Source organism: Borostomias antarcticus (genome assembly GCF_949987555.1).
Source record: "Borostomias antarcticus genome assembly, chromosome: 7".
In the NCBI taxonomy this organism is placed as follows: Eukaryota; Metazoa; Chordata; class Actinopteri; order Stomiiformes; family Stomiidae; genus Borostomias; species Borostomias antarcticus.
Window position 1 is genome coordinate 20,851,294 of NC_140240.1, and position 144,179 is coordinate 20,995,472.

General features: G+C 45.7%; 2 protein-coding genes across 3 annotated transcripts; one reads left to right on the forward strand and one right to left on the reverse strand.

The window, feature by feature from the left end:
* The first annotated feature begins 36,294 nt into the window (after positions 1–36,294).
* gtpbp2b (GTP binding protein 2b) lies at positions 36,295–77,094 on the forward strand. Of its 2 annotated transcripts, none has more exons than XM_084440669.1 (12): positions 36,295–36,472; positions 36,830–36,856; positions 37,151–37,335; positions 38,610–38,721; positions 39,779–39,976; positions 40,707–40,881; positions 42,171–42,390; positions 60,485–60,620; positions 69,511–69,569; positions 74,034–74,205; positions 75,271–75,435; positions 76,773–77,094. In XM_084440669.1, exons 1-12 carry the CDS (start codon positions 36,374–36,376, stop codon positions 76,959–76,961), a joined length of 1,737 nt encoding a protein of 578 aa, XP_084296795.1. In that variant the 5' UTR covers positions 36,295–36,373; the 3' UTR covers positions 76,962–77,094. The 2 variants fall into 2 exon arrangements, with proteins under 2 accessions (XP_084296795.1, XP_084296796.1); XM_084440670.1 differs by having other exon boundaries at positions 36,368–36,645.
* A 2,951-nt stretch (positions 77,095–80,045) lies between these two features.
* On the reverse strand, positions 80,046–104,064 carry tp53bp2b (tumor protein p53 binding protein, 2b; the record flags this gene model as incomplete). The annotated part of the gene is made up of 17 exons (XM_084440644.1): positions 80,046–80,087; positions 81,702–81,901; positions 85,184–85,350; positions 85,724–85,857; positions 87,212–87,349; positions 87,693–88,441; positions 89,580–89,979; positions 90,947–91,050; positions 91,849–91,968; positions 92,376–92,589; positions 92,825–92,989; positions 93,918–94,099; positions 94,984–95,146; positions 95,679–95,780; positions 96,330–96,406; positions 103,551–103,664; positions 103,917–104,064. The coding sequence occupies 17 exons, from the start codon at positions 104,062–104,064 to the stop codon at positions 80,046–80,048; spliced, it is 3,219 nt and encodes a 1,072-aa protein (XP_084296770.1).
* Between the last annotated feature and the right edge of the window lie 40,115 nt (positions 104,065–144,179).

Here is a 144,179-nt window from a genome sequence, read left to right on the forward strand (position 1 = left end):
ATATATTAATTTAGCAATAAACCACGAGAGGCCGTGGGTTACAGTGATTTTAGATACATTTTTAGATGGGTTACAGCTAGGGAGCATCACACGAAGCAGAGTGCCTAAAACCCCCCTAGCTGTTCTAAAATCACTGTAACCCACGGCCTTAAGTGGTTTATTGCTTTTATACAACTAAAATGGTTACTAAAATGGTAAGATTTCACAAAATAAGCGTACAGCAACATGAAATGCTATAATTTATTGAAAACAAAACAAATCTTTCGCCAAGCAATATAGTTCCTCAAGCTGCAAATGGTTGCCAAGCAATTACTAATCAAAAACTAAAACATGCCAGACTAGACGTTGATAGGCAATGACTGATACTGTTCTGCTTGTTTGCTGTGCAACATATAAAGTGATCAGTTGTCAAAACAAAATGGCAACAAACCTTATACTAGTGTTTCCAAATAAATGTTAAGCTTGTTTGATAGCACTACATACTACGTTACTTTGACAGCCTTTAACGCTCTCACTCGGGAGGGGCGGTCTTAATGCCCGAACGCTGCGATAAGTCTGATTTCTGGGCTTGTGCTAACAACATTTTAAACCAATTTTAACCGACTCTCCAACAATTACATATCATTGAGAGTCTACCTTCATAATTCCTACTTTTTCTGTGCATATTTAGTTATATAAAAACCGCCTCAAATCATCACTATGAATTCTGCGAAGTGTCAGAGAATTCCATATTACTTCTTCTATGTGCGGATTAGGTGTTGTGTTCTCCTCTCCTCCCCAGGCTCGGGGCCGAGGGGCTGTCCTTTTACCACCCCATGCCTGGGTGAGGGGTCACCTGGGCTATATATGCGGGCACACCTCCAGGAGCCATGTCACTGTTTCGTCATCCAAAACCGTTAGGCCATGCATTCCGTTGGGTGTCCAGTATGTCGGACAGTCCTGGTTGACATAGTCTGTGGTTTGTTCCATATTACTGTACCAGCATTACTGGATTTAGGAGTGGATGGAATGGGCGTTAATACAGCCCCTCTCCAGGATTCCAAATTGCAGCGCTATTGTCAAAATTAGCAGCCCCGTTTAAAACCGACACAATGCCATTAGATTTGAAAATCTGAATTGGTTAGAAGACATTTTGAGCTACAAACTAAGCTACATTGTTATCATCAAACGTTGTCTGGTTTTATACATTTACAGTTTTTGTGACGTCACGTCAGAGTGGGCGTAACAGCTCCCCTTCCACTAGGGCTATGCCATCCAGTCACAAATGACGGTAGCTAATGCTAGCTAGTGCTAGCTAGCTAGCATAGTTTAAGATTAACAAATACATTTGTTTTTTTGTGAACATCTTTTTTCGCCAACTATTAACACAACAATATAAGATAGTTGCTTCATGTAGCTAGCTAGAGATATGCCCCCCAAATCAATTCAAACAGAACCACCAACAAGCGCAGCTCCAGAGTGCATTCCATGCAACGTTCAGAAAGTGTTGAAACATTGTAGCAAGGGGCATCCTACAGTAGAAGGCCAACACAAAACGTTTGCAATGTATTTGCAGAAAGTCCATTGGAGTAGCTACAATCTTCCAATACAGTCTGCTCCATGCGCATTTGTTATCTTATTTTTTTCCTGTCATTACAGTGAGTGCGTGGCGGATTGTGGGAAGTGTGGTTCTTAAAACACAGTGCTGATTTTATCATCACCAGAGGGGCCACCAAAGTGCAGAGTTATCTCATGTAGCTTTAAAGCCTCTGGAAACTCAAATCCACAAAAGTCTTCTAACTATGTAATTTGTGTATTATGTACATAATAAACAACATGTAAAAGTATTAGCAATTACTTTCTATCAAAATTCGAAATATTCTCATTTATGTTTTTGTAACATTCCTGACAGTGGGTTTGAAATGGGCGTTGTTTAATTTGTTTAATGTGACGTCATTATATCCGAGATCCAATCCTTAAAAAAAAGTCCTACCTCCCCGCTAAATCTGCCTCGTCGACAGCAAATTTGCAGTTAGCTAACATATTTGATCCAGCCTAGTATCTTTGTCTATTTTTATCTATCCATCTACCGGTATCTATTTTTATCTATTCTCTATCTCAGTGTTTTTCAACCGGTGTTCCGCGGCACACTAGTGTACCGTGAGAGATTGTCAGGTGTGCCGTGGAAAATTGTCAAATGTCAGTAATAATATTAAAATTATAATAATTATTATTTTGAGAATGACTGACATGAGTGACTGACAATTACTTTTTTAGCCGACATGTAGGCTATGCAATCGTATGCAATCAAGTAGAAATCGCTTGACATGTTACCTCTCACTCAAGAATGTCAAGGACATGCAGCGTTGTACGAGACAATAGGGGAACATTTGGAAAGCCTCGAGGAGATGTCATTTTATTTCCTCTTAGCCTCCACTGACTCATTGGACTGGGTGAGGAACCCATACAGCTCATCTGTTCTTTTCGGAAAGGACATGACTTTGCAGGAGCAAGAAGAACTAATTGAACTGAGACAGGACCTTTCAACTCAGCTTCCTTTTTCCACAACATATCTTTGCGAGCTCAGCTTCTTAAGCCTAACTGCAATTAAAACAAAAAACAGAGAGACTGAGAGCTGTTGAACAAGAGCTGCGCGTGTGCCTGTCAGCTATTATATTAAAAGTGTTAAATGCTCTTTGTTTTGTAGGCCTAAATGGTGACAAGTTTCATATTCATGCGCTCCATTTAATAAAAGTGCCTAAATTTGACCGTGTGCACCAGTTGTATACTTCTTTCCATGTTAATTATTCATTTTGGGATGGTGGTGTGCCGTGGGATTTTTTTAATGTCAAAAATGTGCCGTAGCTCAAAAAAGGTTGAAAAACACTGCTCTATCTCCCCATCCTGTGCACCATCATGATTGTTTGTGCTGTCCCTGGGTGCTCATCAGTGAGATGACAACAAGTCATTCTTTAGTTTTCCAACTGTGTTGGATTTAGAGAAACAGTGGACCGCGTTTTTGGTGAGCCGTGGTGGAGCAGTCCGGAAACATACCTACATATGCTGTGCTCATTCATTAAATTCTGCCAGAAAGCCATGGGTTTTGCACAACAGCTATGTCTTGTAGCTGGAGCAGTACCCTCTCTCCCTCCACTTCAGCCTCTCCCTGATGCCCAGAGCCTAGAGATCGATCATGTAAATTACTTGCTAATGATAAAGTTTAAGTAAAAGTTCCACGTTTATTGTTAACCTCACCTTTTTCTAAAGAAAACTAACATTGTTAGCTTGCCAACTCAGTGCTTTGTAGCTGCTTAGCAGCCTAATAATGTTAGCGCTAACTAGTATGGTTAGAACTAGCTGTGGCTAACTAATTCTACTAATGGATAGAAAAGCATTTTGGAACTCACCATTCAGTGATCGATTAAAATAAATTATTTGGAGATGGCAGGGCTTCTACTGTATTTCTGCATCCTCTGAGAATTGAGTATCTGAAGGCTCAAACATATACGGCTGGACTTTTAGTTGCTGTGCATATTGCGTTGCTAGTTTTGATGAGATTGTTTGTCATTGGCGGATCAAAATGTCAATCAAATCCTGATCTGACGCGCCCACACATTCCTGAGAAATGGTCTAGAGAGCAAAATGAGCCGTTTTTGAACACTTTTTTAGAAGGGTTCTGAACGTTTATTTTAACTGAGATTTTTGTGGATGCTTAAAGAGACAGTAACATTTGATATCATATATGCATTTTTACTATTTCAAGCCAAGTTTCCAGAGGCTTTAATACTGAAAAATATGTGTTATGCGGTCACAGGTGTGTGGTTATAGAGTATTTTACAACGGGTGTGTGGTTATAGAGTATTTTACAATGGCTTCCAGACAATCAGAATCAAGGACCAGAACTACCCGTTGTATCATTTAATGTAGGAAATGTGAGTAAATGGCACATAATCTGCTTTACCTCGTGGGGTTATTAGCCTCCGTGTCATGCATAATTTTTCGCTAACCGCACACCTCGTCGTGTGTTATCTCTTACATATACTATAGTATTTAAAATATATGGAGGAAATATACAGAATAATATATGATGCATATCTACATAATATATTGAATAATACATAAGTTCAGTCCCTCCAGAAAAACGCGGGCAAAAATCCTTGATTATGCGGGCAAAAATCCTTGATTATGCAGGCAAAAATCCTTGATTATGCAATGAGGTGAAAACATTAAAAATTGAAGCAGAAAAATGCGAGAAGTATGACATCAAGCGAGCCCCGAATATTCCACGTTTTTAGCGCGGAGTTCAGTGATTATCGCGGTGAAAATGCGCTCTTTCTAAAATTATGTGACCCTTGCATAATCTGCGCCTTAATTTTGCCTGATTATGCAATGAATTATGCGATCGCATAATCACGTTTTTCTGGAGGGACTGGATAAGGAATTGCCGCTTTTCATATATTGCAGTACTGTATATTGGAAAATTTAACCACTCATTTCCTATGATGGAAATGTATTGTTTGATATATTACATTATATTTTCCAGTGTTTATATTATATATATTTCCTATATTTTTGTTTCATAAGGGAAGCCACTTAATGGACCACAAGGACGTTGATACTGTTACATGTAGTGTTGTTTTCCTGTTGTTCTTGTTACTTAGTGTCCCTCTATTCTGCTTAATCTTTTGTCCAACTGTGAAATCTCTTTTGTACACACCCAAACAGTGACAGTGGCATCACTTCAGTGAATCATATAACCTGGTTTGGCTAATAAGACCTTTATTATCTAATCATGAACCAGAAATGAACCTGATTGCAGGAATACTCAAACAGTCGGTCAACCATAAAGGATATGGAGCACCTACAGAGCATTTCTCCACCTGAACAGCTACAGCGACCAAACGACCCCCTTCATTCTACTCTTGTGTAAACAACTTTCCAATAGCCACAGAAAGAGGGGTTGTTTTTTCCATCTATTTTTACTGCAACAATTAAAGAGATCTCTCTCCAACTGGACTACAACAACTGGAGAGATCTCTCTCCATCTATCCCTCTCTCCATCTCTCTCCATCTATCCCTCTCTCCATCTCTCTCCATCTATCCCTCTCTCCACCTCTCTCCATCTATCCCTCTCTCCATCTCTCTCCATCTATCCCTCTCTCCATCTCTCTCCATCTATCCCTCTCTCCATCTCTCTCCATCTATCCCTCTCTCCATCTCTCTCTCTCTCCATTCTCTAGCCACAATCACACACGTACTGTAGCGCCTGTCAGTCAGATTTGGATGGCTGCTCCTCAGCTTCTCGCTGCTCCTCCGCTTCTCTCTCTCTCCAGTCAGGTCAGCTGTGGATGGCTGGTGTAAGAACCAATGTTTCCTTGCAGATTGAAGAGAGATTGGCTATGTCTGTACGGGTGAGCGTGCCTGTGTGTGTGTGTGTGTGTGTGTGTGTGTGTGTGTGTGTGTGTGTGTGTGTGTGTGTGCGTGTTTGTGTGTTCTAGGTGCAGCAGATGAGAGCTGATTGATTACTAAACTATGGGCATCTGGGTGGAGTGGTGGGCTGGGCTATATAGGTGGCCTTATTGCTCAGCCCTAGTCTCTTTTTCACACTCCCCTGAGACTGATCACATGTTTCCTTTAGTTTAGTTGGCCTGTTTTTGTCTTCTTTATTACATCTATTCTTTCTGCATCATAACCGTCAAAACAGCAGACAATTTACAAAGTGGTTGTGGAGAAAAACAGTTCCAAGCAATGTATATATTAAATGTACAATGCCAATAATAACCGTTGGAATAGAACTGTAAATGCTATAGGTGCCACGCATAAGCATCCATGGTTTGTAGTGTGCACTCACATACAATACAGGCCTTCAGTGTTGCACGCATAATACAATTCATAAGCATCGAAACGCCTCCTGGCCTTGGATCGGCTCAAGACACACATTTGATTAGTAGTGTCTAGTCAACCCATATGTTTTCCATTCAAGTCCCTCGCGATCATCACTTGCAACGCAGCAATCATTTTTAGGGCCACTGCTCGATTCATCGCACGGCTTGCAAGTTTTCTCACGCCACGCGGAAACATTGGCCTGATAATCTGGAACGGCCGAGAGTGACACTGCAGGAAATCACATGACTGTGTGGCCAATGAAATGACATAGCTGCCATTGCTATGCATGCGAGAGTGCTCCATATAGAACAACCTTCATGTAACCAGGCAATTCAGTTAAGAACGAATCCTTAAAGGATTAACAATGGCAGCCTGGTAGGAGAGCAGAGGCCCCTCAGAGGAGAGCATTGGCTTCGTCTGTATGTGATATTCCATGCTATCAAACATGGCTACGTGAAACAAGATTTAATTCATACTGTAGTGTATTCAGTCCTGTGGAGAACAGAGTGCACCACTCTCCTGTTTTAATGGATGGCGGTGCTGTTTGGCTTGCTGTTTTGTTTTTTTGTTTTTTAAGATGTAGTTCAACACATAAAATCAATCACCAGGTCACCAGTTCATGTTCCAGAAGTGAAGTCGTGCCAGTGCTGGCTTTGTGTAAGGCCATTGCTTGACTGGATTTGAGAGTTTGGCAGCTTGGAAAGCAGCCATGTTGAAGTTTACGTTTGTTTGTCATTATGTAGGCTACACAAGATACAGGTACTGTGTACAGTGAACAGCAAACTCGTGTTGCTGCTTCCAGCCATAAGGCCATCGTTTAGGGTGTTCTTAAAGGTATAACATAGCAATTTTCACGAGTTTGTACGTGCTATTTGCACAAGAGGACATTGAAGAAACACAATAAAAAACATTAAATATATCCGTTTTGTAGTTTTGGAGAAACTGGAATCTTAACATTTTCTGTCCAATTTCACTCGGGATGAAAATGCCCCCCGTTCGTGACATTTTTCCTGCTCTAAACGTCATACTTAAGTGTGAAAAACACCCCTACACTCGCCCTCAACAGAAATCTGTCTGGCTCGCGCACCTGCTGTCTTTGTGCCATTTCACCATCTACTGAACACGGTAAGACAGCTCTGAACCTGAACCTACTGTACCTAAGTTCATTAGCTATCGAACGTTTTATACTCCCCATACATTCATCATGAAGTTAGCTAGCTAGCTAAGCTAGCTACGTTCATAAAGACAATAGTTATGCTTTCTCCAGCTAGATAGCAAAAACATTACTGGACAAGTCACCTTCTGAATGTTGGCTATTGATCTGGCTGTTGTGCAGTCTACGCTCGTAGTGGTGCTAGCTATGGTAACAGGGCACATGTATGTTAATCATAATGATGCCAGTTGGTCATTTGCTCAGAGAACTGTCAATCAGTTGTTATGTATCACGCCCAGTTTTGAGTGAGTTAACTTTTTGAGTGGAAGTTTTATGGATTAATTCAGTAATATATAATAACTATACACATTAGTTTTGTTGTTGCCTAAAGATATGTGGAAGTGTTACATTGAACCACCATGTCTCTCCTTTAATATAAAGGTTTAAAGGAAGACTGGTCTCTATGGGAGACCGGGCCTTTTGCTCAGCGGCCCCCGCCTTTGGAATGCCCTCCCTGACAATCTGAGGGCACTACAGACTCTCAGTTCTATTAAGACTGGTCTAAAGACCTACTTATTTAGAAAAGTGTTTTGTAATGTGTACTGTAGATATTTTATATATTACTTTGTGTCTCTGTTTTCTTAATTACTTTGTGATTGTTTAAGCACTTTGAGATTATTTTCACAATGAAGTGTTTTATACATAAAATTAATTATTATTACTATCATCATCATCATGTATCAGGAAGATTAGAGACTCTAATAGTAGTTCTCTGTTCTATGTCAAAGTAGCATGGGGAAATAATACAGACATCAGCAGCAGCAGCTTCACAACAGTGAAGAGAAACTGCTGTTAAAAGAGCTTGTCTTGACAGTTAATACAGAGTCCGTACATTGGACTATGTTAGAGAGTCTTGGCATCAATGCCAAGTGACGGTTTTGTGTGCGTGATGGTGTTTTAAGAAAAGCCTTTAAGAAAAGTTAATTTATTCTGTACCTGAAGCGAATTAAAGCACATTATGAAATAGTCTTCAGAAAGTCATGAAAATGTATCTTAATCTGATGATTTATCTTAATCTGATGAATGCCCACAGTATGTCAAACACATGCATTTGAATAATTCAAAACACAGATTAAAATAATTTCTTGGAGCCGAATTTAATACTCATTGGAGACAGAAATCTGACGGACTACTTTTAATGAGATTACATTTGAGCTCAATTTATCCTCTTGGAGGGGATATCTCAGAGTTTTAATGAATTGCTGTGAATCTTCATATAGCCTAGGACAAAGAATACAATTGTTCCCATGAACCACAATGAACCAGGTGTTACGGCTCGCATGCCCTCGCCTCCACAACCGCCTCCCTCTCTCCCCTCTGGGCCCGCTGCGCGCTCGGGGCGTCCTACGCGCTCTACCGCACGTCGCCTCGGCCCAGGCATGCGACGCTCTGGTTCTCCGGAGTTTCCCCTCACTACCGGGCGTTCCCCGTCTCCGGCCAGCTCCGCGGACTCGGCAGTCTCCTCCCACTCCTGTGACGTCGAGTCGGATCCCGACATGCCCAGCACATCGGCCCGTGCGCAACACCAAGAACGGCGCGCTCGTCTCCGACGATGACGCGGGCGCGGCTCTGCTCACCGGTTTCCTATTCATCATCACCACACCTGTCCCTCGTTCTGCAATCACCTTCAACCCCTACAAGAACCTGGTCTACTCTCCATACATCGCCAGATCTTACCATAACCATATGTGGTAAAGTATAGCCTAGCCTACGATTCTACTTACCAGTGTTTGTAGTGCTTTTCTCGTTCCCTGCTCGTGATTACTATCACTCACCCTGCCTCTCCTCCTCGTCTCTCCAGTATCCCGGACCCCCCTCTGCTGAGTTGTACCAGCTAGCAGAGCCCTCACCCTGCTCCACCTCCGGATCCCTCCGGCTCCCTTGAGCCAAGAACATTTTTATTATTTAGTGGCAGTTTGGTGGCTCCTATTTTTTCTCACCCATTATATTTTTGTGGCATCCCTTTTTGTGGCTCCCCCTTTGTGTTACCTTATTAAATCGCCCCTCCGGGCTTAACCGTTCCTTGCCTCCTCCATTCCTGTTGCGCCTGGGTCCCACACCGAACCATCACAGTAAGATCTGGCCAGTTTGGACCCAGCCAACATGGAGGAGAGACCTGCACCTCCCGGACCACTCCAAGCCCAGGGTAGGCTCCTGGCAGAACACTCCCGTATGCTCTCGCAGGCTTCCGACGTGGTCACAACCGTGCGCCAGGAGCTCCAGGGAGTCTCCACCCACCAGCAGTCCCAGGCCGAGTACCTCCGGCAGGTCTCCGCCCTCCAACAGACCCAAGCTGAGCAACTGCAGCAGGTATCCGCCCAACAGCAAGCCCAGGGCGAGCAACCGACGGGACTCGCTACTCTGGTCAGCACCCTGTCCGACCAGGTCACCGCGCTCAGTGCCCGCCTGGCTCCGTTCCTGAACCCCGCCCCTCCCCAGCAAGCCCCTGCACCACCCGCGGTCCCTGCTCCTGCCGCTCCACCAAACCGGGAGCCCCATCTCGCCTCCCCGGCCCTCTACGACGGGACATTCACCCTCTGCCGGGAGTTCCTCATGCAGTGTGAGTATGTGTTTGATCTCCAGCCAAGCATGTACTCCACTGCGTCTGCTCGCATAGCCTACGTCGCTAACCTAACCACGGGACGGGCTCGCCGCTGGGTCATGGCGGGTCGCGAGGGCGCAGCTGCCTACATGCAGGACTACACAGCCTTCGTGGCAGAATTCAGGACCGTGTTTGACCACGACGTCCACGGACAGGACGCGGACGCTGCTCTCTCCGCCCTCACCCAGGGTTCCAGCTCAGTAGCGGACTACGCCACGGAGTTCCGCATCCTCGTTGCCCGTTGCTCCTGGAACGAGTCTGCCCTGTACAGCGCCTTCCGACGGGTCCTGGGGGACGCCATGAAGGACAGCCTGGCTGGAAGAGACAGACCAGCGACCCTGAACCAACTCGTCTCCCTCTCCATAGCCATAGACGAGCGCCACCGGGAACGCAGGCGCGAGCGGGCGCACCAACACCCCAGCGCACGCCGTCGACTCCTGTCCCTCTGCACCTCCCAGGGCGGCAAAAGAGTAGGCTCACTTGCCAGGGGGTACCGAGTGAGCCGGCTCATCCATCCCCAATCCCTGACCCGTGCCGCCAGGTTCACTGTCACCCTCGCCTGGCAGGGGCACACGCTCTCCGTCCCTGCCCTCATCGACTCCGGTGCCGACGAGAGCTTCGTGGACGTCCAGTTTGCCCACAAAGCGGCGCTCCCTCTCTCCCCTCTGGAGAGGCCCCTCTCGGCTTTCGCTCTGGATGGCCATCCCATGGGCCCCATTACGCACCGGACCCTGCCCCTCACCCTCACAGTCTCGGGAAACCACGTGGAGAACGTCCGCCCCTTCGTCATCCACTCTCCCGACGCTCCGTTCATCCTAGGGAGGCCCTGGCTGGAACTCCACACCCCTCATGTCTGCTGGAGCTCGGGGCGCATCCTCAGCTGGAGCACCACCTGCCACGCCCGCTGCCTCCGAGCTGCTCAGACCTCCACTCGGGTTGACCGGCCCCGTCCCGCTCCTCCTGACCTCTCCACGGTCCCTTCGATGTACCACGACCTCGGTGAGGCCTTCTGTAAGGAGCGCCCCCGCACACTCCCCCCTCATCGACCCTACGACTGCGCCATCGAGCTCCACCCTGGCGCCCCTCTCCCAGCCAGTCGTCTCTACAACCTCTCCCTCCCGGAGAAAGCAGCCATGGACACCTACATCTCCGAGTGCTTGGCCGAGGGTCTCATCCGACCATCTCGATCCCAGGTGGCAGCGGGGTTCTTCTTCGTAAAGAAGAAGGGAGGAGATCTGAGGCCGTGCATCGACTACAGGCTGCTCAACAACATCACGGTAAAGAACAAATATCCACTCCCCCTCATGAGCTCCAACTTTGAACCCCTCATCAGTGCCACCATCTTCACCAAGTTGGACCTCAGGAACGCTTATCACCTGGTGCGTATCCGTGAGGGGGACGAATGGAAGACCGCCTTCAAGACCTCCCGTGGCCACTACGAGTACCTCGTCATGCCCTTCGGCCTCACCAACGCCCCCGCCGTCTTCCAGGCGCTCATGAACGACGTGCTCAGGGACATGCTGGACGTTTTTGTGGTCCTCTACCTGGACGACATCCTGGTGTTCTCCAGGAGCGCTGAGGAGCACGCCCAACACGTCCGCATGGTCATCCAGCGTCTCCGGGAGAACCGCCTGTACATTAAGGCGGAGAAGTTCACCTTTCACTCCTCATCAGTGGAGTTCCTGGGGCTCATTGTGGAGGGAGGCCTGACGCGACCCGACCCCAGCAAAATCAAGACCGTGGTTGAATGGCCTCAACCCACTACCCGGAGGCAACTACAGAGCTTCCTTGGCTTCGCTAACTTTTACCGCCGTTTCATACGGGACTACAGCCGGGTAGCAGCTCCCCTCACCCACCTCATCCCTGCGTCCGTTCATCTGGACACCGGCTGCCAGCGCCGCCTTCTCCGCGCTCAAGGAGCGCTTCACCACCGCTCCGGTCCTTCTCCATCCTGACCCCTCCAGGCAGTTCGTGGTCGAGGTGGACGCATCGGACACAGGCATCGGTGCTGTTCTTTCCCAGCGGTCAGTGGAGGACCAGAAGTTGCACCCCTGTGCCTTCCTCTCCCACCGGTTCACCCCAGCTGAGGTCAATTATGACATCGGGAACAGGGAGTTGTTGGCGGTGGTGGGGGCCTTGGAGGAGTGGTGCCACTGGCTTGAGGGCGCGGAACACCACCCTCGTCTGGTCAGACCACAAGAACCTGACCTTCATCCGTGCAGCCAAGCGCCTCAACTCCCGCCAGGTGCGGTGGTCACAGTTCTTTGGGAGGTTCGATTTTACCCTCACCTTCCGGCCCGGCTCCCGCAACGCCAAGGCCGACGCGCTGTCCCGCCTCCACGCGCCCCCCGCGGAGCCTGAGACCATCCTGCCGGCCTCACGTGTCATAGGGGTGGTCACCATGAACATCGAGGCAGTGGTGAGGCAGGCCCAACGCGCCCAACCCAGTCCGGCCAACGTCCCTCCTCGCCGGCTCTTCGTGCCTGACTCGGTCCGGTCCCGGGTGCTCCAGTGGGGCCATGCCAGCCGGTTTGCGTGTCATCCCGGGGTTCACCGCACCCTCTCCTTCCTGAGCCGAAGGTTCTGGTGGCCTTCCATGAGGTCCGACGTCCGGGAGTTTGTTGTCGCCTGTCCCGTCTGCTCCCGCAGCAAGGCGTCCCACCAGCCCCCGGCTGGCCTCCTGCGTCCTCTCCCGGTCCCCAGCCGTCCCTGGTCCCACATCGCCCTGGACTTCATCACCGGTCTTCCCCCCTCCAGGGGCAACACGGTCATCCTCACCGTGGTGGACCGGTTCTCCAAGGCGGTCCACCTGGTGGCGCTCCCCAAGCTCCTGTCCTCTGCGGAGACAGCCGAGCTCCTCGTCCAGCACGTCTACCGGCTCCACGGTCTCCCCAGGGACATTGTCTCTGACCGTGGGCCTCAATTCACCTCCCAGGTCTGGAGGGCCTTCTGCGGGGAGATAGGCGCCACCATCAGCCTCTCCTCTGGCTACCACCCGCAGACCAACGGCCAGGCCGAGCGGGCCAACCAGAGCCTGGAGTCCGCTCTCCGCTGTGTGTCGGCTCTCCACCCCACCTCCTGGAGCAAGGACCTGCCCTGGGTCGAATACTCCCTCAATGCCCTGACCAGCGCTGCCACTGGCAGGTCTCCGTTCGAGTCATCCCTCGGGTACCAGCCCCCGCTGTTCTCTCTCCAGGAATCGGAGGCCTCCGTCCTCTCCGTCCAGGCCCACCTCCGCCGCTGTCGCCGTGTCTGGAGGGAGGTCCGCAGGGCCCTGCTCCGCTCCAACGAGCGCTCCTGCCGCGGGGCCAACCGCCGCCGCACTCCTGCTCCGGCGTACCGGCCCGGTCAATGAGTCTACCTCTCCACCGCTGATCTTCCGCTCCAGGTCCCCTCCAGGAAGCTGGCTCCGTGCTTCGTTGGGCCCTTCGAGATCGACCGTGTCCTGAACCCAGCTGCGGTACGTCTTAAGCTCCCTGCTTCCATGCGGGTGCACCCTGTCTTTCACGTGTCCAAGATCAAACCTGTCTCCTCGAATCCCCTCATGCCTTCTGCCCCAGCTCCTCCGCCTCCCCAGATGGTCGACGGGCATCCCCAGTGGACGGTTCGGCGGCTGCTGAAGGTGCGCCGCCGGTGTCCAAGATCAAACCTGTCTCCTCGAATCCCCTCATGCCTTCTGCCCCAGCTCCTCCGCCTCCCCAGATGGTCGACGGGCATCCCCAGTGGACGGTTCGGCGGCTGCTGAAGGTGCGCCGCCGGGGTCGGGGGTTCCAATACCTGGTGGATTGGGAGGGGTACGGCCCCGAGGAGTGCAGCTGGGTCTCCAGGCAGCTCATTATGGACCCATCTCTCCTCCGAGAGTCTCCGACGATGACGCGGGCGCGGCTCTGCTCACCGGTTTCCTATTCATCATCACCACACCTGTCCCTCGTTCTGCAATCACCTTCAACCCCTACAAGAACCTGGTCTACTCTCCATTCATCGCCAGATCTTACCATAACCATATGTGGTAAAGTATAGCCTAGCCTACGATTCTACTTACCAGTGTTTGTGGTGCTTTTCTCGTTCCCTGCTCGTGATTACTATCACTCACCCTGCCTCTCCTCCTCGTCTCTCCGGTATCCCGGACCCGCCTCTGCTGAGTTGTACCAGCTAGCAGAGCCCTCACCCTGCTCCACCTCCGGATCCCTCCGGCTCCCTTGAGCCAAGAACATTTTTATTATTTAGTGGCAGTTTGGTGGCTCCTATTTTTTCTCTCCCATTATATTTTTGTGGCATCCCTTTTTGTGGCTCCCCCTTTGTGTTACCTTATTAAATCGCCCCTCCGGGCTTAACCGTTCCTTGCCTCCTCCATTCCTGTTGCGCCTGGGTCCCACACCGAACCATCACACCAGGGTTACTATTGTCTGCTTCTGGAGTGACAGTGAGGAGAAAGGATTTCTACACACATTTTTCCTGGAGGATTTGAAACGACAATACGAGTGCATCACCATATTTACCAGTAGCAGGAGGAACTTCATCTGGAAATACTGAACTACAGTATGGAGCAATTCTGTCTGTCCTCTATAAGGTTATGGTTAGTACTGAACTACAGTATTGAACAATTCTGTCTGTGCTCTAGCCTATAAGGCTATGGTTAGGACTAGGGTTATTGACCTAGCCTAACATGTACTGTAAGGTATGGTGGGCTATTACATTGACAATGTTCGGCGTTCGAATGGTAGGCTACTAGGCTACAGCATGTGTTGAATATTATCTTCCATCTACACTGATCAAAAAAATAACAACGTGTCTTAAACCTTAAAGGGGTAGAGTACTATTTTGGACATTTAGTCCTATTTGTGGTCTGCCTACCGTGGTCCTGAAACATACAGTAGAGACCATATTTTCGCTGATTGTTCCAGTATTGAGCTACAGTAGCTGCAGTTTTTATGCAGGCTCCCACTGGGCTTCAATGGAAGTCAATGGGCATAAGTAAATGCATTGAAAAACTATGATAAATGTGCTTTTATAAGACGGGAAGCACAGGGTGTAATCTTACCAGTCTCAATATGCTCTCCTGTGAAATGTATCGCATTTCATTTCTGTTCAAATAAATTATCAACCAAGTAGGCGAGATTGTACAGTGTTCCCTGAAGCCTCGTGTCTACATTCAGCCAACGTTCACGAAAACCCCCAATTATAGATAATAGACTACCTATCACCTACCTTGAGGCCCCGCTATCATCTATTGTAGGACGTGAATTATCCTTAGGTTACCATGGCAGCCATGGGTTGAGTTGTTAATACATGTGCGCGTGTGAAGACAGTGGGACTGGAGGTTCAACCATGAGGTGTGAGTGCGAGGTGAGAGTGTGTGATAGATTAGCAATCCGACGCCACTGCTCTCAGAGGAGACGGAGCTCGGCGCGTGCCATGAGTTCCATCATCCATGTCAGACGGGGCTACAATAGAAATCAGATTCCAAGTCAGTTATACTGCTTTTTGACTGGTGTAGATGTTTAAATGTTGTTCGACTGTCTTTGAGAAGGAAAAACAAGAAAGTCCTATACTGTGGTTACGTTCAACATTTATTTTGATATGACAGATCAATTCATTCAGTCTATTCCTGAATCCTTAACCCTAATGGTGCCCTCGTCACATGTCTGTTTCCCCCCCCTCGTTTCAAATGTGGTCGTTGATTGTAAACCATCTGGCTTTTGTGTCTGACAAACACACAAGTGGTCCCATGTGCCAGACAGAAAGAAACGTGTGGGCACTTGAAAAACGTGTTCTATCTAAATCTTGTATCTTGTATCATTTCAATTGGATCTAGCCTCTAGCAAAGGACTGCGGGGAAATCAGGTGCCTCTGGCAACATTATCTACTCTAACTGTAGATGGCCCTAAAGGGAGCGTGTGGCTCCGTCCGTATGTGAGTATCAAGTTTTAATTGCAGCCAGGTACATACAGTAGTATAATGAGTCATGTGTCATTGAGTGGGTCATTTAATTTAAGTTTGCCATTACTGGTAATACTTATTTTCCTCTCAAAATTCAACTGCGTTGCACATAGTTTTTTTTGGGCATGTAAACATGAAGACATAATAGCTTTTCCAATATGCAGCGATGTTTTGTAGCTTTCTCAGTTGTGCTCATTAAGTCCAAGGCGGGTAAGCGGACAAGCGGTTAGCTTTTTACAAGAACGCTACTCTAGATGAACAGCCGGAGTTGATCTGAGCCATTCTGCAGCCAGAGGAGTCAGACATTATCAGAGGGGGCCTGAAGTTCCATTGAGATATACGGTACGGCACAGTTTGAAGCATCAAGGACAACCTTAAATGGACTCTGTACGAGCACAGCTTTACCTCAGGTTTGTATAACGCATCATCTTGATTTCATCTGTCAAACGTCAAATCAGCAGGACTGTGCACACTAAGGACTGAACTGGGAGTAGTTTTTGTAAATTCAGGCACAATGGTGTGTGTGTGCACACACACACACACACACACACCTCCTCTGTCTGCCTCTCTGTTTCTCTGCTCAACGTCTGGCCCACTTCTGTCGAGATCTAATTATGTACCCAGCGTTCCCTTGGCACACCCCTCCCTGTTGTGTCGCGTCTCATCAACAGCTCATCGGGGGAGTCCCACTGCATTGTGGGAGCTGCCCAGTAATAGCTGCGCACGCACACACACACACACGTTTGTGTTTGCTCTGTCCTGCTGTGAGCCCAGAGCTGGAGAGGTTTTAATGATCCATACTGCTCCAGTAGTAGAGGACAAACACATTTGTACTGAGTAGGCCTTGGGTACAAGTGTGTGTACCTAGAGTGCTCATTCATGTACTCCACATTGTTTTTTTGCTCGTTCATAGCGAGTCCAGTAAAGCAGGCTTCTGACAATTGGAAACTCAATAATGCTTTTACTAAAAACTATGAGGCCGGCATAGACACCCCACAAATCATTTATAAGGGAATGTAAAAGACATCATGGTTTGGCTTCCCGGATGCAGATTGAGCCTATAGTCTACAACCAAGAATCCTCTTGAACTAGAAGAGGACCACATCTATTCTATCCACTTATTCTTCCTTCCTATTTAAAAAAAATCGTATCTCCTTCTCTGCTTTTTTTTTCTTTTTTTTTTACAGCCTTGAAAAGAGTAAATGAAGTCCACTTCCAAAATGCTTAAACAAGGTCAAGGTTGCTTTATTTGTCACATGCACAGAGATACAGAGTAAAACATGCAGTGAAAAGAAGGGAGGGTGCACAGGTCACCAAAGCACCAACACAACACGTCACTAAAGCACCGTTTGACTGGTGGTCCGATGCAGATGTTCCTCTCAGTGTGAGAAACATGCTGTGACAAGGCCCCGCATCAGTGGTGACTGACATGTCCACCAGGTCCCCGGGGAGGAAGAGGAGCTGGGGGACAACACAGCAGGACAAACAGAGAGCAGAGGGGCTGGAGGGGGGGGTGGCTTGGGGTGGTTCTCTGGGGAGAAGAGAGGGGGGTGGCAGAGGCATGTGATCCTTCGTCAGGTCCGGTGGACTCTGAACGGCTACAGTATTTGCTCACCCAGCACAGCGCCCCAAGCTGATCTGGAGCCAAACGCAGAGATTGGGGGAAGACTGGCGGCCAGCGTGTCCAGTCTGCAGATATCGAGGGTCAACTACTCTCTTGTGCACTGGAGTGGAGCTGCACTTTACTGCGCAGAATGGCAACTTTTTGTGCTTTTAGTTTATGTCTATGTGTGTCTGAGTGAGTGAGGGGAGAATGACTGCGATTGCACATTATCTATTTTGCTATGAGATTGTCCTTCCCGGCGATCCGGGCTAGCATCAACCTTACGATTGCCCAATCAACTAGTAGTTTAGTCATTTCTGTGGCACTTCTATGGGCCAATCGGAACTTTGATCTTGTCTGCTATGTGACGTCCGCTTGAAGTCACCCTGAGCCACAAGCCTCAACCTTGGTGAACGGATCTACCAAAATTTGAGGTAGGCCTAAGCTTTTTGGACAAGAAAAATAATGTGTATTGGTTGGTTCAGGTATACCGGTATTGTGGTTTGACATCATTTTATAAGGTAAGACTTTTAGGAGCCAAACAAACTAGCTATCTTTTCTGACCGTCAACTGCCTTCTTGAGTGACGGAAATGAGAGGGTGTGCCCTTCTGGCTCCCCTCTTGAATGATGAAAACGAAAGGATGTGCCCTATCGGCTGCCCTCTTGTGTGACGAAAACTAGAAGATGTGCCCTATCAGCAGCCCTTAAAATTATGAAAACGAGAGGATGTGCCCTTTTGACTGTCCTCTTAAATGATGAAAACGAGAGGATGTGCCCTATCGGCTGCCCTCTTGAGTGATGAAATAGGAGGATGTGCCCTATCGGCTGCCCTCTTGAGTGATGAAATAAGAGGATGCGCCCTATCAGCTGCCCTCTTGAGTAATGAAATAATAGGATGCGCCCTATCGGCTGCCCTCTTGAGTGATGAAATAGGAGGATGTGCCCTATCGGCTGCCCTCTTGAGTGATGAAATAAGAGGATGTGCCCTATCCGATGAGACAAAATAAGAGGATGTGCCCTATCGGCTGCCCATCACATAGAATACAGCAAGAAAATTCAATAATGTGTCTTAATGAGTTCTCTGTTAATGGATGATGTCTAATGCTGTACCCTATTGGTGCGCTTCCAATGGTCTTAACTTGACACTCCCTCTAGATGCCCTTCCAAAGGTAAACAGTGTCATTCTAAAGTGCCCTCTATGCTGCCATTACATGACAGTAATCCCAGTAGAGAAAAAGGGATGCAGTGCTTTAAAGGGTATCTGTATGAGAATGTTGCAAGGTATCCTAGTGAGTGCCCCTCAAGCAAAGAAGATGTGATGCCATACAGTAGGATGTAGGATTCCATACAGTAGTAGGATTACAATGTGGTAAACTTGAGGTTCCCTACAGGTGCCTTTCTGATTAAAATTCATGAAGTACCCCATTAGATGCCCTTCCAAATAAAAGGCAGAAAAATGGGATAGGGGTCTGGGGGATGCAATACCATGTCTCTTTGATGTTTCTCAATCTGCACTGTCCCTATTTTTCCTCTATAGGCTACATCCTTTAGGTTAGGTTATATGTATTAGAAAGTAAAACAAAATAAATTGTTGCCAATGATAAGTGTAAATAAAATGCTTATTCCCATTGTTAAAAATGTACTATTTCATCAATTGAAAAAGAAAGTGAGGATGAAAATGATATTAGTGTGCCGTAGACACACCCCTCTCCACTGCTCAGATGTCTGAGGTAGCTTAATGCAGTAGGCTACTGAGCTGTAACCCTGCAGGCTACTGGTTAATACATGTGGGTAATACAGCAAGCTCTCGTTTAAGTTGCAAAGACTGAGTTTTACCAATTATGCATTAGGCTACTAATGTAGGCTACACTGTGCTTGTATTGATACTAGCTAGCAGCATGTGGTATTAGTGTATGGTTTAGGTTTTATAGCTAGCAGCATGTGGTATTAGTGTATGGTTTAGGTTTTATAGCTAGCTAGCTAGCTACAGTAGCTAACTGGCTTTAGCTAATAGATGGCTGGCTTTAGTTTAGCTAAGATGTTAGTTCACTAAATAGGTTGGCTACCTTCCTAATGCTACCTTCCTAATGGTTTGTAAAATAAAACATTTTAAACATACTTTTTTGCCTGGATTGCCTACATAATCTTAATCAAGAATTGGACAATGACTATTTCACTATATGAAACACTTGCACGCCAATGGGGCCCCATGTCATGCAGTAGGTGCCCTTTTTTCATTTTCTTCAAAAATCCTGTGCCCGCCATTGCACAGAAGTATCCAATTTCCATTAACCTTGATGAAAGTACCTCCAATGTTGATTTAAAAAAAAAAGGTGCTTTCCATCCTGGTTAGCTACTTAGAGGAAGGAGGAAGAGGACCGTTGATGTGGAGCACCTTGGGTCTTTCGAAATCTTCGGATAATAACATCCCTCGGTCCAACCTTGTGAGCCTGATGATGGATTCCTGTGGTGTCATGCGAAGCAGCAAGATAGGTCTGGAAACAAGAGTGCGACAGAACTACTGTCCAAAGCTTCTGGATGGTGAGGGTGATTCCTGCCATCAAATTCACAACATTTCAAAGAGGTTTTCAGCTCCTTTCAACGGCCATCTAGAACAGCTCCTCTGAGACCTTCATGCAGACCACCAGTGGCCTTCTGAACAGGTCCATTCATAAAGAAGTCAAATGTTTTGGTTGTGTTCTTATTTACAGTATGACCTCTCTGATTAAGTATCATATGTAATGAAAACCATGAAACGAGACAAATATGTGTCCTTTCTGTTTCTGTCAGCAGGCTTACCTCCAAGAGTTATGTGAATATCCAAACAATCTCTGGATCAACTCCCAAGAGATTTGTCCAGCATGGTTGGCTGTCAGTTTATGATGTTGGAGTCAGCACTCAGACCATGCTTCCTGCCTACAAAGTCCTGTAGGCTACTTCGAGTTCATGGATGAATAAGACTCTACAATGAATTTTTGGAGCAGCTCTATGCTCATCACAGTGTGAATGAAAAGGCCCCGAGACGGATTCAGTCTTTTCACAGTGACCTCAGCGGGAAAGGGAACTCAACCATTCTAATTGTAAATGAACCTATATACAAAGGTGGCCAAATTAATGGAAATATTCATGGTGTGTCAAAATTGGCCTGTATGTCCTGTTCCAAAAACCTTTCAGAAAGAACCCAAAACATCTGTAGTTATAAACATTTTGACCATAAAGTTGATCATCCTCAGTTTTGCTTCTATTACCAATATAAGAAACCCCTGCATGTGTTGGATTTCTTGGAGGTGTTTTCTGGATAGAGGGTTTTTATTCTGCAATCCCCAGAATCCTCTGCTGTCTACCTCATCCAGACTGGTCATCTGTCCTGAGAGGATCATCTGGTACAGAACAGAACAGACCCTGTCAGGTGTCTAACTCTTCAGAACAGACCCTGTCAGGTGTCTAACTCTTCAGAACAGACCCTGTCAGGTGTCTAACTCTTCAGAACAGACCCTGTCAGGTGTCTTAACTCTTCCCAGCAGAACACAGAACAGTCCATGGCAGGTGTGTAATAGGAATTATTGATTACATATGCATGTGACCATGTCATGCAGATGTATTAATACTAGTACAGCTGTTGTCTTTCCCTGCACTGTCAGGTGTCTAACTCTTCAGAACAGACCACGTCAGGTGTCTAACTCTTCAGAACAGACCCTGTCAGGTGTCTAACTCTTCAGAACAGACCCTGTCAGGTGTCTAACCCTTCAGAACAGACCACGTCAGGGGTCTAACTCTTCAGAACAGACCACGTCAGGTGTCTAACTCTTCAGAACAGACCCTGTCAGGTGTCTAACCCTTCCCAGCAAGAACACAGAACATCACAGTCCATCAACCACCCTTGTGATTTGTGAGCATGTTTTTTTTGCAGACAATGACTCATCACACAAATGCATAAGTGGTGCAGTAAGCCACAGGGGTTAAAGAACTTCCAGAGCTCAGAAAGAAGGAAAGCTGGGAAAGAGAAACAGACCGTGAAAAACACGCATTCTGAATCCATAAAAATCACCAGAAACTGGAAACCTACTAGCTACTACTTGAGTAATGTACAAAGCTTGTATGAAACAACATTCCTCACACAAGCCAGGCACATGCAGTCATTTGAGGGTTGTTGGGTAGACTGGATCAAAATCAATTAAGAAAGAATCGGGTCATGGGTGTTATATACCCAAACCAAATAAATCAGTATGAATGTTCGGCTTGCTCACAACAACCACTACAATTGATGAGGACACAATGCAGAATGTGAGGCAGGGGCTTATGCACAATCATGCTCGTCTTCTACACGCATGCACACACACACACACACACACTAGTTAGCCTGCAGAACATTATATATATATATATACCTCTAAAAGGTCAAAGTGGTAAACTGCCCAGCGGTGGTGGAGAAATGTCCATACCGCGTTGGGGGAAGGAGGCCAGGCGTTAATGCCTGACTTAACCCCGAGTCATCAAAGCAGCCCCGAGGCTAAATAAAGCTAGTCATCTTTTCTGAAAATGGTTGGAGGTGATTCATGTCCCCTGACTTGGGCATGTATTTAAAGTTGCTGAAGAGGACGATATGACTAGTCTTTTATACTTTTATATTTTATATTTACTTTGATTGTTCTGCACCTTTAAGGTTTGCTATTTTAATTTCATTGTACTTGTACAATGACAATAAAGACATTCATTCATTCATTCATTCATTCATTCATTCATTCATCACATGACTTCCTGGAAATTGACAGAACTGAGCAGCGTTGGCAGATGGGCGGTAAAGGGCCTTAAAAGGGTTTTTGTGTTTTTAACTTTAATAATTATTTTAATTAAAATAAAGGTGCAGGGAAGGATGGAGAGCTGACTGGAAGGAGGCTGTGACCTGTACTTTTAACTTTATCCACAAGGGGGAGCGATGGCACAGGCACAATGTGAGCCTTGACAGTCAGAAGTGTGTTGGAGTTGTCCTTTGACGTGGAATAGCAATCCTTTCCATCCTTAAGTTCCAGTTCAGGTACTGTAGCCTAGTGAATGCCGATTTTGCGCCAACAGTAATGATCAACACAGCACTGCAGTAAACTAATGTATGTGACATTTCTCGAATCTCATTCCAAATGCATGACTCCCGACACAAATGCTGGCCTCATGTCCATAAATACACTCTTTTAGAATAATGAACAGCGGAATATTCTAATCTATCTATTTGGATCTCATTCCCTTCAGGGTGTTCTAGATGGTATTTATTTGTAGGTTACTGTTCGCCCTCCATCTTTAGTATCACAGTGGCCTCTTGTGGAGGTTATTTGTATGGTTCAGTGTTGTGAGGGATCCTCTGAATCAATATCCTGTAACTGTGCATTTTGTATACTTTTTAAGTGTCATATTCAAGTTACATATTCTGTGCAGCCATATTGTAGATTTGTATAATTATTTAGAGGGACTTTCTCTAACATTTAGATGCACTCATTATTAAGATGAATTAATTTGATTTGATGTTCTTGTTACTTAGTTTCACTCTATGCTGCTTAATCTTTTGTCCAACTGTGAAATCTTTTTGAACACACCAAAACAGTGACAGTGGCATCACTTCAGTGAAACATATAACCTGGTTTGGCTAATAAGACCTTTATTATCTAATCATGTGAAACAGAAATGAACCTGATTGCAGGAATACTCAAAGAGTAGGTCAACCAAAAAGGATATGGAGCACCTACAGAGCATTTCTCCATCTGAACAGCTACAGCGACCAAACAAGCCTATTCATTCTACTCTTGTGTAAACAACTTTCCAATAGCCACAGAAAGTTGTTTTTTCCATCTATTTTTACTGCAGAAATTATCAAATACATCTCTGGAGTGATCTCTCTCCATCTATCTCTCTCTGTCTCTCCATCTATCTCTCTCCATTCTCTAACCACAGTCCCACACATAGCTCCCGTCAATCAGGTTTGGATGTCTGCGCCTCAGCCTCTCTCTCTCTCCAGTCAGTCAGCTGTGGATGACTGCTTCTCTCTCTCTCTCCCCCTCCTTGGCAACCTTCCACCTGGTGTAAGAACATATGCTTCCTTGCAGATTGAAGAGAGATTGGCTATGTCTGTACATGTGAGTGTGCCTGTGTGCTGAAGTGTGTGGGTGTGCGTTGTGGTAGGCCCAGGGGAAACAATGGGAGGTTCCGGTCGGGGCTGTACTCTTTAGCGCCGGGGCGTGTATTTATTCCACCGATAAACAGAAAAAACCAGGTCAAAATCAAACAGAAGATTCCCCGGTGGTGGGGCGGCTCCTCGAGGGCTGGTCAGCCGGGCTGCGTGGATCCCTCGGGTTAGTCCTGCCGGTGGCCAAAAACAGGGTGTTAGGAAGATAGGGAATATAAGCGTGCAAACTACTAGGGCATCTGCATGCCATCAACACAACCACTCACTGTGTTCCTCTCTCCCTCCTCTCTGTCCAGCCTGGCCTTTTCACCTCTCCTTGCCGTGATTAGGTGATGGGACCCAGCTGGCTGGTAACTGGGTTGGTCCTTGATGAGCTGATGAGGGTCAGGTGTGGCGAATGGCCTGTAGATCCCCTCCACCACAGATCCCCGCTGTCCAGGGTTCTGAAGTGGAGGGCAAGGTGTGCCTGTCCCAGTGTGGCGCTCTCCACGGTGCTGAAGTGGCAGCGACCGGGTGCCTACCCGAGTCTTGCGGGCTCCCGTGGCAGGCCCGCGACGTCCCACCGGCGGGGGAATGCCACACACCCCCCCCCCCTCAGATCCAAGCCGGGGTCCCCGTAGAGAGCCCAGTAGGACGCCGCCCTCCTGGAGAGGGCGTCCGCATTGGCATGGTCCCTGCCGGGCCGGTGCTGGACCTGGAAGTGAAACTCCTGCAGGCTGAGGAACCACCGGGTTATACGGGGGTTAGTGTCCTTCGCCACGCTAAGCCAGCGGAGAGGGGCATGGTCCGTTATCAGCGTGAAACGCCTACCCAGGAGGTAATACCTCAACTGCTGAAGGGCCCATTTAATGGCAAGCGCCTCCTTCTCAATGGTGGAATAGTTATTTTCGTGGGGAAGGAGCTTTCGGCTCACGTACACGACCGGGTGTTCTTCACCCCGCTTTTCTTGTGACAATACGGCACCCAGCCCCACCTCCGATGCGTCGGTGTGGACCACGAAGGGCAAGGCGAAGTCTGGGGCAGCCAGTACCGGCTCCTGGCACAGGGCCCGTTTCAGGGACGCAAAGGCCACCTCCGCCTCCGGGCTCCAGGTGACCTTATCCGGCAGGCACTTCCGAGTGAGACTGTGCAAGGGTGCGGCCAGGGAGGCAAAACCAGGGACGAAGCGTTGATAATACCCAACCAGGCCTAGGAAGGATTTCACCTCTTTCTTGGACGAGGGGCGGGGCCAGGAGGCCACGGCGTCAACTTTCTCCTGTTGTGGCCGGACGCACCCCCTTCCGATCCGGTACCCCAGGTATGCGGCCTCCTCCAAACCGAGACGACACTTTTTGGGGTTGGCCTTCAGGCCTGCCTGGACAAGGGCCCGGAAGACTGCTCGCAGGTGCAAGAGGTGCCCCTCCCAGTCGGGGCTGTGGATGACAATATCATCGAGGTAGGCAGCTGCATACTCACGGTGGGGCCGTAGCACCTGGTCCATCAGGCGCTGGAAGGTGGCTGGGGCGCCATGCACACCAAAGGGTAGCACGGTGTAGTGGTAGAGCCCGTCTGGGGTAGAGAAGGCAGTCTTCTCTTTCGCCCTCGTGGCCAGGGGCACCTGCCAGTACCCCTTTGTCAGGTCCAAGGTGGAGACAAACCGTGCCGGGCCCAGGCGGTCAATCAGCTCATCCACCCGCGGCATGGGGTAGGCGTCGAAGGTGGAGATCTTGTTGAGCCTGCGGAAGTCATTGCAGAAGCGCCATGTCCCGTTGGGCTTGGGCACCAGGACAATGGGACTGGACCAGGGACTCCGGGACTCCTCTATCACTCCGAGCTCCAGCATGTCCTGCACCTCCTTCCGGATGGCCTCACGGCGGGCCTCTGGGATGCGGTATGGTCGCAGCCGTACACACTGGTCGGGGGGAGTGTGGATGTCATGCTGGATGAGAGCCGTCCGGCCGGGCCACTCGGAGAAGAGGCCCTGGTGTTGGAGGAGTAACTCACGCAAATCCTGGGCTTGGGTGGGCCCCAGCTGCTCCCCCATGGGTACGTCGGGGAGGGCCGGGGTGGTCGTGAAACTGGACACCTGCTCCCTCACTGGTTCTCGGGGCTCCTGGTAGGGCTTAAGGAGGTTAATGTGGTATAGCTGGGTAGGCTTGCGCCTTCCGGGCTGCCGGACCCTGTAGTTCACATCGCTTATTCTTTCGATCACTTCATATGGCCCCTGCCACTGGGCCAGAAACTTGCACTCCGCTGAGGGGATCAAAACCAGCACCAAATCCCCTGGACTGAATGATCGTACCTGGGCGTTCTTGTTGTACGTGCGTGCCTGGCTCTGCTGCGCTCTCTCCATGTGTTCCCGGACGATGGGCCAGACCTGCTTAAGCTGGTGTTGCATCTGCTCCACATGCTCGATAACCGTCCGGTGGGGAGAGGGCTGGGCCTCCCAGGCCTCCCGGGCGACATCTAACAGGCCTCGGGGACGCCTGCCGAACAGGAGCTCGAATGGGGAGAAGCCTGTAGAAGCCTGGGGTACCTCACGAATAGCGAAGAGGACATAGGGGATTAGGCGGTCCCAGTTACGGACGTCAACATCAGTCACTTTCTTCAACATACGTTTCAGGGTCTGGTTGAAGCGCTCAACCAGCCCGTCGGTCTGTGGGTGGTAGACGGAGGTCCGGAGGTGTTTCACCTTCAGGAGGCCAAGGACCTCCTTGAACACATTGGACATAAAACATGACCCCTGGTCCGTTAGCACCTCCTTGGAAATCCCCACCCGGCTATACAGCAACACCAGTTCTCTGGCCACGGCTTTAGCGGTAGCGGCCCGGAGGGGGACAGCCTCTGGGTAACGAGTGGCATAGTCCAAAATGACCAGGATATACCGGTGGCCTCGGCTGGACTTAGGCAGCGGACCCACAATGTCAAGGGCTATACGCTCGAAGGGTACCTCCATGATCGGCAGGGGGACGAGGGGATGACGGTAGGCCGGTCGAGGCGCGTTCATCTGGCACCTTTCACAGCGTCTGCAATAGTCACTGACCGCCCGGGTCAATCCCGGCCAGTAGAACCTCGCTCGGATACGATCTCGGGTCTTGTCCATCCCGAGGTGAGCTCCTAAGACATGGTGGTGGGCCATGTACAACACTTTGGAGACATAGGCTTTCGGTACGATAAGCTGTTCCACCGTCTGGTCATTGTTCTTCTCCACTCTATACAGCAATTGGTTTTTGGTGCAGAAGTAAGGAGGGTTTAAGGGGCTCACCTGGTCGACGAGAACACCATCACGTGCTGCCACACTCGCCCAGGCATGCTGCAGGTCGGGGTCTCGGAGTTGGGCTGTGGCGAAACTGCCGCCGGCCTCTTTGTGTCCCTCGCGCTGGAAGGGGAAGTCTGACAACCCGGTCAGTGGCGAGCTGAGGTCATCTTCCTCTTGTGGCCGGGCAGCCAGGGTGGCGGTCGGGGCCGCCTCGTCGGGGCTACCCTCATCCTCAGAGGGGGTGGAGGATGGCGAGCTCTCGTTGGCCGGAGTGCAGCGGGCGGCAGGCGGGGTGACCATGGCTAGCTCCGGCGTGGGGTGGCGCCGTCGCCGTCTGAGTCGGGACCGGGCCCTTCCACCTTCCCACACCAGCCGCTCAAACAGGGGGAAGTCTCTCCCAATAAGGAGGGGGACCGGAAGTTCCGGCACAACCCCAGCCTGGACTGAAAACATCCCCCTAGGTGTGCGCACTTGTATGCCCGCCGTAGGGTATGAACGGGTTACACCATGGACACAGCCAACATCAATGTAGGGTCCCTGGGGGGTTGGGGCCAAATTGGGGCGTACCAACGTTACCCCACTACCCGTATCAATCAAAGCGTAGGTATCAGTTTCACCTACCCGGACGGGGAGTTGGGGTGCCTCTGCCCCCTGGTGGGGCCAGCAGGTGGTGTGGAGGCTGCGGCTTGGGGTGGGTCGGTCTTCAGTCCCTGTGGCGGATGCCATGTGGACGTCTGGCTGGGGACACTGCCGGGCAAGATGTCCAGGCTGGCCACAGGAGAAGCACTTCCAGACCTCGGGCTGGTCTCCTCGTCTCCGGGGGGCAGGGGGAGTCGGCCGGCGGCCTCCAGGAGGCGTGGGATCAGCCAGTGGGGAGCCCTCCTCACGCCGCTTCCGACCAGGGGGCCCCATCATTTGTTCCATCACCTGGTAGTTCTCCAGATGGGTGATCATCTCCTCGAGGGAGGAGGGGTTTTTCAGCGCCGTCTGTCTTCGAGCACCGGGGGGTAGGGACCGAAGGCAACGGTCCATAACCAGCCGGTCCACGGCGGTGGGTCCCTCTCCGGTGGTGAGCCATCGGCGGGTGAGTCGGACGAGGTGTGTTACTTGGCTTCGGACAGGGCCGTGGAGATCCATGTCCCACGCGTGCCACTGCTGGGCTCGTGCCTGTAGGTGGACTCCGTATTGGGCCAGAATGGAAGCCTTAAGGGTGTGGTAGTCCGCGGCCTCGTCCTCTCCCAAGTCACGGCAGGCTCGCTGGGCTTCTCCCGTCAGGAAGGGGGCGAGGAGAGTTGCCCATTCCACCCGGGGCCAGCGTTCCCGGTCGGCCGTCCTCTCGAACAGCTCAAGGTAGGCCTCGATGTCATCGTCCGGCCCCAGCCGGGTCAGTAGCTGGGCAGGAGGAGTCCGGGTCTGGGCGCTGGGCGGAGCGGCGGGGCCCGCGAGCCGGTTGATGAAGGTGGCCAGGCTGTCCTGAAGCGTAGCCTGGTTCTGCAGCAGTAGAGCGATGGCATTGTTGAGGTCTGTCATTCTTGTTCTGGGTGAGGCAGCGACGGATCCTAGAATGCCCGCATTCTCCACCATATGTGGTAGGCCCGGGGGAAACAATGGGAGGTTCCGGTCGGGGCTGTACTCTTTAGCGCCGGGGCGCGTATTTATTCCACCGATAAACAGAAAAAAACAGGTCAAAATCAAACAGAAGATTCCCCGGTGGTGGGGCGGCTCCTCGAGGGCTGGTCAGCCGGGCTGCGTGGATCCCTCGGGTTAGTCCTGCCGGTGGCCAAAAACAGGGTGTTAGGAAGATAGGGAATATAAGCGTGCAAACTACTAGGGCATCTGCATGCCATCAACACAACCACTCACTGTGTTCCTCTCTCCCTCCTCTCTGTCCAGCCTGGCCTTTTCACCTCTCCTTGCCATGATTAGGTGATGGGACCCAGCTGGCTGGTAACTGGGTTGGTCCTTGATGAGCTGATGAGGGTCAGGTGTGGCGAATGGCCTGTAGATCCCCTCCACCACAGATCCCCGCTGTCCAGGGTTCTGAAGTGGAGGGCAAGGTGTGCCTGTCCCAGTGTGGCGCTCTCCACGGTGCTGAAGTGGCAGCGACCGGGTGCCTACCCGAGTCTTGCGGGCTCCCGTGGCAGGCCCGCGACGTCCCACCGGCGGGGGAATGCCACAGCGTGCATGTGTGTGTGTGCCTTTGGCATAGGACCCAGGATAGCCCTCCATAAAGGAGTAGTAAAGGGAAAAATCATGTTAGCCCTGTTTTAAGGTTACTTATGATCATATACAATGGTTCAGATCAAAAAGTTGACAAAACTATCACTTTTGAGAAAGTCTGATAATTGCTCTACCACCGTTTTGGTCATACAATGGATGTGGGTGGGCACCGTGAAAAATCATTAAAAAAAACATGTTAAACTCTCAATTTCAAAGACAAGAAGCTCACCAAGGCTGATTCGTACAATGTAAGTATCTAAGCTGTGTGACTAGTTTTCACGGAATGACGATTTGTTCGGCAACTGCGCTCCCCATTGAAACGTATGGTGCCACACTAACTTTTGAGCTGCTCATTTTGCATTTTTACCCTTTTTCTAACTTGTCGCCATGCCTACAGTTTTGAAAGCTCACACATACCAAAACATTTACACAACTGTGCTGATTTGTACAATGTAATTATCTAAGCTGTGTGACTTACCGTTTTTGAGGTATGACGATTTGTTCGGCATCTGCGCTCCCCATTGAAACATGGTCTTCACCGGTGGAGTCAGGTAGGTGGCCCGGAGAGGGGTACACTGTCCCCGACTGGCTCTGACCTGAGGGGGCGGAGTCCCACCACCACGCCACTATCCACGCCACAGGCCCCACAACTCAGCCCCTGAGTGGGCTAGAGACACATGGTCTTCACCAGTGCGGGCAGGTAGGTGTCCCGGAGAGGGGTACACTGTCCCCGATCAGCTCTGACCTGAGGGGGCGGAGTCTTGCCACCACACCACTGTCCACGCCACGGACCCCACAATTCATCCCCCGAGTAGGCTAGAGACGCACGGTCCTCGCCGGTGGGTGCATGGAGATTACCCGGTCCATAGTAGTACTAGCAGTAGCTGTTACATACAGCTGCAGCAGCTAGCCCACCTCACATTTTCTCCAGGAAATGTACTTTCTAGTTACAAATGAGATTGACAGGCTGGGAGGGGGCTGGGGTGTCTAATCTGACAGAATGCCACTGGATCATTTCAAAAACACCTCAATGTTTAGTTGATTGTAATACATGTTATAACACATTTACATAATAATAATAATAATAATAATAATTGGCCACACATGATCACACAATATACATGAGTGACAGCACACACCACACACATACATGTGGTCCCTTTACAGTCAGGGAGTTTCCAAAGTGAAATCCATGCTTAAGCAGGGAAAGTTACCCCCAGAGGGCTTTAAGAACTGTGATCTTCATGACATCATCCTGGAGTTTTGCAACCTTGCTCTGACGAAAAACAACCAGCCTGATATGTGCTCTCTCTCTAACATCATCCCAGTGCCTAAATCCAGAGACCTCTCGAAACCAGATAACTACCATTAGGTGAGGGATTAGTCTGACATGTACTGTATCATTGCAAAGATGTACAATCACATGATACTGAACCGGATGTGGTGTGCCATCGACCCTCACCTGAGGGAGAACCAAAGTAGTTTTCAAGAGGGGAGGACCACCGTGGCCCAGATCTTGGCCTGAAGGAGAATCATCAAGGAGGTGAAAAATGGTAAATGGTAAATGGTCTGCACTTATATAGCGCTTTTCCACCTTAGCGGCACTCAAAGCGCTTTACAATGGCCTCTCATTCACCCATTCACACACACATTCACACACCAATGGCGGTAGCTGCCATGCAAGGCGCTAACCTGCTCATTGGGAGAAATTTGGGGTTAGGTGTCTTGCTCAAGGACACTTCGACATGTGGACAGTCGGAGCTGGGATTCAAACCACTGACCCTTCGATCATTGAACGACCCACTCTACCAACTGAGCTACAGCCGCCCCCAAAAGAACCAGGCCAGGTCACGCCTGGCTTATGTGTGTTGGCTGGCTTCTTTCTGTGCGGGACTGGTAGGACGGTAATGTCTGATAAATAAAGATGGGTCTTGTCACCTGGACACATCAGTTCCAATGCTTCCAATGCTAATCCAGCACAATGAGAGCGGGATAGCCAGTAAACTCATGGGCTCACAACAACTAGCAGCAGCTTCCATAACATTAATGGTAGCGGTCAGTGGCTAAAGGAGTTACACTGATGATTCCTGTAATGTTAGCTATTTTGCTGCAATGGGTTCAACTTTTGTTTCTGGATAAAGGTCATGACTTGCTGTTTTGCACTTCCCTTTAGGTGGTGAATAAGTAGACCCAGGACACAGTGGGTAATTTGGACATCTACTAGGATCTTGATATTATATTGATATGAAGATATGAAAGTAAAGTATTTTCCCTTAGAAGTAAATTGTAATTAAAATGGTTCTTAGCTAAGTAACCTAAGTGTAGGCAGACTTGAAAGGTCAATTGTAATAATATCATGAATGAACACATAGTACTCAACAGAATAGGTAATACACAAGTCTTGATTCAAACTTTTCCTAAATGCTTTATTAAACATACAGACATGCACATTAAAACTAGCCATAAGTTGCTATTTTGCATGTGCTCTCAGGACATGTTGTGGTTGTGACCATCTTTGTAAAGAAGAGAGGCATGTAATGCACATGTATACAGTAGTACAGAGTCAGTTGTCTATTGTATAGAGGTGTTCAATTGCCCTCTTCTGCCTGTAAAAAGGAAGGGTAAAATCAGCTCAAATATAACTGTGTCACCACCAAGGCAAGTGTTGTCAGGTGTTGGTTCGTGTGTACAGTGATGCATAGTCAGTTGTCTATTGTATAGACAAGATGTCACGTGTTCACTTGTTGGTCCAGGGGGTGGCATGTGTGCCATTGTTATAATTAGAGTGAGGGCCTATGTATAGTACAACCAGAGTACTATAAACAACTGACTCTGCACCACTGTACACTCGAACCAACACCTGACAACACTTGAGCAATTAAACACCTCGTCTATACAATAGACAACTGACTCTGCACTACTGTACACTATCACTTGAATAAACACCTGACAACACTTGAGCAATTGAACACCTTGTCTATACAATAGAGAACTTACTCTGCACTACTGTACAGTATACTTGACATGTTATGTAATTGCACTGCCTGTATCATGGACACAGTCACAGCCATCCATGATCAGATACTGCTGTCTGGCCATGTCCTGTCCGGGTGGGGCTACTGATCAGAAGCCATATTACAAGAAATTCCTAACTTGCAGATCCCATCATAATTGTAGGTTATGTGTTACAATTTGCTTAATACCTACTGGAGAAAAACATCCTCTCTTAATCCCTTCACTTTAAACTTAAGACATAATTACATACATTCAGGGGTCAACATTAACTTTCTAGCTCACCAGCCAAATGTCTGGTAGATGAAAAATTGTACCCGCCAAACCTTTTTTTCCCCAGCCCAAAATAACATTTATATGAAGCCCGTTTTGTGTCGCATGGACATACAGTACATTTAAGCTGCATAATAACATGATATGGTGGTGAATAAAAACAGTTGTCAGAGCAGATTCCAGGTGCCACAGCACAGGTGGTGTTGTAGTCCTATCCCCCACTGAAAATATTGATCTAGTGATTAGTCAACCCATTGCTAAATCACAGTGATGTCGTCCTATCACCAACTGAAAATATTGATCTAGTGATTAGTCAACCCATTGCTAAATCACAAACTACTAAGCTATCCCATAGGAATGAGCCTATAACCATACCAGCTGGGCAAGCTGACTTTGCTAGCTACCTGACCTAGCCCTAATGATATTGCCCTGCTCGATTGCTGTGCAACATATCAACTGACCAGTTGTTAAATGTATTTCACAACACTGGTTATTCTACTCACGAGACAGTCCCAGTCAGCTGACGTTGTTTGCTGTGTGAATAGTTTTGCTACGTACGTTGTGAGGCAAGTGTTGGTGACAAGGACTAGCTAGCTTGTAGTAGCTAACCTTAGCTAAAGCACTTTGAGAGAATGTGCACAGTATCTCCAACTCCTCGGGCCTTGAGTTAGGTAGCTAACACTAGCTAGCGTGTTAGCTAGCACTAGCTAACGTTAGCTAGCTATCATTGGGCTTCATTTCCTGAATTTAGCTTAGCGTGCAGCCAGGTTATGGGTTACTGTTTATTTCAGATATTACTCTACATTTCAACTAGCCCTTCTCAGTCCCGTTGTCGCATTCCGCTCGCTCATGCCAGACAACAGTCTGGCCTAGTTAGGAGAGGTGCTCATATTTACATATATATATATATTTACATATTTAAGTGTCAGATAAACATGAAACTTCACTTACCTCAGCAAAATGGTCTATTTTAACAAATGCTGGGTTTTGAAGACTCGGCTCTACCAATAAATAACTTATTTAGATGCGTTCTGTCCGAGTGAAATTATTTTTCCGAGGTAGTCTTCTTCTGTGGTGGTGGCGGTGCTTTGAAGCTTCAACCCAGCATTTGTTAAAATAGACCCTTTTGCTTAGGTAAGTGAAGTTTCATGTTTATCTGACACTTGTAGGCTAAATATGAGCGCCTCTCCTTACTAGGCCGACACCGATTTATTTTGACGGAAAAGTGAATGCACCAGCAAAGGACTGTTGACAACGGGACTGAGAAGGGCTACATTTCAACCACATTCCAGTGAAACCAGATAGTCAAAATAACTTACCTGATATAAAATGGGCACCGCAAACGCAGGCATTTCTGATGATTTCCTCAGTCCAGTCCGTACGCTTAATAATGGCGATTTCGTCTGTCTTCCTCTGCTACGGTTTCAAGAATGCGCGCGCATAGGCTACTAGGCTGTCAATAGTGCTGACTAGGCTGTAAAAGGGTCTATAATTAACAAATATGACCCTCGTTACATAACTTCTACAACATCCAGTGACAAAATATGTCATGGTACCTTGGTATGTCCACACCAAGGATCGAACTTACAACCTTCACCGTGATAGGCAGCACACTATCCACTCAGCCACCGCTGACCTGGTAATTCTGTGGAGTCTTTTGGTTTTGATGTTCTGGGACTACTGCCTCTTGTGATAGCAGCAATGGAATTGCAGGTCAACAACACGACAGAAAGAAAGAAGCACAGACAAAAAGGATTCCCTCTCCTTGGTGTGTCGGCTTACAGCCAACACACAAAAAGAACAACCTGACTGCGGTACTGTGCTTCATTGATTTCAAAAAGGATTTGACCTGATACACAGAGGCACGATGATGAAGATACTTAAGGCCTACGGTGTCCCTCCCAATCTACTCCGGGCCATTGAGACCATGTACATGGGTACAAGAGCCAAGTTGGTGACCCCAGAGGGCAACAGTGAGGAGTTTGACATGCTGGCTGGGGGGTTGCAAGGGGACACTTGCCCCCTTCCTCTTCATTTGTCTACCAAGAAGAGAGGCCAGATGTTACCTCTGAGCACCACTGATTCGCCAATATGGCAGCCAAAGACAAATGATAGCCTAAACTGGGTCATACAAAACAGCTTGCTGAATTCCGAAAAGCTGAAAAAACTATTTTATTTTGATCAATTCAAATCCATCCCCTGGACTCAAATTAAGAAACAGTAACCTTCCCCTGGACTAAAAAAAAGCATGATCCTCCCGTTTTCCTCCAGTGACCCCCTCTACGGAAGAGCATTAAGGCCAAAAGCAGAGTTTTTTTTTTTTAAGCTTCTGAGTTTAAAGTCAGAAATTCTGACTTTTTTCTCAGAAGTTATTTCTGACTTTTTTTCTCAGAAATTCTGACTTTAATCTCAGAAATTCTGACTTTAATCTCAGAAGTTATTTCTGACTTTTTTCTCAGAAATTCTGACTTTAAAGTCAGAAATTCTGAGTTTTTTTCTCAGAAATTCTGACTTTAATCTCAGAAATTCTGACTTTAATCTCAGAATCTTAAAAAAATAATAAACTCAGTTGTTGGCCCTAATGCTCTTCCGAACCCCCTCCCATAAATTTTGAACGGTCCCTTATATGAGTAAATGCATTTTATTTTAGTGCATTTAAGAACAATGCAATAGTGCATACCATAGCCATTAGCCTTTATAAGGAAGTTGTAATGAGTTGCACGGGCACGGGCACAAGCAGAACAACCATGGATGTATTATATAAACTGGATACAGCCACTCCATTCACTGGCCGCTATCAACAATGAAGCCCTATTGAACCGCGCCATCTTGGCAAAATTTGTAGTCATTTGACTATTTCCGGTTACTTTTGACTTGCGCAGTTGTGCTTTTCTGGCCTTCCGGTTACTTTTGACTTGCGCAGTTGAGCTTCTCTGGCCGACGCGCGTCCACGAAAAAGTTCACATTTTTTAATGAAAATGACCACAAGACAACCTCCTGTGCATAGTTGAAATGGTAGTGGGATACGGTGATAAACTGGAGTGATCATTTGACAGCAATTATTAGCCTTTTCCAGGAATGGACAGAAATGGGATATTTTTAGAATAACAGGAATTTATTCACATACAATGTAAAGGAGTTGATGTGTAGCATGAAGATGAAACGATACACTGAGTTTGGGTGTTTTCAGTCAACGTTGGCGTTGACCGCTTCCAGCTATCGAATGGCCGACTGGTGTAAGATGGATAGCCTAACGTTAGAGAGATAAATGTAGGCTATGGTTATGTTAATAAAGCTAACAATGATGTTGTAACATGCATGCAGCACTGCCGATCTGATCTGAACGATTGATTCATTATTACCATGGATCGGTATTGGGATTGATCAAGGGCGAGTGTGAAATAGCAGCCACGAACTCAGCGGGTTTTCCGAGATGCGGTAGCCGCGGCCAGAGCTCCTGCTGGCGGGGAGTGAAGCTCTTCAACTCGCCTGTCACTGGCTCCCTGGAGGAATTTAGCCTGGCTGCAATAACGTTATCGCGAACGGAATGAATACCATCTACTAGCAAACAAAACATGTTCAATTATATTTAACTTGTTAAAACTAAGATGCCAGGATCAAAAAATAATTTCTCCAATTGATATATTTGACAAAAACAGGTTAATATGCAAGCCGGTTTTCATTGCTAAATCAAAGCGGGGAGAGCCGGGAACGCGCGTCTACATTTCAGAGAAATGTGAACTTTTTCGTGGACGCGCGTCGGCCAGAGAAGCTCAACTGCGCAAGTCAAAAGTAACCGGAAATAGCCAAGTGACTACAAATCTAGCCAAGATGGCGCGGTTCAATAGGCCTTCCTTTAGATTTCGATTCCTGGGGGCTTGAGAACAACCCACTACCACGGGCACTGTGCTACGTCATACTTGACGAGCGCGACGTCCCAGCTGACGGCTCAGCTGTGATGGAGGATGGAGAGGAGAGAGGCTCCGACCGACATGCCTGTAGGCTGTAGCCCATCTACCGCTCCGGTTTCTGTGGATTTAAAGTTTTAGAATAGAAACTAAGTACAGTGATTCGCGAGACTGCACTTCGAGTCCGCAGCCCTCGAAACAAGACGAGGGGCTTAGGCACTGTCAGTCCCCTGATGGATGCCAGGGTACCGGAGAGTGGAGCCGCTGCTGGACTGAAGTCCACTTTTCAAGGACCCAGTTCGGGCAACAATGTTGGGAAAAGGACAATGTCCAAAAAATCGCGTACGAAAAGAGGCAAACGAGGGAAAAGGCGGAGAAGTAAAAAAACAAGAAATAACAAAGCACCGCCATATTTACCACCGGAGGTAGCTAGCTGCTGTTTGCCATTCTATCAGCCAGCCAGTAGCTAACGTTAGCCTAGCTAAGTTATCTAGCATTAGCAGCACTGCAGTGCTACGGTAGCTAGCAAAGGTTAGCTACAGAGCTGTGTCTGGCAGATGATCTGTGACGTGAGGCCATCTTTAGACGTAACGTTATGGTGAGCTTAGCTAACCCTTGTATACGTTTGTATCCAGATACATGTCTGCTTTTTGATGCTAGCTATTAGTAGCTATTGGGTTTTGCAAAATGTCAGCCCAGTTGTCCAGCTAACCTGTCAGTTATAAGGGGGCGTGGTGGTGACACAGTTATATTTGAGCTGATTTTACCCTTCCTTTTTACAGGCAGAAGAGGGCAACATTGAATACAAGGTATCATATTCACGCTTCTCTGTGCAATTGATGTCCAGTATCACTTGACCGTGCTGCACTGTTCTACACAAGATATTAATATGTACACAAGATAGTAATATGTTTTCACGGCCGGCCATGTTGGAGGTTTAATCTTAGGTTTAGGCTAACTACTATATAGATAGATCAATAGACAGATAGACAGACCTATATATCTAGTTAGCTATCTACATTCTGTAGCCAAACCTTCAACATGGCTGACTGATGACGGGCTGTGAAAAACCCTCTATATCTAATTTTCAATCTTTGTCCCAGCTCAAACTGGTGAACCCCACTCAATACAGATTTGAGCACTTGGCCACCCAGCTGAAGTGGCGTCTTCAGGAGGGCCGGGGGGAGGCGGTGTATCAGATTGGGGTGGAGGACAATGGCCTGCTGGTCGGACTGTCGGAGACGGACATGAGAGCCTCGCTGAAGACCCTGCGCAGGATGGCAGAGAAGTACATCGCTCATGTTTGCTTGAACTCCCCCTTAAAGTCCTTATAGCTATTATAATCAATTTTATTACAGTCATTCAGTTCAGTCAAAATTCAGGGACTTCGTTCAGTTGTCACTATACTTGAGAGAGAGAGCTCAGTATAGTTGGAGAGCCTAGTATAGTTGAGAGAGAGAGCCTTGTATAGTTGCGAGAGAGCCTAGTATAGATGAGAGAGAGCCTAGTATAGTTGAGAGAGAGAGCCTAGTATAGTTGAGAGAGAGAGCCTAGTATAGATGAGAGAGAGCCTAGTATAGTTGAGAGAGAGAGCCTAGTATAGATGAGAGAGAGCCTAGTATAGTTGAGAGAGAGAGAGAGCCTAGTATAGTTGAGAGAGAGAGCCTAGTATAGATGAGAGAGAGCCTAGTATAGTTGAGAGAGAGCCTAGTATAGTTGAGAGAGAGAGAGAGAGAGCCTAGTATAGCTGAGAGAGAACCTAGTATAGATGAGAGAGAGAACCTAGTATAGCTGAGAGAGAACCTAGTATAGATGAGAGAGAGAGCCTAGTATAGCTGAGAGAGAACCTAGTATAGATGAGAGAGAGAGCCTAGTATAGATGAGAGAGAGCCTAGTATAGTTGAGGGAGAGCCTAGTATAGTTGAGAGAGAGCCTAGTATAGTTGAGAGAGAGCCTAGTATAGTTGAGAGAGAGCCTATGCGTGCCCTTGAACTGGGAGAGACTGAGCCACATCAAGTGAGGCGTAGCTGAATCGTTTCTCGATGTTGATGTCATTCAACCCGGTTCATCTGGGCCATAACGTGGCTACCTGGGCGGCTGTAGCTCAGGAGGTAGAGCGGGACTTCCAATGATCTTAGGGTCAGTAGTTCGAATCCCGGCTCCTCCTGTCCACGTATCGAAGTGTCCTTTGGCAAGACACTGAATCCCAAATCGCTCCCAATGAGCAGCTGCATGGCAGTTGCCGCCATTGGTGTGTGTGTGTGTGTGTGTGTGTGTGTGTGTGTGTGTGTGTGTGTGTGTGTAAATGGGTGAATGAGAGGCCTTCATTGTAAAGTGCTTTGGATAAAAGCGCTGTATAAGTGCAGTCCATTTACCATATACTGTACAGTAAAAGCGCTATATAAGTGCAGTCCATTTACCATATTACATATAAAAGCGCTATATTAGTGCAGTCCATTTACCATATAAAAGCGCTATATTAGTGCAGTCCATTTACCATATAAAAGCGCTACATTAGTGCAGTCCATTTACCATTTAGCTCCCTAATCTGCTCACTGCCAGGGTCGGTGCCGACATCACGCTCCTCAGAGAGAGGGAGGTGGACCACGACTTGGACAGAAACTGCCGTAAAATCGCAGAGGTTCTCGTTAGAAAAGTCCCAGACGACCAGCAGGTGAGATGAAGCGGAGGATGTTGTGTTTTGAAAATTGTACGCTGCATGTTGAATGTGTCTGTAAATGGATAAGCAATACAACATGTGCAATTAGCCTATAGCAAATACTGTTTTCTGTATTACAAATTGGTGCAATCCATTGAAATACATCAGAGCAATCAAACCAAGTCATTGACTGGAAATGGCAATACAATATTTAGCTAATTGAACTCATCTGTCACTTTGCTTTTAAATGTGGGTTATTAACACAAGGTCGGACCAAAATTTTAAAGCAATTTGCCGCACTTCAGTAGCAGGGCAGTTACAGAGAAACTTGTAAGGTTACTGTTCACGTTAAGATTTAAAGGAGAATGCTCTTTCTCGACAACCTGGATCTTATTTACGGCATATTAAAAGGCGTTTGACTCACAGAGATAACTTTGGTGTAATTCGGAGGCCTGTAGAAGAAATTTAAAATCCAGCGCGAGCCAAGTATATCCATGTAATGGCGCTGGACGGGGCACAGAGAATTCAGCTTCTAAAAAATTTGTTTTCTGCCGCGAAACGGTTGTTTTCATCAATCTATTTTTATGAATCGCTAGTTGTGCTTCCATAGAGCGAGGGCTTGTTGTGGTTTTCACATGCCTCTGTAATATGATCTTTAGAAACGTCTTTAGAAACTAAATAAAGCTTCCCCACTTGCTCCAGCAGGCATGCGCACAGCGCGCAGACTGGCTATTCTCCGTCTGTATGCTACACTACGCTACGATCGGCTTGTTGGTGCCTGGAATATTGTGTGCAATATGGCTGAATATTTATCAGATTTTGAGAATATAGAAGATGACTTAGAATATGATGGAAGCCGATCGTAGCGTAGAGAATGTGAGCCGTAGAGCGCTGAGTCAAACGTCTTATAATATGCCGTAAATAAGGTCCAGGTTGTCGAAAAAGAGCATTCACCTTTAACAAATATTATTTCCCCAAATTGCACTCAAAAGCATAAGTTTTGTAGTGTCTTGTGTAATATTTTGTACTTTTATATTGCTATATATGTTGATATATCTGTGTATGAGTGCAGTTTCTGGACCTGCGTGTGGCAGTGCTGGGAAACGTGGACTCGGGGAAGTCCACCCTGCTAGGAGTCCTGACTCAGGGAGAGCTGGACAACGGCCGAGGCCGGGCGCGCCTCAACCTCTTCAGACACCTGCACGAGATCCAGACCGGCAGGACGTCCAGCATCAGCTTCGAGATCCTGGGCTTCAACAGCAAAGGGGAGGTGGGTGAGAACGTGGCCCCGGACAGAGAGGGAAGATGACACAAGTGTTGTCACATCTGAGCCCCATTGGGGATGTGACGATAACCGATGTAATGATAAACCATGATAAAAGCAGATTAAATGAATTGTGATAAAAAATCCTCACTGAAACCATGTTTGATTTCTGCACTTTGAAAAACTCACTGTAAATACTGTCCAGCATCAACCAAAGTTAGCAGCAGTCTCCATAATGCATTATTTTAATGTTTATGCAAACAGAAGGTGCATAGTGCTGCTAATTTGCCATTTGTGGTTTTCAATATAAACCTTGGTGAAATGTATCTGTAGTTTTTGAACAGTTTCAGCATACTTTAACAATACCACGATAATACTGATAACCATGATAATTTTGGTCACTATAATCATGATGTGAAATTTTCAGACCGTTACATATCTAATCCCTATCATGTCAGCCAAAAAGATGTTCTTGTTCACTGTAATGACTGTAGTTTAGGTATGTTACCTAGCATACTTGGATCAATTAGTCCTCATTATTGGACGTAACTGTTTTGGTTACATGGCTAAAGAATCCTATTGCCATTGTAATACTACTACTACTACTACTGCTACTACTACTACTATTACTACTACTACTACTACTAATAATAATAATAATAATAATAATAATAAGTATAATAAATACAGTAATATAATTTTGTTTTTTGACTAAGTCTTTGTCCATGTTGTGCAGGTGGTGAACTACAGTGACTCGCGCACGGCCGAGGAGATCTGTGAAAGCTCATCCAAGATGATCACCTTCATGGACCTGGCGGGCCACCACAAGTACCTGAAGACCACCATCTTCGGCCTCACCAGCTACTGCCCCGACTTCGCCATGCTGGTGGTCAGCGCCAACACCGGCATCGGTGGGTGAGCCGGCCTGGTCACACGCTCGGCTGCTCCGCAATTTAACCTTCTTCAGTACACATTGCTATGTAATAACATTACATTACAGTCATCTGGCTTTAGATTGATCCAAAGCGACTTTTAATAACTGCATTTAACATCGGTAGGCAGTGTATAACTATTCGCCAGAACTCACAAGTGCATCTTCTTTCTAAACAAACAAAACAAACAAACAAAAACAAGTGACTAAGAACATTATCTACAGTATTGTTAAAGGACAATGCTCGTTTTTGGGACCTTATTTACGACATATTATAAGACGTTTGACTCACCGAGATCACTTTGGTGTAGTTCGGAGGCAAGTAGAAGAAATGTAAAATCCATCGCGAGCCAGTATGTAATGGCGGAATGCAGTTTCTAAAAATCTATTTTCTGCCGCGAAACGGTTGTTTTCATCAATCTCTTTATGAATCGCTAGTTGTGCTTACATAGAGTGTAGGCCTGTTGTGGTTTTTCACATGCCTCTGTAATATGATCTTTAGAAACATCTTTAGACACGAAATAGCTTCCTCACTTGCTCCAGCACGCATGCGCACAGCGTGCTGGAGCAATGATTGCGCGCTGTGCGCATGCGGGCTGGAGCAAGTTGGGAAGCTATTTCGTTTCGAAAGACGTTTCTAAAGATCATATTACAGAGGCATGTGAACAACCACAACAGGCCTACGCTCTATGTAAGCACAACTAGCGATTCATAAAGACAGATTGATGAAAACAACCGTTTCGCGGCAGAAAATAGATTTTTAGAAACTGCATTCTCGGTGCCCCCACCACCGCCATTACATGGATATACTGGCTCGCGCTGGATTTTACATTTCTTCTACATGCCTCCGAACTACACCAAAGTGATCTCGGTGAGTCAAACGTCTTATAATATGTCGTAAATAAGGTCCAGGTTGTCAAAAACGAGCATTGTCCTTTAAAGCTGCAATGCAGTTAGGAGACTGAAGTGTAGGAATGAGATGGTTTTTAAGAATGATCTGATTCGGATATTGTGGGGTAGTGTGGTATATGCAGAAATGTCTGTATCAGGAAGTCCAAAAAGTTATCATCTTATTTCAATCCAACTGGACATTTGGGTATGTGCATGCGTATGCATATGTACTGTATGTACGTGTGTGAGGGCATCTTTGGCCTGACTGCCATGATGTATTTATATACTGCTAAATTTTTTATTTAGCACTATTATTAGATTATGCATTTAGTCACTTGTAATGTGATGTGATGTGATATAACCCCGCCCCGTCCTCAGCTGGCACCACGCGGGAACACCTGGGCCTGGCCATGGCCCTCAAGGTGCCCATCTTCATGGCCGTCAGCAAGGTGGACCTGTGCTCCCGGGGGACGGTGGAGCGGACTGTCCGCCAGTTGGAGCGTGTCCTGAAGCAGCCCGGCTGCAACAAGGTGCCCGTGGTGGTGGCCAGCCCTGATGATGCCGTCACCGCCGCACAGCAGTTCGCCCAGTCCTCCAGGTAGAGTAGCTAACAGCCCTGGTCCTTCTCTGTCAGTCCTCCAGGTAGAGTAGCTAACAGCCCTGGTCCTTCTCTGTCAGTCCCCAGGTAGAGTAACTAACAGCCCTGGTCCTCCTCTCTCAGTCCTCCAGGTAGAGTAGCTAACAGCCCTGGTCCTTATCTGTCAGTCCCCAGGTAGAGTAACTAACAGCCCTGGTCCTTCTCTGTCAGTCCCCAGGTAGAGTAACTAACAGCCCTGGTCCTTCTCTGTCAGTCCTCCAGGTAGAGTAGCTAACAGCCCTGGTCCTTCTCTGTCAGTCCTCCAGGTAGAGTAGCTAACAGCCCTGGTCCTTCTCTGTCAGTCCCCAGGTAGAGTAACTAACAGCCCTGGTCCTTCTCTGTCAGTCCCCAGGTAGAGTAACTAACAGCCCTGGTCCTCCTCTCTCAGTCCTCCAGGTAGAGTAGCTAACAGCCCTGGTCCTTATCTGTCAGTCCTCCAGGTAGAGTAGCTAACAGCCCTGGTCCTTCTCTGTCAGTCCTCCAGGTAGAGTAGCTAACAGCCCTGGTCCTTCTCTGTCAGTCCCCAGGTAGAGTAACTAACAGCCCTGGTCCTTCTCTGTCAGTCCCCAGATAGAGTAACTAACAGCCCTGGTCCTCCTCTCTCAGTCCTCCAGGTAGAGTAGCTAACAGCCCTGGTCCTTATCTGTCAGTCCTCCAGGTAGAGTAGCTAACAGCCCTGGTCCTTCTCTGTCAGTCCTCCAGGTAGAGTAGCTAACAGCCCTGGTCCTTCTCTGTCAGTCCTCCAGGTAGAGTAACTAACAGCCCTGGTCCTTCTCTGTCAGTCCCCAGGTAGAGTAACTAACAGCCCTGGTCCTCCTCTCTCAGTCCTCCAGGTAGAGTAGCTAACAGCCCTGGTCCTTATCTGTCAGTCCTCCAGGTAGAGTAGCTAACAGCCCTGGTCCTTCTCTGTCAGTCCTCCAGGTAGAGTAGCTAACAGCCCTGGGGCCCCCGTAGGTCTTCACTCACAGAATTGAATTGAACCTTTATTTAGATAGGGAAGACAGTTAAGAGCAAGCTCTCTTTTTCAATGCCGCCCTGATTACAATAATAACACATACAGAATAGGGACATGATACGACAAAACAACATGAAATCACAAAAAGAGGTCACAAGATCCAAAAATAAAAAAAGGCTATGAGAAATGTGTACAGTTGACTTGGAGGACAGCTACCAGAACCTTGAACCTCTCCAGAGAGACAAGTTCCAGCTTTAGGGAGTCCTGCCGTTTCGGCAGTTAACCACTGCCACCTATGTCAAAGATGGCATACAGTTATATTTATGAAATATCAGTGAATTAGCACGTAGTTATGCATACCATTAAAATTTTACTTTTAACACTTTGATATGAAACAATGTAAACACTATGAAACAAGTTGAAAAACTATTAAATCAGAATGAGTCAGAATCAGGTAGGTTTTTACACATGAGGAATTTGCTTTGGACTGTTGGTGCATGACACTAAATAAAATCTGCCAAGGCTCTACATTTTGCAGGTCCTTGAGACACACAAACATTGGAAATAACCACCTGGCTAGATTAGAATTGTTATTATACTGACGTCATCCACGCTTATATTGTGGTCACAGTTACAGTCATCCATGATTGGTTGGGATAAGTAGATGAGGATCAAATTGATAGACTGCTAGACTACAGATAGTAAATTGCCAGATTGGAAACCTAATAATGTTACGTTCTGTAATTTCTTTATTTTCACATCAGACGTCCATTCTCACCACACAAGGCATAGCAACAACAATCTCTACATACCTTCCACCCGAACATCAACAACAATCTCCACATACATCCCACCTCCCACCCGAACATCAACAACAATCTCTACATACCTCCACCTCCCACCCGAACATCAACAACAATCTACATACCTCCCACCCGAACATCAACAACAATCTCTACATACCTCCCACCCGAACATCAAGTCACCAATTCAATATCTCCTATAGAGGCCCTAAGCTCTGGAGTGAATTAAGTTTATCTTTAAAATCTATATCCTCTTATTTAGTTTTTAAAAAAACAACTAAAACTAGTGCTGCGAGCAGCAGTGAGCGGGCCCTCGCACCCCACGCGTGTCGGGGTGCTGCACCGTTAAAGGCTGTGCTATTTCGGTGTGCAGTACTGAGAGAAACTTCCTGTCACCAGTAGGTGGCGCTCTAGGCGTGACTCAATACCGAAGCATAGATGTGTTCAGGACGGTACCTTGATGAAGCGTGAGAAATGTTGAGTAAATTGGATAACGTATGTAGGAGTTATGAGGACTTCCTGTTTCACCAGCAGGTGGCGCTGTAAGTGTGACTCAATACCGACACATAGATGGGTTCAGAAGGCCACCTTCATGAAGCGTCAGCAATTTGGTGCAAATCGGATGATGTATGCAGGAGTTATGAGGACTTCCTGTTTCACCAATATGTGGCGCTATACGTATGACGCAATACTGACACATAGATGTGTTCAGGACAGAACCGTCATGAAGCGTGAGCTAAATCGGACAAATTGGATAATGTATGGAGGAGTTATGAGGACTTCCTGTTTCACCAATAGGTGGCGCTATAAGTATGACGCAATACTGAAACATAGATGTGTTCAGGACAGAACCGTCATGAAACGTGAGATATATCGGACAAATTGGATAATGTATGGAGAAGTTATGAGGACTTCGTGTTTTATGGCGAAATGTCAAACTTTGGCGGGGCGCCACGGCAAGGGTGTTTGGTGAAAACTCAATTTTTTTGATAACTTTTGATCACAAAGGTCTTAAGATGAAGCTGACCCGATATGAAGTTGATCGGATGAAATCTGTAGGAGGAGTTCGTCGAAGTACGAGGCATGGAAATGGTCAAAACAAGGACAAATGGTCAAAACAAGAGCAAAATGGCGGACTTCCTGTTGCATGTTGGGTATAGCTCCAAGAGACATTTAAGTGTGGCTCGATGAAATACATATGCCCACCGAATTTCGTTCGCCTACATCAAACTGAAAGGTGGGGCTCGCCATTTTAAACTTTCCAGGGGGCGCTCTTGAGCCGTTTTGCCACACCCATTTCCGTCACCCATGAATTATCAAATTTTTCACCGGGACTGACGTATCTGCAAAGTTTCATCCGTTTTCATCGATGTTCAGGCCGCCTAAAAGGTATTTGTTTGGAGTAAAGAAGGAGAAGAAGGAGAACTAGGGCTGCGAGCAGCAGTGAGCGGGCCCTCGCACCCCACGCGTGTCGGGGTGTGGCGCCGTTAAAGGCTGTGCATTTTCGGTGTGCAGTACTGAGAGAAACTTCCTGTCACCAGTAGGTGGCGCTCTAGGCGTGACTCAATACCGAAGCATAGATGTGTTCAGGACGGTACCTTGATGAAGCGTGAGAAATGTTGAGTAAATCGGATAACGTATGTAGGAGTTATGAGGACTTCCTGTTTCACCAGTAGGTGGCACTGTAAGTGTGACTCAATACCGACACATTGATGGGTTCAGAAGGCGACCTTCGTGAAGCGTCAGCAATTTGGTGCAAATCGGATGATGTATGTAGGAGTTATGAGGACTTCCTGTTTCACCAATAGGTGGCGCTATAAGTATGACGCAATACTGACACATAGATGTGTTCAGGACAGAACCGTCATGAAGCGTGAGATATATCGGACAAATCCGATAATGTATGGAGGAGTTATGAGGACTTCCTGTTTCACCAATAGGTGGCGCTATAAGTATGACGCAATACTGACCCATAGATGTGTTCAGGACACAACCGTCATGAAGCGTGAGATATATCGGACGAATTGGATAATGTATGTAGGAGTTATGAGGACTTCCTGTTTCACCAATAGGTGGCGCTATAAGTATGACGCAATACTGACATAGATGTGTTCAGGACAGAACCGTCATGAAGCGTGAGATATATCGGACAAATCCGATAATGTATGGAGGAGTTATGGGGACTTCCTGTTTCACCAATAGGTGGCGCTATAAGTATGATGCAATACTGACACATAGATGTGTTCAGGTCAGAACTGTCATGAAGCGTGAGATATATCGGACAAATTGGATAATGTATGGAGGAGTTATGAGGACTTCGTGTTTTATGGCGAAATGTCAAACTTTGGCGGGGCGCCACGGCAAGGGTGTTTGGTGAAAACTCAATTTTTTTGATAACTTTTGATCACAAAGGTCTTAAGATGAAGCTGACCCGATATGAAGTTGATCGGATGAAATCTGTAGGAGGAGTTCGTCGAAGTACGAGGCATGGAAATGGTAAAAACAAGGACAAAATGGCACATAAAGAGCAAAATGGCGGACTTCCTGTTGCATGTTGGGTATAGCTCCAAGAGACATTTAAGTGTGGCTCGATGAAATACATATGCCCTCCGAATTTCGTTCGCCTACATCAAACTGAAAGGTGGGGCTCGCCATTTTAAATTTTCCAGGGGGCGCTCTTGAGCCGTTTTGCCACGCCTATTTCCGGCACCCATGAATTATCAAATTTTTCACCGGGACTGACGTATCTGCAAAGTTTCATCCGTTTTCATCGATGTTTAGGCCGCCAAAAAGGCATTTGTTTTGGAAGAAGAATAATAATCCTTCGAAATACAATAGGGCCTCGCACCGCCAGTGCTCGGGCCCTAATAATAACTAGGGCTGCGAGCAGCATTGAGCGGGCCCTCGCACCCCACGCGTGTCGGGGTGCGGCGCCGTTAAAGGCTGTGCTATTTCGGTGTCCAGTACTGAGAGAAACTTCCTGTCACCAGTAGGTGGCGCTCTAAGTGTGACTCAATACCAATGCATAGATGTGTTCAGGACGGTACCTTGATGAAGCTTGAGAAATGTTGAGTAAGTCGGATAATGTATGTAGGAGTTATGATGACTTCCTGCTTGACCTGTAGGCGGCGCTATAAGTATGACTCAATACTGACCTACAGATGTGTTCAGGATGCGACCTTCATCAAGCGTGAGCGATTTGGAGTAAATCGGATGACGTATGTAGGAGTTATGAGGACTTCCTGTTTCACCAGTAGGTGGCGCTGTAAGTGTGACTCAATACCGACGCATAGATGTGTTCAGAAGGTGACCTTCATGAAGCGTCAGCAATTTGGTGTAAATCGGATGATGTATGCAGGAGTTATGAGGACTTCCTGTTTCACCAATAGGTGGCGCTATAAGTATAACACAATACGGACACATAGATGTGTTCAGGACAGAACCGTCATGAAGCGTGAGATATATCGGACAAATTGGATAATGTATGTAGGAGTTATGAGGACTTCCTGTTTTACCAATAGGTGGCGCAATAAGTATGATGCAATACTGACACAAAGATGTGTTCAGGACAGAACCGTCATGAAGCGTGAGATATATCGGACAAATTGGATAATGTATGGAGGAGTTATGAGGACTTCCTGTTTCACCAATAAGTGGCGCTATAAGTATGACGCAATACTGACACATAGATGTGTTCAGGACAGAACCGTCATGAAGCGTGAGATATATCGGACAAATTGGATAATGTATGGAGAAGTTATGAGGACTTCCTGTTTCACCAATAGGTGGCGGTTTAAGTATGACGCAATACTGACACATAGATGTGTTCAGGACAGAACCGTCATGAAGCGTGAGATATATCGGACAAATTGGATAATGTATGGAGGAGTTATGAGGACTTCCTGTTTCACCAATAGGTGGCGCTATAAGTATGACGCAATACTGACACATAGATGTGTTCAGGACAGAACCGTCATGAAGCGTGAGATATATCAGACAAATTGGATAATGTATGGAGGAGTTATGAGGACTTCCTGTTTCACCAATAGGTGGCGCTATAAGTATGACGCAATACTGACACATAGATGTGTTCAGGACAGAACCGTCATGAAGCGTGAGATATATCGGACAAATTGGATAATGTATGGAGGAGTTATGAGGACTTCCTGTTTTACCAATAGGTGGCGCAATAAGTATGATGCAATACTGACACAAAGATGTGTTCAGGACAGAACCGTCATGAAGCGTGAGATATATCGGACAAATTGGATAATGTATCGAGGAGTTATGAGGACTTCCTGTTTCAGCAATAGGTGGCGCTATAAGTATGACGCAATACTGACACATAGATGTGTTCAGGACAGAACCGTCATGAAGCGTGAGATATATCGGACAAATTGGATAATGTATGTAGGAGTTATGAGGACTTCCTGTTTCACCAATAGGTGGCGCAATAAGTATGATGCAATACTGACACAAAGATGTGTTCAGGACAGAACCGTCATGAAGCGTGAGATATATCGGACAAATTGGATAATGTATGTAGGAGTTATGAGGACTTCCTGTTTCACCAATAGGTGGCGCTATAAGTATGATGCAATACTGACACAAAGATGTGTTCAGGACAGAACCGTCATGAAGCGTGAGATATATCGGACAAATTGGATAATGTATGTAGGAGTTATGAGGACTTCCTGTTTCACCAATAGGTGGCGCTATAAGTATGACGCAATACTGACACATAGATGTGTTCAGGACAGAACTGTCATGAAGCGTGAGACATATCGGACAAATCGGATAATGTATGGAGGAGTTATGAGGACTTCCTGTTTCACCAATAGGTGGCGCTATAAGTATGGCGCAATACTGACACATAGATGTGTTCAGGACAGAACCGTCATGAAGCGTGAGCTATATCGGACAAATTGGATAATGTATGGAGGAGTTATGAGGACTTCCTGTTTCACCAATAGGTGGCGCTATAAGTATGACGCAATACTGAAACATAGATGTGTTCAGGACAGAACCGTCATGAAGCGTGAGATTTATCGGACAAATTGGATAATGTATGGAGGAGTTATGAGGACTTCGTGTTTTATGGCGAAATGTCAAACTTTGGCGGGGCGCCACGGCAAGGGTGTTTGGTGAAAACTCAATTTTTTTGATAACTTTTGATCACAAAGGTCTTAAGATGAAGCTGACCCGATATGAAGTTGATCGGATGAAATCTATAGGAGGAGTTCGTCAAAGTACGAGGCATGGAAATGGTCAAAACACGGTCAAAATGGCACATTAAAAGCAAAATGGCGGCCTTCCTGTTGCATGTTGGGTAAAGCTCCAAGAGACATTTTAGTGTGTCTCGATGAAATACATATGCCCACCGAATTTCGTTCGCCTACATCAAACTGAAAGGTGGGGCTCGCCATTTTAAATTTTCCAGGGGGCGCTCTTGAGCCGTTTTGCCACGCCCATTTCCGTCACCCATGAATTATAAAATTTTTCACCGGGCCTGACGTATCTGCAAAGTTTCGTGAGTTTTCATTGATGTTTAGGCCACTATAAAGGCATTTGTTTGGGGAGAAGAAGGAGAAGGAGAAGGAGAATAATAATCCTTCGAAATACAATAGGGCCTCGCACCGCCAGTGCTCGGGCCCTAACTAGTGCTGCGAGCAGCAGTGAGCGGGCCCTCGCACCCCACGCGTGTCGGGGTGCTGCGCCGTTAAAGGCTGTGCTATTTCGGTGTGCAGTACTGAGAGAAACTTCCTGTCACCAGTAGGTGGCGCTCTAGGCGTGACTCAATACCGAAGCATAGTTGTGTTCAGGACGGTACCTTGATGAAGCGTGAGAAATGTTGAGTAAATCGGATAACGTATGTAGGAGTTATGAGGACTTCCTGTTTCACCAGTAGGTGGCGCTGTAAGTGTGACTCAATACCGACACATAGATGGGTTCAGAAGGCCACCTTCATGAAGCGTCAGCAATTTGGTGCAAATCGGATGATGTATGCAGGAGTTATGAGGACTTCCTGTTTCACCAATAGGTGGCGCTATAAGTATCACGCAATACTGACACATAGATGTGTTCAGGACAGAACCGTCATGAAGCGTGAGATATATCGGACAAATTGGATAATGTATGTAGGAGTTATGAGGACTTTGTGTTTTATGGCGAAATGTCAAACTTGGCGGGGCGCCACGGCAAGGGTGTTTGGTGAAAACTCAATTTTTTTGATAACTTTTGATCACAAAGGTCTTAAGATGAAGCTGACCCGATATGAAGTTGATCGGATGAAATCTGTAGGAGGAGTTCGTCGAAGTACGAGGCATGGAAATGGTCAAAACAAGGACAAAATGGCACATTAAAAGCAAAATGGCGGCCTTCCTGTTGCATGTTGGGTATAGCTCCAAGAGACATTTTAGTGCGTCTCGATGAACTACATATGCCCTCCGAATTTCGTTCGCCTACATCAAACTGAAAGGTGGGGCTCGCCATTTTAGATTTTCCAGGGGGCGCTCTTGAGCCGTTTTGCCACGCCCATTTCCGTCACCCATGAATTATCAAATTTTTCACCGGGACTGACGTATCTGCAAAGTTTCATCCGTTTTCATCGATGTTTAGGCCGCCAAAAAGGCATTTGTTTTGGAAGAAGAAGGAGAACTAGTGCTGCGAGCAGCAGTGAGCGGGCCCTCGCACCCCACGCGGGTCGGGGTGTGGCGCCGTTAAAGGGTGTGCTATTTCGGTGTCCAGTACTGACAGAAACTTCCTGTCACCAGTAGGTGGCGCTCTAAGTGTGACTCAATACCGACGCATAGATGTGTTCAGGACAGTACCTTGATGAAGCGTGAGAAATGTTGTGTAAATCGGACAAAGTATGTAGGCGTTATGAGGACTTCCTGTAAGCAGTAGGTGGCGCTGTAGCAATGACGCAATACTGACCTACAGATGTGTTCAAGATGCGACCTTCATCAAGCATGAGCAATTTGGAGTAAATCGGATAATGTATGTAGGAGTTATGAGTACTTCCTGTTTCACCAGTAGGTGGCGCTGTAAGTGTAACTCAATACCGAAGCATAGATGTGTTCAGAAGGTGACCTTCATGAAGCGTCAGCAATTTGGTGCAAATCGGATGATGTATGCAGGAGTTATGAGGACTTCCTGTTTCACCAATAGGTGGCGCTATAAGTATGACGCAATACTGACACATAGATGTGTTCAGGACAGAACCGTCATGAAGCGTGAGATAAATCGGACAAATCGGATAATGTATGGAGGAGTTATGAGGACTTCCTGTTTCACCAATAGGTGGCGCTATAAGTATGACGCAATACTGACACATAGATGTGTTCAGGACAGAACCTTCATGAAGCGTGAGATATATCGGACGAATCGGATAATGTATGGAGGAGTTATGAGGACTTCCTGTTTCACCAATAGGTGGCGCTATAAGTATGATGCAATACTGACACTTAGATGTGTTCAGGACAGAACCTTCATGAAGCGTGAGATATATCGGACGAATTGGATAATGTATGTAGGAGTTATGAGGACTTCCTGTTTCACCAATAGGTGGCGCTATAAGTATGATGCAATACTGACACATAGATGTGTTCAGGACAGAACCGTCATGAAGCGTGAGATATATCGGACAAATTGGATAATGTATGGAGGAGTTATGAGGACTTCCTGTTACACCAATAGGTGGCGCTATATGTATGACGCAATACTGACACATAGATGTGTTCAGGACAGAACCCTCATGAAGCGTGAGATATATCGGACGAATTGGATAATGTATGTAGGAGTTATGAGGACTTCCTGTTTCACCAATAGGTGGTGCTATAAGTATGATGCAATACTGACACATAGATGTGTTCAGGACAGAACCGTCATGAAGCGTGAGATATATCAGACGAATCGGATAATGTATGGAGGAGTTATGAGGACTTCCTGTTTCACCAATAGGTGGCGCTATAAGTATGACGCAATACTGACACATAGTTGTGTTCAGGACAGAACCTTCATGAAGCGTGAGATATATCGGACGAATTGGATAATGTATGTAGGAGTTATGAGGACTTCCTGTTTCACCAATAGGTGGCGCTATAAGTATGATGCAATACTGAAACATAGATGTGTTCAGGACAGAACCGTCATGAAGCGTGAGATATATGGGACAAATTGGATAATGTATGTAGGAGTTATGAGGACTTCCTGTTTCACCAATAGATGGCGCTATAAGTATGACGCAATACTGACACATAGATGTGTTCAGGACAGAACCTTCATGAAGCGTGAGATATATCGGACGAATTGGATAATGTATGTAGGAGTTATGAGGACTTCCTGTTTCACCAATAGGTGGCGCTATAAGTATGACGCAATACTGACACATAGATGTGTTCAGGACAGAACCTTCATGAAGCGTGAGATATATCGGACGAATTGGATAATGTATGGAGGAGTTATGAGGACTTCCTGTTTCACCAATAGGTGGCGCTATAAGTATGACGCAATACTGACACATAGATGTGTTCAGGACAGAACCTTCATGAAGCGTGAGATATATCGGACGAATTGGATAATGTATGTAGGAGTTATGAGGACTTCCTGTTTCACCAATAGGTGGCGCTATAAGTATGATGCAATACTGAAACATAGATGTGTACAGGACAGAACCCTCATGAAGCGTGAGATATATCGGACGAATTGGATAATGTATGTAGGAGTTATGAGGACTTCCTGTTTCACCAATAGGTGGCGCTATAAGTATGATGCAATACTGACACATAGATGTGTTCAGGACAGAACCGTCATGAAGCGTGAGATATATCGGACGAATCGGATAATGTATGGAGGAGTTATGAGGACTTCCTGTTTCACCAATAGGTGGCGCTATAAGTATGACGCAATACTGACACATAGTTGTGTTCAGGACAGAACCTTCATGAAGCGTGAAATATATCGGACGAATTGGATTATGTATGTAGGAGTTATGAGGACTTCCTGTTTCACCAATAGGTGGCGCTATAAGTATGATGCAATACTGAAACATAGATGTGTTCAGGACAGAACCTTCATGAAGCGTGAGATATATCGGACGAATTGGATAATGTATGTAGGAGTTATGAGGACTTCCTGTTTCACCAATAGGTGGCGCTATAAGTATGACGCAATACTGACACATAGATGTGTTCAGGACAGAACCTTCATGAAGCGTGAGATATATCGGACGAATTGGATAATGTATGTAGGAGTTATGAGGACTTCCTGTTTCACCAATAGGTGGCGCTATAAGTATGATGCAATACTGAAACATAGATGTGTACAGGACAGAACCGTCATGAAGCGTGAGATATATCGGACAAATTGGATAATGTATGTAGGAGTTATGAGGACTTCGTGTTTTATGGCGAAATGTCAAACTTTGGCGGGGCGCCACGGCAAGGGTGTGTGGTGAAAACTCAATTTTTTTGATAACTTTTGATCACAAAGGTCTTAAGATGAAGCCGACCCGATATGAAGTTGATCGGATGAAATCTGTAGGAGGAGTTCGTTGAAGTACGAGGCATGGAAATGGTCAAAACAAGGACAAAATGGCACATTAAAAGCAAGATGGCGGACTTCCTGTTGCATGTTGGGTATAGCTCCAAGAGACATTTTAGTGTGTCTCGATGAACTACATATGCCCACCGAATTTCGTTCGACTACATCAAACTGAAAGGTGGGGCTCGCCATTTTAAATTTTCCAGGGGGCGCACTTGAGCCGTTTTGCCACGCCCATTTCCGTCACCCATGAATTATCAAATTTTTTACCGAAACTGACGTATGTGCAAAGTTTCATCCGTTTTCATCGATGTTAAGGCCGCCAAAAAGGCATTTGTTTGGGGAGAAGAAGAAGGAGAAGAAGGAGAAGAATAATAATAATAATCCTTCGAGTTTCAATAGGGCCTCGCACCGCCAGTGCTCGGGCCCTAACTAGGGCTGCGAGCAGCATTGAGCGGGCCCTCGCACCCCACGCAAGTCGGGGTGTGGCGCCGTTAAAGGCTGTGCTATTTCGGTGTCCAGTACTGAGAGAAACTTCCTGTCACCAGTAGGTGGCGCTCTAAGCGTGACTCAATACCGATGCATAGATGTGTTCAGGACGGTACCTTGATGAAGCGTGAGAAATGTTGTGTAAATCGGACAATGTATGTAGTAGTTATGATGACTTCCTGCTTGACCTATAGGCGGAGCTATAAGTATGACTCAATACTGACCTACAGATGTGTTCAGGACGCGACCTTCATCAACCCTGAGCAATTTGGAGTAAATCGGATAATGTATGTAGGAGTTATGAGTACTTCCTGTTTCACCAATAGGTGGCGCTATAAGTATGACGCAATACTGACACATAGATGTGTTCAGGACAGAACCGTCATGAAGCGTGAGATATATCGGACAAATTGGATAATGTATGGAGGAGTTATGAGGACTTCCTGTTTCACCAATAGGTGGCGCTATAAGTATGACACAATACTGACACATAGATGTGTTCAGGACAGAACCTTCATGAAGCGTGAGATATATCGGACGAATTGGATAATGTATGGAGGAGTTATGAGGACTTCCTGTTTCACCAATAGGTGGCGCTATAAGTATGACGCAATACTGACACATAGATGTGTTCAGGACAGAACCGTCATGAAGCGTGAGATATATCGGACAAATCGGATAATGTATGGAGGAGTTATGAGGACTTCCTGTTTCACCAATAGGTGGCGCTATAAGTATGACGCAATACTGACACAAAGATGTGTTCAGGACAGAACCGTCATGAAGCGTGAGATATATCGGACAAATTGGATAATGTATGGAGGAGTTATGAGGACTTCCTATTTCACCAATAGGTGGCGCTATAAGTATGACGCAATACTGACACATAGATGTGTTCATGACAGAACTGTCATGAAGCGTGAGACATATCGGACAAATCGGATAATGTATGGAGGAGTTATGAGGACTTCCTGTTTCACCAATAGGTGGCGCTATAAGTATGACGCAATACTGACACATAGATGTGTTCAGGACAGAACCGTCATGAAGCGTGAGATATATTGGACAAATTGGATAATGTATGGAGGAGTTATGAGGACTTCGTGTTTTATGGCGAAATGTCAAACTTTGGCGGGGCGCCACGGCAAGGGTGTTTGGTGAAAACTCAATTTTTTTGATAACTTTTGATCACAAAGGTCTTAAGATGAAGCTGACCGAATATGAAGTTGATCGGATGAAATCTGTAGGAGGAGTTCGTCGAAGTACGAGGCATGGAAATGGTCAAAACAAGGACAAAATGGCACATTAAGAGCAAAATGGCGGACTTCCTGTTGCATGTTGGGTATAGCTCCAAGAGACATTTAAGTGTGGCTCGATGAAATACATATGCCCACCGAATTTCGTTAGCCTACATCAAACTGAAAGGTGGGGCTCGCCATTTTAAACTTTCCAGGGGGCGCTCTTGAGCCGTTTTGCCACGCCCATTTCCGTCACCCATGAATTATCAAATTTTTCACCGGGACTGACGTATCTGCAAAGTTTCATCCATTTTCATCGATGTTCAGGCCGCCTAAAAGGCATTTGTTTGGAGTAAAGGAGAAGGAGAAGGAGAAGAAGGAGAAGAAGGAGAACTAGGGCTGCGAGCAGCATTGAGCGGGCCCTCGCACCCCACGCGTGTCGGGGTGTGGCGCCGTTAAAGGGTGTGCTATTTCGGTGTGCAGTACTGAGAGAAACTTCCATTCACCAGTAGGTGGCGCTCTAAGCGTGACTCAATACCAAAGCATAGATGTGTTCAGGACGGTACCTTGATGAAGCGTGAGAAATGTTGAGTAAATCGGATAACGTATGTAGGAGTTATGAGGACTTCCTGTTTCACCAGTAGGTGGCGCTGTAAGTGGTACTCAATACCGACGCATAGATGTGTTCAGAAGGTGACCTTCATGAAGCGTCAGCAATTTGGTGCAAATCGGATGATGTATGCAGGAGTTATGAGGACTTCCTGTTTCACCAATAGGTGGCGCTATACGTATGACGCAATACTGACACATAGATGTGTTCAGGACAGAACCGTCATGAAGCGTGAGCTATATCGGACAAATTGGATAATGTATGGAGGAGTTATGAGGACTTCCTGTTTCACCAATAGGTGGCGCTATAAGTATGACGCAATACTGAAACATAGATGTGTTCAGGACAGAACCGTCATGAAGCGTGAGATATATCGGACAAATTGGATAATGTATGAAGGAGTTATGAGGACTTCCTGTTTCACCAATAGGTGGCGCTATAAGTATGACGCAATACTGACACATAGATGTGTTCAGGACAGGACCGTCATGAAGCGTGAGATATATCGGACAAATTGGATAATGTATGGAGGAGTTATGAGGACTTCGTGTTTTATGGCGAAATGTCAAACTTTAGCGGGGCGCCACGGCAAGGGTGTGTGGTGAAAACTCAATTTTTTTGATAACTTTTGATCACAAAGGTCTTAAGATGAAGCCGACCCGATATGAAGTTGATCGGATGAAATCTCTAGGAGGAGTTCGTCGAAGTACGAGGCATGGAAATGGTCAAAACAAGGACAAAATGGCACATTAAAAGCAAAATGGCGGACTTCCTGTTGCATGTTGGGTATAGCTCCAAGAGACATTTTAGTGTGGCTCGATGAAATACATATGCCCACCGAATTTCGTTCGCCTACATCAAACTGAAAGGTGGGGCTCGCCATTTTAAACTTTCCAGGGGGCGCTCTTGAGCCGTTTTGCCACGCCCATTTCCGTCACCCATGAAATATCCGATTTACACCGGGACTGATGTATCTGCAAAGTTTCATCCGTTTTCATCGATGTTTAGGCTGCCAAAAAGGCATTTGTTTGGGGAGAAGAAGGAGAAGAAGGAGAAGGAGAATAACTAGGGCTGCGAGCAGCAGTGAGCGGGCCCTCGCACCCCATGCGTGTCGGGTTGCTGCGCCGTTAAAGGCTGTGCTATTTCGGTGTGCAGTACTGAGAGAAACTTCCTGTCACCAGTAGGTGGCGCTCTAGGCGTGACTCAATACCGAAGCATAGATGTGTTCAGGACGGTACCTTGATGAAGCGTGAGAAATGTTGAGTAAATCGGATAACGTATGTAGGAGTTATGAGGACTTCCTGTTTCACCAGTAGGTGGCGCTGTAAGTGTGACTCAATACCGACACATAGATGGGTTCAGAAGGCCACCTTCATGAAGCGTCAGCAATTTGGTGCAAATCGGATGATGTATGCAGGAGTTATGAGGACTTCCTGTTTCACCAATAGGTGGCGCTATTCGTATGACGCAATACTGACACATAGATGTGTTCAGGACAGAACCGTCATGAAGCGTGAGCTATATCGGACAAATTGGATAATGTATGGAGGAGTTATGAGGACTTCCTGTTTCACCAATAGGTGGCGCTATAAGTATGACGCAATACTGAAACATAGATGTGTTCAGGACAGAACCGTCATGAAGCGTGAGATATATCGGACAAATTGGATAATGTATGGAGGAGTTATGAGGACTTCCTGTTTCACCAATAGGTGGCGCTATAAGTATGACGCAATACTGACACATAGATGTGTTCAGGACAGAACCTTCATGAAGCGTGAGATATATCGGACAAATTGGATAATGTATGGAGGAGTTATGAGGACTTCCTGTTTCACCAATAGGTGGCGCTATAAGTATGACGCAATACTGACACATAGATGTGTTCAGGACAGAACCGTCATGAAGCGTGAGATATATCGGACAAATTGGATAATGTATGGAGGAGTTATGAGGACTTCCTGTTTCACCAATAGGTGGCGCTATAAGTATGACGCAATACTGACACATAGATGTGTTCAGGACAGAACCGTCATAAAGCGTGAGATATATCGGACAAATTGGATAATGTATGGAGGAGTTATGAGGACTTCCTGTTTCACCAATAGGTGGCGCTATAAGAATGACGCAATACTGACACATAGATGTGTTCAGGACAGAACCGTCATGAAGCGTGAGATATATCGGACAAATTGGATAATGTATGTAGGAGTTATGAGGACTTCCTGTTTCACCAATAGGTGGTGCAATAAGTATGATGCAATACTGACACAAAGATGTGTTCAGGACAGAACCGTCATGAAGCGTGAGATATATCGGACAAATTGGATAATGTATGGAGGAGTTATGAGGACTTCCTGTTTCACCAATAGGTGGCGCAATAAGTATGACGCAATACTGACACATAGATGTGTTCAGGACAGAACCGTCATGAAGCGTGAGATATATCGGACAAATTGGATAATGTATGGAGGAGTTATGAGGACTTCCTGTTTCACCAATAGGTGGCGCTATAAGTATGACGCAATACTGACACATAGATGTGTTCAGGACAGAACCGTCATGAAGCGTGAGATATATCGGACAAATTGGATAATGTATGGAGGAGTTATGAGGACTTCCTGTTTCACCAATAGGTGGCGCTATAAGTATGACGCAATACTGACACATAGATGTGTTCAGGACAGAACCGTCATGAAGCGTGAGATATATCGGACAAATTGGATAATGTATGGAGGAGTTATGAGGACTTCCTGTTTCACCAATAGGTGGCGCTATAAGTATGACGCAATACTGACACATAGATGTGTTCAGGACAGAACCGTCATGAAGCGTGAGATATATCGGACAAATTGGATAATGTATGGAGGAGTTATGAGGACTTCGTGTTTTATGGCGAAATGTCAAACTTTGGCAGGGCGCCACGGCAAGGGTGTTTGGTGAAAACTCAATTTTTTTGATAACTTTTGATCACAAAGGTCTTAAGATGAAGCTGACCCGATATGAAGTTGATCGGATGAAATCTGTAGGAGGAGTTCGTCGAAGTACGAGGCATGGAAATGGTCAAAACAAGGACAAAATGGCACATTAAGAGCAAAATGGCGGACTTCCTGTTGCATGTTGGGTATAGCTCCAAGAGACATTTAAGTGTGGCTCGATGAAATACATATGCCCACCGAATTTCGTTAGCCTACATCAAACTGAAAGGTGGGGCTCGCCATTTTAAACTTTCCAGGGGGCGCTCTTGAGCCGTTTTGCCACGCCCATTTCCGTCACCCATGAATTATCAAATTTTTCACCGGGACTGACGTATCTGGAAAGTTTCATCCGTTTTCATCGATGTTCAGGCCGCCTAAAAGGCATTTGTTTGGAGTAAAGGAGAAGGAGAAGGAGAAGGAGAAGAAGGAGAAGAATAATAATCCTTCGAGTTTCAATAGGGCCTCGCACCGCCAGTGCTCGGGCCCTAATAATCCTTCGAGTTTCAATAGGGCCTCGCACCGCCAGTGCTCGGGCCCTAATAATCCTTCGAGTTTCAATAGGGCCTCGCACAGCCAGTGCTCGGGCCCTAATAATATTTACTTTGGTCCAGTGTGTAAGCATTAGCCTTTCATTATCCGTTGTACCTTATCTTTCATTTAATTTACAAAGTCTATTTGTTAGCCGTTACTTTACTTATAATTTGTACTCTTATTGATAGGGGTGGAGCTCTGTACAAGCCCATTGGGCTTCGTTCCCTCCTTGCACCGTTGTACAATGTGCTAAATTAATAAACTCTAAAACTCTAAACTCTAGTTGCGTACCTAGGACTGGGATGAGGAATTGATTAGTGCAGATAAGTTACTGTAAGGACAAGCGATTACAAGAATCCCAATGTACCTGTACCTGTACTTAATATCCTCTCCTCTGAGTAGATCCGCAGCTGAAATGTTGCACAATAGAAATGTCTGAATATGATATGCGTTGGTCGTTGATTCTGATTCAAGCTATTTTTGTCCCCTCACAAACAGTTTCCCGGGCTGTTCTCTGAGACGTGCAAAAATGTTCTCTCCCAAATATGACGGCTTTGATCCTGTCTTTATAAAGTGTGGTGCTGGTGACTGGCTTCCTGTCTTTATAAAGTGTGGTACTGTAGTAATGACTGGCTTTCTGTCTTTATAAAGTGTGGTGGTGGTGACTGGCTTCCTGTCTTTATAAAGTGTGGTACTGTAGTAATGACTGGCTTCCTGTCTTTATAAAGTGTGGTGGTGACGGCTGGCTTCCTGTCTTTATAAAGTGTGGTGGTGATGACTGGCTTCCTGTCTTTATAAAGTGTGGTGGTGATGACTGGCTTCCTGTCTTTATAAAGTGTGGTGGTGATGACTGCCGTTCTGTCTTTATAAGGTGTGGTGGTGACGTCTGGCATGTTTGTGTTGTGCAGCATCACTCCAATCTTCACGGTGTCCAGCGTGTCGGGGGAGAGTCTGGACCTGCTCAAGGTCTTCTTCAACATCCTGCCCCCACTCAGCAACAGCAAGGAGCAGGAGGACCTCATGCAGCAGCTCACAGAGTTCCAGGTACACGTTCTCTCTATCTCCCTCATTCTCTCTCTATATACTGTACACTATATCATTCTCTCTCATACTCTTTCTCTCTCTCTCTTTATATATGTTACGGTCAATGTGAGAAAACGGGGAATGTGAGCTTTTCCCGGTTATTGCGCACATTCCCCGACCTCGCGGGGAATGTAGGAGAAACATGTGCGTTTCTTGGTTAGTTATTCTCACATCTCCCGCAAGGTCGAGGATTGTGCACATTAACCGGGAAATGCTTACAATTCCCGACCTTGCGGTAGAGGGCTCGTGGGAGGGAGAGGGCTTGGTGGGAGAGGGCTCGTGCGCTTAGAACGAGAGGCGCTTGACATTTTGCCCATGGTTTTCGAATACATAGCATCAATTGCATTAATGGAAACATTAAATTGGGTCTAATTATACATGTGTTGAAAGTTAAGATAATTAGCCTACAAGCCGTGAGGCATTGCAACACAATAAGCAAAACAATCTCACTGTTTCACTCGTCCCACTCATCTGTTTCACTCGCCCCGCACGGCAGGGACAAGAGGAACAATGCACATCTTCTGTTCTCGGCCGTCTTGAATTGAACTGTTACACCACAGAACGAAACTGTTACAACTAATAGGTTAGTAAAGGACATGTACAAGTTGTTTGTCATCAAAAAATGTAATCTCCATCTTTATTAATTTCTGTGTAAATCTGATCAAACCAAAAAGTGTTTCATTCGTCCCGGTCCTCCCCTACAGTTAATAACATTCTGTGGTCTACCTTGAACAGTAATATAGCCTATGCTGCACACAGTGTAAGTAGTATTAGGAGGATAGGCCTACACTGGTGATCAAGTTAACAAACGCAAAAGGAACATTGCAACAACAGGAAGGTGGGAACCTCCAAAGGAACCCTACACGTTAGCTAGCCGAAAGACAGACGAAAAATCTCTCACAGGTGTGCGCCAGTAACGTTAGCCCAACTACCGTGGGTGCCTCTTATGGTGCACGCCATCTGAGGCGTCACATAAGCCCTCTCCCACCACCCGGCTGCACAGAAGTTTTGCATACGGTTGCGCTTCCCTAGATTTACCGCAAGGTCGGGAATTGTAAGCATTTCCCGGTTAATGTGCACAATCTCCGACCGTACGGGAGATGTGAGAAATACTAACCAATTTCTCACATCTCCCGCAAGGTCGGGGAATGTGCACATTACCGGGGAGATGTGAGAAACGCACGTTTCGCCTACATTCCCCGCAAGGTCGGGGAATGTGCGCAATAACCGGGAAAAGCTCACATTCCCCGTTTTCTCACATTGACCGTAACATATATATCTTTCTCTCATTCTCTCTATCTTCCTCATTCACTCTCATTCTCTCTCTATATCTTTCTCTATCTCCCTCTATCAATCAATCAAAGCTTTATTTGTATAGCGCATTTCATACCCAGAGGCAACACAATGCGCTTTACAGAGAACAAGGGAGGTGGGCAGACATCCCACCCCTACATATTCCAGAGGGAAGCAAAAAAAACAGTAATCACCCGGGGGCCAGATAAGTGAGCTGTAAAAATTCTTCCCTGACCCCTCTCAACAAAGCGATCGAGCAAGCTCCTGGAGTATGTTTGTCTACCGGCTAAGAACATTTATAGAGCAATAAATAACATTAAATTACATTTTCAGGGTAAGAGAGGCTAATAACATCATAGGAGAGACATGGCAAACACTGGTGTATGTCTGTGTGTGCGTGAATGTGCCTGGGCCCAGATAGAGGCAGGGGTCAAGGGTAGGATCGGGTTAGGAAAAGGATACGGACCCGGGTTAGGGTGAGGGGAAGGGGATCTGAGCCCAGGACTGGTGTATGTCTGTGTGTGTGTGAGTGTGCCTGGGTCCAGGTAGAGGCAGGGGTCAGGGGTAGGGTGGGGGTAGGAAGAGGATACGGACCCGGGTTAGGGTGAGGGGAAGGGGGTACTGGGCCCAGGCCTAATGCCGGAAGTGGACTGTTGTATGTCTGTGTGTGTGTGTTAACTAATTTGCTACGACATCTGCAGCAGACACAGGGGTATCTATCGGACTCAGGGTGGTCTGCTGGTGACAGTGGGGCATCCACTGGACCTGGTTAGAAGATAGGAGGGAGAGAGAGAGGCACTAGGGAGAGGGGAGGCAGAACAGGGTTAGTAGCACACAGAGCCATATATAGAGCAATACATTACGTCAAATTACATTTTCAGAGCAAGAAAGGCTAAGAGCATCATGGGAGAGGTGTGGCAAACACTGATGTGTGTCTGTGTGCGTGCCTGGGCCCAGATAGAGGCAGGGGTTGGGGTAGGGTGGGGGTAGGAAAAGGATACGGACCCGGGTGAGGGGGAGGGGATCTGAGCCCAGGACTGGTGTATGTCGGTGTGTGTGTGAGCGTGAGTGTGCCTGGGTCCAGGTAGAGGCAGGGGTCAGGGGTAGGGTGGGATAGGAAAAGGATACGGACCCGGGTTAGGGTGAGGGTGAGGGGATCCGAGCCCAGGACTGGTGTATGTCTGTGTGTGTGTGAGCGTGAGTGTAGGTGTGCCTGGGTCCAGTTAGAGGCAGGGGTCGGGGGTAGGGTGGGGGTGGGAAAATTATACCGACCCGGGTTAGGGTGAGGGGAAAGGGAACTGGGCCCAGGTCCAGGCCTAAGCTGGATGTGGACTGGTGTGTGTCTGTGTGTACGTGTGTGTGTGTTAACTAATTTGCTACGACATCTGCAGCAGACACAGGGGTATCTATCGGACTCAAGGTGGTCTGCTGGTGACAGTGGGGCATCCACTGGACCTGGTTAGAAGATAGGAGGGAGAGAGAGAGGCACTAGGGAGAGGGGAGGCAGAACAGGGTTAGTAGCACACAGAGCCATATATAGAGCAATACATTACGTCAAACTACATTTTCAGAGCAAGAAAGGCTAAGAGCATCATGGGAGAGGTGTGGCAAACACTGATGTGTGTCTGTGTGTGTGTGCGTGCATGGGCCCAGATAGAGGCTGGGGTTGGGGTAGGGACGGGGTAGGAAAAGGATACGGACCCGGGTTAGGGTGAGGGGGAGGGGATCTGAGCCCAGGACTGGTGTATGTCGGTGTGTGTGTGAGTGTGAGTGTGCCTGGGTCCAGGTAGAGGCAGGGGTCAGGGGTAGGGTGGGATGGGAAAAGGATACGGACCCGGGTTAGGGTGAGGGGATCCGAGCCCAGGACTGGTGTATGTCTGTGTGTGTGTGAGCGTGAGTGTAGGTGTGCCTGGGTCCAGTTAGAGGCAGGGGTCGGGGGTAGGGTGGGGGTGGGAGAAGGATACGGACCCGGGTTAGGGTGAGGGGAAAGGGAACTGGGCCCAGGTCCAGGCCTAAGCTGGATGTGGACTGGTGTGTGTCTGTGTGTACGTGTGTGTGTTAACTAAGTACTACAACATCCACAGCTGACACGGGGGTATCTATTGTCTGCGGGCGACAGTGGGGCATCTACTGGACCAATGTATACAGAGGATTCACAGGTAGGTTTGAGGCTGCCTTTCTGTGTCTCAAGTTCCTAGCTAGTGATTGTAGGCTAGGTCGAAAAGGTACGTCTTGAGGTCTCGCTTGAAGACCTCCGTTGTTTCGGCCCTTCTTAGGCACTCCGGTAGGGTGTTCCAGAGGTTGGGGGCATGAAAACTAAAAGCTGCCTCTCCGTGTTTCTTGGTCCTGGCTTTTGGAACTGTTAAAAAATCAGTACCTGAGGATCTGAGTGGTCTGTTGGGCATGTACTTAACAAGCATGTTTGAAATATATTCTGGTGAGTGATTGTGGAGAGATTTATAGACTAGTAATAGTATTTTAAAGTCTATTCTAGAGTTGACTGGTAACCAGTGTAGTGATTTTAAGGCTGGTGTGATGTGTGCCCTTCGTCTAGTCTTAGTGAGGACTCGTGCTGCAGCATTCTGTATAATTTGTAGCTTAGAGATTGCTTTCTTTGGTAGGCCTGATAGTAGAGCATTGCAGTAGTCCAGCCTGCTTGTGATGAAAGAATGCATTAATCTTTCGGTGTCAGCCTGAGAGAGAAAGGGTTGCACCTTGGCAATGTTCCTTAGGTGGTAAAAAGATGTCTTTGTAATATTCTTGATGTGGTTTTCGAAGTTAAGTATGACACCTAGGTTTTTTGCCTGGCAATTGGTGTCAATTTCCAGAGTTTTTAAGTGTGCAGCTAGTTTCTCTCTTTCAGCTTTTTCTCCAATGATCAGTACTTCTGTTTTGTCCTGGTTTAGTTGGAGGAAATTATGTGACATCCGTACATTTATATCTGTAATACACTTGACAAGGCAGTCAACCAAGCTGTAGTTACTGGGTGTTACGGAAATATAGAGTTGGGTATCATCTGCGTAGCTATGGTAGCTAATGTTGTGCCTTCTGATGACACTGCCAAGGGGCAGCATGTACAGGCTGAAGAGTAGAGGTCCTAGGATCGATCCTTGGGGCACCCCACAGGTCATAGGGATCTTTCCTGAGCTATAATCACCAAGGGCGACGAAGAAATCACGACCGGTTAGATAGGTCTTAAGCCAATTTAGGACTGGACCAGAGAGGCCAACCCACTTTTCCAGTCTTTCGATGAGGATTGCATGATCTATAATATCAAAGGCTGCACTCAGGTCCAGGAGGACGAGAACAGAAAGCTCTTTGGAGTCAGCATTAATTCTGAGGTCATTTACAACTTTTACTAATGCCGTCTCTGTGCTATGGTGGGCACGAAAGCCGGACTGGAAAAGGTCAAGGGTACAACTTGTAGCTAGGAAATCATTAATCTGTTTGGAAAATCTTTTTTCCAGAATTTTACTCAAAAAGGGAAGGTTGGAGATTGGTCTAAAATTGCTAAAAACTGAAGTGTCTAAGTTGTTTTTCTTCAGTACGGGTCTCACCAGAGCAGTTTTAAGTATTGGTGGGAAGACACCTGTAGATAGGGAGTCATTAACAATGGATAAATGGATACAGAGTCAAAAATAGTTTTGAAAAAGTCGGTGGGGATGGGATCCAGCAGGCATGTGGAGGTTTTGAGTTTGGATACTACTTTTCTCAGCATTTCTGTGTCAATCAGTGTAAACAGGCTCATATGTCCATTGCATGGAGGGAGAGTGTCTGTGAACGGGATGCATGGCCTTTCCTGAGTGATATTCCTCCTAATATTCATAATCTTATCTCTGAAGTAAGCTGCAAATTCCTCACATTTGGAGGTAGAGAGCAGGTTATCAGGTGTTTTTACGGCAGGGTTTATTAGGCTATCAATTGTTGAGAAGAGCACTCTTGAATTATTTCGGTTGACAGATATACATTTTGAGAAGTGGTCTTTCCTTGCATTTCTTATTGCTTTATTAAAAGCAGAGAGATGTTCTTTGAGAATATTATGGTGGACCTGTAGCTTGGTTTTTCGCCATATACGCTCAGAACTTCTGCAGGTTCTCTTTAGTTGATATGTTTCCTCATTTCGCCATGGAGCTTTATTATTGGTTGTGATCCTTTTCAGTTTAATAGGTGCTACAGAATCCAAGGCTGCCCTTACTCTGGTGTTAAAGGTGGTTGCCAAGTCTTCAATATTTCCTAAGGGCCCCACTTCTGGAGTTGATAAATTAAAAATAAAACTATCGGCTACTGCGGAGGTAAGATAACGTTTCTTGATAAAGTGTTCAGTACTACTTTTGACTTTAGGAACCAATGCAGTGAAGAAGATACAGAAATGGTCGGAGAGGGCGAGGTCACTAATAGAGGAAACAGTGATAGTCAGGCCCTTAGTAATAACTAGATCAAGGGTGTGGCCGCGGTTGTGGGTTGGCTCAGAGATATGTTGGGTAAAATCCATGGAGTTTAGGAGGTTGATAAAGTCCCTAGCTTTCGAGTCCGCCTCAGTGTCTACGTGTATGTTGAAATCTCCAATGATGATAATCTTATCATAATTTGTATGGATGATGGACAGGAGTTCTGAAAATTCTGTAGAGAAGGCAGAGCATTGTTTGGGAGGCCTATACACGGTTACTGCCAGAACTGGGGGCTGGCATTTTAAGACAATAGCGTGGTATTCAAAAGAGGCGAAATCATCAAAGGAGATGGTCCTGCAGCTGAGGGCATCTGTAGCTATGGTGGCTGTTCCTCCACCGTTTTTCCCACTTCTGATAGATTGAAAAAAGCTATAGTTAGGAGGAGAGGCTTCAATGAGGGCTGCTGGTCCATTTATATTTAGCCAGGTTTCAGTTAGGAACATACAGTCTAATTTACGTTCACATATAAGATCATTAATGAGAAAAGTTTTGCTTGGTAGGGACCTGACATTTAGAATCGCCATTGAAATAGCTTCCGGAGAAAAGGGCTGGCTCGCCTGTCTAGTAGGCCTGGATAGTATATTCACTGGAACGGATATCAGGTTTTTTATATTAGATCCACCTGACTGTTTCATTATGGTAATAGGGGTGCGGTGGGAGATAATTCGCTGAATGGCATATTCAGGTGGGCAGAATTTGTTTATAGAAATATAAACGTCGCTATGCCAGGTCTCAGTGAGGGGCAGGGAATCAAGGTCTATGGTGATGGGGCGCTGGTGAGATGGAGCTGGTGTAGCCCTACCCGCGGGTACATGAGGTTTATGTTTGGCAGTAGTGGGGTTGAGACGGGTCGGGCTAACCCCACATCAGACGCTGGAAGATCTCAGCATCAGGTCCATATTCATACTGAGCAGATGGGCACCTGACCTACTAGGATGGAGGCCGTCCTTGGCGAAGAGGTCCAAGCGGTTCAAGAAAGTGGTGAAATTATCTATGAAGGGAAGCTTCAACTGGCAGCAGTAGCCTTTCAGCCAGATGTGGAGCTGACGGATCCTACTATATTTGGCATCACCATACCGGGGGGAGGAGAAAGGGCCAGAGATGATGCAGGTCTTTCCTGATGCCTGAGCAGTGGAGATCAGGGCCTTGAAATCCTCCTTCAGCCGCTCAGACTGCTGGAGCTTGATGTCATTTGTTCCGACATGGATGATAATGGATGAGGCCAGGGGATAATCTGCGAGGAGTGATGGGACAACAGTCCTGATGTCCGAGACCTTAGCTCCTGGGAAGCAGCAGGTCCGGGCTTTCGGGACCACTACATGGCGCACCATGGATGATCCGATGACGAGCACAGATGGGGGGGCGGGATCAGTGGCGGGCCCACTGGGCTTAGGGGACTTCCTTTGCTGCCTCACACCTGAAGGCCAAGTGGTAGAGGGTGGGGGCCGGGGGTCCCCTCGGTGGACTGGGCTATGCTTAGGCCGGGGAGCAGGCTTATTAGCCTGGCTATTATGCCGCTCACTAACTAGTGAGGTGTGGGTGGGCTGCAGAGTATGGGTATGGTACTGAGTAGGGCAGGGTGTGAAATGAGCCTCAGTAGCAGGGAGCCAGGACGAGGAGCTGATGCTAGTATCCTTGGACCTCTTGGATACAGGCTCGGCCAGTAGAGCAAAGCTATTCCTCAGTTGGAGGGTGTCGTCGTCAGAGGGTTGGGAGGGGACCCTGGAGGTTTCCCTTCCTCGTTTCCTCCTAACAGTGGTGCAAGGGGTGGAGCTTAAATGCTTGGGTCCGGCTTCGAGTCTGGGCCAGGATTTCTCACTCAGGGGGAAATCAGAATCCACATTCCCACCCCCGGATGCCGCCGACGGTGGAGCAGTGGGAGGCTGGACGTCGACATCTGGGTTCGGTAGCAGTGAGTCCAGGAGATGTTCGACTTGATGTATAGAGTGTAGAGTAGAGATCCTACCTTCCAACTCTGAGATTTTTTGGCTACGCTGGAGGCAACCCGAGCAGTTTGGGGCGGTAGGGTGTGGAGCCATCGCAAGACTCGTTAAAATAATTTCTGAATTAAAATAAGAGGATAAAACCGCCAATCTATTTGCTAAAAGCGATGCTAGCGGGGAGAGGGAGTGCTATTTACGTAGTAATGCTAACGGGGAGGTAGGGCTACTTACTTAGCCGTGCTAGCAGGGGGAGTGGGGGCTGCTAGCTAGCAGTGCTAGCCGGGAGAGTGGGGCTACTTACCTAGTAGTGCTGGTAATACTCACGCGATTTACTGGGAGCAAGGCACGCGGCCTCCGGTGTGTTGGGTTGGTACTGGAAAGGCAGGGGACGGCTGTCCCCTGTTGGCTAATGGGCTAGCCTAGTCAGGAGCTGGTTAGGGATGGCTAGCCGCGGCTAGCTGCGGCAGCGTAGCTGTTTTGAATTATTGTGTACCGCCAATGTTAGTGCGCGGTTTTTAAACGCGGAGATATGGTATACAAGTGAAGAAAACTGGATAAAACAATACACTTTGGGAGAGCTGGCGAGCGCAGCAAACTTAGACTACAAACTTAGACTACTACTCTCTATATATTTCTCTCTCATTCTCTATCTCTCTCGCTATCATTTATTCTCTCTCACAAGCAAACACAGGTTAGTGTTTTATGTAGGTCAAATTAGGAACACTTTTTTTTATGTTATTCTCCTGTTTAAAGTGGCAATCAAGGATTTTCAAATGAATAAATGTCTGTTTGGCAACTATCTATGGCTGATTGAGGTAACACTAATGATTCAGCGTGTTTCCCATCCTTGAAAGCCTTTCCATTTGCAGCATTGCCAAGTTTTGTGAATCGGTTGTCTGGAGCATCATTCCCTACCAGTATTCATTAGCAGCTCACAGGTTGATGTGATTGGTGCCTTGAGTCTGGTTTTAGAAATGAACTCTGAAAAAAACTGTTTTCTGAATGAATGAACTCCTGCAATTACCGCTTATTGCCAAAAGGTGGGGCCAAAGACAATAAAACTGAAATCGTTGATCCACTTTAAATAAAGAACATGACCAGGTGGATGTCCGTATACAAAACTCCACACTTTCTTAACCGTGGCCATTGTGCCGCTTGTTCCTCCAGGTGGATGAGATCTATACGGTGCCAGACGTGGGAACAGTGGTTGGAGGGACTCTCTACAGGTAAATTGGGAGCATTGCGACAGAATTACCTAGAGAAATTTACCTCGTAAATCTGTCATTTATCACAAAAAAATAGGAATTTCAGATTAGGAATGGGTTTTATTTCTATCTTATGCTTTGACGCACTTCATGTGTTGTATCTTCCTTCACTTCTTTACATCTTTTTTACTTATTTTAATTGTGTTTTATCTTCCATCTTATTTCCGTTTTTATATAAAGCACTCTGTGCATGTAATTACTTTGTTCAAGACTCAAGATCTGTTTATTGCCATGTATATGGTTCACACATACTAGGAATTTGACTAGGGTTTAGGCATACAGTGAGGGAAATAATTATTTGATCCCCTGCTGATATTGTATGTTTGCCCACTAACACAGAAATTATCAGTCTATAATTTTAATGGTAGGTTTATTTTAACAGTGAGAGACAGAATAACAAAAAAAAATCCAGAAAAACACATTTCAAAAAGTTATAAATTGATTTGCATTTGATCGAGTGAGATTTCTGGCTCCCACAGACTGGTTATGTCCATGAGATGCATAGATTAGTCCTCTCCCTTTAAGAGAGTGCTCCTGTAGCAGTTTAGGAGCTTATAGCTATGGAAAACTAACTATTACTAGGTATAATTTATGATTATACCGCAGTTATCACAACTGTGAAGGAGAATTGACTTAATACATTAAATCAACGTATCATGTATGGGGCACCACCCTGTTCTGTACAGAGAAACAGATAACCTTATCAATATATCAATCTCGATCTGAAAGAGGAGTCTTGACTCAAGCAAGTGACCTAGAGACCCGTTGATGGCGCTACAACGATGTGATCAAAGCATTTAATATTTATTGAAGTATACTAATCAATTTTCAAGATAATATGAAAACACACAATTCAATAATAGATTGAAGCACAAATGCGGCAGGATGAAAACAAAGCAGAAGGGAAATGAATAATATCATAAGATTGCAGCCTGTCCTAATCCTCTAAGCTCAAAACAACATAGCACCACAGACCACATCAAACGAGAGCATTTGGACATTGGACCTTACGGTTTGTGTGGCACGCTGTCTCGCGCGGCTGGGCAGCTCTCGTTGGAGTCTCGAAGACCCACATGACCGGCGTTGTTGGATTTGGTGGACAGCGTCGCACGCCGGCTCTTCTTTTCGATGCAGCTTCGCTGTTCGGCTGTTTGGCGAACGTTGGGAGTCGCAGAAACTCAGAATTCAGACTTGGCTCTCAGATTTTACAGAGTACAGTACAGAGTCTATTCCGGCGCTGTTTGGTGTACAGCCAACCGAAATGGTTCAGAAGTAAGTTGCAAAAGTCTCACTGCTCTACTCCCGCTCTTGCCGAGAGTTGGATCCGAGGAACAGTTCATGGATGGTTTGATTTCAGTAGATACTCAGAGCGTCGACTCACAGGTACCTAACAGGCTGTTTCCTTGCAATTCCACAGAGTCAAAGTTACTTGCTTTAATGGCACACGGGATCCGTGATGTTATGGTGGATTGAAACAAGAGAACAACACAAGAGTAACACGAGCTTAAAAAAAATACAAGATAAAGAAAACATGCCATCCCAGGGGATATATACCTGGCTACGGGAAGGGGGCTGGTCTTGTTGAGACCAAGGTGGGTGATTGGCCTCTGTTCCACCAGGAGGGCGTCCCTTCATACCTCCCTCAGTATCAGAGAGAGACTAACCTACAGTTCTATTTTAATCCCTGATTATTCAATCTAATTTACCACACATTGGGAGGACATTAGGAAGGATGGCATATTCATATTCAGTACATTAGCCGTAGCACATAAAGACCAAACATGACATCTTTAATCATACCCACATATCGGATTCACAGATGCACAAAAAATCCGTATCATGATTGAAATAGCAGTTTATATGCATTTTGACTTTCTATGCATTGGTGTTGGTGCTGGAATGTTGAGAGAGAGAGAGAGAGAGGGTGACGCTGACCAGGCCTGGTCGTAAATTGTCACACTCCAGTCCTTCGTTAGAGGGAGAGACCCGTCTTCTTTGAAGTCCTCAACAGGACGTCAGGGACTGTTGACACAAGCACTCTAGAACAAAGGTGGTCAGGGCAGTTTCAGACTTAGTGGCCCTGCTCAAAAAGGGGGGGGGGGGGGGGGGCGGGGCTAGTCGCGGTGCCACAGTCCTCCACCCTGCTGTTTCACAGTCCTCCCTCCTGCCGGGCATGCGCCCCCCCCGCTACACTCATCATCTCAGCTCGTTATCTGTATAAAATACACCTGTCCACAGAAGCAATCAATCAATCAGATTCCGAACTCTCCATTGCCAAGACCAAAGAGCTGTCCAAGGACGTCAGGGACAAGATTGTAGAGCTGCACAAGGCCGGAATGGGCTACTAGACCATCGGCAAGCAGCTTGGTGAGAAGGTGACCAGTTGGAGGTGAACAGTTGGTGCGATTATTCGCAAATGGAAGAACCACAAAATAACTGTCAATCTCGCTCGGTTTGGGGCTCCACGCAAGATCTCGCTTCAATGGAGATCTCTCGTTTCAATGGTCATGAGAACGGTAAGGAATCAGCCCAGAACTACACGGGAGGATCTTGTCATCTTGTGTTGATCTCAAGGCAGCTGGGACCACAGTCACCAAGAAAACAATTGGTAACACACTACGCCGTAATGGACTGAAATCCTGCAGCGCCCGCAAGGTCCCCCTGCTCAAGAAAGCACATGTACAGGCCCGTCTGAAGTTTGCCAATGAACATCTAAATTATTCAGAGGAGGACTGGGTGAAAGTGTTGTGGTCAGATGAGATAAAAATCTAGCTCTTTGGCATCAACTCAACTCGCCGTGTTTGGAGGAAGAGGAATGAATCTTTAGACACGAAATAGCTTCCTCACTTGCTCCAGCACGCATGCGTGCTGGAGCAACGATTGCGCGCTGTACGCATGCGTGCTGGAGCAAGTGGGGAAGCTATTTCGTTTCGAAAGACGTTTCTAAAGATCATATTACAGAGGCATGTGAAAACCATAACAGGCCTACGCTCTATGTAAGCACAACTAGCGATTCATAATGACAGATTGATGAAAACAAATGTTTCGCGGCAGAAAATTGATTTTTAGAAACTGCATTGCACTCAGTGCCCCGACCACCGCCATTACATGGATATACTGGCTCGCGCTGGATTAAAAATTTCTTCTACATGCCTCCGAACTACACCAAAAGTGATCTCGGTGAGTCAAACGTTATAATATGTCGTAAATAAGGTCCAGGTTGTCAAAAACGAGCATTGTCCTTTAAGGTCCTGGAGTGGCCTAGCCAGTACACCGAAATTATAAAATAATAAATTCAGTCTCATGCAGTCTCATGTCACGAAAACTATTTTGGGGGGTTTTGCTAAGGCCAATTCATAAACTAATAGCAAGTAAAGGTGAATATTGAACTATAAAACAGTTATCTGATTGAGCTTTAATGACTTGGAGAGGATCTGCAAAGAGGAGTGGGACAAAATGTGTGCAAACCTGGTGGCCAACTACAAGAAACGTCTGACCTCTGTGATTACCAACAAGGGTGTTGCCACCAAATACTAAGTCATGTTTTGCGAAGGGGTTAAATACTTATTTCAGTCATTGAAATGCAAATCAATTGGTAGCTTTTTTGTGTTGTGTTTTTCTGGACTTTTTTTTTGTTATTCTGTCTCTCACTTAAAATAAACCTTCCACAAAAAATAAAGATATACTGTTGAAAAATAAAGAAAGTGGGAAGCACAATTCAAGTGAACCTGCCACTGTATATACTGTACAGAATGGGGTGTGGGAAGTGTAAGAACAGTGTGTGCAGTTGTAAAGAACGTTGAGCTGCAGTTCTGTATGAAAGGTGCTATATTGTTATTGTTATATTAATATTATTATTATTGTTATCTGTCTTCACAGGGAGAGACCCACATTCCTGTTTTAGTTGAGAGGGAATGTAAAGAAAGAGAAATAATTCTCCTAAAGGCCAATTTATACTTCATTGTACGACTCTTGAAAGTGTCGACAGACAGAAATGACGTCACTGTTGACACTTTTTTTGTGTCGGACAGGGGCGTCTTGCACCTACCAAACTATCTAATGTCGCAGACGCCGTCACTTTGGTCGCACAGCTGTGATTGGATAGCTAGATCGAAGGCACGTTCGTTGCCATGGATCAATCAGCCACGCGTCTGCAAGCTACCGTGGAGGTGATCAGACGCTTCGCTGAAGTATAAATGCTAATGATTTTTTATTTTTTATTTTTTTCTGTCGACAGATATTTGTCGTACGGCACTTGTGACTGAGTATAAATTAAGCACAACTCCATCTAGCAGAAACATGCAGCTGCTGTGTAGAGAGGCTCTGAAGCTCCAGACACTGTGCTCTCAGGCAGGCGGGTCAGGACAACAAACCCAGTTCCTGTAACATGAGCGAACTGTTTTCCTTGTGTCTTCCTGGCGTCAGCGGGGTGTGTAAGGAGGGCGAGCGGCTGGTGGTGGGCCCCACGGATGAAGGTGGCTTCCTGCGTCTGAAGGTGGGCAGCATCCAGAGGAACCGCTCGGCCTGCAGGGTCCTGAGGGCCGGCCAGGCCGCCACACTGGCGCTGGGAAGCTTCGACCGCTCCCTGCTCCGCAAGGTCAGAGGTCAATTACTAACAGTAGTACCCCGTCATTTCTGTGGTTGTTTAAAACACATTCTGTCAGGAACCGTAAAAGGGAGAATTCTGGGAGTAGCTATAACGCTGGAGGTTCTTGGGAATAAAGTGTTATTCCTAGAACTGTAATTTGTTATCCAAAGTAATTTACAATAGTTCCATTTGACATACAGTAGGTAGTCAATGTACTACAACTCGCCAGTGATCAAGAGCATAATCTAGTGCTAAAGCCAAAGTTAGAGAGTAGTAACATATAAATACTATAGGCGCTTAAGAGGGAGAATCATGGTAGTACTTCTTGAAGAGGTGAGTTTTGAGCCTGCGGTGAAAGATGGGCAGCGACTCTGCTGTCCTGACATCAGTGGGCAGTTCATTCCACCACTGCGCGGCCAGGACAGAGAAGAGCTGTGACCATGTCGATTGACCGCAGGGGCCTCGGAGTGACATGGTGATGGCATGTGTTGTGTACTTGGACAGAGCATGGTGATGGTATGTGTTGTGTACTTGGACAGGGCATGGTGATGGTATGTGTTGTGTACTTGGACAGAGCATGGTGATGGTATGTGTTGTGTTGTGTACTTGGACAGGGCATGGTGATGGTATGTGTTGTGTACTTGGACAGGGCATGGTGATGGTATGTGTTGTGTACTTGGATAGGGCATGGTGATGGAATGTGTTGTGTACTTGTTCTGGACAGGGCATGGTGACGGTATGTGTTGTGTTGTGTACTTGTTCAGGACAGGGCATGGTGATGGTATGTGTTGTGTACTTGTTCAGGGCATGGTGATGTTATGTGTTGTGTACTTGTTCAGGACAGGGCATGGTGATGGTATGTGTTGTGTTGTGTACTTGTTCAGGACAGGGCATGGTGATGGTATGTGTTGTGTTGTGTACTTGTTCTGGACAGGGCATGGTGATGGTATGTGTTGTGTTGTGTTGTGTACTTGTTCTGGACAGGGCATGGTGATGGTATGTGTTGTGTTGTGTACTTGTTGTGGGCAGGGCATGGTGATGGTATGTGTTGTGTTGTGTACTTGTTCTGGGCAGGGCATGGTGATGGTCAGCCCCAAGATGAACCCCACCATCTGCTGCCAGTTTGAGGCGGCCATCGTTCTCCTCTTCCACGCCAAGACGTTCCGGTGCGGTTCCCAGGTCACAGTGCACGTGGGGAACGTCAGGCAGACTGCCACTGTGGAGTGCCTGCAGGGGAAGGTCTGTCCCTGGTCGTCTTCTTCTTCTGCATAGTTTTCAGGCAGTATGTTCAGGAACGTTAGCGAACGCCTTTGGGATCGCTAGGCATTAGGCAACGTTAGCTGAACCGTTTTTCAGCACTGAGATGGTCCACAATAAAAAGTGCTTTATAAATATAATAATGAGTTATTATTTATTATTATAGCCTAAATGATGTCTCTGAATGCTGAATCATAGTATATCGCACACTGAAGTTCGATATAGAATCTTAACGTCCATATGCCTTTTTCCAAGTGAATTGATCGGTCAGCGGGCAGTGCTTCATACGTTTTGATCCTTAATCTGGAACTTAACCTGCCCCGGTGCAGGTTAGCTCGGCAGAATAAATTACCGTGTCGATATAGCACGGTGAAAAGTGAACCACCTTCGTGGTACGGATAAACCAGCCTTGAACCTGAAGTTATCGCCTAACCCCGTAATCCTGTTTCATAATACAGGGCCCTGGCATCCATCCTCCTGAGCTAGCTGCTAGCCAACGTCAGAGATTTTATATAGAGAATATTTGCTAATGTCAACTCAGAGCTTCCTCGAGTGTCGCGCGTTGTCTAACCTGACTGAATGAGAGACTACGAAAACATGTTTAAGGCCCGCCCTACTCTGCCTCTGATTGGCTAGAACTCCTTCGTTACCTTGAGTAATGCGATTATACCATTGGTAGTTGGAACTATCCCTTCGCTTTGCTTTAAAACGACGGAAAAATAAAATCCTGCACCAGAATATTCCTGCGCCGGAATTCCGGCACCGTGCCGGAGAACTTTAAGCCCTGAATTCCCCACCCCTGTCATTAGATAATCTTGTCCCTGAATCAAATCCGGCATTTATATAGAATATCACATGCAGATAAAGGCTGCAGCTCACAGATCTTAGTGCTCGAGTACTCAGGGACACAGATCACACATGTATTCCCAGTGTTAATATGAATATCTAATATGACAGATATACAGATGTTATTCACAGTGTTAACTAAGAATATCTACAGTAATATGACAGACATACAGTAGATGATATTCCCAGTGTTAATATTTAATATGACAGATATAGATGGTATTCCCAGTGTTAATATGAATACCTAATATGACTCATATAGATAGTATTCCCAGTGTTAATATGAATATCTAATCTGACAGGCATGGTATTCCCAGTGTTGAAGTCCTTTATAAAGGACTACCAGTCATGTAGTCATGATCTGTTCCCACATAGAGAGTCCCTCTTGTGTAATTCCACCTCAGCCCAGTGTAAAGGTGAGCCCTGAACCCACCTGACCAGTTTTGTTGTGCTCTCCCTGTGTTTGCCACCAGGAGGAGCTCCGTACGGGAGAGAGAGCGGTGGTGTGTTTCCGCTTCATCAAGCACCCGGAGTACCTCAGACTGGGCGCCAAGCTGCTGTTCAGGGAGGGTGTGACCAAGGGCATCGGCCACGTCACCCGCCTCCTGCCCGCCTCCCAGAACCGCGACCAGAACCACCAGCAGAACCAGAAGGACCAATAGGGAGGGGGAGAAGGTGGCGGTGGAGGAAGAGGTGGGGGGATTCGGAGGTGAGGAGAGGAGAGGAGGGAAGAGGAATCCCTGCAATCCTGCCCCCTCCCCCTCCCCTCCTAATAAAGACAGATACCCTGTGCCGGTCCGTAACAACATGGACGTCTTCGGGAGTAGATTTGGCCCTGCGAATCACATACAAGTATTTAAATCTGCGTTTGTTGTACTGTTCCACAGCCAGCGGTCCATGCTCACCCACAGCTCTGCGTCAGCCTGATCCCCGACACGGGATGAATCTTGGAGCGCAGCTGGGACGACCTCCCCTGACTCGCCTTATCCACTCACTCCCATGATCAGTGTCAATGTTAATGCTGGCTGACCCATTTGAGGGCTAAACGGAAAAGAAAGAAGCTTCCCTCCTAATCTGATTCTGGAGCAGATCGCTTTTATTTCTAATCTGCTCCTCAGTTTTTAAACATTGTTATGGAGAACGAGGGCTAAACCGACCTTTTAAAACGCCCAAGGAACTGAACGTTTACAATATTTGCTTACCTAATAAAATTCGAAAGCAAAACATTTCAATTAGATTTGTTTTTAGTTTGACAGTAGTTATACTCTTCAGTTCAAAAGTGTGCCCCCGTTTCTCAGGCTGGAAGCCTAATGCCGGGAGTGAGAGGGACTCATGCTGTCAGTGCAGAAGGTGTGCTTGGTGGACCAGTGCGAGGCTAGCCTGGATCCAGACCTTCCAACCCGCCCGCTCCACCCAACTCCACTGATTCTTGTTCTGGTGTTGCTACATGAAACGGCGTTTTCTCCAAGTAAAAAAAAAAAGATTGGTCCAATGAGCGCTGCGGGGGGACTAACGGTTAGCCAATCAGCGCCAAGGGCGGGACTAACGCCGGTGTCGCTATAATCGAGCGTTGTCAAGCTGTGTGCCCGACCCAAATAGGAGTAATAATGGCTGTCCAATGGCGATTAAAAGTTCCAATTACTTTGAAATCCCAACAGCACTCTGCTTTGAAGGCATTTATTAGAAGGGGAGATGCTTCTTTGCATTTTTGTTTAGACTTAAAATGACGTTAGATTCAGACGGATACGTTGATGTGTAGTGATTGGTTATGGAAAATCTAATCTCCCTCCCCCATCATGGAAATCGGTTCTAGTGGAAGCAACGTCAGACTGAAGATCTCAACGCAGTGTAACGAGTTGACAGTTCTGTCTGATATCAGGCTAACGTCAGGGCATCAGTAACATAATTTACTCCTTAGAAACTGCACTATGATGTAGCAGTTCTGTTACACACAAGAAGAAGAAGGAGCCGTTTCTTCAGCACTTTAACCGTCAGTCATTGCATATGAATGATGCTATTAGACCCGTTTTAATGAAGCATAGCGCGTTGCGACTGTCAGTTGGCTGTCCACCAATTTTGGGGTTGACTTTTTTTTAATTTATTATTGACATTTCAAGTCCACTCATGGCAGCAATAATGTATGCAGTGTGAGAATGACGCTTTTAAAAGTACAACATTCAAAATTGATTTTGAGCTAATTATTTTAAGTGATGCTGTTTTTATGTACCATCTGTAATGCAATTAATTAAATATTAGGTCCATAATATGTTTGGGGACATATTTGCAAACAGAATGTCTTAAACTGAGTTATGATACAATCATTTGGCTTTTCTCTATGTGGAGAAGATAGTTAAGAGAATATCTATAAGGGTCAGTGGCCGCCTTGCACAGCTAACTATGTTTAGACTCTGCATGCCCAACAGTGACTAGACAAATGTAATCCTCAAAATAGAATCCTAAAGCAGTAACTAGTATAATGTTTGAGCTTTGTCTGTTCCCTTGTCTTTTATGAGGTTTTGTGCAATTATAAACAAAAAATTGAATGTACTGTACATAGTAGATATCTATTGTACCATAGCAGTTACAGTTGTTAGTGAAACGTATTGTTCATTTTGGAATACCCTCCGCACGTACCATGACAATGATAAAATCTCTGGATAATCTGTGGAAATGTTCAAGTTATGCAGTCTTGTCTCAAATTTGATCAGAAAACATGTATAGATGACTGGTTGAATGAGACAGGGTTGAAGCCAAAGTCAGTCCTGCACACTTCACAGTATAGCTCATAACCAACGTTTGCAGTTTTAACTTTTTCAGTAAATTAAGTGCTTTGAGAAATTCATACAGTATTATAGTTAAAAAGCATGCAGTTATGTCATGATCCGTTATAGATTTTGATTACATTTCTGTTAAGATGTCTGCAATGTGTTCAAGCTATATATTAATAAACATGTTATATTGTGGATTTTGTTGCATTCTGAATAATTTATTTCCCTGTAAAGATGACACATCTTGAAAAGTGTTTATTGAAGGTGATTTATTTGTTGAGTTAACATATTTGGCTTGATGATCAACAGATCACAACAGTTAGTCAAATCTGTACCATAGTTTTAAAATGTAACTGGATCATTTTGTCAGCAGGATCTTTCTGTGCCAAGTCTGAGAAACGATTCAGTGAAGCTGAGAGAAACCCATCAAGCCTGCATGCGCGCGAACACACACACACCTCTACTAAAAACCTACAGAATAACATTCCTATGCATTCGACCATAAAGTCATGCCATATGGTCAGCCTACATATGATATCAGTGTAATAACCCTTACACCATTGATTGCTTTCTGAGATAACTGATCATAGAACGTGGGTTTCACCATGTATGTAAACGTCACTTTTTGCCATGAAATACAAAAATCTTTACACATCAACCACATCTACAAACCCTTACAAAACAGATGTGCTTAGAAATGGGCCTGAGAGACATCACACTCCACACAGACAAAAAAAAAACTTTTAGAAACTTTTGTTACAAATGTTATGCAGCAAGGACATTCCTGGAGTCGGACTCAAAGAATTGCGTGTGACCCTGTGTATGCACAGGTTGAAATACCAAAGCAATGTTTAGGAAAATAGCATTGTTACTTTGACAATATGCCCAGAAGCCAAATGCTGAAAAAGCAATCTTCATGTGCCCTTTCTACAGGAAACTTATTTTCTTCGTCAAGACGTGTACTCATGCCAGTGTCATTTAGGCCAAGCTCCTCTGGCGTGGCTTGATCCTCAGATACAGCTAAGACAGGAGCAGAACAGATTACCGTTAGTTCTGTTTAATGCTGGACAGATCACTGTTATTAGTACAGTTTACAGTTACTCTGGACTGACAAGGAAAACACATACAGTATCATTGAAATTTAGATACATCATTATGAGAATACATATTTGAGCAACAGGCTTTAAAGTGTTTAATTCCAAAACTATCCATTTCGTCAGTTGACTTTTATGTCTTTCCTGCCTTGTCTCCCCCCTTTCTAAATAAAGTCAAAAGATCTGAAAGGACTATAGAGTATTCAGACTGCTAGAGTATTCACACTGGGCCTACTGTACAGGCATGAAGAAGAAATTTAAAATCCAGCGCGAGCCAGTATATCCATGTAATGGCGGTGGTCGGGGCACTTAGAATGCAGTTTCTAAAAATCTATTTTCTGCCGCGAAACGGTTGTTTTCATCAATCTGTCTTGATGAATCGCTAGTTGTGCTTACATAGAGCATAGGCCTGTTGTGGTTTTCACATGCCATGATCTTTAGAAACGTCTTTCGAAACGAAATAGCTTCCTCACTTGCTCCAGCACACATTCGCACAGCGTGCAATCATTGCTCCAGCACGCTGTGCGCATGCGTGCTGGAGCAAGTGAGGAAGCTATTTCGTGCCTAAAGACGTTTCTAAAGATCATATTACAGAGGCATGTGAAAAACAACACAACAGGCCTATGCTCTATGTAAGCACAACTAGCGATTCATCAAGACAGATTGATGAAAACAACCGTTTCGCGGCAGAAAATAGATTTTTAGAAACTGCATTCTAAGTGCCCCGACCACCGCCATTACATGGATATACTGGCTCGCGCTGGATTTTAAATTTCTTCTACATGCCTCCGAACTACACCAAAGTGATCTCGGTGAGTCAAACGTCTTATAATATGTCGTAAATAAGGTCCAGGTTGTCAAAAACGAGCATTGTCCTTTAACCTCATAGCTCATGATGTAAACTATCATATGCTAGCTTTAGCATTAGCTTAGCCTAGCATGTTAGCATGCTAGCTCACACCTGTTGTCCACGCTACTTTACTTTGACAACTACTCTGCTGCTCCCACGCTGTCACGGTATTGTATTGGCATATCTCAGCTACTGTCTTTGTCAGAACTGTCATAACTGTATCTGACCACGCCTGAAGCTTGGTTATTGTCGTGTATTATATATGCTTATTCTTTGTTAAATAAACTACAGTAAGATAATCTCTCTTTTGAATAATTATTGATCAGTAATATGTGTAAGCTAAGTTTCTGACATCAGTATACATCTCTCCCATTATTTATTTAGATCTTGTTCTGACCTTTAATATCTAGTGTCACTCATAAAAACCATAGACATTTCAAAAATAAAAAAGTTTTTCCTTCTTTTTATTTCTAACCATCCCTCCGCGCCTCCCCTGAATTTCTTTGGGGCCTCCCAGGGGAGGCCCGCCTCACAGTTTGGGAATGCCTGTTCTAGAGTATTGGGCCTGGCCTCCTAAGTTCTAGAGTATTGGGCCTAGTGTCTAACTGCTAGAGTATTGGGCCTAGCTTCTCTGAACTGCTAGAGTTTTGGGCCTAGCCTCCTGTCTAGAGTAGTGATTGTGCTGCCTACCCCGAGCAGGTTCCTGGGGATGTATCCCTCCCGGTCAGTGCAGCGGGCCCACCACCACGCCGTCTCCTCTCGGTTGTCACGCCGCAGCACCGTCAGGCAGTCGCCCTCGCGGAAGGCCAGCTCATCCTCGCTCTCGCCCTTGTAGTCCCACAGGGCATACACCACCCCCCGGTTCATGATGCCCATCTTCTCCTGCACGCCTACGGACGGAGACGAGTACGAACACAGGCTCGTCAAGCACTAGTAAACAATGTACGGTCTGTATAGATTCTTTGTTTCAATGAAGAGTTAAAAGTGGAAATGTTCTGTGCCATGACTCCTCATTCTTCATCATTTTAAATAACATAAAAAGCGAAATGATAAAATGGAAATACAACGCTTGCGCAACCTACTCACAGCCCCAATATATGTAGTTATTTCCAGTTACTTCACATTGACTCCTAAAAACTGTCTTTTTATTCCTTTGTTTTTTATCCTATTTGTTTGTGCCTGAGAACTATATACAAAACATATACTAGAAATGGTGCTCGGAGAGAGACCTCCGCCCATGAATGCATTTTGTGTCTCTCTGTGCAAACAGGACATGTTTGGTATTATTGTATTCATTAGACCGAGAGCTTTATGCCAGTCTAAACCCTGTGTCTCTGTGACCTTCCCATGTCCAGATATGGCCGTTTCAATTCTCCCCATTGACAATGAACAGGGGACATTTTGCACTGCTGTCCAAAAGTCCAAAAAATGAATGCAGGTGAATGACCGGCCATGTTTGGACGACTTGTGGACCCGCCCCGTGATTCGGATCTGCTCCAAAATTTAACGGGTTCTAAGTTTGGCCATGCTACACCCCGCCACCGAAAACATTACCTCTCCACCTGCTGCACGGTCGCTGGGGAAGAAATAACAAAGTCTATAAACTAAAGCTGTACACGAGTGCAATAACTACAGTGTCATTCAGATCAGATAATGAGTATGTCCATAACATGTCCTGTCCAAGAAAAGTCTGGGCACCAAAAACAAACGGTTACTCAGAAACTGCCTAAACAGAGAAGCATGGTTGAGATCGCCATGAGTGCACTGCGGTGCTATGTCTGGAGTGTGGCAGTAACTGAATGGATGATGTAACACGATGATGCCGCCTCAGCACTTGGGGGGGGGGGGGGGGGGCGGGGTGAGGGGGGGTAACAATGGCGTGCGAAAACTCCCGTGGCAGATAATATGGACGCAGGCCGACAGCTATCAGGCCGGGTTACAGATTACAGACAGTCCAGGATTACACCATCTGTTGTTCACTAGCAGGGCAAGCCCCCCTCCTCCCTACCGTGCTCCCCGCTAGCCCCGGGCGGTCTGTCTGCCTGCACCCAGCCATGTGCTACGCTCCTCGTTAGCGCCGCAAACTCAGCAATTTTATTTGCCAGAGATATCATGCTACTCCTGATGATGGAGGGGGGCGGGGGGATACAGTCTGTAGGCCTACATCCTTTTCCTTGTTCGTAGTTGCACCCCTGCGACTGCGCGTCATCTCATCTCCTTCAAGATGTCCAGTCTCTCTGCTCAGAACAAAGTCGGCTTTTGCAGTGAGACCAGCCGTTCCCGGCGAGTGAAACAAGACTGTTGTTGTTGTCCGTGGTGCCGTCACTGACGCCAGGGTCAGGTTTGGCTTCCGGAAGCGCTGGAACTATAGCTGCAGAGAGCGATCCGGTTAACACGGGCGCCGAAAAGGAAACCGGCAGCGCTTCTCAGCGCCTCCGCAGCCCGTCTTAACCCAGCGTGAGGACGCTCAAAAAATAAAATAAATCCATCCATCCATCCATCTTCATCCGCTTATCCGGGGTCGGGTCGCGGAGGCAGCAGCTCCAGCAGGGGGCCCCAGACATCCCTTTCCCTAGCAGCATCAACCAGCTCTGCCTGGGGAATCTTTAGCCGCTCACAGGCCAGTGCGGAGATGTAGTCCCGCCACCTAGTCCTGGGTCTACCCCGCGGCCTCCTCCCAGCCGGACACGCCTGGAACACCTCCCTAGGGAGGCGCCCAGGAGGCATCCTCACTAGATGCCCGAACCACCTCAACTGGCTCCTTTCGACGCAAAGGAGCAGCGGCTCTACTCCGAGTCTCTCCCGGATGACTGAAGTTCTCACCCGATCTCTCAGGGAGACCCCAGCCACCCTCCGGAGAAAACTCATTTCGGCCGCTTGTATCCGTGATCTCGTTCTTTCGGTCATGACCCATCCTTCATGACCATAGGTGAGGGTGGGGACGAAGATAGGCCGGTAGATCGAGAGCTTTGCCTTTTGGCTCAGCTCTCTTTTCGTCACAACAGTGCGGTAAAGCGACTGCAGAACCGCACCAGCTGCTCCGATTCTCCGGCCAAACTCCCTCTCCATGGTTCCCTCACTCGTGAACAAGACTCCCAGATACTTGAACTCCTTCACTTGGGCTAAGGACTCATTTCCTACTCGGAGCGGACAGGCCACCGGTTTTCTGCTGAGAACCATGGCCTTAGATTTAGAAGTGCTGATTCTCATCCCAGCCGCTTCACACTCAGTTGCGAACCTATCCAGAGAGTGCTGGAGGTCGCAGGCAGATGATGCCATTAGGACCACATCATCTGCAAAAAGCAGCGCCGTGATCCCCAGCTCACCGAACTGCAAACCCACCTCCCCACGGCTACGCCTCGATATCCTGTCCATGAAAATCACAAACAGGATTGGTGACAAAGCGCAGCCCTGGCGGAGGCCAACCCCCACCGGAAAGGAAGACGACTTACTGCCAAGGACCCGGACACAGCTCTCGCTCTGGGTGTACAAGGATTGGATGGCCCTAAGTAGGGACCCCCTCACCCCATACTCCCGCATAACCCTCCACAAGACCTCTCGAGGGACCCGGTCGTAAGCCTTCTCCAAGTCCACAAAACACATGCAGACAGGTTGGGCAAACTCCCAAGCCTCCTCCAAGATCCTTGCGAGAGTGAAGAGCTGGTCGGTTGTTCCACGACCAGGACGAAATCCGCATTGTTCCTCTTCGATCTGAGGTTCGACTATCGGCCGGACCCTCCTTTCCAGCACCTTGGAGTAAACTTTCCCTGGGAGGCTGAGTAATGTGATGCCTCTATAATTCGCACACACCCTCTGGTCCCCTTTTTTTAATATTGGGACCACCACCCCAGTCAGCCACTCCTTTGGCACTGACCCAGACTTCCACGCAATGTTAAAGAGGCGTATCAACCAAGACAGCCCCTCTACACCCCCGTGAATAAAATAAATAAAACGGCAAAAACACGACACACAACATAAAAAATGCACAGAAGTAACGGAAAACAGGAGCTGCTGCAAATGCCATGCAAGGTGCCAACCTGCTCATTGGGAGCAATTTAGAGGAACTGGGAGCACTAGGCATAGCCACCCCAGGGAGAAGAGGAGGGGACTGACCGTAGAGGAACTGGGAGCACTGGGAGTAGCCACCCCAGGGAGAAGAGGACGGGACTGACCGTAGAGGAACTGGGAGCACTGGGCGTAGCCGTCCTCCATCTCTTCACATTTGTCGGCCGCCGTCTGCATGTCGCTGTAGGTGGTGGCGAACACCGCCGCCCCCGACTCCACCAGGAACTTACACACCTGCACGTTGTTACAGGAGGCGGCGCAGTGCAGGGGGGTCCTGAAGGACACAGATACAGGAACCAAATTAAGGTTAATCTAATCTAATGAGCGTGATTTAACAAGAGGAAAGATTGAATGAGGGATGGAGGTGAAACAAAGGGTTAGAAGGAGAGCAGAGGAGAGATGGCAAGGTTGAACAGAACGGAAATAAAAATTCATTATATTTATAAAGCACTTTTCACTGAGAGTACTGACAAAAACTGTTTAGCACTAGCTACTGTACATGGTCTCCTCAAATGCACTAGCTAACATTAGCATTACCTCACTTCCTGAACTTAACCCATAATATTTCACTCACCTATAGGGTCCTGTGAATTCATCTAGACAGTTAAATCCACATGAGACTCCAGTGAGACTCAAAATCAACTCACCAGCCATCGCTGTCGGCAGCGTTGACGTTGACACCAAACTGCACCAGGAACTTGACGATCTCTGTGTGGCCGGCGCAAACAGCATTATGCAGAGCCGTGATGCCCTCGTCGTTGGGCAAGCTGGGGTCCTCCACCTGTAGAAGACAGGATAAGATCATTTCCGTTTGTGGTAGGAGCTGAATGTATTTGCCCCCAAGGCATGGTTTAATATCTTTAGATGCATCCTTCCTTCTTGCCTTCTACTATGAAACCACTGATCTGACATGACCCGCGGAGTGAAAGCTATTCAGAAGAGCAAAGACCACTGGTGTCGGATCAGAGATCGGCTCAAGGAAGGCAGAAGGGAAGACGGCCTTTTCAGAGTTTAACTCAGCGCTAGTCTTGGGTCTTTTGTGGGATTCCGCCAAAGGCGTTAAGGTCAGTTTGTGTCCATTGGCAGTCCTGACCCATCCCGTTCATCATACTGGAGCCTGGTAAAGCCTTGCTTAGACAACATCCATATGAAAGGTCATCTGAAGTCGCCTAGCTGCTTGGAACAGCAGGAAGGATTAGGGTTGGATTACGCATTATTGATCTTCACGAGGAAATTACTTTCACCACGATCACAGCTGGCATGTCTTGAGAGGCCGTGACAAACAAACAGAGGAATGAGCTTCGGGTTTTGCGTATCACGTCAAGACCTAAGCTTCAAGTCTACAGTATTGTCCAAAAAGCGTCCGGCTGTTTGAATACAAACGGTAGACTCTAATCTCCTGTCTGGATGTGAATACATTGTTTTCTCTATCCACTCCACCTGTTTGCTAATATCCTCATGTGTAGGAAAAGATGCCAACACAATTTCTACACAGACCCATTCCATGGTCTACGTTCATTAGGGTCCAGGGAGGTTAGGTGCATTGTGGGTACGGTTATTGTCCCCCACCCAATGAAATCGGAGGGAGGCCTATTAAACGGCCTCTGCCTGTGCGTACTCTTCACAAAAATGTACCAGTGCCCACCACTAGGGTTGCTAGTCCATTTTTCATTGTCCCATTGGCAATAGTAGAACCTCAGGGATCCGAAAAGTCCGGTCAACCGAAACTGGACGTTGCCATCACATTGAACATTTTACAGTAAAGTCACCTTTATATTGAAATTCCTTGAAAGAAAGCGACATGAGTTTTGTGAGGCTCGGTTCTCAGTCAGTGCTGTAGAGCAACTTGTGTGTCCTAATTGTAAACCATAAAAGTGTCTTAAATAAAGCTATTCAGAGATTTTGTCAGCGAGCAAGTAGCAGCGGCAGCCTACATTCCATGTTTTCAGTGAGTGAAGTTAAAAAAATTCGAGAAACGATTGGAAACTCAAGACTGCCATGGCATGCGTGTTTTTTACAAGTGTATGTAAATCTTTGACTTTTCTTTTCTCTTTATATTTAAAATATTTGCCATAGTGAAGGAAAGTACACAGTTGTTTGAGTTCCAGTAGTAGTTTGTGGTCCCGTTCACTCACGTCATAGATGACCCTCTGCACCAGGTCGTGCTCCCCTTCCAGAGACGCGTCCAGGAGCAGGGCCAGGGGGTTGAACTGGACCCGCATGCCGTGGTGGCGGCGCTCCGAGCCGTCCTTGCGCAGGTTGCTCCTCTTGCCCTGGGGAGACGGGTCACGGAAGGAGAGACGTCGGCCAGACGGGTCAGCGCGACTTCGGAAAAGTAGTGCAGCCGCAAATGCTAAAGCATTGGTCGGATGTGGGATGTGTTTGAAGGCCTGTGGGTGAGTGGGATGTGGGATGTGTTTGAAGGCCTGTGGGTGAGTGGGATGTGTTTGAAGGCCTGTGGGTGAGTGGGATGTGTTTGAAGGCCTGTGGGTGAGTGGGATGTGGGATGTGTTTGAAGGCCTGTGGGTGAGTGGGATGTGGGATGTGTTTGAAGGCCTGTGGATGAGTGGGATGTGGGATGTGTTTGAAGGCCTGTGGGTGAGGAGGGATAGTTACCGGCGGCAGAGTGACCTGTCCCGTGACTTCAGGAGGCTGCATGCTGAGGGCGTCCTCCCCCAGGTCCTGCTCCCCACAGCTGGGGTAGGGAGGAGGAGGGTAGGGGGGGTACTCATCCAGGTAGGTGTCATGCTGGCCTGGGGCCGGGCCCGGGGGTGGGGGGAGGGGCACCTGTTCCTCTTCCTCCAGCGGCGGGGGCGTGGCGTGGCATGAGGCGGGGTCAGGGATGGGCGAGCGGGGGGGCAGGGGAGGGGGCTTCTGAACCACGTTATCTTCGCTCTCCGTGGGGGGCAGCGCCGGATCACCTGCGGACGTCCCCGCCTCGGCCCCGCCCTCACCAGCCCGGTAGAACGCCGCCGCCTCCACGGTCTCCATGGCGGCCAGCGTGGTCTTCTGGTAGAGCAGCTTCTGGATGTTGGGCCCGGCGGGGCCCTCGGGCTCCGTGATGGAGCTGCGCTTCTTCAGGGGCCGCGGCGCACGGTGCAGCCGGCGGCGCAGGGCCTCCAGGTCGGTGTCGGCGGCAGGGCGGCGGTGGTGGTGGTACGGCGGCTGGGAGATGAAGGGCAGCAGCTTGGTGGGACTGAGGGGGCGGGGGGCGGCGCGCTCCGTCTCCAAAGGCCCCTGCTGGAGGGGGGGCGGCCCATCGCCCGCTGCCGGGATCCCCTGGTCGACCTCACTCTCGGCGTAGACGCCGTCCATGAGCGGACACTGCTGCCCCCCGCTGGTGGGGATGACTGGTTTTCCATACACTGTTGGGAGGGAGTGGGGGGGGGGGCGCCATACTAGTGGTCAATAATACATTTTTACTATTCCAATTTGCTATTATTACTATTTAGTCATCTCGGTGTCATATGTGAATCTCAATCCATATTATTGTGCATATAATAGTAGTAACATTAACTGTACTAGCAGGGTCTGGTAAATGAAAAAAAATGACCAGACAGACAGATTTTTGTGCGTGGCTGTAGGCCAGCGCACCTAGGATAGCGTTTGTCCAGTTATCACTCCCTCCCTCCCTCACTCCCTCCCCGACCTGCATTTCTCTGTTGGCACCACAAGAGGCAGTAGTCCAAGCATACCAAAATAAAGAAGAACACCAAAATCAACCCGCCGATCTCCACTGCACAAGTAGAGAGGCGGTGAAAGCAATGGACTCCCACGCGGGAGATCGGGGTTCAAGACCCCGGTGGGGACGATTTTATGGGACTATACCCCAAACCTCCACATGTTCATCCTTTCAGTCCGACCTTTACCCCTTGCCTTATAGGTCAGATCCTGTCCCAACCCCAAACCATATTCTAACCCCAACCCACACTAGGGACTGGAAGAAGGACACCAAAACCCACCCACTGATCTCCACTGCACAAGTAGAGTAAGTGGTGAAAGCATTGGACTCCCATCCAGGAGACCGGTGGGGTCGCGGTGGGGATGACTTTATGGAACTTTATCCCTTACCTTTGTCCAGAAACCAATTGCAGCAAAATAACTAACGTTACAGGGATAATGAGTGTAACTGCTTTAGCCACTGACCGCTACCATTAATGTTATGGAAGCTGCTGCTAGTTGTTGTGAGCTCATGAGCTTACTGGCTATCCCGCTCTTATTGTGCTGGATTAGCATTGGAAGCATTGGAACTGATGTGTCCAGGCGACAAGATCTATCATAATTTATCAGACATTATTTCATGTAATTTCAATTCACAGCTATTTCAGTGGCGTGACTAGCTTCCATCCTACCAGTCCTGAACAGAAACAAGCCAGCCACGCACATAAGCCAGGCTGGACCTGGCCTGTTTTTTTTTTCCAGCCAATGGCTAGTAAATAGAGTTCCCCACTCAGGCTGTGTTCCTCAGCTCAGGGGGTCTGTCTTTGGCTGTTCCTCACTCACCTCGGGGCTGTGTGCGTGTCAGGGTGCCGGTCCCCGACGGCGGGTAGCCCTTCCCCGGTGTGGCCTGCTGGGTGTACATGGAGTAGATGGACGAGGCCGCCACCGTCTGGGGCTTTGGCAGCAGGGGCGCCGGGGGCTCCGGAGGAGGGGGGTCGGGGGCGAACGGCGGCACGGCGGCCGCCGGCGGTGCCTCCTGCCTGGGGGGCAGCGGCAGGGTGTGACTGTGGACGGGGAGGGGCGGCAGCGGCCGGGGGCGGGGCGCGGCAGGCCTGCCCTTTCCTGGGAAGGTGCCCGTGCTGTAGGGGGGTTTGCTGAAGGCGGGAGGCCCCGGCTGGGATGTCGTTGGTCTGGGCTTGCTGGGCACCGGCGGTGGCATCTTGGGTAGACCTTTCCCAGAGGCCTATGGGTAAGGACATGAGTAACTGTATTGTTTTTAATCATAGACCGATGCGTCACAAGAAGGAAGTATCAAATAGGCAAGTCTGCGTGTCCACCAATGACCTGTATGTAGCTGGACAGCACCAAGCTTACAGCTACTTAAGAGGGCACTAGAGATTAGAGCTTGGCTAGGCTACCGATGTTTTACAGATATGTTAGCACCGAATATTGTGTTTGTACAGACTGGAGTGTTAACTAGCCGAGTTAGGGTAGTTATCTAATGTTAGCTAGTGCTAACGTTTGCTGTCTCTGCAGTCTTGCCAAAAACCAACCGTCCTCAACGTGAGAACAGCCTGTTACAGACAGACATAATTTTGGCTAGCCTTCGCTCTAGCCCAAAAGGGTTTTCAACTTTTTTCAACTGAGAAAAAAAGCCTAGAGCCCGAGGGACTAAAGCGCTTGGAACACAGCTCTCATCAAAAGCACTTGGAACACAGCTCTTATGTCTAGAGCGCCCTCAAGCTCCTTACCCACTGTAAACAATGAGAAAACAGTGTCAGCTCTAAAATACAGCTCGCCGGTGGACCTGCACCCTAACGCCATTTGAACTATACTGTTAAAAAAAAAATTAAGGGAGCACTTAATCATTACAGTATAACACCAAGTCAATTAAACTTCTGGGATATTGATCCGTCCAGATTGTGAATCAATTTCACCTGCTTTGGTGCAAATGAAAGCGACAACATGAGAAGCAACAGCAAGACAACCCCCAAGAAGGAAATGGACAGATTGTTCTCTAGTTTTGCATTTCGCTAGTGTCCTTGTCACTACTGGCAGCATGAGGCGGTACTAAAGAACAAGAGACAAATCTAGAGAACAATCAGTCAGGAAGGATGAGGAGAGAGAAACGGTCTGTGGCCACCACCAAAACCTCCACCATTTCCTTTTTGGGGGGTGCAAAGACAAAGGCTGAGGAACCAGTGCAGTACCTGGGCGTCCCTGTAGAGGTCCTCGCTGCTTCGGTTGTTCCGGGCGGGGATGGGGGGCGGGGCTCCTGACACCGCATGGCCCTTTATCTCACTTATCTCACCGTCTACACAGCGACCACAGAGACACCGCAACAACACACGGTCAGAATTATCACCACACAGTATACCACCACACCCTCAGAATTATCACCACAGTATACCACCACACCCTCAGAATTATCACCACACAGTATACCAACACACCCTCAGAATTATCACCACACAGTCTACCACCACACCATCAGAATTATCACCACACAGTCTACCACCACACCATCAGAATTATCACCACACACTGTACCACAACACCACACCATCAGAATTATTACCATATACCACACCATCAGAATTATCACCATACGGTATATGAGATACATGAAAAATGTTTTTCATAAAAATAAATGTATATTTACATTTTTATATGAATGAGCATGAATGAATTTATTTATGTTTTTCAGGGGCAGCTGTAGCTCAGTTGGTAGAGCGGGTCGTTGAATGGTCAGTAGTTCGAATCCCAGCTCCGACTGTCCACATGTCGAAGTGTCCTTGAGCAAGACACCTTACCCAAAATTGCTCCCAATAAACAGGTTAGCGCCTTGCATGGCAGCTACCACCATTGGTGTGTGAATGTGTTTGTGAATGGGTGAATGAGAGGCCATTGTTAAGAGCTTTGAGTGCCGCTAAGGTGGAAAAGCGCTATATACGTGCAGTCCATGCATATTGACATTATTCTCTAACAATGTATTGGGCTGGGTTTGGCCTCACCTCAAACCACAGTTTTATTTTAATTTTATTTTGTGCCTGATGTTTACACGTTGATCCAAAATGACCCAAATTCTTGATCCATAAAAGGCCAGGTTTACCTGCATCTGGGAGCTGGATGGTGGACATGCGGGGCAGGGTGGAGGCATAGCCTGGGCCTCTGCTGGTCTCACCGGAGCTGCTCCAATCAGAGAGCTTGGACGTCTTGGATGCATGGAAACCTGACCAATCAAGAGGAAGTGGGGAAGAGGGGGGGGGGGGGGGGGTTTATACACCGAGAACCCTTGAGCTTGTTGCTTCACATAAACTGTTCAATAAGCATTAGGCACATAAACACACAAGACTATCATTCATCCACACTGACATCTAATTTTATGTTGTTTTGGCGAAAGTTTCACATTGTTTTGGGGCAGGTTTCATGTTGTTTTGCAGCAGATTTCATGTTGTTTTGGGGAAGGTTTCATGTAGTTTTGGGGCAGGTTTCATGTTGTTTTGCAGCAGGTTTCATGTTGTTTTGGGGCAGGTTTCATGTTGTTTTGGGGCAGGTTTCATGTTGGGGTTTTATTTTCTTGGAGTTATACTGTAACAGCTTCAGTCTTTTCCCCGCCTAAATACTAATTGCATTCACCGGAGGCGGGTTTGAGCGGTCTGGGAGGGGCCTTCATGGAGGAGTCAGGCATGGGTAAAGTAGCTGTGCCGTCCGGGTAGGCCGGCTTGACCAGCAGCTCCTGTCGACCGGGCACCGGGGGTCCCGAGGCCGCGCTGGGGGCCTGGATGTAGGGGCCCACGGCGGCCACTCTGGAGGCACCACACTGCTGGGGGGCCTGGCCGTCCGCGGGGGTCTAGAGAGACGGCAGAAATATACAAGTACATTAATTCATTACATTACAGCATTTGTAATCAATAAAAAAATACAGAATATATACAATAGTTTAACGTAATCCTTTTTACAAATTCAATTTACTGTGATAGCAAATGGAAGCCTCCCAGATTCCAGCTGAGCAGAGCCAGGCGTGGACGGTGGGTGTAGGAGTTAGATAATGTGAGTCTGTGTGTCTGGGGCGGAGCCGGACTCACGGGCAGGTTGTCCCTCTGCTGCAGGGCGGCCTTCTTCTTCCACAGGCGCTGACGGAGCTCCGCCACCCGCCGGTCCACAGCGGCCACCTCCACGCTGCGCCGGTTCAGGCTCTCGCGCTGCTGCTGCAGCTTGGCATTCTGGTCCTGGTTCAGCTTGTTCCTTAGCTGGGGGGAGGGGGCAGAGAGAGAGAGTCAGCTACGGAACCATACTGGGATACTGTATGTTACTATGTTGCTTCCATGTGTCTTCCAAATGGCTTTGTCAGTTTTTCCACAAAAAAATAAAGCTAAAACAGTTATGTTTTTTTTTTTAGAAGAGAGTAGAAGTGAGTCTGACGTTCTACTCATGAGCTTTGAGCTTCGTTTCCTTGGGTAACCGAGTGACAAAATGTCCTTGTGAGTCCCAGGGAGTGGTAGCAAGTGGTTGGTTCAACTCACTCCTCAAAGGAGCGCCAACAGTCCCTCCAAGAGGGACTTCCCCTATGTGGCTTCAAAATCCTGCCCTGAGCGAGCCCTTAACGTGTGTTATTACACAGCTCTAATACTCGATTCTGATTGGACAATGCTGTGTTCTATTGGTGAATTGTTTATCGATAATTCACCGGCAATGAGAAATATTCTCTGCTGTTAAGGGCAACACATGATACTGTACAGTATGTCCATGGGCGACAGTTGAAAGTTGTATGAAAGTTTGAACATTCCGAACAATAACAGTTTGGCTGTTGTAGCCTATGTTCAGTCTCTGAAAACGTCCGTTGCCCAAGCACACAGAACCATTTCACTGGCAAAATAAAAAGTGTAGTCTTATTAGTATTAATGTGGTTGGTAAGTAGCCGTGTAATAAGCGGGATAACGTCTGTCCAGCTGGTCATTATCGAAAAAGAAGAGCCCTTAAGTGCGTTACAAAACCATGGCTTGACCTCGGGGTTCTGAACAGTCAGGCTCTTCTTTTTCGATAATCACCGGCTGGCCGTACGTTATCCCTTACTGAGCACTTGGGTCTTCACTTCCAACTAAACACCACTGTGCCGAAAAACAGGACGCTAAACCTAGATGGTTGACATCCAGCATTTGTGGTCAGCGTGGCCCTCACCTGCAGCTCCTTGTACAGGCGCTCCAGCTCGGCGGTGGGGCCCTGACCGTGGGGGGGGGGCTCTGGCCGGACGCTCCTCAGGGCCTCCAGCTGCTTGCTGAGCTCGTCCACCCTGGAGACGGCCGCCAGCAGCTCCTTCTGCTTCTGCTGGAACAGGCCGTTCATCTGCTCGATCTCCTCCACTGCTCCGCAGTACACACACACACACATACATGCACACGCACATATACATACACACACGCACACACATACACAAACATACATGCATGCATACATACATACATACATACATACATACATACATACACACACACACACACACACACACACACACACACACACACACACACACACAGACACACACATACATACATACATACATACATACATACACACACACACACACACACACACACAGACACACACACACACACACACACACGAATATGAAGCCACGCATGTAAACGCAAACACAGATTCATTTCTAAGGACATACAATAGACAAAGAAATACTGTCCATTCATAGGGTCTCGTCCACAGACGACCTAGTGAGATACAGAGCTACTAGTATCCCCATAGTTTTCTGTGTCCCACCTCAACACAGAGTTCATATCATGCTTAGATTTCAAATAGTGTCAAAACAAAGCTCTCCTAGTTAATATTTCCGTTCACTACCTTGGCAGTGCGAGATTTGCCAATGGGATTAAGAGATTAGAACAGTGTGTGTGTGTGTGTGTGTGTGTGTGTGCATCTGTGTGTGTGTGAACTCTCTCTACCAAACCTTAGCACACAACAATGGATTCATAAAAAGAGATTAGAACGACGTGTGTGTGTGTGTGTGTGTCACCCAGAAACATCGTCCCCCCACAAAGATGTCACCCAGAAACAGTGACCCCCCCATTGTCCCCATCACCAACCATTGATGCTTTCCTCTCCTCCCTCGAGAGCCAACCTCCACTGCCCTTCCCCCCCAACCACCCCTTCCCCCACCCCTCTGAGCCCCCATGCTCCAGCCCCCACCCCTCCCCGTGGCTAACCCATGTAGCAGGCGGGCGGACCTACTAACCTAGTTTTCCGTTGCTGAGGCGTTTCTGCTCCACTTGGCCCCTCAGGGCCCGCACCCTCCGCAGCTTGGCCTCCTGGTTGTGGGCATTGTCTCGGAGCTGCCGCAGACGGTCCTGCTCGCATGCCTGCTGCTGCTGCTGCTTCAGGTACCGGAGACGCTGCTCCTGGTCAATCAATCAATCAATCAATCAACCAATCAACCAATCAACCAATCAACCAATCAACCAATCAATCAATCAATCAATCAATCAACCAATCAAACAGCCAACCAATCAATCAATCAATCAATCAATCAATCGATTCCTCTGTACCTGGAGCAGAGGGACTCTTCTAAAAGCTCTAGACTTTTGTTTGTCGTTTGTTTCTAGATTTACAATATCCCTGTGAAATGTTATTCTAGTTATACTGAGTATCTTTCTTATATTGAATTGTATAAGTGACAGTTTATCTTCTTGTTATGTTATTATAGTTATACCGAGTATTGAATTGTACCAGTGAGTTTGTCTTCTTGTACCAATCTTTTTCAGGTGGTGGCTTTACCTTTTGTACAGGTGTGGTAGTGTAAGGCAAGGCAAGTTTATTTGTATAAACAAATAGTGCGGTAGTGAAATATAATTTACATATTATATAATCTACTGTATATAATCTGTATTTCTAAAATCTATTCCTGTGCTCAGTGAAGTGACCTAATGTTACCTTTGAGGCCAAGAGCTGCTGCTGTGCATTGATCTGCTGCTGTTGCCGTGACGCCATGTCCTGCAGCTCTGATAGGGTAATGTCCATGGGATGGGGGGCCACCTGAGGACCAATCACATCAGAGAGTGTCTCTATAGTAAATTCTATATGTCACACGTTTTATGACAGTTTGCTGTTCAACTTCTGTTTCCAACATGGTTAGATGCTGGTAATTCATACACAAAATGACCAATTAGCCTAATTTATATGTTTAACTACATGTATTTTTAAAATCATTAATCATCATCTGACACAACAACATACCTATCAATTATGTTTGAGGAAAGACCCAAGAGTTTCTGAGATCATATGGTAAATAATGGTAAAAGGTAAATGGACTGCACTGACTAGTGCTTTTATCCAAAGCGCTTTACAATGAAGGCCTCTCATTCACACGCACATTCACACATGGCGGCAGCTGACATGCAAGGTGCTAGCCTGCTCATTGGGAGCGATTTGGAGTTCAGTGTCTTGCCCAAGGACACTTCTGACAGGAGGAGCCGGGATTCGAACTGCTGACTCTATGATCATTGGACGACCTGCGCTACCTCCTGAGCCACAGCCACCTTGCGACATCTCGTCACTTGATCCTGGCAAAAGGGTTCCACTCACCCCGTTCTCCATGCGCTCGTCTCCTGGACCCTTCACTGGGGTTCTTTTGGCTAAGTGCTCCGGTGCTCTGGACTCACCTAAAGTGTTCAATACAAAGTTGACATGGTTACAATGGCTTAGTGTGTGTGTGTGTGTGTTTCTGTGTGCATATCTCACATCCTTTACAGAGTAATATGTATATACAGCATATAAATATAATTATATATAGAGAGATGTCCAGAATAAAGAGTATATACCTGTACATATACAGTAATATACATAGACGTACAAAATATAGAGAGTATATACATACATGTATAAATATACATAGAGATGTACAGAATATCCAATATGGAGTTGTCTTATTAAAGTAGTTCACAGACCATACATTATCTTTAGAGACCATACAGTATCTTCTTAAAGGACAATGCTCGTTTTTGACAACCTGGACCTTATTTACGACATATTATAAGAAGTTTGACTCACCGAGATCACTTTTGTGTAGTTCGGAGGCCTGTAGAAGAAATTTAAAATCCAGCGCGAGCCAGTATATCCATGTAATGGCGGTGATCGGGGCAACGAGAATGCAGTTTCTCAAAATCTATTTTCGGCCGCTAAGCGGTTGTTTTCATCAATCACATTGGATGAATCGACAGTTGAGATTCCTCAAAGCGAGGCATTGTTGTGGTTTTCAAATACGGGGTCTTTAGCCTCTGTAACATGATCTTTACACGCCTTTCCCCACTTGCTCCAGCACGCATGCGCACAGGCCAGCGCGCAGACTGGCTATTCTCCGGCTACACTCGCGGCTCACATTCTCTGCGCTACGATCGGATTGTTGGTGCCTAGAATATTGTGTGCAATATGGCTGAATATTTGTCAGATTTAGAGGATCTAGAAAATGAATTAGAATATGACGGACGTCCATATCGTTTTGAGCCGCGAGTGTAGCCGGAGAATAGCCAGTCTGCGCGCTGGCCTGCGCGCATGCGTGCTGGAGCAAGTGGGGAAAGGCGTGTAAAGATCATATTACAGAGGCTAAAGACCCTGTATTTGAAAACCACAACAATGCCTCGCTTTGAGGAATCTCAACTGTCGATTCATCCAATCTGATTGATGAAAACAACCGTTTAGCGGCCGAAAATAGATTTTGAGAAACTGCATTCTCGTTGCCCCGATCACCGCCATTACATGGATATACTGGCTCGCGCTGGATTTTAAATTTCTTCTACAGGCCTCCGAACTACACAAAAGTGATCTCGGTGAGTCAAACTTTTTATAATATGTCGTAAATAAGGTCCAGGTTGTCAAAAACGAGCATTGTCCTTTAAGGTTCAGAGACCCATACAGTACATTGTGCTGAAATGGCCCACAGAGACCAAGGGGTGTGGCTTGTTCTGAAGGTCTTTCCAAGAGGACATTGCCCCAATATTAAAAGTGGCTCCGCCTACAACAGAGGATACATGGGGGACATCTAACAGGCCTCAACCAACCCTGAGACCATACTTTGGTCTTGCCAGGACCTCATTTGGAGTTTAAGCATAGTAGGGTACTGGAGTGGTTTCTGGAATAACATTCAAGGGACTTCCCAAACAGATACTACAGGTCAGCATTGCTAGTGCAAGGCTATCAATTATTCACTTCCACTATAGCCACTTGCTCAAGAAATTAAGCACATTTGAGAATATACCATTTATTTCTGGATTATCGTTGGCAAAAAATACAGCCAACAAGACCCACAAGTCACGCAGACTTCACTATGAGTTATGCTTGTTGGATTAGGGATGAATAGGCCAAGCCTTAGTAGCAGGTCCACCTAAGCTGCCGTTTGGGGAAGTAAGGTCCAGTCAGCCAGCCAGTAAACTAGACTTCCTGCACACAGTCCCCGTCCTTATGCTACAAACGGACAAGTTACATAATGCTGTTTTGGCAAGGTTGGCAAACGGCTAAAAATACAACGGCTGTTGTATGTAAAAAGCAGTGAGTCTTGGAGGCCTGAAATAACAACTACTTATTTTATGGATGTTGAGGGAAGTTGACCTGAGAGAGGGGAAAATTTTGTTTTCATGTCATACAGGAACTTAGTGTAGTTCCAAGGGAACATCATATCACAATGCTGATCCACTTGGAGAACCTGAACATGATCTACTTGTAAAGAATGATGTGAAACCACATACTCTTCTTCATTGCCATTTTACAGGAAGTATCTGTTGATACCAAAGCACTGCACGCAAAGACTCCAGTTCATTGACCGCTCCTAAACTTAACTAAGACTGCTGTTCACCACCCGCTCCTAAACTAAACTAAGACTGCTGTTCACCAACTGCTCCTCATGGCTAATGAAAATGAGAAGAGGAATTGTGCTTTGCGCTAGGCGTTAACATCATCCTCTGTGTGGTGTTAACATCATCCTCTTTGTGGTGTTAACATCATCCTCTTTGTGGTGTTAACATCATCCTCTTTGTGGTGTTAACATCATCCTCTTTGTGGTGTTAACATCATCCTCTTTGTGTTGTTAACATCCTGACATGCCTCGGGTTATCTGACATGGCGGCGAACAGTAGTTGGCCACATGAGAGACCCTGTCTGAACTTGGGGTCTTGAGAGGACAGCGAGTGCTCGGTACAGCTACAGGGATGTGGGAGTACACGGACAAATAACTCACTGGTTCTCACTCCTGAACGCAGTTAAGAAAAAGTTAAGAATAAATTTCAGATCTCAGAACGCGGCAATGCAGTCGTAGGAAGGCCAAATTGGGCTGAATTTATGAGAAATCCGAGGTGATTGCTTTCACATCTACAGATATCCTAGGCATGAAATAATAAGAATAATAAGAAGAAGAATTAATACGAGAATATTTGTATCATTTCCAATTACGTTTCACATTTATAGTCATGATTCTACAAGGCTATCAATTATTCATTGCCACTATAACCACTTGCTCAAGAAATTAAGCACATTCGAGAACATACCATTTATTTCTAGATTATCGTTGGCAAAAAATACAGCCAACAAGACCCACAAGTCACGCAGACTTCACTATGAGTTATGCTTGTTGGATTAGGGATGAATAGGCCAAGCCTTAGTAGCAGGTCCACCTAAGCCAGGTCCACCAGAAGGCATTGTGGTGTCCTAAAATAAATAAAAGCACTACACAAACACTGCAAACGGCAGTGAATAAATTAATAAGCACTAAACTCAGTCGCTATACTCAGACTTGGCACAACAGCACCTTATATTCCACAGTCGTCAGAATGGAAACATCTACATTTTGTAAATAAACGTGAATATCCATAACTAAAATATATCATATGGGCCTACATAATATAGATAGGGCCTATCAAGATCCACAAGTAGCCTACTCGTGCATTTAGCTGAGCTGTACAATTTAATCTGCTCTTAGCACATCCCATCCCTTTCATGTAGGCTATATATTTTGCATTTTGTTTTAAAATTCCATATACCGTCTTGTTTTCTATTGTTATTTTATTTTTATTTTTTTCACCTTGCTTAAACTTAGTGTGCACGTTATAAGAGCCAGCGGAGACACATCTCACTGCTCATTTTACTGATATGTTGCATTGTCGAATTTGCACTTGAACATCAATCATGTCAATTGGGAACCTCTCAACTTTTTCCGCGCTGTCTGGGGATTCTGTGTGTACACAACCCTGTAGTAAGGAGCTGGCGGGCTGTTTATGTATGCAAATTCAGGTGTACGAGAACGCGCATTCAACTTAAGATGCAATAGCCTAGCATTCCTCATTTGGGGGAGCACAGCTGAGAACACTTTGGCGGTTTAAGAACACATTTCCATGCGTTCATGAATCCGGCGGGGATCTTTCTTAGGGTTGGTCTTCCGAAGTTCGTATGAAGACATTTAAGAAGACACTTAATGTCTAAACACAACAAAATGTTCAGGAATGAGGTCCAATGTTCCCATCAACAGCCACATTCTGCTGCACCGCATCCTCCTGCTAATGGCTCCCCATGGCTCCTGGAGAGGCACCCTGCCATCCTCGTGTCCAGCTCCATCCCACTATGTGTCGCCAGCTGTCCCCATCAAGTCACCAGCCCCCACATCCATTTTTAGGGGTCAAGCACCGAAGGTGCGTAGAACGCTATTGTAACTGTTGGTATTCTTATCATTTTTTCCCTTGCCGCTCTTGAATAACTCTTGAAGTCCTCAACCAAAAATGCTGTAACTCGAAAAAATTTAATTAAAAATCTACAGAATTTGAAGAAAGTTCAAGTACCTATAATTTGGTACAACAACAATCTAGGGACATTAAACTCACTTGACACGAAGAGGGCACTACCATGTTGCACCATGTCGAAGTATTTGCAGATTCGACCATAGGTGGCTCTACAGTCAACGAATCAAAACGCAAATTTCAAAGTGCTGGCATTTCCACGCTGCTAGACAAAAATGTATGAAACCTCGTACACTTGTCATCCTTCATGTGGAACAAATTTGCCATTTTGACCCATGATTGCCATGATGGATTTGGCTGCAGGTTAAAAATTTGGCAAAACCTACAAAATGTTTCTTCTCATAAACCATAAGTCTGATTGGTCTGAAATTTCACAGGTATGTTTAGGGTGCATGTCTCCCTATAGGGTGTTAACGGCTTAGAAATCCAATCCAAGATGGCCGAGAAGCTGGCATTTAATATTTTTATTTTATTTTGTACAACAATAATCTAGGGATATTAAACTCACTGGATACAAAGAAGGCACTACCATGTTGCACCACGTCGAAGCATTTGAAGATTCGACCATAGGTGGACGTTACAGTCAATGAATCAACGAAAATTTCAGTGCTGGCATTTCCATCCCATTAGATGAAAATGTATGAAACCTTATAGACTTATGTCATTGCTCATGGGGAACAAATTTGCCTCAAGGACACATAGTCTCCGCCATAATGGATTTGGCTGCACACTCATTCACCAAACAAACAACAAAAAACTAAACACAAACACTTACCTTACCCTAACAGCACAACAATTGAATTTATTGAAAGCCTCATGGACACATGCACACACGTAGACCAGCAGCGAAATTAATTCACTTGAGGTATTTGTAACAGGCACAACAAAAATGATACTACAAACAATGCCGTAAACCACAAAATGACTTTAACAACAAAGAGAGATTCCACCGATGCGTAGGCTAGGATTACTATGGAAGCTTAATGAATAACGGACAGCAGGTGGGTCGGGGGTATTGTGTTGTAGCCTGACTGTATTCACAGAGGTCCTTGAAGCACACTCTACCTGCCTGCACTTTCATAGTGGCGTGACTCTAGCACTCACATGGTCAGTAGCCTACACGCGCTGGTGGGGGTGCAGGCGGGACGGGAGTACATTATGCACTATGTGCAAAGCCACGCCCATCACACTTTCATTGTATTTTCATTGATGTTATAACTCAAATGTGCTGTAATAGTATGGCCTGTTCATGGGCTTGTTGCTGCGCTCGCTGCACTCATTCGTTGCTGCGTGCGCTCGTTGTTTGCTTGAAGCTTGACCCCGTATAGCCGCTTGCGGCTTTAATTACTCTTGGTTCTGCTTTTTGTCCCCCCACTTCTGCTTAGCGGCTATACCTAGTTTACTCTACATTCTTTGTGAGCCTGTCTGCTAAGTGCTTATTGTGCTTTGCTATATGATCCACTTAAAGTTGCACTGAAACGGACCTTTGAGATCATCTAACTTCCGTAGTTTGACATATTTCCGATGCAAACAAGCTATGAGGGTGGGACATAATGTTTAGAGGAATTTGATTGGAACATTGACAAGTGGACGGGTTTTAAGAACGATGGACAGATTCGATAGAAGGATAGCGTTGATTGACGGGTGGATGTCGTGAGATTGGCCTAAAATCTAAGGTACCTGTTCTCGTCATTGCACGTGACCTACCGAGAAATTATTTATTTTGATATAAGATTACAACAAAAGTAGAATTTTGTAATTTTTTTGGCATACATTGTTGAATAGGTGAACACTATGACGAATTATGTGAACCAAAATGGGACAAAAGGCTTTTTTCCTTTCAGTGCGACTTTAAATATCCTATTATAGACTACAGGGACAGCTAACACATAATGGCCTATCATGTAAGCAACATCTTTGTAACTATTTATCTACTCTACTGATAGTTATGTCTCTCCTATTAAGTATTTAGCCCATGTTTATTGCTAAATGTTCTTAGCCAATAGACAAACATTGTTCAGGAGCTTGCTCGATCGTCTTGTTGAGAGAGGTCAGGGAAGAATTTTTACTGCTCACTTTTTTGTCCCCTGGGTGAAGTGTTTTTGTGCTTCCCTGTGTAGGGGGAGCACCTAAGTCCATCCCCCCATTGTTCTCTCCTCTCTATAAAGCCCATTGTGTTGCCTCTGTGTATGAAATGCGCCATACAAATAAAGTTTGATTTGATCATGGGGGTTTTAATGGTCTCTGTGCTGCTCAGAGCACCTGGCGCGGAGCTACAGTCAGAACTGCTTCACTAAAGCAGACACAGACGGAGCATCAACCCAGATTGATGAGTAGGCCATCTTCTTGGATACCTTGAAATGCATTTCTATTCCCAATCAGATATTCCAGGAAACTGGCTTATAGTGGTACAGTGAAAATATGGTGTACATGTGAAATGGTTGGGATAGTTATGACCAAAGAGCAAATCAGAATGAATCGATTTGCACTGAAAATCTTTCATAAAATAAAAATTACAAAACAGGATAAGAAGTACCCAGCTGAGCGTCCTAAATGTTTGTCAGGTCAGTAACGGAACAGTACATGTCTGTGTTTCATCCACAACATTGTTGTGTTGATGGGAAGCACGGCAGCTACCCATGCAGGTGTCTCCGCGTTCTAGTTACGCTCCACACCAAGACACCATCTCCAGGGCTCGGATAGGTGACAGTGTTTCAGAGAGCGCGTGTGTGTGTGTGCCATGGGTGTGTGTGTGCATGTGTGTGTGCGTGTATGTGTGTGTGTGTGTGTGTGTATGCATGTGTGTGCATTTATGTATGTGTATGTGTGTGTGTGTAGGTGCATGTGCGTGTATGTGTGTGTGTGAGTGTGCATGTGTGTGTGAGTGTGCATGTATGTGTGTGTGTGTGTGTGTGTGTGTGTGTGTGTGTGTGTGTGTAGGTGCATGTGTGTATGCGTGTATGTGTGTGTGTGAGTGTGCATGTGTGTGTCTGTGTTTGTGTGTGCATGCGTGTGTGTGCGTCCTCACCCGTCTCCCGGCTGGGCGCTCTCTCATGGTGCAGCAGGAAGTGAACCTCTGGCCTCTGCTGACCCCAGCGCTGCAGCACCTCCAGCAGCCTCTCACCGTCGCCCACCGGCCGCTCTGACACCCACAGACACAACAAGCATGGCTGCAGCAGCAGGGCTCAGGGTTCAGCAACAACTCTCTCTCTACTGCTCTACACTACTCTCTACTACTCTACTATAGAAGAAATGTTAGTTTTTAACATTAGTGGTGTTTAAAGAAGTGGGTATACTGAGGGTTCATGGATCACCTGACCCTCACCTGACGTGACCCTCACTTGCCCATCAGCAGACCCTCACCTGACCTGAACTGACCCTCACCGCCCCTCACCTGACCCTCGCCACATCTCGGCGAGGTAGCAGTCTCCCTCTCCCGGCTCCTTGCACAGCTCCACCACATCCCGGCACAGCGTCTCCGGCGTCACCGGCACCTCGGTGAAGTGCTGGTCGTTGTTGCTGAGGTACACGGTGAGGAACATCTAGAGCAGACAAACACAACATGGACACGTAACCACAGTGTGGGCCGACACAACATGGACACGTAACCACAGTGTGGGCCGACCGGTATGCCACTGAGAGTTGAAAAAATCAATGACATATGATCTGTAAGTTCAACTGTTGAAATAATTAAGTCTTTCTGCAACTTTCTATGATTTTGGTACTTCTTTATGGATCCTGGAACTTTCAATTTACAATTGCAGTTTATTTGAAAAGGGACAGTGCATATCAATCAACAACAAATGTTAATACGCCAGATATAGCCAGGAGGATAATTTTCATGGGTCCCTGGCCAAGATGTTATAAAAAAGGTCTCCTAAAATGACAATAGTAAACAACAAAACAGCAATAAAAAAGTAAACAATAAGACAACAACAACCACAACAACAAAACTAGGGCTGCGAGCAGCAGTGAGCGGGCCCTCGCACCCCACGCGTGTGGGGGTGTGGCGCCGTTAAAGGGTGTGCTATTTCGGTGTGCAGTACTGAGAGAAACTTCCTGTCACCAGTAGGTGGCGCTCTAAGAGTGACTCAATACCGACGCATAGATGTGTTCAGGACGGTACCTTGATGAAGCGTGAGAAATGTTGAGTAAATCGGATAACGTATGTAGGAGTTATGAGGACTTCCTGTTTCACCAGTAGGTGGCGCTATAAGTGTGACGCAATACTGACACATAGATGTGTTCAGGACAGAACCGTCATGAAGCGTGAGATATATCGGACAAATCCGATAATGTATGGAGGAGTTATGGGGACTTCCTGTTTCACCAATAGGTGGCGCTATAAGTATGACGCAATACTGACACATAGATGTGTTCAGGACAGAACCCTCATGAAGCGTGAGATATATCGGACAAATCGGATGATGTATGGAGGAGTTATGAGGACTTCCTGTTTCACCAATAGGTGGCGCTATAAGTATGACGCAATACTGACACATAGATGTGTTCAGGACAGAACCGTCATGAAGCGTGAGATATATCGGACAAATTGGATAATGTATGGAGGAGTTATGAGGACTTCCTGTTTCACCAATAGGTGGCGCTATACGTATGACGCAATACTGACACATAGATGTGTTCAGGACAGAACCGTCATGAAGCGTGAGCTATATCGGACAAATTGGATAATGTATGGAGGAGTTATGAGGACTTCCTTTTTCACCAATAGGTGGCGCTATAAGTATGACGCAATACTGACACATAGATGTGTTCAGGACAGAACCGTCATGAAGCGTGAGATATATCGGACAAATTGGATAATGTATGTAGGAGTTATGAGGACTTCGTGTTTTATGGCGAAATGTCAAACTTTGGCGGGGCGCCACGGCAAGGGTGTATGGTGAAAACTCAATTTTTTTGATAACTTTTGATGACAAAGGTCTTAAGATGAAGCTGACCGGATATGAAGTTGATCGGATAAAATCTGTAGGAGGAGTTCGTTGAAGTACGAGGCATGGAAATGGTCAAAACAAGGACAAAATGGCACATAAAAAGCAAAATGGCGGACTTCCTGTTGCATGTTGGGTATAGCTCCAAGAGACATTTTAGTGTGGCTCGATGAAATACATATGCCCACCGAATTACGTTCGCCTACATCAAACTGGAAGGTGGGGCTTGCCATTTTAAATTTTCCAGGGGGCGCTCTTGAGCCGTTTTGCCACGCCCATTTCCGTGACCCATGAATTATCAAATTTTTCCCCGGGACTGACGTATCTGCAAAGTTTCATCCGTTTTCATCGATGTTTAGGCCGCCAAAAAGGCATTTGTTTGGGGAGAAGAACAAGAAGAACAAGAAGGTAGAATAATAATAATCCTTCGAGTTTCAATAGGGCCTCGCACCGCCTGTGCTCGGGCCCTAATAATGTCATCACCATCTTTTCGAGCACAGGGAATTCCGCTAGTGCACCCAGTGAACTCGACATCTGGACTGAGACACTCAGAGACAGAATGAGGACAAGTGGAGGATCTAACCCAGAAATGTCCCTGAATATATATGGAGCGAATACCTTTCCAAAAAAGAAAAATGGTGTCTTTCAAACTGAGCCAAGCTGCTTCTCTGAAAGTAGAGAATGCAATGAGGAAGTGGCACTCTCTTGGACACCGGTCTTGGAGAGCGGGTGTGCGCTCTGCAGATGCCGCTGTCCCTTTACACTCTCTCTGAAAAGGTCAACATTCCCATTTCAAATGCAGGAATGTTGATGACAGACCAACAAGGTCCACATCTAGAGGGGACAGCATGGCTCCATTTAGAAGGAGCACTTTTCAGCCTTCTCTGTCTGATACACACAGCTCTGGGACACTGCCCTCTAATGTAAGGCACTGCACTACCCTCGGACTGTTCAAATAAACTCTAGCTAAATAAACTCTAGCTAAACTTCAGCTATTGTGTCTATTTATTTTTTTATTTGTATAATTTTTTATAACTATGTCCTTTTTATGCTCTGTATGATACTACGCTGTTTACTTTTATCTCATCACAGGATGCCTATAACATCTTGGCCAGGGACTAAATCTGGCATGTTGTTGATTGATATGCACGGTCCCTCAAATAAACTGAAACTGAAATTGACCATAAAAATGCTATGAAGTGTGTGAGACAGCTATTTCTTCACACCAGAAACAACGGGCCAATCAATACTCCAATGCCCTCAGATATCAGCATGGGTGGATTGTCAGGTCAGTAATGGAACAGTACATGTCCGTGTTGAATCCACAACATTGTTGTGTTGATGGGAAGCACGGCAGCTACCCATGCAGGTGTCCCCACATTCTAGCTACGCTCCACACCAAGACACCATGGATATAACATGGGTGGATATAATATGGGGATATAACATGGGGATATAGTATGGGTGGATATAACATGGGTGGATATAATATGGGGATATAACATAGGTGGATATAACATAGGGATCTAACAGGGGGATATAACATAGGTGGATATAACATGGGGATATAACATGGGGATATAGTATGGGTGGATCTAACATGGGTGGATATTTCATGGGGATATAACAGCAGAGCAGAGAACAGATGGCACAGCGACGGGGGGTTCAGGTGGGTTGAAGGCTGCAGCGTTGTATCCGCTCCAGTACGGAATACCAAATGTGCCAAAATTAAATAAATAAATAAATATGGCTATGAAATTAATAAAAATGGCTATGCAATAAATCTGGGGAAAAAATAACGAGGTACATACATCTAATAAATAATATTTATCTAAATATAAATATATAAATGAGTCAATAAATTAATTAATAAATAATTACGTTTTTCATAATGCCACATTTATGCCACATTTTATTTCACAATGTCACGTTTCATAATGCATTATACACTGCCAATCCTAATATTCAAATGAATGGGCTGTGGTTATCTCAGACCTCACACCCGATACAGCATGAAATGTGTGCTAGTTTAGCCGAGCTTCAGAATACCCTTCTCCCCTTGGTGGAGAGGAAGAGTTCCGTGGACAAGAGTTTATTTAGGATATGCATCTTATAGCTAGGTTACTACCACCACTAGCTATGTTAGTAAAGACTGTCAAAAAAAAAAGGTACCTCCCTGCTTGGCACTCAGTATCAAGGGTTGGATTGGGGGTGAGTCCCTGCGACATACTAGCGTCATGTCCAGGGGGTGCACTTGTACATCAAGCTGCCTCACGCTACAGAAACAGAATATAGGCTCCTGCCCTATGGACCACTAGGCTCGAGAACCATTGGTTTTCAAGGCTACGTAGGCTACTTACTAGTGAGAGGAAAAGTGGTGATACAGGTAGTGTAGTGAGAGGAACAGTGATGAAATACAGGTAGTGTAATCAGAGGAACAGTGCTGATATACAGGTAGTGTAGTTAAATAGTCCCGTGAGCCACTTGACTCGTGACATTACCTCCTCGTATTTCTAGCGGCTCAGACAACACAGCGTCGATTGGTTGACTGGTCTAAGGATATAAACAGCAAAACGATTTGTGCACATTCATAAACAGTCTACTTAAAATGCTGCTCCTGAATAATTTCTCTCATGTCGGACAAGGTTAAACTTCCTCTTTTCATCTCATCTGCCGTTTAATGCTAAGACCGGCATTCCACCTTCTTTTACGCTTGAAGAATGAACTTCCTCCTCCCTATTAAACAAGACTGAGGATTAAGCCTCCCTAGTCTCTCTCCAGACTCGAACATTATGTTGAATCGCTGCGCTCCGCATACTACATAATACAGTCCGTGCCACTTCGCCGCTCAAGCTGGTTTTCTGAGGGCGTATTGACGGGTCAAAATTGAAAGAGTGACGGATTGTATCAGCAAATGAGTAGTATCGCATAGCCAGACCTATCTCCACACTTCGTTTGCGCTGTGCCAGCGCCGGAGACAGGTCTGGCTCGGGGGGGGGGGGGGGGAAACGCAGTATTTCTTTAAACCAATCACAGTCGCCTTGGGCGGAGCCAGCCCTGGACACAGCGACGGACGGTGCTCTTGCAAAATAGTCTGGATCTAATCCATGGATGTATTAATAGAACTGGATACAGCCACTCCATTCACTGACCGATATCAACAATGAAGCCCTATTGAACCGCGCCATCTTGGCAAATTTGTAGTCATTTGACTATTTCCGGTGACTTTTGTACTTGCGCAGTTGAGCTTTTCTGTCCGACGCGCGTCCACGAAAAAGTTCACCTTTATATGAAATGTAGACGCACGTTCCCGGCTCCCCGCTTTGATTTAGCAATGAAAACCGGCTTGCATATTAACCTGTTTTTGTCAAATATATCCATTGGAGAAATTATTTCTTCATCCAGATATTTTAGTTTTAACAGGTTAAATATAACTGAACATGTTTTGTTTGCTAGTAGATGGTATTCATTCCGTTCGCGATAACGTTATTGCAGCCAGGCTAGATTCCTCCAGGGAGCCAGTGACCAGCGAGTTGAAGAGCTTCACTCCCCGCCAGCAGGAGCTTTGGCCGCGGCTACCGCATCTCGGATAACCCGCTGAGTTCGTGGCTGCTATTTCACATTCGCCCTTGATCAATCGAATCTTATCTCCGTATAAATACACATTAAGCCTATATCGCCTTATTCACCACAAAATATGTTTCAATCTGAGGTTATTTTCATAGATAGATTTTGCCTCATTTTTGATAATTTACTGCCATGCAGGCCGTCTGCGCTGTCCCCAGCACCACCTAAACAGAGGAAGTTTGAAATGTCTAAATATTCCCAAGCATGTATTTCCATTCGTAAATCACATTAGCTGACCTGCCCGGACAACTGCATCTCATCCGATAAACATAGCCTATGAACAATACATCCATGATGGCAAGCCAGAAACGCAGACACAAGTTCAAGTACCACAAATAAAGGTAGCCTATTAATTCTAACATCAACGGGGTCCCGGCTAAGTCTTTTAATACCATCCATCGTCATCTGCTTATCCGGGGTCGGGTCGCGGAGTCAGCAGTTCCAGCAGGGAGCCCCAGACATCCCTTTCCCTAGCAGCATCAACCAGTTCTGCCTGGGGAATCTTTAGCCGTTCATAGGCCAGTGCGGATGTTTAATCAAATGTGTTAATGAAAATGACCACAAAAAAGGAGAGTAGTCGACGCACACCGCTCAAAAAGGGCTTAATACATACAACAAACTGATCAGGCTAATCATTTTTTAATGAAAATGACCACAAGACAACCTCCTGTGCATAGTTGAAATGGTAGTGGGATACGGTGATAAACTGGAGTGATCATTTGACAGCAATTATTAGCCTTTTCCAGGAATGGACAGAAATTGGATATTTATAGAATAACAGTAATTTATTCACATACAATGGAAAGGAGTTGATGTGTAGCATAAAGATGAAACGATACACTGAGTTTGGGTGTTTTCAGTCAACGTTGGCGTTGACCGCTTCTAGCTATCGAATGGCCGACTGGTGTAAGATGGATAGCCTAACGTTAGAGAGATAAATGTAGGCTATGGTTATGTTAATAAAGCTAACAATGATGTTGTAACATGCATGCAGCACTGCAGATCTGAACGATTGATTCATTATTACCATGGATCGGTATTGGGATTGATCAAGGGCGAATGTGAAATAGCAGCCACGAACTCAGCGGGTTATCCGAGATGCGGTAGCCGCGGCCAAAGCTCCTGCTGGCGGGGAGTGAAGCTCTTCAACTCGCCGGTCACTGGCTCCCTGGAGGAATCTAGCCTGGCTGCAATAACGTTATCGCGAACGGAATGAATACCATCTAATAGCAAACAAAACATGTTCAGTTATATTTAACCTGTTAAAACTAAGATGCCTGGATGAAAAAATAATGTCTCCAATGGATATATTTGACAAAAACAGTTTAATATGCAAGCCGGTTTTCATTGCTAAATCAAAGCGGGGAGAGCCGAGAGAGCCGGGAACGTGCGTCTACATTTCACATAAAGGTGAACTTTTTCGTGGACGCGCGTCGGACAGAAAAGCTCAACTGCGCAAGTACAAAAGTCACCGGAAATAGCCAAATGACTACAAATCTAGCCAAGATGGCGCGGTTCAATAGGCCTTCACTTTAGATTTGAATCCTGGGGGCTTGATCTAATCTCAGCCCGAATCTACGGTGGCCGACGCGTGCAAATCACAACGGCAAATCCGGAACACAACGGCAAGTCCAAAAAACACAACCGCAAAGTTCAAACACAACAACAAAGTTAAAAAACACAACAGCAAGTCAGAAAACACAACTGCAAGTCGGAAACACAAATGCAATACAGAATACACAACAGCAAGAGAGAAAACACAATCGCAAATTGGAAACCACGATTGCAACTCCCAAAAACACAACGACAATAACCAGAAATCACATTAGAAATGTGTCAACCGGAAAGGGATTTACTACTTGTTGAATCTGATTGGGCAGCTATAGTGTCAATAACAGTGGGACATGTGCGCGAAGCGAATACTCAAATTAATTTGAAATGATACGTTTAATGACTGGGTTTAAGAATGGAACTATTTTTCTCCCACATGCAGCCTATCTTGCTTCCTGCCAGTCTGTTATCTTGCCTCCTGCCAGGCTGTTGTTATAAATAAGACGTTCTTACCTACTTGCCTGGATAAATAAAGGTTATTGATTGCTGATGAGCTAGCTAGCTAGCTCATTGATGTCATATCAAATATTGGACATTTTTATATATAGCTAGTGACCTGCTTTAGGAGGCTAGTGGCCTCTAAGTAGTTTGCACAAAACAGCTGATCAGACGTTACGATGCACAGGCTCTTGGCTAGTCTATGTGACACGTACCTAGATGGCAATATAATAATATATATACTATATATAATAGCGAAAATAATGAAGATATGTTTTGAGTATATCTGTGGTGGTGATAGGATAACATTAATATACAGAGAGAGGACGAGTAGTTGTTCTGTTGTATATTATTTCAATCAACATTCTCTACAAAATAGATTACATCCTAATTCGTAGCATCATCATTCATTCATTCTTGTCCTAGTGATTTTGACGTTAGCTGGTTGGCTGGAGTAAGGGCCGACTGCTTCATGTTGAAACGCAAAATGTCGCAGCCCAGCAAACACCCCAAGGAGGTTGGTTTGGTGCAACCAGTAGCGCCAGTTGGGTGGAGTGCGCGGTTCACTGCACCCTGGTTACGCACCGTTCCTGTGGGTGGGTGTCTCTCTCAGTGGCACGGCGGCGGACCAGTATCCAGTGCGCATATTGAGAGATACGGGAGCAGCCCAGTCTTTTATACTCTCTGATATTCTGCCTTTCTCTGAAAAGTCTTCCACTGGTTCTAGTGTACTGGTGCAGGACATCGAACTGAGATATGTGTCGGTGCCTCTCCATCTGGTGCACTTCAGTTGTGATAGCCAGTGGAGTGTAAGGTGGCCGTGCGTCCGTCTTTTCCAATAGGTGTAAATGTTCTTGCTCGGTAACGATATTGCTGGTGGCAGGGTTATGCCTATGCTGGAGGTTTTGGAACATATCCCTCTGTTCTACAGCCTGATGTGTTGGCCCAGAGCTAGGTTTCCTGAAGTGTTCCCTGTGAGCGCATGTAGCCTACCCGTGCGCAGGACTGAGTGAGGTAGTTGACTTGGTTGATACCGTGTTCGCGACTGAGTTGTCTGACTCATCAACTGCCCCAGTTCCATCTATGCCCACTTCGCCTACCGCTGACACAAGTGCTCGTAGTCAGAGCATGCTCCAGAGTAAAAACTTGTGTCCGAGCCTACCCAGTTACCTATGACACGCAGTAACCTGATTTCCTTACAGGACAGATGTTGAGTTGGCCAAGTGTTGGGAGGCTGCTCGTGATTTAGACATGGATGATGCTACGAATTAGGATGTAATCTATTTTGTAGATGATCTCTGTTGTATATTGAAATAATATACAACAAAACAACTACTCGTCCTCTCTCTGTATATGAATGTTATCCTATCACCACCACAGATATACTCAAAACATATCTTCATTATTTTCGCTATATTGCCATCTAGGTGTCACATAGACTAGCCAAGAGCCTAGCGCATCGTAACGTCTGATCAGCTGTTTTGTGCAAACTACTTAGAGGCCACTAGCCTACTAAAGCAGGTCACTAGCTATAGATAAAAATGTCCAATATTTGATATGACATCAATGACAATTAGCTAGCTAGCTTAGCAATCAATAACCTGTATTTATCCAGGCAAGTAGTTAAGAACGTCTTATTTAACAGCCTGGCAGGAGGCAAGATAACAGACTGGCAGGAGGCAAGATAGGCTCCTGCATGTGGGAGAAAAATAGTTCCATTCTTAAACCCAGTCATTAAACGTATCATTTCAAATTAATTTGAGTATTCGCTTCGCGCACATGTCCCACTGTTATTGACACTATAGCTGCCCAATCAGATTCAACAAGTAGTAAATCCCTTTCCGGTTGACACATTTCTAATGTGATTTCTGGTTATTGTCGTTGTGTTTTTGGGAGTTGCAATCGTGGTTTCCAATTTGCGATTGTGTTTTCTCTCTTGCTGTTGTGTATTCTGTATTGCATTTGTGTTTCCGACTTGCAGTTGTGTTTTCTGACTTGCTGTTGTGTTTTTTAACTTTGTTGTTGTGTTTGAACTTTGCGGTTGTGTTTTTTGGACTTGCCGTTGTGTTCCGGATTTGCCGTTGTGATTTGCACGCGTCGGCCACCGTACGAATCAGATTAATTTGCGTCGCCAGTCTCGCCACTGATTGGGCAGTGTGACAACGAATGACAAGGTTTACTGCCAAAACCTACATCCGTTGAGACTAGCAAATGAGAGACGCTAGCCCAGGTTAGATGGCTGGGGCATATCTAATGGCGCGTTCCAGGCAACCCGTAACTCATGTTTTTCCTACCTCCTACACGTGAAAATGCTCTGGAATGGCAGTCAAACCCGTAACTTCCCACCCTTGAACTCGTACAGATCTTTTTTTTCTTTTTTTTTTTTTATTCAAAGATGCAGAAATATACAAAGCAATGTATACAAAATATAACAATATATATATATATATATATACATACACATACATACATACATACACATGAACAAAACACAATACACCAGGGGAAAAGCTCATTACATAAAGACCTCAAAAGCATTACGGAGATACAAGGACTTGGAAGCCTTTTTGTTCATGGAGAATTCAATCGAATCAAAGTACAAGGACACTTCTTTTATAAACACAAGAAAAAGTGGAGTTCTTCCAGTGAACTTACATTTGTGAATATGAAATTTAGCAAGGAGAAGAATAAGATTAATAATATAGAATTCACTTTTATAGTTAAAATCTATGACCATGAAGCCAAACAAAACATTTTCAAATAAGAGTGAAAAGTTGCTATAGATATGATCAATTATGTATCTAGAGAGGTCCTTCCACAGCATGTTTGTATGGGGACAATACCAAAACAAATGGAGAACATTTTCTGGTTGATCTTTACAAAACGAACAGTTAATATCAATGTCAGGAACAAATTTACTCAGATAGCAGTTAGTCGGATAATATTTATGAATAATACGGTAAGATACTTCTCTAACCTTATTGGTTAGTAGAAATCTATGCGGGAGAGACCAAACTTCAGACCAGCAAATATCAGAGATATAATTATTCCAGTAAGAGCAAACAGATGGTATCGAAACAGTATCTCTCTGAAATAAGGAGCGAACTGCTCTATTATTCTTAGGAAGCAGTGAAAAACAAATCTTCCCGATGGAAGATAGAGCAGGATTCATAGAAGGAACCTGTACCACAGGAGAGGCTCCTTTTAATAACATTAAAGCACCTGACGGAATAGCTTCAAAAACCATCGCATACTCTCTAGGAGTGACAGGGAACTTAAATTTAATAAGAAATTCTTTATAAGAGAGAAGGAAGCCGTCCGAATTCAAAAGTTGGGAAGTAGGATGTTGTTGTCAAACCAATGTTGAAGGAATAAAGACTTATTCTTAAAAAGGATATCCCTGTTGTTCCAGATACTATACTTATGGGGTGAGAAATTATGTTTGAAGATCATGGACCAAGCTAATAGAACTTGCCTATGAAAGGCAGATAGTTTTGCTGGAATCTTATCAATATTATAGTTACAGCTTAAAGTCCCAGTTAACCAAAATCAGAGATTTGCTTGAAAACACATTCTATGTGTTAGTGATGCATTGCTGATAACATGTAAAAATGGGATGAACCATGTGTAGTACTGAATTGTGAAGTTAGACCAGTTTTGTGTTTTTGACCAGTTTTGATTTCTGGATTTTCTGGGCGGGCTTAAAACGGTACCGGATGACGTAGAGCGGTGTTCTTAGCATATCCCCGCCCTAACACTATATAAAGCTAGAACGGATTTGAATCTTCGGTTCTCCTGCTCAATCTTGAGTCTAGAATTAGCTAGTTTTTCTTAGTTAGCAATGCCTATGCCTTCTGGAAGATGTCAAAGCATGGTTAGCTTTAAACTTTTTATGTTTTAATGACAGTAAAACCGAAGTCATGGTGTTTGGTCCCAGCAATGCCCATGTGTTTCCTCCTGCTGATCTAGGCCCTTTTAAACATTTTGTGAAGCCAACTGCCACTAATTTAGGGGTGACAATTGACTGTGACCTAAAGATGGACAAACAAATTAATGCCGTAGTAGGAAAGAGTTTTTTCCAGCTCAGGAGGCTGTCCAAGGTCAAACCTTTTTTTATCACGCTGTGTTTTTGAACATGTAATACATGCTTTTATGACTTCTCGTCTCGATTACTGCAATGCTTTGTATGTTGGTGTCAGTCAGGCCTCTCTCTCTCGCCTGCAGTTAGTCCAGAGCGCTGCCGCTCGCCTGCTAACTGGTACACGTAAGCAAGAGCACATTACCCCGGTACTGGCTTCGCTCCACTGGCATCCTGTGCGTTTTAGGATTGATTTTAAAATCTTGCTGTTTACTTTTAAGTGCCTAAATGGCTTGGCACCCATCTACCTCTCAGAACTGCTGGAACCCTATGCTCCTTCAAGGTCCCTCAGGTCCTCTGATCAGCTTCTCCTGGTTGTCCCCAAATCCAGGCTGAAGCTCAGGGGGGATCAGGCTTTCGCAGTGGCCGCCCCTAAGCTCTGGAACGAGCTACCCCTGCATGTTAGACAGGCCCCCACTCTGCAGGTGTTTAAATCACGCCTCAAAACTCACTTATATTCTTTGGCGTTTTCCTGACATGGCCTAAGAGACTTGTCCTTTTTTCATGTGACATACTGCGTATGTTTTACTATGTGTTCTTTGTGTATTATTGTTGTTTGACTTGTACAGCACTTTGGTCAACTTTGTTGTTTTTAAATGTGCTCTATAAATAAAATGGTATGGTATGGTATGCATAAAACTAAACGAAAATGCATCCTTCCTGGACGCCAGCAGGAATGGGATGATAAGGTCTCCTTCTTTCAACTCCCGAGTAAAGCTGAAATGAGAAGCAAATGGTTAGCATTTTTGAAGAGCCATGGTGTTACAGAGTCTGTCACCGCTAGCGTCCGCCTCTGCAGCAAACATTTCACTCCCGAAAGCTTCTGCAATTATAATATGAGGCTTTTGGGTTTCACGGACTCACGACTGGTCCTGGTGAATTCGGCGGAGCCAACTATCTCCCTCCCCGGCCTCCATTCTCCTCCTGTCGCATCAACCTTTGGTGCCGACACCGCTGCCTTGTGTGCTTATAGCTAATTAACGTTATAACGTTAGCTAGGTAACGTAAGCAATAGGAAAATACACTGCTACGTTAATCTACAAAATGTGTCTTGACATTTATGTGGTAATGTCAGCTATGATGAATTATATGTAATCTTAGGAGGAATTATAGCTAACATTAGCTATGTAGTTTGTTGCAGATGGGAGTGTGTATATAACCTTAGTCTAGCTAACATAGCTAGCAGCACCGACCAGGCGACCACCCACCAAATAACGATACGGATGATATATTATGACTATAAGCGTTAACTATACAGAAACTGCCTGCCATATTTGTGGCACCGGATGTGCGTATGGGTTCACCGGTATTGGTTACAGTATATTTCTCCAGCGGGAGACCGGGAGGCGGGAGCGAGGGGGATGGTTAGGTAGACCAGCTGCAGCTGGAGAAAGACGCACCCTCTCCCAGTGAAGCGGTGCTCGGAGGCTACTGGCTGAACATTCCAGTTCTGTTGGATATGTTGCGGGAAAGTTGAAGCCGAGTGCTCGTTATTCTCACACATAACATTGCCAACAAGAGTGGATGAGTCTGTCCCGATTATCAACTCCGGTAGTGTACGCTTCTTCACGCTATCAGCGCTGTTCAAGCCAGTGACTAAAAGGTACATTTTAAACAACTTTTTCCATTGATCCCAAGGGACGACAGGATCGCCTGGGAGGGATAGGAATGGGTCCGGAGGTGGCAGGGAGAAAATAGGGACAGACTCATACATTCCTCGTTGCCTGTTTTTGTATTTTGCATCTAAGGGCAGTAACACTGGCGCGTTGGTATAGAGTAGCTACAGTTTTACCTGTGTTGTTTGTCAGGAGGTAGGTTAGGAGGAAGCATCTGTGCGTTTGACTCATTAGACAAGTGTAATTTCAACTCCTCTGTTTTCACAAAGCTGTGCCTTCCTACCACAAAAGAGACGGCGTGCCAGTGTGACAATATGCAGACCAGAGAACGGTACTATTTGACAGGTTCTTCCCTCCACACCCCCTCCCCACGCAATTGGGTGTGGCTTCGGTGCCTTCAGCAGACACGCCCCCACAGTCTCAGACCAGAGAATGCTGCTGATTTTTAACCGATTTTGAAGCCTTATTTTATATACTTAGCGACATTTTTAATCACTCAGATTTGGCTGGGCGGTTAATGACATGTTTTCCTGTTGTGTGTGAAGCTCATAACAAAAATTTGAACTGGGTTAACCTGGACTTTAAAAGAAAATCAATTTCACCGAAACGAGAGAAGATAGAGTGAGGGATGAAGTTCCACAAAGAAGTTGGGTTTTTTCTAAAATGTTTCAGCCAATTAATTTTGAAAGTGTTGTTTAGGGTGCTGAAGTCTAAGAAGTTGAGACCACCGTGGTCATAAGTATTCATAACTACAGATTTTCTGATATAGTGGATTCTGTTCTTCCAAAGGAAATTAAAAAGCAACTGATCAATCGATTTACAGGTTTTGTCGTCTACATGCAGTGACAATGCAGCATAGGTAAGTCTCGAGATGCCTTCAGCCTTTCTCAACAGAGTTCTTCCTTTAAGAGACAGGTCCCTTTGAAGCCATGAGTTTAGTTTTTTTCTAGTTTTTTCTATAATAGGAGAAAAATTTGTAGAGCACCTAGAATGTTGAAGCTTATTTACAGTGATACCTAAATATACAACAGATTCTTTTACAGGTACATTACAAATGTCAGGTAAATTACAGTCCTTTAGAGCCATTAATTCACATTTGTTCAAATTAAGAGAAGCCATTGAAAATACACTAATAATATCAAGAGCATGGGAAACCTGAGAAGCATTCCTTAAAAAGAGAGTTGTATCGTCAGCCAGTTGGCTAATTACAATCTCTCTGTCAGCGATTGTAAGGCCTTCTAAACTGCTTTTTTTAATATGATGGAACAAGAGTTGAGTGACCAAAAGGAAGAGATAGCAGGAAATTGGGCAGCCTTGCCTGACACCACGGTTTACATTAAATCTGGGGGAAGTTCCAGCTGACAATTTAATTGAACAATTACTGTTTGTGTATAGGGTTCTGATAGATCTACAGAAGAAATCGCCAAATCCAAATGTTTTTAAAGAAAGAAAAATGAAATCATGCTCAATGGTATCAAAGGCTTTATAAAAGTCAAGGAAAAGAATAAAGCCTTCATCAGTAACTAAGTCTGAGTAGTCAAGCAAGTCAAGAACTAAACGCACATTATCAGAAATATGTCTATCTTTTAAAAAAACAGACGAGCTTCATCAATAATATAGGATAGAGTAGTTTTCAGGCGACACGCAAGAAGTAAAGCAAGTAATTTATAGTCGTTATTCAGCAGACATATTGGACGCCAATTATCAAGTAATACAATATATTTTCTAGGTTTAGGTATGAGGGTTATCAGGCCTTGAGTCAGAGAAGGGGGGAGAGTCTCATTATTAATACTTTCACTAAACATTTTTAGAAGAAAGGGGGCCAGCTGCTCACTGAACATCTTATAAAATTCAGCACTTAAGCCGTCTACACCAGGGGACTTATTATTCTTAAGAGAGTTGATCGAGATCACGACTTCTTCTAAAGATAGCGGCGTATCACAAAAAACACGATCTTCAGGCTTAACAGCATTAACAGAAGAACAAATAGAATCTAGGAAGGAACAAGCGCTTTCCTTGCAATATTTACTGCTATATAAAGCCTTATAGAAGTCAGCACAGTGAGAGGCAATGTCCTTCTGATCATCTGAGACTACATTGTTAATTTTTAGTTGAGAGATTGAATTTGAGGTGGCGTGAGTTTTTTCTAGTCTAAAGAAGTAGGCCGAGTTCTGTTCCCCCTCCTCTAGCCATATTTGCCTCGATCTAACAAAGGCACCCTCTGCTTTATTCTTGTAGATTAAATCAAGTTCATACTGTAGTTCTAAGAGCTGAGAGCTCTCTTCCATTGATAAATCCTCAGGGGATTTCTGCGTGAGGGAAGCGATCAGAGAAATAACCTCCAACTCGTCAGCTCTTTTAGATCTGGTAAGATCACTACTAAACTTCCTCAAAAATTTACCAATTTCAAATTTCATCAACTCCCAATTAATACAAAATGTATCTTCTATTACAGCTTTTAACCAGAAACGATTAATTAAATTCTTGACTTCTGCTTGTACCATCGCATGATGAAGGAGAGAATTGTTAAGCTTCCAGTAAGATGAATGGGATCGATCAGGGGAAGAAAGAAGAGAGATTTTAAATAGATTGCCTTATGGTCAGTCAAAGGCGTTGGACTAATATCAACGGATATATTGTCATTCAGGCAGCTCGAGACTAACCAGAAATCAATCCTAGATTGACAGGATCTTGACTTATTGCTCCACGTATATGTTTTTTCAAGAGGGAACTTCTCACGCCACACATCTATCAGGCTATATTTCTCCATAAATGTTTTTAGAGTAAGGTTTGGAGAAGAAACTGATTTGGGTGGCCATCTATCAATAAGATTGTTCATAGCAATATTAAAATCACCGCCCAATACAATGCATGAAGAAGGATATTTGTTCATTAACAAAAGGATATGTTCATCTAAAGTGTCAAAGAGGTGGTCATTGTCCGACTTTAAATTGTAACCATAAATATTGACAATAATAAAGAATGCATTGTAAACTTGAATAACCTGACAGAGAAAATGGCCATTTGGGTCAACAATTGAATTAATAATTTTTCCTGAGAACATGTTTTTTAGAATGCAGACACCTGCTGAGCGCTCTGTGCCATGAGAAAACCAGAGGTCATTGCCCCATTGCGACCTCCAGAGCTTAGAATCATTTGCAACTGAATGGGACTCCTGAACAAAACAAAAATCCGTTTTGAACTGCTTGACAAAAAGGAACAAGGCCTTACGTTTAGTGATATCACGCAATCCCCTGTTGTTAATAGAAACTAACGAAATAGACAAGGTTTAACCTTGAAAAATAAAGCTTATGAGTAGGCTACAAGAGTAGGTTAGGAAAGATGAAAGAAAGGGACCAAACACGTCACCTAAGTCAACAATTTGTGAGAATAGAGGGGAGATTGAAATAATATAGGCTATATAGCCTACCATAGTATATAAGATATTGTACACCAAATAAGTCAACGGCCAACGGAGAACAAAGCGGATGAAATAGATGGTCAATTGACTTCAAAAAACAGGGCGCCAAGGTCTATATAGAAAGGGATGTCTAAGCCATGCTTATGTCTCTCAAACGAGAGAGAATAGGACATTTACATCTGCAATTATCAAAAAGAAATAGACATAAGTAGGCAGACATAAATAACATAACTGTGGCTCAAGAAAGAGGGAGTTCTTTTCCCTCGATAAAGGAAAGCAGAGTTCTTGGCAGCAGCCCACACACCACCACGGGCGACACGAGAAGAGAACTGAATAATGATGCTCCGGGAGTGGTTGGGTTTCTTTGGGCCAAGCCGATGCACTGTGTCGATGACGAGCGGCAGCCTGTCCTTCTCCGCGGGCAGAAGAGTCTGGCAGATCCGGATCACTTCTTCGCGCACCTGTTGATTTTCAACATTCTCGGGAACGCCATGCAGCTTGAGATTCCAGCGCCTTGAGTAGCTTTCTAGCTCTGCAACCCGCGACTGAAGCTGGCTGGTTCGTTGTTTCTCTGACTCAACAGTGTCGTCGAGGCAGGTTGTCAAGCGGAGTTGCGTAGCGGTGGATGTCGACAGGACTCTCAATAGACACTTTTATATCTTTAGCCTTGTAGGCATATTTATTTATCAGGCAGAGAGAGATGCGGTGCTGCCGCTCTGATAACAGATAACGTTAATCTACCGGAACAGGTAGAGGAGAGGTAGTCAAGGTGGAGTCAGTGACGTCACGTTCTGGACACACTAGGCTAAATACAACATTGCCCTCTGTAGGTCACAATAAGTAAGAACGCATATTATGTTCTGACATTTAACACCCCCACTCGATCTTTAGCTTATTGTGGTATATATACATGTAATAGAAAAACAATTACAAAAATAATCTCCATCTTTGGCCTTCAATACAAAATAAACAACAAAACCATATTAGCACATACATTGCACTTCATGTGCCAAACAAATATTGAGCAAATTTTTTAAGTTGAAGCTTAGTGGCTGGTTTTGTCATCAAGTCAGCTAGCATGCTGTCAGTAGGACAATACTTCAAACAGATCTTCCCACTATTCACAGTTTCTCGAATGAAGTGGTATTTTATATCAATATGTTTACTTCTTTGGCGGTTAACAGGGTTTCTGGCTAAGGCAATAGCTCCCTGGTTGTCATCATAAACCTTAGTTTGCGCATATTGATATGTATCGATACCTCTGAGTAGCTGTTGCAAATGCATACACTCCTGTATAGCTGACGCTAAGGCCATGTATTCTGCCTCGCAGGTAGACAGTGCAACTGTCGGTTGTTTTCTACTCTTCCATGAAATGAGTGAGCTTCTCTCACTCAGGCTGACACAATACCCTGTGGTGCTACGTCTGTCTGTGACTTCTGATGCCCAGTCAGCATCACTGTGGACTATTAGGCCTAGATCACTTTGGTCATCCTTTTTGAAACATAAACCACGATCAGTTGTACCCTTAAGATACCTGAACACGTGTTTCACAGTGCTCCAATGCTCTTCACTAGGTTCAGCAAAATGCTGGGAAAGTTTACTGACCACAAAACTCAAATCTGGTCTAGTGCACGTAGCCAAATAGATTAAACTTCCCACTGCTTCTCTGTACATTCTTGGATCTTCCATTTTTTCAGCATTTTCTGAGTATTCAAGTTTTGACTCACATGGGGTCTCCCTCACCCTACAATCTTGCATTTGAAATCTGGAGAGGATTTTGTTCACATACTTCTGTTGTGACATTGTGACTTGACCCTCTGACTGGTTAAAATCTATCCCCAGAAAATTGTTCAATCTTCCCAGGTCTTTCATTTTAAACCTCTCAGTGAGCATCCTTTTGACACTTTCCACAACCTCCTCATTGTTAGCAGCAATTATCAGATCATCAACCCATACGATCAGAATCACTTTCTCGTTTTGTTTTTCCCTTGTGTATTGACAGTTATCAGCAGGATTTTGTTCAAAACCGTTTTCAGTGAGATATGCATGTAACAGAGCATTCCAGTTCCTGCCTGACTGCTTTAGACCGTATAGGGACTTCTGTAATTTGCATACTAGTTTTTCTCCTGTCTTTGAGACTTGCTCATAACCCTCAGGTTGTTCTAGATATATCTCATAATCAATTGGTGCATGCAGGTATGCAGTTTTCACATCCATTTGGTGTAAGACTAAATCTTCCTGCACTGCCTTCTGCATGACAACTCTGACAGTTGTCATATCAGCCGTAGGTGAAAACGTTTCTTCGTAATCAATACCTTGTTTTTGGCTGTAGCCTTTGGCAACAAATCTGGCCTTGTATTTGTCTGACCCATCTGCATCACTCTTGAGAGTATAGACCCACCTACCCCCCACTGCCTTTTTGCCTGGTGGTAACTGGGTAATTTTGAAGGCCTCATTCTCTTTTAGTGACTCCATTTCATCATTCATTGCACTTATCCACTGCCGTGACTTAGTTGATCCTATGGCATCCTGGTAATTTTGCGGTATGTCACAAACAGCTCTATAACAAGAGTCTACACATGTTACCAGTCTGTCTGCTGTATCTTCAGTGTCGTAATCCTGCAATCGCACTGGCTTTCTCCTCGTTCTAGACAGGTTCTTTCTAGTCACTTTCTCATTGCTTGGCTGTTCACACTCAGCCTCAGAAACATCACCTTGAACGCTTTGACCTGATGCATTTCCCATACTTTCGACAACATGTTCATCATCGTCATGGACCCTGGGGTACACCTCTCTATCCTGACTTTCAATGTATGACCCATGTGTCTGTGTTTCCTTTTCTGTCTGATTAGCTGTCTTGTTTGTGAATTTCACCAATCTGCACTTTTGGACCTTCTCTGTGTCTGGAAAGTATACAAGATATGCTGGGCTATTCTTGTCGTAGCCCATGAAAAGACCCTGCTCACATCTGGGATCTAACTTCCCTTTTTCTTGTGTGTATGCAAAACACACAGACCCGAATTTGTGAAGTTTGGACATGTTTGGTTTCTTGCCTGTGAGCATCTCATAAGCGGTTTTCTTTGTGCGCCTAGAGTAACACCTGTTTCTTACATAGGCTGCAGTCTGTACAGCATGATTCCACAGCTTGTCTGGCAACTTACTGTCTAACAGCATACACCTGCCCATTTCATAGAGGGTTCTCCAACCTCGCTCTGCTGTACCGTTCTGGTGAGGTGAATAAGGTGCAGATGTTTCATGCTTGATACCATTTTTTGTTAGCAGTGCTTTGAATTCCCTATTTGTATACTCAGTTCCGTTGTCCGAACTGATACATTTCACTTTTCCATAAGGTGCTGAGTCTGCCAAGTATCTCTCTGTGGCCTGTACTGCATCGCTTTTGGATTTTAGAAAATACACTGTCATGGCACCCGAATAGTCGTCTGTACAGGACATTGCATATTTGTGACCTTCTAAACTTGGGGTTTTCATGGGACCGGCTAAATCAGTGTGGACCAGCTGTAAAGGCTCTGTAGCCTTTCTGTCTGCCTCCCTATTTCGTGTCTGGGTGAATTTTCCTTTAGTACAAATTTCACACATCTGTGCTGGCCTGACTGTACGGCCTCTTATTTCCATCCCTTTTACCACACCCAGTAGCTTTTCTACATCTTCATAATTACAGTGGCCTAAGATTTCATGCCAAGTTTGCATGTCGTGGCACACATTGCATTTATCAACATTTTTCACAATGGTTGGTAAATAAAACAGATTTCCACTTTCATGGAAGTCAAACCTGGTGCCGCTTTTGGCGATCATGTGACTGTCCCCCTTTTTGAAAGTCACTGTCGCTCCTCCGTTGGTTGCTCTTGCCACTGAGAAGATGTCGTGTGGATACGTCGGCATATACAGCACATCCTGTAGCTGTGCTCTTTGTTCTCGTCCATCGTTGTCTAGCAGGTAGATCAGCGCCGTTCCTCTGCGTTGTGCCATCCCGCTGCATTTGGTCCCATCCGCCAGCTCGATTGAATGGGTGTCGGGCTGGAATGTGTCATCAAAGCTTTTGAACTTGCCAATATCGTTCACGATGTGAGATGTTGCCCCGGCGTCAACCATGATCCCCTTCTTCTTCACGTTGGCTGATGGCCTCTCGCTGGTTGCATGCTTGGCCATGAAGCACTGATCCTCGTCGTCGATGTCCTCTCGTTTTTCCTCTGCAACCTTTCTGGCTCCGTCTCTTTTTCCCTTTTTCCTGCACAGGGACTCAGCGTGCGTGTTGCTTCTGCAGTGACCACACCACACTTTCTGGGTACACTTGGTTCTGATGTGTCCTTTTTGACCACATTTGTAACACACCACAGCTTCCCCATCCTTCCTGTGTGTCTTGCTGCCTTGATTGCTTTGCTTTGCGCTGGTCTTCATCACACTGTCCGCAGATCCAGTTGTTCTCATCTTCTCAGATTCTTCATAGACTCTTAGTCTTCTCTTGAAGTCTTTGAATGTAACGTTGTCCTCATTCTGTGTAACATGGACAGCCAGTGGCCTGAATGAGTCTGGAAGTCCGTTCAAAACTGTGGCTACAAGCAGCCCATCGCTCATGTTCTCTCCTGCATCACGAAGAGCTGAAATTATATTCTCAACCCTTATGATGTAGTCAGTAACACTTTCATTTCCTTCCATTTGTATTGTGGTCAATGTTGTGTACAGGTTTAGAATCCTGGGCTTGCTTTTTCCAGAGTAATGCTCCCTTAATATTTTTAGGGCTTCCCTCCCATCTTCTGCTGCATCATGCCTTATCAATGACAGGCTCTTATCATCTAGTGCATTCACTAACTGTGCATAACAGTCTGCATTCTTCGCGCTATCTTCAGCTATTGCCTGCCTCCCTTCTCCAGTGGGCGCATTCAAAATAGTGTCTTTTAGCTTCAGAATGTGCAATCGGCTAAGGAATCTTGTCTCCCATAGATCATACTTATCTTCTGACCCATCAAATATGATTTGCTGCGGTGATGTTCCTGCTCCGGCCATTTTCACGTTCCTTCTTTCCGAGTCCACTATTTTCAAAACTTTGGGCGGGCTGCGGCTTGTAGAAACTCCGTGGCGCGTTTTCACTTTTCGCGGGAGTCTCTCGGCGCCGTCTTCTTCCAGTCCCAGCTAGTAGCTTCTCTTGGCTAACAGTTCCTTTTTCTATTACCTTCTTCTTGCTCTAGACTGGCATTGCTGGGCCCATAACCTGTCAAGCGGAGTTGCGTAGCGGTGGATGTCGACAGGACTCTCAATAGACACTTTTATATCTTTAGCCTTGTAGGCATATTTATTTATCAGGCAGAGAGAGATGCGGTGCTGCCGCTCTGATAACAGATAACGTTAATCTACCGGAACAGGTAGAGGAGAGGTAGTCAAGGTGGAGTCAGTGACGTCACGTTCTGGACACACTAGGCTAAATACAACATTGCCCTCTGTAGGTCACAATAAGTAAGAACGCATATTATGTTCTGACATTTAACACAGGTGACTTTAATTTGCACAGCAGCAATCTCTGAGCGCGTGATGGCGATGGCATCCTGAAGATTTGTAATGCGTGCCGCGTTCACTGACCATCTTCTCTAAAGCGTCTGCTCTCGAGTTGATCAGATTTGAGAGAGAACTCACAATGTCCACAGAGTCTGAACGGTCAGGGTATCATCGTATAATTCCTTATTCCATTATAATTTCAAAACGAATAAACGGTAAATCGACCATAATTCAGTTTTTTGTGTCTAAACCAATAATGGAAACACCTCTTCCAAAATGGCCTTTTTTTGGTTCTTGGCTCGTTCCTTTTATCATTATTCCTTTTGGGACTGAAGAATGTGCCCACAGTTGTCTATCGCGGTACCCTACTAACACAGTGGGTTGCAGCAACGTTGCACATAAGTTGTACTTAGGTAAGTTGCAACGTTACCATCAGGCGATGTTGTGACAACGTCCATCTAAGGTCGAAAATAACTTTACCCTCCTAAGTCTAATTAGACTTTTCTACAACGTTGCAGAAACATTGGCAATATGGGTCCCTGCAACGTCATTAAATAACGTTGCAGTGATGTTGGATTAAAGTCCTATTAGGCTAGCATTAGGATTGCAATCGGGCTATCCCGTGACGTCATTGCTTGCTGGTTCACAGTTAAAGTAGGCAGGATTCTTTGCCAAACTGCTCCTGTCTTTTTTATTTTTTATTTTTTTATTTTCGCTTATATCCTTCATATTGTACTGTATGTTGAGGTTAATAACGCATCTTAGAAATGTTATTGATTGTATATTTCCCTGTTTGTTATAAATTTAATGCTTTTTCATTAATTAAAAAAAATTCAAAAGACATGTCGAGAAATCCCATTCATTCTCTCGGCATTATGCAACGCTTCCACTAGGGGGCGATGAGATCACTTTCCCTCCTATAGATGGGTTCGCCGCCTACGTCACAGCAGAGCGAGCACGAGGCCTCTGGGTAAAAAGGCAAACGAACTCGCCACAGTAGCCAGGAGCTCCGTTTCATGTAGCTAATTATGCCTCAAAGCTGCTGTGCTGTGAACTGTACAAACAGAAAAGGACAAGATGATGGCCTCAGATTCTTCAGCATCCCCTTGAGATGTCACCCTTTTCAGAGGAACCGCCGAAAGCTGTGGTTTAAATCCATAAAGAGAGCAGATTGGGGACCAACAAACACTTTTTGTGTGGTGCGCACCTCATCTCTGGTAAGTTATCTAGCTAACGTCACCTCTGGGTTTTTTTCTCATCAAATTACATTGATTTGACTGTTGGTTTAGCTATTTATTTGTTTACTTACCGGTAATAATTTAAGTAAACAGAAGTAACTCATAACCTGCACGCTAAACTAAGTTCAGGAATTGGAAGCCCAATGCTAGCTAGCTAACGTTAGCTAATGCTAGCTAGCACGCTACCTAATGCTAGCTAGCACGCTACCTAGTGCTAGCTAGCTAAGTCAAGGCCCGAACTTGACTAACGTTTAGACAATATTGCAAATAATCCGACAAACTATTGCAAACCTTTTTTCTGTTACTGCTGGCTTTGTGTTCGCCGCGAACATTTGCAGAAACATAAGCGAGCGGTCTGAGCTGGTAGTTTGTTAGTCAACGTTACTCTAAAATGGCCGCTGCACATGTGAATTGTTTGTTTGTTTGACTGCTGAATTTGAGACTCACATTGGGAGCTCGCTCGTGTCAGGCTTTCTAAGGACATAACGAATCTTAGGCTAATATTACATAGGCAACAGTGAAGGCGAAGCCAAGATAATGCTTTATATATTTTCCATTTGTCTGGAAAGTGGGAGACTGAGAACAATGCCACCCACGAGGTAAGCGGGTTACCATGGACAACGTGGTCCATGTAACGTTAGCTCAAAACAAAGATGGAGGCAGCTTTGTTTGCCACATTAGTAATATCGGTGTGTATTGTTGGAGTTTGAGTCAAAAACAGGCGTTCCTGTTAAAACTGAAACTGCATGTTTGTGTTGAAATGAAATGTCTATGCCTACTGCACACTGATAGTTGGACTATTTTTTATTTATTTTGAATACCATTTTACTCATCTTGCAGATTTTCCAAGCTTGTCCCATGTGGGCGAGCGGGGCCCAGGCCCCATGTATAGCACCCCAGCCAGATCATACAGCACCCCAGCCAGACCAGGTAAGAGTGGCATGTACTGCTGTGGTGTCTACCTGTCTTGTCTTTATTTAGTTTCCCTCCAAATGCCAGAAGCCAAAGCCAACACCATAAAGTTTCCTGCTAATCCCTTTAGGTTTTCAGTTAGCTCTGTGATTGGCTTTTTTAGATTGAATACCATTTACTCATCTTGCAGATTTTCCGAGCTCATCCCCTGTGAGCGAAAACCATGCGAGCCCAGGCTTCATGTATAGCACCCCAGCCAGACCAGGTAAGAGTGGCATGTACTGCTGTGGTGTTGTGATGTCTACCTGTTAATGTCTTAATTTATTTTCCTTCAAATGCCAGAAGCCAAAGCATGCTGCCAACACCATACAGTTTCCTGCTAATCCCTTTCCTTTATCCCTTTTGTTTTTCAGTTAGGTCTGTGATGCCGTCACCCAATAAAACGGCTCCAGCACCATTGACTCCATGTACCCCTCTACCTAATCGATGCTGCTCTGCAGATGCTGGTATGGGACTACTTCATGTTGCATGCAGGGATATATTTTGAGTTTCATTTAGTTTTATGTCAATGTACTTATAGCCACATCTGTGTTTATCTAGATTTCCAGAGGTCTGTACATCAGCAGTTCTCAGAGATGCGGGAGCAACTCCGTGAGCTTGCACGGACTGTGAGGGAACTGGCCCAGAGCATGCGGCCTAGGGAGTCTGGAGCCCAGGGAGAAGTGCTGGATGTACTGAACCCTGCCCAAACGGACGAGGAGCTGCAGGTCTGTGAGGCCAGGTTGAAGGACCGGGAACATCAGAGGAAGATGGTGAGTGTCTGCAGGGCAGAACTTTGTCTTATTTTTGCAGTGCAGGGAAGGGTACAGTAAATGACTGTCTTTGTTTTGCAGACACAATACCTAGGTGCCATTGGTGGCAGAGACTTGGCGGACACAGTCCGGCGGGTGCTGTCAGCTGTAGCCACACATGCGGTGTGGAGCGCCTACAGTGTGCGCGGGAAGAAGGGGAAGAAGCCACTGAAGAGTATGACACTCTTCAATGTTCTAACACGTAAGAAATGGTTCATATTTTGAATATTTTTTAATACATCTTCTTTGTTCCATGACCGATGTGAATTGACACCATTACCTTTCTTGATAACTTAAAGGTGCAGTGATGGTCTCCATGCCAAAGGCTACGATGGCGGAGGTGGCCGCCCAGCTGCAGGAGACATTGAAACATGCCCCTGCTAAATGCAGAAGGGTAAGTGATGTCTTTTTTTTTGGTTTCTCCTACCCAGTGACACTGCATGGTTCCAAAGATTGTGTACCACTTTTTTGTGCATTTATGTGCGTTGTGTATTTACGGCCATTTCATTGTGTCTTGGGTATCTGCAGAAGTCCGCCTGAGCACAGCCCATCCAAGAACAGTCCATCTGAGCACTCCCCAGCATTCTGATGAGGAAGACTTCCCTTTCTAGCTGCAAAATAACTTTTTTTTGTAAATAACTGTTTTTGTATTATTTTGTTTTAAATCCTTTTTGTTTTTAAACTTGTTTATCATGTTGCAGGCCAGACATTGTGTACTTTTTTTAATAAAATAAATTGTTCTTGACTGAATGGTGTTGTGTCATAACTTTTGTACCATAATTTTGCTTGCTGCATTGACTATGACATTAATAGGCTCTTTGCACAAGCTCCACTACTTCCTGACACTCTACAGGCGTATTTCTTTCCTGTCCTATACTAGTGGATGGAAGTGATTGATCAGGTGTGCTGCACACCGGATTCATCGCTATTGCTATCCAATAGTATAGGACGGTAAAGAAATATGCCTGTAGAGTTTCAGGAAGTAGTGGAGCTTGTGCAAGGAGCTGATTTGTTTTGTAATGCAAATTATATATGTAGCCAACGGAAGTGTAGACCACGTTGCAGCAACGTAACAAAGTAATATATAAACGTGTATACAACGTTGCAGCAACATATATCGAAATCATCCCGGAAATCACAACGTTGTGTACACATTGCAGGCACGTTGCAGACACGTTGGACCTGCACGTTGCAGCAACTTGTGTGCAGATACCGCGTTTGCGTTGCATGCACGTTTAACTTGACGTTGAGTGGACCATACAAAAGTCTAAATTGCACGTTTCTGCAACATTGCTGCAACCTGATTGTGTTAGTAGGGTATATTCATTATTTGGTTTCAAGCAATGAAATGGATAAATGAAATCACGTGGTCTGTTGGTCACGTGGTCCAGTCTAGCAATAATGGAAAAACCACTTTCAAAATGTGGTTCTCCGTCCGTTCCTTTTATCATTATTCCTTTTGGGACTGAAGAATGTACCCACAGTTATCTATCACTATATTCATTATTTGGTTTCGAACGGTGAAATGAATAAATGGAATCACGTGGTCTGTTGGTCCCGTGGCCCAGTCTAGCTTCACGGGAAGTCAAAAAACGTGTTCAAACATTACAAAATAAAAGTCCATTGCATTGAATGGCCATCTTTCAAGGTTTAATTAACACGCAGGTAGCGTATATATATGTTACGGTCAATGTGAGAAAACGGGGAATGTGAGCTTTTCCCGGTTATTGCGCACATTCGCGGGGAATGTAGGAGAAACATGTGCGTTTCTCACATCTCCCGGGTAATGTGCACATTCCCCGACCTTGCGGGAGATGTGAGAAATTGGTTAGTATTTCTCACATCTCCCGTACGGTCGGAGAATGTGCACATTAACCGGGAAATGCTTACAATTCCCGACCTTGCGGTAAATCTAGGAAAGCGCAACCGTATGCAAAACTTCTGCGCAGCCGGGTGCTTACATGTGCGCAATAACCGGGAAAAGCTCACATTCCCCGTTTTCTCACATTGACCGTAACATATATATATATATATATGTTACGGTCAATGTGAGAAAACGGGGAATGTGAGCTTTTCCCGGTTATTGCGCACATTCCCCGACCTCGCGGGGAATGTAGGAGAAACATGTGCGTTTCTCACATCTCCCGGGTAATGTGCACATTCCCCGACCTTGCGGGAGATGTGAGAAATTGGTTAGTATTTCTCACATCTCCCGCAAGGTCGGGGATTGTGCACATTAACCGGGAAATGCTTACAATTCCCGACCTTGCAATAAATCTAGCAAAGTCCAGCCGTATGCAAAACCTCTGCGCAGCCGGGTGGTGGAAGAGGGCTCGTGCGCTAAGAACGAGAGGCGCTTGACATTTTGCCCATGGTTTTCGAATACATAGCATCAATTGCATTAATGGAAACATTAAATTGGGTCTAATTATACATGTGTTGAAAGTTAAGATAATTAGCCTACAAGCCGCGAGGCTACGCAACACAATAAGCAAAACAATCTCACTGTTTCACTCGTCCCACTCATCTGTTTCACTCGCCCCGCACGGCAGGGACAAGAGAAACCATGCACATCTTCTGTTCTCGGCCGTTGAACAGAAGGATGATTGAATTTGGTCATAACTCTTATTTCACTGAGGGCAAACCTCTCAACTTGCACAAGCTGAGAGTTGTGTTATATCACTCAAAATAACAAAACGGACAGTGATCGGCATTTATTGTGTTTCATGGGGATATTTCTGTTACATATTCAGGATGCTGAGGCACATACTCACATAAAAACATCCATACATAAGTACAGCACGCATTGAAGTAAAACTACATATAGTGTCATCGCTACATGTCACTGTGTCACTGGTCCATTTCACACACAGGTGTCTGGGGAGGATGACAGCGCGACTTATCAAGTTAATTTCCACATATCAGTTTGAGGAAATTTTGCAGCCATGATAGTAACAGATGACAGACCGACACAGTATCGATACCAGCTCTGGCTGATATGGTAAACAACAGTGGTGTAGTGGAGGGTCTTCATGGGGTCTATCCACTTCTTTATCCACAGTATAGGCCTACTCCCTTCTTTAAACACCACTAATGTAAAAACTGTAACATATACCCACTTCTTTACTCAGAGTTTACCCACGTAGGCTATTTAGTCACCACTACACCCCTGCTAAACAGGGACTTCTGCTGGTCATCTTAGTAAACTGACCAGCGCGGCAACAGCACTTGCTATTTCCAGGCTATTAATTCACACTTCAACTAAATAAAATAGTGTGTACATTAAATCCATCCATATATATATATATATATATATATATACGCTACTTGCGTGTTAATTAAACCTTGAAAGATGGCCATTCAATGCAATGGACTTTTATTTTGTAATGTTTGAACACGTTTTTTCGCTTCCCGTGACGCTAGACTGGGCCACGTGACCAACAGACCACGTGATTCCATTTATTCATTTCACCGTTCGAAACCAAATAATGAATATAGTGATAGATAACTGTGGGTACATTCTTCAGTCCCAAAAGGAATAATGATAAAAGGAACGGACGGAGAACCACATTTTGGAAGTGGTTTTTCCACTATTGCTAGACTGGACCACGTGACCAACAGACCACGTGATTTAATTTATCCATTTCACTGCTCGAAACCAAATAATGAATATACCGCGATAGACAACTGTGGGCACATTCTTCAGTCCCAAAAGGAATAATGATAAAAGGAACGAGCCGAGAACCAAAAAAAGGTCATTTTGGAAGAGGTGTTTCCATTATTGGTTTAGACACAAAAAACATAATTATGGTCGATTTACCGTTTATTCGTTTTGAAATTATAATGGAATAAGGAATTATACGATGATACCCTGACCCTGAACTCATCTTACTTTTCTTGCCAGCAGGTGGCTTGCTGGGAGTGATGGGCAGAGGAGGAAATTCCTTTTCATCCATTGCTGCCAGCTCAACGGATTTAACGACGTAATCGTGGCAGCTGTCTACAAGGAGGTTGGTGGAGCTAGCTACATCTACCTCAGGAAAGTCAGCCGTTTTTTTAACCTCAACTTCTTTTCTCTTTGGCATGTCAGAGGACATCAAAAAGTGCATGAAAAGAAGTCAGGAGCAAACAAAGAGTGTAAAACAAGTACACACGTATGATTAAAACGATTCTCACACAAATATAAAAAGTTCGGTGGCAGAGCTCGGTAAAAGCAGGTGTTCACGGCGCCATCTTGGTCGGAACCCAACTCGTACAGACCGATGTACTCCCAGTTGCGCTCTCTGACGTCACACAGCCCTCTAAGCAAGGTGGCAGCCCCCATGGGTACGGCGACAAAGATAACTTTAGGGCAACGTAAAGTAAATTTGTACGTTGTAATCAAAATAATACAAACGATTATGCACTACAACCTGCTATGTGTATGTAATGATGCCCACATATGTTGACAAGAGATAGCTAGTGCTAGCTAGCTAACATTAAGGTAAACCTGAACGTGACCATGCAAACGGCGAAAAGTCGATGATGTAAATAAATAAAATGTAACGTACGATTTCTTAGCACAGCGAAATTAGGCATACAATGTTTAGCTTGTCAGCTCTGACAATGTGCCAAATCTCAAGCTTTTACCATATCGGCTTGTTTACATTTATCCAGAATGCCACGCATTCAGACAGTTTGCCTGGAACGCTATGAAGTCGTGAGTCGTGACTTGAAGTCGTAACTTACGAGCTCAAAATCCTATCTGGAACGCGGCATTAGTTTCTTGCTTCAACTTAGTTGAAAATCATTATTGATAGGTCTAGCTGAAACTCATTATTGATACTGTAGCTGAAACTCATTATTGATAGGTCTACTGTAGCTGAAACTCATGATTGAGAGCTGAAACTCACGATTGATAGCTGGAGGTTTTAATCCCAACCATAATTATCAAGCTGATTGAGACTAACCAGCCACACCAAAACAACTATGTCTGTGAAGTACAGACAGTTGTTTTTTTTCTTCCACAGAAGCACTCAGAACAGAACAGTGAGATTATTCACCTGTTATTGTTATTACATTTAGTTAAGATAATTGTTTACATACTATGATAGACCCAAACTGAAAGCTAATTGAGGAGAACAGGTGCATACTGTAGAAATGAAGACTAATGTGACCTACTGTCTGCTACATAGCTACATGTACGCACTGACAAGCAAAGGAGTAATCCCATCTGCAGGATTAATTAATTATTCATGGCTCCTGACAAAGAACATCAAACAAATAAGCATCTGTGAAAATGTGAATCACCGGGCAAACTTAACATAGTCCACAATTCCGATGTCCTGTGAGTAGAGGCCATTTCCAGCTCTAACACAGTCTACAGGGTGATCAGCAGTGATCGCTTCTATAGTTTAGCCCCTGAATCTTGGTGGTTGTTTTGGGTCTTGGACCCATGGTGGCAGCTTGGGACGGACTGGCATGCTGCTGCTGTTCAGCTCAGCCCTGGACAAGGCCATATGGCCAGTGTCACGTGACCTTACAGTTGGTTCAGCGAGGCACCCCAAACCCCCCTCCACCCCGCGTGTTACTTAGGCAGCAGAAAACAAAAACAAATACCACATGACCTTTACCTACTGTATGGTGCTGGGGCATGTGGGCCTGGTTGAGGGCTTCTGCCAGGATCACAACCATGGACTTCAATACAGAACGTCTAGAAAACAGATTATACTCTACGTACCTCAACCATGGACTTCAATACAGAACGTCTAGAAAACAGATTATACTCTATGTACCTCATCATGGACTTCAATACAGAACGTCTAGAAAACAGAATATACTCTACGTACCTCAACCATGGACTTCAATACAGAACGTCTAGAAAACTGATTATACTCTACGTACCTCAACCATGGACTTCAATACAAAACATCTAGAAAACAGATTATACTCTACGTACCTCAACCATGGACTTCAATACAGAACGTCTAGAAAACTGATTATACTCTATGTACCTCAACCATGGACTTCAATACAAAACATCTAGAAAACTGATTATACTCTATGTACCTCAACCATGGACTTCAATACAGAACATCTAGAAAACTGATTATACTCTATGTACCTCAACCATGGACTTCAATACAGAACATCTAGAAAACTGATTATACTCTATGTACCTCAACCATGGACTTCAATACAAAACATCTAGAAAACTGATTATACTCTATGTACTGTACCTCAACCATGGACTTCAATACAGAACGTCTAGAAAACAGATTATACTCTATGTACCTCAACCATGGACTTCAATACAGAACGTCTAGAAAACAGATTATACTCTATGTACCTCAACCATGGACTTCAATACAAAACATCTAGAAAACTGATTATACTCTATGTACCTCAACCATGGACTTCAATACAAAACATCTAGAAAACTGATTATACTCTGAAGCTGTGTTCAAAATTGTTCACTCGTCCACTCACTCCCTTTTCCCTTTCAGTTTTCGGACACATGGAACGTCACTGCGTCATTCATGGACGCAAGTAAGCAGACGCGCCCAGTATCATGTAAGCAACCCGAACACTGATGGCAGCAGGTTGAAATGTACTCAGGTAGTATTCAGTTTCCATGTTTAGTTTTGAATGTTAAATCCCAAATAAATTGTTGAAATTCTAATGATGTGATTTGATGCTGTTGGTTCAACTTCTGTTTCTCAGGTAGAAACGGAGGTGAAATCAAACTCGCATAGCAGCAAAACAGCTACAGGAATCATCGTAATGTTACACCACTCTACAAAAAACACCATGAATTCGAATAACTCCTGCACTGTGGACAGGGAACAGTTCGGCTTCAAGACACTGAAGAAGATTGGGACTACAAATGTACTGTAGTAACAATTGAGTTTTTGCTGTAAAGAATTGATAAAGGCCTGTGAAACAGTCACTGTAAGGGTTGCTCATGTACGAATGTGGTGTGTGTGTGTGTGTGTGTGTGTGTGTGTGTGTGTGTGTGTGTGTGTGTGTGTGTGTGTGTGTGCAGGTGCAAGGCTGAATGATAGAGAGGCAAGGTTGGCAGTATGCCCAGGAATATTTGTGATAAGAGTTTTTTTTTCCAGTATAAGAGCTGCAGTTCTAAATGAATCTTAGTATTTTGATCCTCAACTCTATGGGACCTGCAAGCCTGCATTAAAATCACTCAGAACTGCGTTGGTCTCCGGGACGTTGTACTGTCACAGACCTGACTCTCAGCCATCAAAACCTAGAGGGACATCTTCCATCCATCCATCCATCTTCATCCGCTTATCCGGGGTCGGGTCGCGGAAGTAGCAGCTCCAGCAGGGGGCCCCAGACATCCCTTTCCCTAGCAGCATCAACCAGCTCTGCCTGGGGAATCTTTAGCCGCTCACAGGCCAGTGCGGAGATGTAGTCCCGCCACCTAGTCCTGGGTCTACCCCGCGGCCTCCTCCCAGCCGGACACGCCTGGAACACCTCCCTAGGGAGGCGCCCACGAGGCATCCTCACTAGATGCCCGAACCACCTCAACTGGCTCCTTTCGACGCAAAGGAGCAGCGGCTCTACTCCGAGTCTCTCCCGGATGACTGAACTTCTCACCCGATCTCTCAGGGAGACCCCAGCCACCCTCCGGAGAAAACTCATTTCGGCCGCTTGTATCCGTGAGAGGGACATCTTGAAGCCCAGAATTTATCTTCCTCAACACAGAATAAACACAAACAATATCCAGCGACAATTCTGATTCTTAACGTCTGTAGAAAAGCAATGTACTTCAACAGATTGAATGTATCCAACTAACAAATGCTCACAGCACTCATCCTGTTGTGTTGGAGGTGGACCTGACTATGAAACTGAACACCAGTCACCCTGTTGTGTTAGAGGTGGACCCTTATGAAACTGAACACACCAGTCCCTATCAAACTGAACACACCAGTCCCTATCAAACTGAACACTGGGCCTCATGGGAACCAACCAAATGACATGTTCAGGAGATTACATACGGTCTTGATGTACCGTTCTGTACAGCAGCTATTAATAGAAGGCCACTGTCCCTAGAGGCTGCCCTGCCTGTACTGATCTCATGGAAACTCAAATATGTGCAGGGGACAGCTGTGCTCATATACTGTACTCCGTTCAATGGAAAGATGTCAGTGAATATCAACCGACACTTCTGAGTTTGACTGCGTCTTACCAGTTTACACTAAATTCAAAGTTGTCAGTAACTTTTTTTTCTCTCTCCAAACCATAGCTGAGTTTCCCCGACTGTGTGAACCATAGGGCACTCCTCTCTGTTCTGTTCCCCACTGACCCCACTCAAATCCCCTGTACAGATGTTTAAGATAGTTTTCCTTCAGAGTCCTTGAAATGAGGTAAAACGTATGAACATCTTCTGAGAACACAACATGCCAGCAGAGCTACTCTGTAGAAACACAGTTTTGTGGGATAGGTTTGATTAAGGCTGATTCTAAAATGTGTGATGGTCAAAACGAGACCTTCATTTTCTATAGTTTGGCCTATTATCACCAGTACGTATGTGGTGACAGACTCACAGTGGACTGTATTTCAATAGTTCAGATGAAAGTTAAAAAAGACCCAGATTGAGCTTTCAGCAACATTTTTCGGAATCCTGAAACCATGGCTCTTGTATTGTGAAACTGCTGAATTTAATGATAGAGGCCCCAGGGGAAGGACACACAGAAGCTTCTGGATCATCTCCTCCTGTCAAGAAGTCAGTCATGGCTGAACTGTTTGGTGAGCTCTTCACAACTACGGTAGGAGGAGACAAGCCTAGCTGGTGAAGGAAGAGGTTGCCTCATACAAGGCAGTGGACTGCATTCCACTGGATTCCAACTCACTTGCATGGTGGAAGACCAATGAGCCCATATACCCTCATCTTTCCAAGTTAACGAAGCATTGTCTTACTGTACCTGCTACATCTGAGCCTAGTGAGAGGGTCTTTTCCATAGCCGGTGACATTGTAACTGCCAGCAGATCTTCCTTTTCTGCTGACTGTGTGGACAAGTTAATTTTTCAGGCCAAAAATATCAAAGTTGAATGAAACTGAATGGATACTTGGAGTGTAACAGAGCAACACACAATTATAGTTTATCGTTTTTAGCTTTTCCCCCTTTACTGTACCGAAAATGAACCGAACCGTGATGTAAAAACTGAGGTACGTACCGAACCGTCATTTTTTCTACCGTTACACCCCTAGTAGCCTATACTTGAGACTGAGTCTATGGCATATGTTGGCTACCTGAGTCTATTCACAGGTGATGTGGGATATGTAGTTTATACCTGAGACTGACTGAGTAGCCTACTGTTCACAGGTGATGTGGGATATGTAGTCTATACCCGAGACTGAGTCTGTTCACAGGCGATGTGGGATATGTAGTCTATACCTGAGACTGAGTCTGTTCACAGGTGATGTGTGCATGAGTGAATATGACACTGAACACACTAGCCAACCAATATACACGGAGTTCATTAATCAACCCAATCGCAACAGAGGGAGCCAGCTGGGGCTAGCCTACTGTTACATCGCCATTCAACGTGTTACTCGTGTGCTGAAAGCAGATTAGGCAGGCCTCCTGTGTAGTTCTAATTAGACTACAAACAGATGCCATATTCTAGTACATCCTACAGTAGAATACTTCTGCTGTTAACTGGCTATGGACAGTGAGTGGACACATTCACCTACAACACCACACTAAAGACGTTACTCTCATATTCTAGTATAGGCTACTATTGGAGACGACTTTCATCAACAACACCACACTAAAGATGTTACCGTTCTCTCACCGGCATCATGTTGGCTCCGTGACCGTAGAGAGACCAGCGGCTTCTCCTCCAGGGTTCAACACACGGAGAGACGATCGATAATCGGTCAATTCCGACCCCCTCTCGTCTGTCTTCGCCGCTTCACTTGCTCACAACACACACACACACACGAACATCATTCTCTTGTTTAGTCTAAAAATAATTCCTAGACCTGTTGCAGTTAAAGACCCTTTGCATATAAAAGCGAACAAGGACTTCACAATATGATGATTTCAGATCCGGAGGCCACTCGATCGACATGTTCTCATCCCGATTAAGATCTTGGTCAAATAGCAGCTGTCGACTTAAATGACGGAGAGATCTCCCAGGACCCACGCACGCTTTTTGCTGTCCAGTATAGTCTTTGCCGTGATCCGACTGAAGATCCGTACAAGGATGCTGGAAGACCACCTGGCATAGCCTATAGGCAGCGCCTGGCTTCTGTCTGAGTCTCAGTAGATCCACAGAGGAGGAATGAACACACGACGGTCCAGCCCAACCCGGAGTGACGCCGTAGCCGACACCCCTGACGACGAAGGAGGAACTCCTCCATGAGTATGTGTGTGTGTGTGTGTGTGTGTGTGTGTGTGTGTGTGTGTGTGTGTGTGTGTGTGTGTGCGCGCGCGTCATTTTGTCGCATTGAAACCATCATGGATTTAGAGGCCAAGCTTGGTATTGCAAGTCACGTGACGGCATGCGGCCCAAAAGGTATATGGCAGGTTGAATTCTTTATGAATTTAAAGCCTATTTTTGAACTCATTAGGCCAACTAAAAAAAAATATATATATATATATATATATATATATTTTTTTTTTAAATCCATCTTACAGACACCAAGGGCAGAAATATGGTGAAAAAGGTGGTTTTCTAAACTACACGCCAACAACTGTCATTTTTGCGTGTCCAATGATAGCATATGTCCGGTTGTCACTCCCTCCTTTCCTGGCTTCCTCCGTTGTGTTGTTGACCTGCAGTTCTATGTTGCTACCACAAGAGGCAGTGGTCCCAGAACCTGCAGTTCTATGTTGCTACGACAAAAGGCAGTGGTTCCAGAACCTATTGTATTTAATGGAGAGAAGCTTATTATTGTATCCTGAATCAGTGTATAATTATTCAATTATGTAATTGACAATGGTCCGAGTGTGGACCTGCACATGTATATATACCCCCACCCCTTCACGTGTTCTGGTGATACCTGACGAAGACCGCACAGGTCGAAACGTTGTGTTCGCTTTATGAATCACTGTGGGAGCAAACAAGCAGTGTGCGGATATTCATCTTTATTCAATATTGCCAGTATTCGTATCAATCAATCAATCAAAGCTTTATTTATATAGCGCATTTCATACCCAGAGGCAACACAATGCGCTTTACAGAGAACAAGGGAGGTGGGCAGACATCCCACCCCTACATATTCCAGAGGGAAGCAAAAAAACAGTAATCACAGGGCCATTCGTATCCTGCACCTGTGGAATTTGTGGATGTGCGTGCACTTTCCAGCACTACATTTAGGCTAACTAACCATGCTAACCATGTTAGGCATCTTGCAAGGTAACAAAAAGTATAGCTTTAGCAATAAATGTATCTGCTACACAATGACACTTATAGCTTATAGCTTAAAGTCGCACTGAAATGAAAAAAGCATTCTGTCCCATTTTGGTTCACATAATTGGTCATAGTGTTCACCTATTCAACGATGTATGACAAAAAAATTACAAAATTCTACTTTTGTTGTAATCTTATATCAAAGTATATAATTTCTTACTTCCTGGAAAACGGTAGGTCACGTGCGATGACGACAACAGGTACCTTAGACTTTAGGCCAATAATCTCACGATATCCACCCGTCAATCAACGCTATCCTTCTATCGAATCTGTCTAAAGTTCTTAAAACCCGTCCACTTGTCAATGTTCCAATCAAATTCCTCTAAACATAATGTCCCACCCTCATAGCTTGTTTGCATCGGAAATACGTCAAACTACAGAAGTTAGATGATCTCAAACGTCCGTTTCAGTGCGACTTTAAGACATAACTTATACCTTTGGAAGCTGATAATGTCGCTTCTCTGCAGCTGTGCACTGGTATCACTGAGCAAGAGTGCATGTGGCGCCTTTTCCTTTATATTATATAGTAATTAGGAGATAAAGATCTCGTAATTAGGAGATCTTATCTCATAATTATCTCGTAATTAGGAGATAAGGAATGGGCTTCCGTACATTTTCGCTATAGGGGTCCAAATATTAAATGCATGATAACCATCACTAAGCTGCCTGTCTGCAATGGTTATCATGCCAATAAGTAATGTTGACATATATAGGAAGAAGAAAATAGCAACAAGAATTTGCCCACCTTTTCTATTGTAATCGGTGGTCTAGCTCATGGACTAAGTAAGTAAATAGAGAAAATATCTCAAGTCTTAACTGGTAAAGTTCGTCAGCCATCTCTTGTTGTTCATGTTTTCGTTCATAAACGAGTACCCATGTGTTTGGATGTAAGTTATGTGATGCCTTTGAGTTACAGTTGAACTGTATCGAGAATAGCGACCGCAGCTGATAACGTTACTAGCCTAAAAGTGGATATTCAGCAATCCATTTTTGTGCATGGCTGTTAGCCAGCGCACCATTGATAGCAAAGGTCCGGTTGTCACTCCCTCCCTGGCTTCCTCCATCCCGTTGTTGACCTGCAGTTCTATGTTGCTACCACAAGAGACAGAAAGACTGCATTTACCGTTTTCGGCCACGGGAGGGCAGCAACAGGCTTAGATAGACGGTGTTCCTTGTTCAGTTTCAGCAATTCAATGAGTATTTAGTTAGGCTATTTAGTTTATTATAGTATAGACCCAATATGACATGAGGGGGCGGAGTCTTGCCACCACGTCACTGTCCACGCCATGGTCCCCACAAATGAGCCCCTGAGAGGGCTAGAGAAATATGGTTTTCACCGGTGGGGGCAGGTGGGTAGCCCGGAGAGGGCTCCATTGCCCCCGACCCAATATGACGTGAGGGGGCGGAGTCTCTCCACCACGCCACGGACCCCACGGCCAATGGGCCTAGGATATAGACAATAAACTACCGGTGGAATGGTGGTGGAGAATCCATCAGGGACCCGCTGTAGGTCCACTAGCCTTGTGTTATCTGGGCTTATCCCTTACCTTTGTCCAGGAACAGAAGTTGAACCAATTGCAGCCAAATTGCTAACGTTACAGGAATCATCAGTGTAACTGCTTTAGCCACTGACCGCTACCATTAATGTTATGGAAGCTGCAGGCTAGTTGTTGTGAGCTCATGAGCTAACTGGCTATCTCGCTCTTATTGTGCTGAATTAGCATTGGAAGCATTGGAACTGATGTGCCCAGGCGACAAGACCTATCTTAATTTATCAGACAGTATTTCATGTCATTTAAATTCACAGCTATTTCAGTGGCATGATTAGCTTCCGTCCTACCAGTCCTGAACAGAAACAAGCCAGCCACGCACATAAACCAGGCTGGACCTGGCCTGGTTTTCAAAAGCCTCCAGATCTGCCCATTACACTAGAACGCAGCTCCGTATTTCTTTCTGGTAATTCTACCAAAAGAGTCCCAAATTCCACCCGATCATGATGCACGTGTCGGACTGAAGCGTCAGATTTCGAACTCTGGAAATTGGATGAAACATTCCAAAACATGTTGCATACCCTTAGAAACAGCATGTTTGCTCCAAATGTATTTATCATTATGTTCATTTACCATTTACATTTTGCATCGAAACGTACATAGATACAGAATGTATACATTTTCTACGGAGAATTTGAATTTGTTAGTTTGCGCCAAAAAAAAAAAAACTGAAAGAAAACCATTGTGATTACCTGTATTTCTGTGCCTCTCATATTATTTTCACAAACACAAGCCTTCCATGGATTTCATCGATAAACTACCCGAGGTCGTTCCGACATCTGCACAGGTACGTTTTTAGATACATTTAATTATCTTATCAATCAATTCAATACTAATTTATTTGCTTTCCCAATTCAAGATGTAGTTGTATGGTCTCTCTAGAGTGTACAGTACCTAAGATGTGTCATAGAAATTAACTTTGTTATAATCTCTGATATCTCTTGTAGAAGAAGCTGATGAAACAGTTTCTGGTGCTCAAGAGCCAGGGTGATGGAGGAGTCGTTCCTCCCTACGTAACAGCAGAGGACATGATCGACTGGCTTGAGCACCAAAATAACACAAACCCAGAGAGGTGAATACAGCTTAAAGCCACAATGTACAGGCCTATCATTGACATTCACTGCCATGGGGTGAACTAGAAGCCAGTGTTAGAATAGAAAATAGAAAAAGGCAGGAAAGTTGAGTTGCTCTCTGTTTGACTTGAAGGGACCATAAGAGTACAGTAAAGTAAAGTAAGAGTACTGTAAAAGAGAGATATACTGTCACTTAGTCATCATCCTTTTCTTATTATATATTGTCTTATTGAGTGTGAATGTAAACGCTTATCCCAGCTATGACTCTAATGGTACTTCCTATTTCCTGTGCCAGACATAGCAGATGAACACCAACCTCATGATGCGAGAGATGGAGCTCCAGGCTGTCAGAGAGTTGAACAATGACCTCCCTGTGGTGTCAGTGGCCTCTACTGACCTGACCTCTCCTACAGTACCTGTGAGTCACCTTTACCCGATTGGCTAGTCCCATGCATTATAAAATTCCACATATTCTTCACATCTGACTCATTCTATACCTGAATATGTTATGATGTATGATGAGAGTTTCTATTTATGACTCATGTGATATGTAGCGTGTACGTTAGAATGTGTATTTGTGTGTTCTCATCTGACTGACTTGTGTCTTCCTCTAGCAACACTACAGTGCGTGATGAGGTTATGAGAGCTGTGAGGAGCATCTCTTTCACCCTGACCCTCCAGCCCTACTCCAGCCTGAGCAGCATAGCTGATGTGGTGCTGGACCTGGTTCCCAGGCTGCTCCAGGCCCTGTGGTCCCGGCAGCAGGCTGAAGGTCCCTCTGACGGAGCCTCCGTGGACCTGACTGACATCTGTGTCACCGTGGTGCTGGCCGTGCTGGAGAACCTGTCCGGAGCTTCGAACGCCCTGCTTCCCCAGGTCCACTACTCCTGGCCCACTGGGCTGCGCATGGTCCACTCGCTCCACAGGAGGATCCAGCACCTCCTCTCCAATCAGGAGCTGAGGAGGGCCCTGTGCACCAGGAGTCCCACCCTGATACGCACCATCACTGGAGCTGTGACTGCTAAGTTCCAGAGGCTGCTTGAAGCCCCTCCAGACTCCCTCCGGGTCAGCTCCGTCCTCAGCTGGCTGTCAGAGATCAGGTCAGGAGCCTATGGGAGCAGAGCTCCACCGAAGAGCCCTGAGCAGCTGGTGTTGCACTCAGACACCCTGACGAACGTCCTGGCTTTGGCCATCATCCCGATCGACGATGGGAAGCTGGAGGAAAAGGTCAAAGGTTGCTCGAGTGGTCCGTCCTGGACGACGTGGTGAACCAGCTCTCTCTCTTTGGGATCAAGGTCACC

Bases quoted from the DNA above. Each gene is read 5' to 3' on its own strand.
- gtpbp2b (XM_084440669.1), top strand. From the start codon at position 36,374: ATGTCCAAAAAATCGCGTACGAAAAGAGGCAAACGAGGGAAAAGGCGG. The intron at 36,857-37,150 runs GTATCATATTCA...TCTTTGTCCCAG, and splicing joins AGGGCAACATTGAATACAAG to CTCAAACTGGTGAACCCCAC. The intron at 75,436-76,772 runs GTCTGTCCCTGG...GTTTGCCACCAG, and splicing joins TGGAGTGCCTGCAGGGGAAG to GAGGAGCTCCGTACGGGAGA.